Source organism: Rhineura floridana, chromosome 15 (assembly GCF_030035675.1).
Source record: "Rhineura floridana isolate rRhiFlo1 chromosome 15, rRhiFlo1.hap2, whole genome shotgun sequence".
Classification (NCBI taxonomy): Eukaryota; Metazoa; Chordata; class Lepidosauria; order Squamata; family Rhineuridae; genus Rhineura; species Rhineura floridana.
The window spans coordinates 12,344,816-12,488,994 of record NC_084494.1 but is presented as its reverse complement, the minus strand read 5'-3'; the positions used below and the strand labels follow the sequence as shown (position 1 = coordinate 12,488,994).

At 43.1% G+C, this 144,179-nt stretch overlaps 2 protein-coding genes across 9 annotated transcripts; one reads left to right on the top strand and one right to left on the bottom strand.

The window, feature by feature from the left end:
• Positions 1 to 29,566: 29,566 nt before the first annotated feature.
• On the bottom strand, positions 29,567 to 120,472 carry KIAA0319L (KIAA0319 like). 4 transcript variants are annotated; one of them, XM_061597773.1, is made up of 21 exons: positions 120,359 to 120,472; positions 114,431 to 114,599; positions 86,589 to 87,274; positions 73,400 to 73,661; positions 67,145 to 67,246; positions 65,719 to 65,816; positions 65,142 to 65,229; positions 60,076 to 60,168; positions 58,130 to 58,262; positions 54,253 to 54,481; positions 52,596 to 52,719; positions 49,705 to 49,837; positions 48,885 to 49,033; positions 46,548 to 46,699; positions 45,485 to 45,623; positions 44,012 to 44,171; positions 41,853 to 41,998; positions 34,300 to 34,422; positions 33,064 to 33,154; positions 32,826 to 32,917; positions 29,567 to 30,039 (listed from the first exon to the last, which is right to left on the bottom strand). In XM_061597773.1, the coding sequence occupies exons 2-21, from the start codon at positions 114,570 to 114,572 to the stop codon at positions 29,858 to 29,860; spliced, it is 3,324 nt and encodes a 1,107-aa protein (XP_061453757.1). In that variant the 5' UTR covers positions 114,573 to 114,599; positions 120,359 to 120,472; the 3' UTR covers positions 29,567 to 29,857. The 4 variants fall into 4 exon arrangements, with proteins under 4 accessions (XP_061453757.1, XP_061453756.1, XP_061453758.1 ...); XM_061597772.1 differs by lacking the exon at positions 120,359 to 120,472 and adding an exon at positions 120,035 to 120,352; XM_061597774.1 differs by lacking the exon at positions 120,359 to 120,472 and adding an exon at positions 116,368 to 116,420.
• A 10-nt stretch (positions 120,473 to 120,482) lies between these two features.
• On the top strand, positions 120,483 to 139,966 carry NCDN (neurochondrin). 5 transcript variants are annotated; one of them, XM_061597780.1, is made up of 10 exons: positions 120,483 to 120,883; positions 121,110 to 121,241; positions 127,088 to 127,265; positions 128,232 to 128,309; positions 129,021 to 129,156; positions 129,862 to 130,839; positions 132,165 to 132,406; positions 136,284 to 136,508; positions 137,734 to 137,876; positions 138,342 to 139,966. In XM_061597780.1, exons 5-10 carry the CDS (start codon positions 129,031 to 129,033, stop codon positions 138,776 to 138,778), a joined length of 2,151 nt encoding a protein of 716 aa, XP_061453764.1. In that variant the 5' UTR covers positions 120,483 to 120,883; positions 121,110 to 121,241; positions 127,088 to 127,265; positions 128,232 to 128,309; positions 129,021 to 129,030; the 3' UTR covers positions 138,779 to 139,966. The 5 variants fall into 5 exon arrangements, with proteins under 5 accessions (XP_061453764.1, XP_061453763.1, XP_061453762.1 ...); XM_061597779.1 differs by lacking the exon at positions 121,110 to 121,241 and having other exon boundaries at positions 127,098 to 127,265; XM_061597778.1 differs by lacking the exon at positions 121,110 to 121,241.
• Positions 139,967 to 144,179: the final 4,213 nt, after the last annotated feature.

Genomic DNA, 144,179 nt, shown 5'->3' with positions numbered 1-144,179 from the left:
TGAAGAAGCTTCTTTAAACACACTTTTTTTTAGGAGGGGGGGAGGTCCCTCTTCAGCTTCTGCCCCCAACTTAAAAAACCAAAATAATAATTGGTGCTACCAACCTGCCCACCCCCAGGCGCACGCGCGTGTACACACACACACACTTCCCAGATGTCAACCAATGGAAGTTTGTGCAGACTTATGCTAATGAAATCCTTGGTGTCTTTATTAACCAGCTAATATTGTCATGGGCATGCAAACTACGGGGGGGGGGAGGGCTCTGCCTTCCAGATTCCGCCAACACATGCAAAGATATGATTACCTCTCTCTAGTGGTTGGTTGCCTTTTTGGTCCCAGGCAAGCCTGAAGTATTTTGCCTCATTAAGTGGGAATGTTAAAAACAGCTTGTATTTACATGCATGCCTTCACCAGACAACAAGGGTCTGGGCACGGCCAGTCAGTGCCACGGAGACTGATGAAACTGGGCAACCTCCAGGGCCCAGACCTGTTAAGGGGCTTATCTGCTGACTGTCGGCGACATCATTCTGTTCCCAAGGGAAGGGTTGTCGTTCAGTGGTAAAGCATCTGGCTTTACTGGCAGAGTCCCAGATTCAATCTGCAGCAACTCCAGGTAGGGCTGGGAGAGAACCTGGTCTGAAATCCTGGAGAGCTGCTGCCAGTCAGTGTAGACAATATTGAGCTATATGGGGTCAGTATAAGGCAGCTGCCTATGTTCCTATCCATTGGTAGCTGGTAATATTTTTACTTGGTAGGGCTGCAATTTTTAAACTTGCTGTTTTCATCACAGTAGGACTTCTGCAGGACGTATTTAGGAAAGTGTGCCATTACTCATGTGCAGAATGCCACTGTCTCCTCACTAAAAATATGTCAGTTCTCTGCACATCTCTGGCCAATGGAAGAGCTTCCATATAAGAGAGCAAGTATGATTTCAGACAAGATTGACTCTACACATGGCTTATTTATAAATTAAGCCATACCACATGACATAAGTTTTTGAATTCATGTATTGATTACATCTACACATCCATTGCCAAAAAACGAAACACACAACTCTTAAAATGTAATACTTGCTTTCAGTTGCATGCAGTTTTCTTCCCCCAAATAATCAATTTAAATTTTCATTATCCAAAACACCTTTTTCTCTAAATTAAAAGAACACAGTAATCCAGCCAACAGACAAAATATTCACTTAAGCCAGGGCACATCAGAGCAAAGCAGAACATATTTGCAATGCATAGCTCAGTCCTGAAAATGTGAAGTAATAATCTCTGCTCATGTGCAGAGTACATCACACCAGATTAATCATAGACTCTGTTATGTCTGAAATTAGGAAGAATATCTTCCAGGTTTTGGGAGAATGTGGAGTTATAGCCAGACAGGCATAAAGCCCAAACTTTTCATTTTAGAAGTTACTGACAAAACTCACCAAAAATCAAGCTAGAAATAATGGCACCATGCATTTTCCTCTGCATTCAAGATATTCTGAACTTAAAGTAAGGGAGGGGTCTGTTGGAAGTAGATTCACACACCTTTTCTGGAAATACTCTGAAAAATACTCTGGAATTGCAAGTGGCTCAGATCAACATGCCCCACACCAAGCTTTTAAAGAGTGAATGCAGGGAAATGGTTAACACAGAGTTTGATGCAGCACATACGCAAGCCATCCATCATTTATCCTCCCAATTCACAAAAATAAATGCAAAATGATTAAGTACAAAAATTATATTATAGAAAGAGACTCACTGTTGCTTGCTTGCTTGCTCACTCTAGAGCCAGATCACAAACACAAGAAAGCTTCTGTAGTTACCTATAAAGAGATCTGGCCTTCAGGGAAATAGCTCTGAGCGTGCTCAGAACCAGGCTAAGGGTGCTATGTCAATACATTTAAATAATAATATGATACCTGAGATGTATATTTTTAGGACCCACCCTGTTTTTGTAATGTGACTTTAGGTTGTTTTTAACTGTTTTTAATGATATATTTTAAAACTGTTGTGACCCACCCTGTGACCTTTGGGTGAAGGCCAGGCAATAACAATAATAATAACAACAACAACAACAGTAAAACAGATAGGACTATTCTTGAAGTAGGCCTGATTCAGGCCTGATCCCCCCAGTCATCTATACTGGCTGTGCTGCAGAAGACTCATAACAACAGATGGAGTAGGAGCCTTCCTAGTAGGGCTGACAGGCAGGCAGTGCACAGAGGAACCTCTTTGCCATAGCTACATTTTTGGATTAGGATTAGCTGACTCGTGCAGAGAGCTGACTGGCCAGAGAACAGGAGACTGACATAAATGCCCTCGCAAATCTCTGTAAATTCAAGAAATAATAAAACGTGCGTGGGGCAGGAAAGAGTGTGTAGCTCTGAGATTTTAATTGCTTGAGATTCTCTTTGGGAGGGCTGTGCCCCAATAGTTCTAACTGGACCAGCCTCCGCTGGGGGTACACAAATGGGAGATATCATCCTGTTTACTTATGTACAGTGGTGCTTTTGATGTATGTGCATTCATACAAATTTGCATAATATGTAAAATGGCAATGAAAGGATTGAGATGAGAGAAATGTCGCAGTGGTGGAGTTACCAGGCAGCGGCATCAGCCCTGTAGCAAGGGTGGAGCAAATGAGTGTGCTGTCCCCTCCTGAGCTGTGCTTTAACACCCCCTTAGAAGTTTTTTGGAAAATTGTCTTTTTGATTTGTGACATGATAGACAATAGACAGCCTCCATTTAAAGAATGTCTGAAGAACAGAAGCAATTTAAGAATAAGACCCTCTGAAAATTTCAGTGAATAAGGCACAGCGAGGGCACAATAAAAGCCTCTTCTGGAAGAGCCCCCAAAAGTCTGTTCAAGACTTTCCTTGACTGAGGGTGGATTTTTCATGATCACAATCACCCTATAATTACTTAAGTGAACCTGGAAAAAAACCCAGCCTGTATAATAACATGACCCTTGAAGAGTTAAATATTAGAAGTTTGTATTATGGGCAGAGTTAGATTCCACCCTTTGGACTTCTCTTTGCTTTGCTTTTCTGTTTCAGTTTCAGTTGTGTTCTCTACCCAGCCATCAACAAAGAAGCATGTTTGTTTGCCCACAGTAAGAAGTAAGAGTTTGTTAATTCTGCAGTTATGATGAATAGAGCAGAATTGGGTGCTTATTGCTAAAGGGTGAAATAAAGTGATCTGAAAAAAGTGTCTACCCTAAGTTACCCTTTACTCTTTTAAAGCACTCGCTATACTTACAATCATGGTGGCTATTTTTTCTTCTGTTTCTGTACTTGATGGCAAAAGATGAAAACAGCCCTAGAGGAATAGAAACACTGCTGTGCACACGTAGTTAGTTAGCTGGCTGGCCAGCCACCTAGTCTGCAACTCAGGCCTAATTGCTGATTAGACCTGAACTGTGCAGCTCATCATGAGGCCTTTTTGGGGTTTCTAGGCAGAAAAATCTAGGGGTTTCTAGCAACTAGTAAAAAAATTCCAATTGCATTCCACAATTAGTTTCCAATTGCTTAGTTAGTCCTTTATATAGCAACCAATTAAATCCCCCCCCTTGACTGTCCAACAGGAAGGAAAATCAAAAGGTCACAAATAAGACTAGAAGGAGGGACCCTCTAGGACAGCCTTTCCCAACCGGTGTGCCTCCAGATGTTGTTGGACCACAACTCCCATCAGCCTCGGCCATTGGCAATGCTGGCTGAGGCTGATGGGAGTTGTGGTCCAACTACATCTGGAGGCACACTGTTTGGGAAAGGCTGCTCTAGGAGGAGTTAACTCCTTTTGTATTCCATTATTCAGTGCATCTTTTTTTCTTATGAAACAAAAAATATGCCAGTTATTTAATTCCTGGCATTCATACTAGATTTTCTGTTAACTTGACCTTTATGTAGCCCATTATGTAAGTTAACACACTCACAACATGTAGAAGGAGTGAGGGGGAAGGTCACTGCCTTTTCCTTCCCCTGGACTGGCCCTCACATCCTCTCCACCAGTGAGTGGGGGGCGGGATTTGGCCGGCACTATGCAGCCCCCCCAATGCCCCACCTAAAAATGTGGCTGCCCCACCTAACAAGGAAGGCTGGCTACAGGGCTGCACTGGGTTTTGGACAACAGACAGTGAGCCAGATCTCCAACTAAGGTTGTCTCTTTTTTCTGGAAGAGCACCTGTGTCTTCAACAGTTGCATAACAGACAGAAATGCAACTGATGCAGCAATTCCCAGCAGGGAGATGGAGCAACAGGGAAGCCTTCACTGACTGAATTCCTGCTTGTTGCCAGTCATGCAGTTGTTTCAAGCTTAGCAGCACTGCCACATTTTTTTTAACCTGTAGTGACCAAAACGTATGCCCAGCCCTTTCAAAGGGATTGCCAGCTTTCCCACTTGTGTCAAGGTAATCCAGAAAAATAGCTACTGCTGCCTGGATAAAATCAGGCTCTTTCGGGAAAGGGAAGTGTCCCAAAATTTAAATACATGAAAATGCCAGTGATCAATCTTTGAAGAAAACATAACAGTACACTTCCTACTACTAGAATATGCTGCCCTGCTGTTATGTAAGAAAACAGCATTTCTTACACACACACACACACAGTATATATATATACTTTTTGGTCAAGAATACACAGATACTGTGATGAGGACGGCGGCCATTTTGTTCAGATAGGCCCTGAATTATGGTGGCTTTGAAGGAGGCACTGCACCTCTGCCCTCCTACCCAAGGAATAAAACACCATCAAAGCCACCCCAAGACATTTAGTTGCCTCAGGTAGAAGAGCAAATGGTACCTCCACACTCCCTAAGGCTGCATGTACTGTACATTATAGGTTTAAAACACGACTCCCCCTCCCAAGAATCCTGGGAACTGTAGTTTATTAATGGTGCTGAGAACTGTAGCTTTGTGAGGGGTAAACTACACTTCCCAGGATTCTTTGGGGGAAGTTATATGCTTTAAATGTATGGCATGTACACAACCTAAGGCCAAGTCACACCATACATTTATTCTTCTATTATTCCACTTTAAACAGTCATGGCTTCCCTCAAAGAATCCTGGGAAGCGCAGTTTGTGAAGGGTGCTAAAAGCTGCTAGAAGACTCCTGTTCCCCTCACAGAGCTACAATTCTCAAGAGTTTTCTGGAAAGAGGAAATGACTGTTAAACCACAAGAGAATAGGCGTCTCCTAACAACCCTTAGCACCCTTTAGAAATTATGATTCTTTGGGGGAAGCCATGACTGTTTAAAGTGGAATAATAGTGGAATAAATGTCTTGGTGTGAAGGTAGCCTTTGTCAAGGCATGTAGTATCTAAGCCTGGCTGATTTTGGCACCTGAGACAGAAAAGGCGGCAAATACAGCTCCCTGAGTGGAAAAATATGGCAAAAATACAGAGTGCAATGAAGAATTTGCTGCCCTTTTGTGATGCTCAAAACCAGCTGCCAGAGGCGGCGTCTTAGCTCATCCTTCTGAGGGAGTGTTGATGGGACTGGAGCCCAAATGGGGCAACTGAGGGAGGGATCAGCATGTTTGTGGGGACGCCAAAGCTTGAAGAAGTACAAAAAATGGGGGGGGACACTAAGGGGGCAAAAAGCATCGAAACAGCCCAGTTATTTGATTTAGAACATTTATATACTGCTTAATTATTCACATTTCTAAACGGTGTACCCCAAAACAAAAAAGAAAATGAAGCACTAAAACCATGAAATTTTATTATAAAAACTAACATTAAAACCAAACATACCTTAAATTGCCAGCTGGAACAAGGAAGTCTTGCTCATGTGCCTGAAGTTCGACAAAGAGGGTGCCTATCTAATCTCGGTCAGGAGGGAGTTCCACAGGATTGGGCCCACTACACTGAATGCATGGCTTCTAGTCGTTACGGGCCGTGCATCTGAGCCCTGGGGGACCATCAACAGAGACTCTCCCAAAGATCTCAGTTATCAGGCTGGGATATAAGGGATTAGGCGGTCCTTAAGATATCCTTGACCCAAGTTGTAAACTAATACAAAATTTTTGAACCTGGCCTGGTAACATATAGGCAGCCGGTGCAAGAATTTGAGCACTGGAGTTATATGCTGGTGGGAATCTGTTCCATCAATAGTCTAGCCACAGCATTTTTCACCAGCTGGGGCTTCTGGACCAAGTGCAAGGGTAGTCTCACATAGAGTGCAAATTACGATAATCAAGTCTTAAGGTTACCAGTGCATAATCACCGTAGCCAGACAAAGGCTGCATTCGCACTGTACATTTATTCCACTATTATTCCACTTTAAACAGTCATGACTTCCCCCAAAGAATCCTGGGAAGTGTAGTTCGTGAAGGGTGCTGAGAGTTGTTAGGAGATTCCTTATCTCCTCACAGAGCTACAAATTCTCAGAGTCCCCTGGGAAGAGGGATTGACTGTTAAACCACTCAGGGAATTGTAGCTCTCTGAGGAAAATAGGAGCCTCCTAACAACTCTCAGCCCTCTTCACAAACCACACTTCCCAGGATTCTTTGGGGGAAGCCATGAGTATGTATTTAAAGTGGAATAATAGTGGAATAAATGTCTGGTGTGAATGTGGCCTATCTCTGTTCAAGAATGGCTGTAGTTGGTGCATCAGCCATAGCTGGTAAAAGGCACTACTAGCCACCAAGGCTTCAAGTGACAAAGATGGATCCAGGAGCCCTTCCAAATTCCACACCACTTCTTTCAGGGGGAGAGCAACCCCATCCAGAACAGGCCAATCTTCAGGACACTGGAAGCACCGATTTATAGAGCCTACATCATTCCAGAGTCCAAGCTCAGTTTATTAGCCCTCATCCATTCCACAACTGCATCATCATTCTAGACTATATTCAGCCTCTCCTAACTCACCTGTTATGGAGAAATAGAGCTATGTTTTATCAGCATACTGATGACTCTGCTCCCAAACTCCTAATAACTGCTCCCCATGGCTTCATATAGATGTTAAATAGCATTGACTACAGGGTTGTACCCCATGACCCAAAGCTCGCGTAACCAGACACAATCCCCCGTTCTCTAGACACAACCCTGTAAGTCAGTGCCCCCAGTACCCATTCCACAGAGCTGGTCAAGTAGGATACTGTGGTGAATGGTATCAAAAGCCACAGACAGATCCAGAAGGAGCAGAGATACATTCCCCCTGTCCCATTCTCCACAGAGGTCACCCATCAGTGAGACCAAGGCTGATCCAGTCCCAAACCCACACCTGAACCCAGACTGAAATGGATGCAGATGGTCTGTATCCTCCAGGAACTCCTGCAACTGCTCCGCCACCACGCTTTCCACCACCTTGCCCAAGAAGGGGATATTCATGACTGGGCGGTGGTTATTGTAGAGCGCAGGGTCAAGGGCACGCTTCTTCAGGAGTCAGTGGCAGCTGGTAGCTCCATGTCAGTGGGGCAGTGGAATCTGCTCTGGCTTCAGCACCTTGGACAGTTCCATGAAAGTTCAGACTAAAGCCCAAGGCAGATTCCACTGCCCCACTGACATGGAGCCACCACTGTCCGGAGTGAGTGGCCACGTGAAGACTGAGGATGCTCAGCAGCCTCCAGAATCGACAGCATGTTGAGTTTTGGTTTGAGAAGAAAACTGGGAAATTTGGGGAAGGGGAGAGTGTGACTTGGCCTGCTTGAGCCCCTTACAGCTTATAGTACCTGGGTGTTGTGGGGGGCAGAGCTTGGAAAAGTTACTTTTTTTGAACTACAACTCCCATCAGCCCCAGCCAGCATGGCCACTGGATTGGGCTGATGGGAGTTGTAGTTCAAAAAAGTAACTTTTCCAAGCTCTGGTGGGGGGCATGGCTGACTGGCACCCTAGTCAGGAGCATTCTTTTTTAGGGGCATAGGGGTGATATAGTGTCACTTTTGTTGCTGCAAGGATCCCACTTGCAAGCTTATAAGTATGGGTTGAGTTAGTGGCAGACAAAATGGTTGTTTCTGCTTGCGGTGAATAAGTGAGAGCGGCTGTGGATGGGACTGCTGATGGGAGGGAACATCAAGGAAACTCCAAGATGCTGGTGCTTCTTGTTTCTCTTCATCAGTGTCTTGGCTGAAGTAGAACTCTCTTGCATGTTCTCTCCCTCGAGACACTGACCCACCAGCTGTGAGTCTAGGCATCTCCTGCAAAGTGTGTGTGTGATTGGTCCACAGTAGGGATGGAAGGCTTTGTCTACTTCAGTTCTCTCTCATGCTCTCATTTTTCCAATCTTAAATTCAGTTCTCCATATTAATGCAGCAATTTGCAAATTTTTATTTAAAAAAATCAGCATGAAAATTCATCAGCAGTTTTGCCCAACATACACATTTTTCCAATTTCCTTAACATAATGCATGTTATTTTTACTAATATATTCATTTTTATGCACACTTTTCTCTAATATAATGCATTTTTGTAAACACCAATTGGCTGGAGAAACGCATCACAAATTTTGGAGAAGTGTAAATTTCGAAGGATGCCTGTGTTTTGGTTCTCATATTGTTTTGGAAAGTGCAGATTTGATACATTCACTTTTAAATATGAACTGAATCAAACTTCTCACCCACCCTTAGACCACAGCTGTGAAATGCTGCTGCTGAAACCCAACTGGGCCTCCATCACCTCACCTAGCTCCAAAACATAGTGCCTTTAATCAAAAGCAGACATATTTTGCACTGAGAGACCTGGATGGACTTGAAGCCTGTGCAGGCAGTAGGCAAGAGCTGGCCTCCTGATCAGGCACCGTTTGACATCCCAGTAGTATGTCCATGACAGTGATTTCCAGTTCTGTATTCGAAGGCCTCCTCTATTTGAAAGGCTATGCAGTCCAAAAGTGGAGACTGGTGGCTCCGATGCCAGTGGGACAGTGAATCTGCTCCGGGTTTTAGTCTGAACTTTCAAGGAGCTGTCCAAAAAACAGCAGATTCACTGTCCCACTGGCATCGGAGCCACCAGTCTCCACTGCCAAGTGCGGTTTAAAGATAACGAACCATTAGAAAGGAGAACAGGAAGGGCCTTGAAGTCACAGACTTCCTTGCTGTGTATTTCTATTCAGATTATAGAACTGATCTTTAAATTTGCATCTGTCTATATAAGTTGAAGCACGTGCAAATGTCATGCAAATCCATGCCCTCTTTTTTGGTGATGTGTTTTATCTTTGGGGGCAATGTTCAAGTGGCTCCCTTATATCCCACCTCTCAATCATCCATAGCTGTCCTTTCCTGCACTGTTCCCCCACCCTCAAACCTAAGAAACGAAAAATCAGTGGAATTCTACCTACTTGCAGAAAGGGATGGGGGTTCAAATCTCAGGGCCACCTTCCAGCTGCAAGAATCTAACAACAGTGCTTCAGATGGAGGATCAGGCTATCAGTGGCCACTAGCTAGTAGCTCTTACTGTTGGAAGCAATATACCTCTGAATACCTGTTGCTGGAAATCACAAGTGAGGAGAGTGCTATTGCACCCATGTCCTGCTTGCAGGCTTGTCATTAGGGTGCCTGGCTGGCCACTGTGAGAACAAGATGTTGGACTAGATGGGCCACTGGCCTGATCTGGCAGGGCTGTTCTTACATTCTTAGATTTTCTCTTTTGTTCAGATTTATTACAAGCTACCACAGCATGCTATTAAGACAGACCTTAGCACCAAGCCAGGGGTTGTGGGTTGTGGGGGGTTGGCCCTCCAAACTTTGCTGAACTACAACTTTCATCAGCCCCATGGACTACCAACTCATTGGAGCTGTCAACTTGTGATGTGAAAAGTATCTAGCCAGTAGAGCATGGGGTGGGTTTTGAGTGATCAGGGGGTGGAGCCTAGCAGGGCTTTGGCAGGTCAGGAGGTAGAGCTTGGATGGTTTGGTCACCTCTGGAGGTGCAGCCTGATCTTCTTGTTTGCCTGGGCGTGGTGGAGGAAGTGGGCAGGGCTTGATTACTTTTGATACAGCAAGGAGGGGCAGACCTTTGAAAAATCAGATACGGGTTCAAAAGAAATGGAAAATTGACCCCTGTATTGGCATTTCATTCAATGAAATCCCCAAAACTGAATCCGAGGCAAAAAAACTGAATGGGCAGGTAAAATTCCTCATGTTTGGCAAGACTACCTGCTGTTTTCCTATATTAAAACTGTTAATATTAGTATTAAATATTATGTAGCATTAGTATTAGCATTATTAGTATTAGTATTATTAGTATAACAGTATTAAAACTGTTAATACAGAAAGAGTCTAACGAATGAGCTAATTAAACACACTAAAACAACCATGCATCTTCCAAAAATCTGCAGCTAAATTGGCATTAGAACCTAAAACTCCCTGGAGCAACAACAGAAGATTATTAACTAATCCTCTGGAGAATAAACAAGTATTGATCTGGCTGGGGGCAAGTTTCTTCAGGAAGAGAATCCCCCAAACCAGGTCCTACACAGAATAAGCCACTAACCTCCCTCTCCCCGTGCTCATTATAGACACCAGATAAGCCAGACAATTTTGGCTAGCCCAAGACGTTTGGCTGCCTGAGGCAAAGCAAAGGCAAGATGGTGCCTCTTTCATGCTGTACACAAAAGCTGGCCAGATATAGAGGGCTGTCCCATGGCAAATGTTGAATTCAGAGTTAGCTCCCAGTACAATCAGCTTATATACATAGAAAGTGAGTGTGCATGTGGGGGGCACATTGACCTTCACCTCAGGCTGTGAAAGGAAAGGAAAATGGGGTTCAAAGCCCTCCCTGCTGGCCCAGAGTATCATTCTGTCAAGCTGCCTAGCTCTGAGCCTCAGTTCCCCAATTTGTAAAATGCAGTAGCGACTCAGGGCACTTCCCTGTTTAGTGAGTATTTGTCCTGATTTGTTTGCAGGGAGATTAGACAATGTTGGCTGTTTATTGAGCATTTATCCTGATTTGTTTGTGGAAGATTAGATCATCTGCACCAAACAGTGGATGGCATAAAGCACTTTTAGACCACTTTAACAGTCATGAATTTCCCCCCAGAATCCAGGGAACTGTAGTTTGTTAAGGGTGCTGAGTGCTGTTAGGAGACCCCTGCTAGAGCTACACTTCCCAGTATTCTTTGGGGGAACCCATGACTCTTAAAATGCTATATGGGTGCTTTAAATGTTGGATAAGGATGTGACCTAGGTTGCATCAAAGCAAGTGTTATTCCACATTTTTCAGTGCAAGTCTGATCTTTGGGGGAAGCGACCTCCAGATCACCTTTAATCGTGCCACCTGAATTTGTTAGCACGGGATTGAATCCCACCTGCAAAACAGCGGCAGTCTGGAAGTGTCCTAACCTGCCAGGATTGCTGCATGCGTATACTGCAAAGCATTTAGAGCCACCCTTGAACAGGAGGCTGCGCCAGAAGAAGTTACAAAATCCTAATGCCTACCTCCAGTTTTCCCATCCTTGTTACACGGGGCCCAGCACTGACAGCACGAAATGGAGCCGAAGGCAGCTGTTCGTCTTCCACAGAGTCTAAAACACGCACAACTCAAACATGAAGGCCCTTTCAAGGCTATGCTCTGGGGCAGAGAAAACACTTTGCTTAAGCAGAACGAGGCTGGGACATACCTTTCTTTCTTTCTCTCTCTCCCCCCCCCCCAACTCTCCACACCATACAATGTTTGCTTGCTATTTTTGGCAGGTTCCTCAAAACTCTGCTCCGCCTATTAATAAGGAGAACGAGAAATCCTTTTGGCCTCGGCTATATAAGGAAAGGTAGAAGGTTCCACACAGCTAAATATACTGGAAGCCTGCAAGAGAGAGGAGGGGGAGGGAAGGTGGGGGCACGCTTTTGGCACAGCGTGTGGAAAAGAGATTGTGTCAGGACAATCCAGAAACAGGCCTCTCTGCACACGTACAGTGTGTTTGTGTGCGTGTGTGTGGGGAAAGACAATTCTTAACATGCAGCTAGGAATGGAGAAATTCGATTCAGTTCACATTTAAAGGCAGACTTACCTAATTTGCACTTTCCGAAACAATATGTGAGCCAAAACCCAGCCATCCTGCAAAATGCACACTTTTCTGAATTTTGCAATGCAGTTCTCCAGCCAAGTAATGTATACAAAAATGCATATATCAGGGTGAAGCATGCATATTATCAGTGACAATCGCTTACAGCAATCTGTATTACATTAGCAGATGCTGCTTTGCAAAAAGTAAAATGTGTGTATTCGTCAAAACTGCATACAAAAATCTGTTTACTAGGAGAAATTCATACTATAATGCTGAGGAATTTTTGTATGGATTTTTTAAAAAAGTTTGCTGCAGAAATGTAGAGAACTGAATTTAAGAAAGGGAAAACGAGAAACGGAAAGAACCAGGTTCATCCTTCTGTGCTGATGCAGCCAGCTCTGTGGACTATGACCTGGGAGACCCGGGTTCACCCCCGCTCAGCCGTGACTGGGTGACCTTGGGCCAGTCACTGTCTCCCAGCCTACCCTACCTCACAGGGTGGTTGTGAGGATGAATTGTGGAGGGGGAGAGCCATTTACTCCACCTTGAGCTCCTTAGAGAAAAGGTGGGATATGAATGTAAGAAAAAAACTAAAAATTAAATTCAAGAGCCTTCAGCTTCCCACTGCTGGCACTCCCTTTGCAGATTGAAAAATGGCATTCCATACCCTCCAAAACCTCATAGCTGTGAACAGGGAGACTTATTTGCACCCTTCATATCTTCACGCCATGTTCTCACACTAAGGATCGTGGCCTAAGTATTCCCTCCGATGCACCCACCACCAGTGCCAAATGTTCAGCTCCACCTTGTTACTCTGCAACAGTTTATCTTGTGCTGATTTAAGAAGAATCCTGGGTGGGCTTTTTAGCCCCACTTTTGGTTAAAGATAAACTGGGGGTGGTGGAAACTACCTTAACTGTCCTGTAATACAACTATTTAAACTGTTTTTATGTATGTAACTGTTTCATATGTGTTTTTTCAGTGCCTGGAAATCAGATTCCTGGAATTCAGATTAACTAATTCACTGAATTAAATAAAAAAAAAAGCTCTGAATTACACTTGACAGTAGTTCCTATCATTTCTGGGTGAACTGAATGTGAATTAAGTTCCTTTTGTGATGGAACATTGGGTGATTTTTAATTCAATTTGAATCTTAATTCAACTATTTATATATATAGGAGTTTCATTGCACCTGATTCTCTGTTTGGTTTTATTGTATTTACCATTGTAACCTCTCTGAAAAGTGATGCTGCTGTTTAAGTGTAAAGATCTTAATTGTTGGGAAAAATAAATTGTTCACGTTACAATTTTGTGCGTTGATGTTTTCTTAGTCTTCTTAGGTATATTTTATACTTTAGTACAGCATCTTGTAAAATTCTGAAAACTGAAGAAAAGGCTGAGGGCCACATGAATGGTGAATTGAACTGGAACTGAATTAGTTCCTTTTTAGAGGGGGTACACTAGAATTGGAACTAATTCCTTTTTTTAAAATGAACTTTCCAAACACCGTTTTTTATTATACTGTAAATTGCTTTGGGATGCCTCGTGGGAACCCATTCATGAATGAAATGGAATGGAATAAATAATACTGATTTAAAATTAACCTTATCAGTTTGTGGTCTCTGTTGCTACAAGAGCCAGTGTGATGTTATGACCACAGCCAGTAGAGTAGTGGCAAATTCAGAAGTGTGGGGTTCCCTTCAAGATAGTCACAGCCACACCCCTTTTTTTGCTTGGTTGAGAATTAGATCCTTGTTAATGCTTTCTCCCACAACAGCAGATGTCTGTAGGAGCCAAGAGGCATGAAAAGAGAGAGAGCTACTGAAAAGAGCCTTCTCAGTGGCTGACTACCTCTTTTCACTCTAGCTCCAATCAGCAGGAAAGGACAAGAAAGAGTGTTAGAAGACTCTTCTCAGTGGCTGATTAGCTCATAGGGTGCTGAAGACATAGTGACACTGCTGGGACACTGCTCCCCAAAAAGTAAGGGTTCTAAGACCCCTGAGACCCCCAGTTGACTGGACCCCTGGTTAGAGCAGGGATGGGGCACATTTGTGGCCCTTCACATGTTGTTGGATTCCAACTCCCATCAACCCCAGCCAGCATGTCCCAATGGTCAGGGATGATGGGAGTTGTAGTTCAGCAACATCTAGAGCGCCACAAGTTCCCCATTCCTGGGTTAGAGCAATCTTTGCAAACCTGGTTCCTTCCAGATCTGTTGGATTACAACTCACATCAGCCCGAGCTGGAACGGTTGTTAGAACAAAGAAAACTAAACAGCAGTGGGGAGGATTAGAATGTCCACTTTAACCAAACACCTGGGAAAAGAAAGCAGGACGTCCATCTAACTAAAGTCAGTGGCCTTAGCAATAGGTTATTGTTTATTTTTGTTTTTAAAATTTTATTGAACAGGACTTCTGTACGACTGAATTGTCAAAACCTCTAAGCAGTTTTATGTAAATATTCATTAAAATTACCAATAAAATCAGATATTAAAAATAAGATAGCCTAAAGTGAACTAAATAAAAGTACCAGTTTTAAAATATAAATTATGAAAATAGAATTATATATTAAAATGCTGTCAAATTGACATGTCTGCATAGGCTTGCTTAAACAAAATAGTTTTTAGTGGGGGCTGAAAACAGTACAGCGATGGTGCCTGCCTAATATCAATTTCCGTCTCTCACCTGAGCCCCACTTTGTGCCAACAGACTCTCACTCTGCAACTTAGGAGCAACATCTTTCACCCCCACTTGGCTGCATACACATCATACATTTAAAGCACATTCAACCTGGGGTCCATGGTGAAAGAAAGGCAGGATATAAATGTAATAAATAAATAAATAAAGTACAGAGCTACAATTCTTAGCATCTTTAACAAGATACACTTCCCAGGATTCTTTGAGAGAGTAAATGTGCTTTAAATGAATGGTGTGAATGCAGTCAGAGTGGTGCATGCTCGTTTTTGGGGGGGAGGGGTGTTAGAGGACAGATCTTGCCCAGGACATGACCACTTTGTCAAGTAGGCTAGACTCAGGCCCAAGGTCACCTAGTGAACTTCTTGGCTGATCAGGGATATGAGCCCAGGCCTCCCCAGTTAAAAGTTCAACCACTGCACCAGCCTTTGTCACCGCATTATGATGTGACTGTCAGCTGATCCTAATAAACTGGATATTACATAAGAATCTTAAGAAGCTGCCTTCCACTGAGTGGTCCATTGGTCCTGGCACCAACTTTCCAGGGTTTCAAACAGGGAGTCTCTTCCAGCCCTACCTGGAGCTATCAGGGATTGTGAAACTGTGAAACTTCAACATGCAAGTTTAGTTTAGTTTAGTTTAATTTAGTTTAATTTCATTTATAAACCGCCCATAACCAACGGCTCCCTGGGCGGTGTACAACATAAGATAATACAATAAATCAACAAAAATCACAAAATATAAAAATACAGATACATAATAACAATAATATAATATTAAGATCACTAAACCATTAAAACATTAAAATACTTTAACATGAATTAAAATGCCTGGGAGAATAGAAAGGTTTTAGCCTGGCGCCGAAAGGATAACAATGTAGGCGCCAGGCGTACCTCCTCGGGAAGACTATTCCACAATTCGGGGGCCACCACCGAAAAGGCCCTGGATCTTGTCACTACCCTCCGAGCTTCTCGATGAGTCGGTACTCGGAGGCGGGCCTTAGATGTCGAACGAAGCAGATGCCCTACGACTGTGGCTCTTTGGGGTATCAACCACAGTACAGAATGGATTGACAAAGATGTCTGCATTTTGGGGCTCTCCTTGGTTGGGATTGTGGCTCTGGGGCCTCTCATGATGACCTCCTGCACTTCAAAAGCCACTGCTCCTAAAACATATCACTCATTTCCTCTCAAATGAATCTCTACTTGCTAGGGTTGCCAGCTCTCTGGTTTTCACTCACCAATTCTGTGCTTTTTGGGTACTCTCTTGGTCTTTGGGTGAGTCACCCCTATCTCCGGACTCTTAGCTTTCATGTAAAAAAAAAAAAAGTTCCCAGATGGTCTGGTTCAAGAGATATACAACAAAATGTTAGCCCTGCCCCCCCTCCCGCAACTTCTGTTAAATGAGCTAATAGCTGGCTGCTCGAATTCCAGCCCTTTCAGGTTTTTAGCCAATAAGTGAAGTTAGGGTTGTGATTGATGAGGGATTTGTGGACCGCCAGGCAATAGCTAGAACCCATTGCAAAATCCTGAAAACAGCTCCCTTTTCCTGCTTATTTGCACATCATGAGTTGAATAAATTTATAGCTAGCATCAGCAGCAAGAGTGCCTTTTTCTCTGTGTGCAGACTGCATAATAATCAAGCAGGAGATCTAGAACAGGAGATCACAGCAGGATCTTAGTAGGCATGCACAGTAAACAATTTCAGTTGTCATTACAATAAAAGTGTACATGCAGGCGTTTTTTAATTATTTGCAAAAATAGCATACTATGCATTTTGTCTTTCAAATAATTTTTGAACAGAATTTTTTAAAAAACGTACATGCAACTTACGATGTGATTACAATGTGTTTTCTAATTATAAGGAGACAGATAAGTTTAATTTTTTCTGGGCTGTTGAAGAGGGGAGTTTATTTGTCTAATTCATAGCCTGTTTTGAAAACCTTCCCAATATGAAACTTTAATCCTATACTCGCTTTTCTGGGAGTAAAGGTGCAATGCTAGTCTCACATACCTGGGAGTAAACCCCACAGAATTCAATATAGGACTTTTTGAGTAGACATGGTTAGGATTGTGCTGTAAATCAGTGGGACTTTTGAGTGAACATAGTAAAGGACTGTGTTGTAAATCTTTCTCTTCCCCTCCAATCCTATTTTTAAGCAATTAGAGAGGGCTTAATTAGGTGCCCCTGCTCTTATCTGGTAGGAAACTAATGTTTTTTTAAAAAAGTTTCTGCAATGACCAACTGGATTTGACAATAAACTATTATATGAGGTGTATGTATTTTTACATCTCCAGTGTGTGGTTATATGGAGTCTTTCCAACAACCCTGTGAGGTAGGGTTGCCGATTGGAAACCAAGGCAGCTCGCAAGAAGAAATAAATCAATTTAAAATCCAGTAACCATAAACACAAGTATAAAACAGTTGCAAAACATCTTAAAGTGGCATGACTCTGAATTCTGGGTTGGGTGAGTGAAGTTCCTTATTACTTGAGGTTGCAGTCCTGTGCACGATTTCCTGTTTGAGTAAGCCTGGCTGAATACATTGGGACATACTTCTGAGTAAACATGCATAGGATTGCATTATAAATACCTTTACAAGTTGTGTAAATAATAAATATGTTTGACAGTCATGTTTATATAAATATTTCTTCATATTATGTCTCAATAAATATCTGATTTCACACTATATTTGTACATTATTATTTCCTCTACATTTTAAGTGTGCCCTTCTTCCTTGGGGTGGTCAAAGATAATTTTTAAACAAAAGATGGGCTGTAGCTCAGGGCACATGCTTTGCATGCAAAGGTCCAAAATCCAATATCTGGAAGACTATTGCCTGGAATCCTGGAGAGTAAATACTAGCCCATGTCATCAGTCCTGAGCTAGATGGTACTAAATGGCCTGAATCAATATAGGGCAGAGTCCCTTATTCCTAAAAGAAGAAAGAGACCCAAGGGCCACAGGGACTCTGAAATGTATTTATGTATTTTATTTACAACCTTTACATACTGCTTTATTGTGGGGAAAAAACACCTCAAGGCAGTTTACAGAAGGAATTAAAGCAGTTAAATTATTGGCAAAAACAGTTAAAGACAGGTTTTTAAAACATTCAAAATAATAAAACCAACAATGAGTTAAAAACAGATAAGAAATATGGTAGCTTCTAGATGCCTGGGTAGGCTTGCCTAAACAAAAATGTTTTTAGCAGGTGCCAAAAAAAGGCAGGGAGTTCCGAAGCACAGGTGCTGCCACACTAAAGGATTGATTTCTTACAAGAGCAGAGCAAGTGCTATGTGGCACCTAGAACATGGAAAGCACACCTTGAACTGAGCCTGGTAGCAAATCGGCAACCAGTACAGATTTCAGAGCAGAGGTATTATGTGTTGACAGGGTTTCACTCATGTCAGCAATTGTGCCGCAGCATTCTGCACTAACTGCAGTCCCCAGGTCAGGTGGTGCTGCATGGGGATTTCAGTGATCTCGGCTGACTGACTGTCAGGATTCTTTTAGTTTGGGGTTTTGGTCATAATCCTGACTGGTTGTGAGATGCCGAGTTTTCTGTCTTACTCAAAGCAATTTTACTGTGGTTGGTATGGTATTGCATTTGGGAAATCATCACTGTCTTTTCTTTTTCTATTTGCATTTCATTTACCTCTGACCTCACTCCCTTACATCCAGAGAAGCAACAACAGTGGTTCCATGCCCTCAGCTCAACTCCCTTAAACCCACTGATGATGCACTTCGTTGGTTGCATGACGGTTTGTTTCTTGCCCAATAGCTGTAAAAGAGAATTTGCATCCTGGGAAGTGTGGCTGCAATTGCTGTTGTTCCTAAGCTACTGCCTGTGAAGGTAAACCAAACTATGAGTGTTTTCTCTCTGTCAATTATTACTCACTGGAATCGGGTTGGCTGTCAAAGTGAGTTTATAGCAACCCAGAAGGTAGTCAGGAAAGGGCAGAAAATCTTCTTACTCATTTCTCAAACCTCTTTCTGCAGTGAAGGGTCAAGTCTGTAAAGAAGGAGCAGCCACATTAAAAGGCAGGGGCAGGCCATTCCAGGCAAGATTACCAACCCTGCTTGGATATGGATATGTTTGCAAAGGATCCCTAGCCAAGTCTTACCAACAGCACAATCTTAATCATACCTACTCAGAAGTAAGTCCAATTGAGCTATGGGGCTTAGTCCCCTAGTAAGTGTGTTTAGAATTGCAGGCTTCATATGGCAGCAAGATTATACGGCAGCAAGATTATTATATGCACAAAAGTGGAAAATGGAATCAACACCAACAACGGAAGAATGGCTATTGAAATTAATGGACTTAGTAGAGATGGATAAATTGACATGTCTACTTAGAGAAAAATCGACAGACACATTTCTTAAGGAATGGAAGCCTCTCTTAGACTTTTTGTTGAAAGATCAAAATAAAATGATGATATTGGGATTTGACGATTAACTAAGATAGCCTATGGAGAAAAGTGATCCTGTATGTATATATTAAGGGACAGGTTTGATGTATATTATATACTTATAGCTGATCTGCGACAAATCGGAAGTCAACTATTTTATTTTTATTTTGTTGTTGTATTGTTATGTTTTTTGACTTTGTTTTGTCTTTTGAAAAATTTGAATAAAAATTATTATTAAAAAAAAAGAATTGCAGGCTTCAGGGGCATCCATCCTTACTCCTGAGTGCTCCCACCTAACATCTCCACAACACTAGGCTCCCTTCTTCCTACAATAGCGTTCTGGTGACTGGCCTCGCCTGAGGGCGCTTAAGCCCTTCGTGCCAGTAATAAGGCTAGATTAAGTGTTCCCTATCTAGGCTCCCTAAGCAAGTGAGAAGGAATGATCCTGTCACTTCAACTGGAGCTGGGAACACTCTCTTTTAGCTAAGATTTCTATCTAAATTTCCAATCATATAATTTTTTGGGGTTTGAATGGTATGCTCCAAGTAACTGTGGTTGATGCGTAATGTGTCATGCTTAATGATATCATGAATGCCCACCCGTGAAATCCCAGGATTTGGGATATTTCTGACCTGACAACCCTATTACCTATTAATGAGCAGGCCATTAACTTCAGCAGGATTGGTGCAAGCTCGTTAGCAAAAGCGTTCTCATTAGGGCACACGGATAAAGAGAGGCAAAGGCAAGAGCAAAGTGAGCTTTGCAGCCTTGAAGCTTTCATTGATTGGATTTTATTGGCATACTAGCGTTTATGTAAATAATGCAGTGTCACAAAGTTTCTGGAGCACCCACAGTTTTTCTATAATGGTAGAAGACAATGAAGACAACATTATTCTGTTGATAATTATTCAATGCAAACTAATCATTATTATTATCATATTCCATAATTAGCAGCATAATTAGCAGCAGCATCAAGTATTTTGCCACTATATCTTGAAAATGATAAGGAGTAAAAGAGTCAATATTATGTAAAGCAGGGGTTCCCAAACTGTGGTCTGTCTGTCTAGCTGATTTATTAACCAACCTTCATCCTTAGAGGTCTCAGGGAAGGTTACAACATGACCAATAAAATTTAAAACCATATTAAAACCACATATGTACAACAAAGAAATTAATTAAGAAGTATAATGGGTGGGGATCTCTGGCCATGGACCAAATTTGGCCTTGCACAAGTCCCAGTTTGGCCCATGAGGCATTTACCCTAAACCATGCCCACCTAACCCACTCCTGACATCATGCAGGAAGAGATACAGCTAGACTGGCTGTGTGACTGAGTTCCCCATAGGGAACTTATTCTGGCAGCCTATCCCTGCAGATAGCAGCTTTGGCAGCCCTATGCTCAAGCATTGGGCTAGCAAAGCCCCTCACACGGTGTTTCCCAAGTGCCTGACAACCCACTGGATGGCAGAATCTTGGGAAGTGCTGCACACTTTGACAGGTGTGTGGGACGACCCTACTGTCAATCTAAGGACATCATAAAGGCATCTCGAGATTGGCAGGTGGCTTGTTCCATCCACCTGTCAAAATTGGCCCACAGGAGTGGGGACAGATAATGATCTGGCCCAATGGGTTGCCCACTGCTGAAGTATAAGACAGATCACAAACATTATTTTCAACTCTTGAAGGCCAGAGTAAAGAGGTGTCTCTCTAGCATATACAAAAGCTGAATAAGGATGGTGCTACTCACACCTGTATAGGGAAGGAGTTTCACAGTTTGGGGGCTGCCACAGAGAAAGCCCTCTTCTAGGCCACCAACCCTTGAACCTCTGAGGGTACTGGTGGAACTATGAAGAGGAAGGCCTGGCACCATTGGGTGGCCATGTTGGGCACTGGCCAAGGGCCCCTGCAGCTGGGGCTGGGAGGGTGGAGCTCCTGCTCCACAATCCACTCCACCATCTGGTAATGGCCCATGTCCTGATGCTGGTAGGGATCGCAGAACAGGAGCCCCACTGTTCCAGCTGACATCAGCCCCACATGTGTGCACTTAAATACACCTGGTTGCAGCACCTCACAGGTCAGCACAACAGCAAGCATGCCTGCCATCACTCAAGATGGTGGTGGGGGTGTCACTATGCCCCCACTGCCATTTCGGGTAATGGCAGGCAGGCATGCATGCTGATGTGCAAGGTGGCTCAACCAGCTGAGTTTAAGTGTACATGTGCATGGGAGCATGCAAACACACAGAGGCGGAGGCAGGGAGCTGTTGCTGAGAACAAAAATGTGGCACATACAGTAGCATTAGGAATCTTTGCAGGAGTGCCATCTTTGCATGGTGCACACTGCCCCCTCGGGATGCTTGCAATAAAACAGCCCTTCTGTCCATTGACACACGTTCTGCCCATTAACAACAGGCATTTTGTCAGGATAGTGGCCTACCTTACAGGGCTTGTGTTACGTTTAATGAGATGTGAAGCAAATAAAGCTCCTACATCAAATGCTGGTGGTCCATGGGGCTATGCCCCCCAACCTCTGGCCGGCTTCCACCTGCCTGCCTTCTTACTTACAACTAAGAATGCAAAGATCTGTCAATTTCGGTTCTCTGTTTCTTATTTTTCCATTCTTAAATTCCATTCTCCACGTTTCTGCAGCAATTTGCAAATGAAAAAAAAATCCTCATGAAAATTCATCAGGATTTTCATTTCTATTTCTCCTACTAAAAACATTTTTGTCGGCTGTTCTAAGGTACACATTTTTGCAAGCAATTTATCTCCATGCATGTAATTTTCACCAATATATTCATTTTTCTGCACATTTTCCCGATATATGCATTTTTGTAAATGTTGTTTGGAGAACTGCACTGCAATATTCAGATAAGTGTGAATTTCAAACGACGGCTGTGCTTAGATTTTCATACTGTTTCAGAAAGTGCTCTTTGATAGACTCAGTTTTAAATTCAAACTGAATCAAATTTCTCTCCCATCCCTACTCACGAGTCCAGGGCCCTGGCTTTCAGCTTCTTCCTCCTTAGTCTCCAGTGCTGCCTTTGTAAAACTCAAAGCAGGATGGGGTCAAAACCAGGCCTGTGGACACCCACAAGCAGCTTAAAAAGCAGCAAGACCATTTGGTCTGGGTGTAGTTCAAAACGAATCTGCATCCACCTGTACACATCTTTGTTGTTTGGTTCCTGTTTTGCTTGTATTGGAGCAGGGCGGTGATGACCAATCAGTTCTGAAGTCAGTATGAAGCCGGCGGCTTAAAGGGACAATGTATCAAATCTCAAAAATCCCAGACTTTTGAGTAAAATCGAGTGTGGTTTGACTGATGTCCTATATCCCCAGATTCACTATACAGAGGTGGAGATGCATCGAAACCAGTACAACTATGTGTCCATAGCCTTGAGTTAGTTGGCTTTGGCCGTCATTGGCTCTGGCTCCACCTCCTCTTGGTTATCCTGCCTTCCAGCGCACAAGTGCCAATGGGCATCAGCCAACACTGGCTGAATTTTATATCCCTCCCCGCTGCCGTCACTCACCCCTTCATCTGACATTTTGCCCCCTTATCTGAACACTGCAGTGCTGACAAATGCATCCCTTTCACCTGCAGGCTGGGCAGCCTTCGCTAGTCTTCTTCAAGGTCTCCACTAATTAATCAAGGTTCTTCAGCTTCATTTAGAAGTAGTGACATCCTACATGCTGTTGCAGTTTGCGGAAGGTTGATCCTTGAAGCTTTAGCATTCCTGGCTTCCTTCTAGTGAAATCAATAGCTTTCATCTGCATCCCAGCTGCTTTCTCGCCAACACAGAGCGAAGCAGAATCCACTGCACCTCCTTCCCAGCCCAGTTTCTGCCCAGAGATCTTCACTGCTTAGAAGGGAGGTTTTGGCAGAAGGGATAAGTGGCAGCCCCTCGCATCCGTGGCCAGGATGCCACAAACTGTGGCTGTGCACACACCATACATTTAAAGCATATTTTCCCCTGCCAAAGAACCTGGGAACTGTAGTTTATCCCTCACATAGCTACAATTTCCTGCACCTTTAATAAACTACAATTCCTAGTCAGTCATATGCTTTAAATGTATGGTGTTTATGCAAACACTGATACCGGACAAAAGCAGGGAACCTGTGGCCTTCCAGATGTTTTTGGACTCTGACTCTCAACTGCCACAGCTAACATTTTATTTATAAGTGTATGTATATACTGCCAGATCATTAAGAAAATCACAGTGGTGTACAATAAAATAATCAAAACATGATAGAATTATAAAATACAGAGCAAACAAACAACTCTGTATCAAATTAATTCTCTAAACATCAGGGTGTAGGAGCCTGTTTGATTTCCCTAGGAACAGTGTTGCTGGGGCCACCATGCTAAAAGCCTTAGTTTGCATAGAAACTAAAAGAATATTAGACAGTGGGGACAGTCTATAGGGCAACGATCACAGAGATCCGGCTGGTGTATAAGGGCCAAGGTGGTCCTTCAGGTAAGCTGGGAGGGCTTTACACACTAACAGTAATGCCTTGGACTTAGCTCAGTAATGTACTGGCAGACAGTGCAGAGCTTTCAGCCTTGGTGTTAATAGGCTGACATGCAGCTGCTCTAGCCATTCTTCATCAGCTGCAATTTCCAAAGCAACCCCAAGGGTAGCCTCATCTACAGCACATAGCTACACTGTAGGGAAGGGGCAGGTGGTATTTAGAATGTAGCCCCAGTGAATCTTTGAGATTGTAAGGGGGCAGAAGCAAGGAGGGTAATGGTCAGGCAGGACCCAACAGCCATCTGAAGGGCCACACAGGCTCCCCACTCCTGCAGCTGGGCTTCCAAGTGTGTGCACGTGGCTGTTGGCAATGGAGGGTTGTCTGTTAAGGGCAAATGGGGCACTGCCCCACCAACCTCTGTCTGCCCTCAGCCAACCCCCACTTGCTTGCCTTCCTATTTACAATCAGTCTGGGGGGACGACGACTGCCATTTAGCTGTCCCCTCCTTAGTCTGAGTTTTGCCCTTTTAGAACTCAGCAGGGAGAATGGGGATAAAACTGTAATTAGTTGGCTCCACCTGTCATTGGCTCTGGCTTCACTTATTGTTGGGCTCCCTGCCTTCTGCCCCACCAGTCTCCATGGGCACCAGTCACCTCTGGCTGTTGGATATGCCACTCCAGCGTACTTCATCCCTGTAATTCATGCAGCGCATAGTTAATTCGCTCGCACAGGAGGCAGTGATGGCCACCAACTTGGACAACTTTAAAAGAGGATTCCACAAATACATGAAGGACAAAACTATTGATGGCAACTAGCCACGAGGGCTATATTCCACCTCCACTATTGGCAGTTGTTGGGAATTGCAAGTAGACAGAGTGCTGTTGAGTTCAGATCCTGCTTTTGGAATTCCCATAGGCGTCTGGTTGGCCACTGTGAAAATAGGACGTTGGACTGGATGGGTCTTTGGCCTGACCCAGCAGGGCTCTTTCTATGTTCTTACAAGATCTGCATTGGCCCTTTCTCCAGGCCACGATGGAATAGCAGAACCATAGCAAAACTGCCTGGGCTGTACTTAGCCTAGATAATTTTTCTTTCACTTTTTGCTCCCTTATAATTTCAAAAGCTCACCAGGACTAAACTCTTAATGATGCCATCTATTGGTAGGTTTGGACAAGAAGAACCTAGAGAAGCCTTTTTGGTGTGTGCCGCTCCTGGTTACACCAAAATCCAGTCCTAAGATGCTGTCAGAACTGCTGCGAGTCCCACTTGATTGGGCTGCCCTTTGGGGTTTCTGGTTGAACACATGAAACTGGTAAGGAAATGTAAACGGAATCAGCTTGCATTCCATTCAGTTCTGCTTAAGGATGGAGAAGTGCGATTCTTGTTTGCATTTAAAGCACATTCATCCACTTGTATCCCTGTAAGGGGAAGAAGAGTCTTCTGACAACTCTCAGCACCATTAACAAGCTACAGTTCCCAGGATTCTTTGGGGGAAGGCATGACTGTTCAAAGTGGTATGAGTGCTTTAAATGTTGCCTATCTGCACTATACATTTAATTATACATTATACCACTTTAAACAGTCATGGCTTCCCCCAAAGATTTCTGGGAGCTGTAGTTTGTTAAGGATGCTGAGAATTGTCAGGAGAGTCCTGTCCCCTGCATGGAGTTTCAATTCTCAGAGGGGTTTAACAATCAATCCCTTTTCCCAGGGAACTCTGGGAATTGGAGCTCTGTGAGAGAAATAGGGGCCTCCTAACAACTCTCAACAAACAGGCTGTCTAGAAGAAACATCATTCCAGTAACTCTCTGGAACCTAGCACATACTTAACCAAACAATTCCAGGCTAGCATGGCTTCCATGTGTGTGTTTATTGCACAGCACTGTTGACATCATCAGCATGCCAGCCCAGATTTTCATTTAATCTGTGTTGTCCCTTTCCAGAGCAAACCCACTGAGTTAAAAAAAGAAGGCGATACACTACACAATTGCCAATGACCCATTTGCAATATTAAGCCCCTGTCTGAAAGCATGCTAAATTGGTAGCCTTCAGCAGACAAAAAAGAATTTAAAAGTGAATCAAGAGTGTTTGGGCTTTCCCCCTCGTGTTTCTGACATCTTTGTGCATATATTTTGAGATTTAAACATTAGAGAGCAGAGGAGAGAAACAAAATGGAACATGATTTCTGCTAGAGGATGGCAGAGCTTACCGAAGCAGATGTCTCTGGCATTTCAGTACCCACACATGAGGCAATTGTAACAACTGAGTCACTAATTGGGAAATCATCATACATAGTCATACAGAACAGGGCTCAATGTCAGAACAGGCTCAGGGTGCTTATACAGCAAAGAAATAAGGATAACCAACGTCTAAAAGAAAGGAGGGACCATTAGACATCATACAGGGATGGGGAACCTGTGGCCCTCCAGGTGTTTCTGGACTTGCATCAGCCCCAGCCAGCATGGCCAAGGGTGAGGGATGATGGGAGTAGTAGTCCAGCAACATCCGGAGGGCCATAGGTTTCCCATCCCTGCATCGCTCATGCTTTTGGTTACCATAGCGTTGTGCCCATTGCACTTTTCTTGTAGCACTTTAAAGGCTAACATTTTTTTGTGGTCCTGGATCTCTTGAAATGTGTTTGAAGTGAAAGTGCACAAGAATGTTCAGGTATCAGTTCTCTGTTTCAGTAAAAAGAAATCCCCCTCTTTGAAGTTTTAACAGGCTCTCCATACCAGCCTCTCAATACCAGTATTTTTCTTTTTCTTGTTAAATTGTTTGCTTGCCACCCTGGGCTCCTTTGGGGGGAAGGTCGGGATATAAATAAATAAATAAATATACATTTTATTTAACAACCCACCTTGTAGCCATAGGCGAGAAGCGTCAGTAGTTGACCCCAAAGACAAACAGAGCCAATAGCCTCAGCAAAAAGGGACAGAGAGTATGTTTACCCTCCCACTTCAGAGTCGGCAGCCACAAGATCCAAGGGCTGGACCTGAAATCCTCCCTCCAAATCACCACACTCCACAGATGGCCTTCCTATCCCACCCTTAAGGCCAGAGACAACGCAAATCTCCTGGCGAGTCCTAGCACCCTTTTCCCTGCAGGGTAGAAACAGGCTCTCAGCCTAACAGCAAGCTGCTTGCTGCCCCACATTCTACAGCACTGTTTAAAATATTGGGGGTGGGCCAGCTTAATCCCTTACCTGTGCACCTGCTGTTTGAGGTGATGAGACAGGATTCTGTTCTTGTCCTGGGAAGAATGGGAGAGTGTAATTTGCGTCAAAATTCCTATCTGCATCTCGGCGAACAGCCTATTAACAAGAAAGCAAGCTGCTCAGGCAAAAGATTCCTTATTGGCCATTGATGCATATGAAGCATGGAACACACTCTTCAGATAAGTTTGTTGAAAATACTTTCCCCAAGAACTTAAGATTACTGGGACATAATTGAAAAAGACTCAATAGTCAAAATGGATTTATAACTGGTTGTTCCATTGTGTATTACTTATTGTCCTAATTGTATTGCTGCTTACTTTGTTCCTGTTCGTTTGTGAGTATAATGTGGTATATGTTCATATTCATGAAGGTCTTCATTGTTTTTGTGTGTTGTTACACAGGGATCCTTATTGTACATTGTACTTTATCCCTGACTCAGTATAAGGCAGGTTCCTATCTTTCTTCAGTACCGTAACGAAACACACCAGATGGGAGCAGAGGTGCTGGCCACCACCATAACAGCAGAATAAGGTGCTTCTAAGTGTGCACCTATAAGAGGATGTAGCCCATAGGGGGCCCACTGAGGAACAAGAACCTATATAATAGTGACCCAAAAAAGGAGGAACCCCCACCCTGCCCCCAGGCTCCACTTGTACCATTCCCAAGAAATAGCAACTTTTACAGTGTCAGCTACAATTTGCTTTTCCTAACATCCACACTGTACATTTAAAGCATTTATACCACTTCAACCGTCATGACTTCCCCCAAAGAATCCTGGGAACTGCAGTTTGTTAAGGGTGCTGGGAATTGTAGCTCTGTGAGGGGTAGACTGCAAAGGGGATAAATGTGCTTTAAATGTATGGCATGAATGTGACCATTGTTTCACAGGCCCAATGAGATTCTGAAGAGCAAGGACCCTAGCTCTGTGGCAAGCACCTCTCTTTGCACCCAATCCCAGATGCCATGGTAAGAGTGGTGTTTTTCATGTTTTGGCCTCTGAAAAGCCCCACCTCTCCCAGCACAGCCATTGCATTCACATGACAGCACTGCAATGCCTGCTGGGAAGGCATTGCCCCCAAATGGCAGCTCAGAGACCCGACCCTACACCTCTGGCTTGCTTCCAAGTGGCCCGCTCACAAGCAGCATGCTGTTTCTTCCTACACTGCAGACAAAACACTCACTTCCTGGTAGTCATTAGAATTCAGTTAATAAGCAGCTGGTACCTAACCTATTATCCAGCTATACAGAAGTGAGTGAGTGTGTGAGTATGTGTCAACAATGGTAGCATCAATGACAATTCAAAGGGGAGAGATGCCCCACACAAGCTCAGCAGCATATTTAATCATCACCTTCAACAAATCAGTAGTGCAGGAAAGTAAACAGAATCCAGGAGCACTTGAAAACTTATTTTGCACATAAATCAAGGCTGGACAACTTCTGCATTCTCAGGGGCCATTTTACTTATTTGTTTTTTGCTAGTGAAACAGTGGTTTGGGGCCTCTTCAGTATGTAACATTCCTGTCTTCCTACCATAAAATTAGTATTGCAAACTCTTTGACTTTGGTCTGCCAATCTGGGGTGGGTGGGTGGGCTGGGGGAGATAATATTGTCCAGGGGCTGGATCTGGCCTGCGGTTGCCAGTTGACCATCCCTGATGAAAGAGCTTGAAATTCCAGTTTGCAGATTAAAACAAACCCTTCACTGCCAAAGCTCAAGAATCTGGAAGGGTTGCCCTTTAGTGCTAGATGATGGCAGCATTTAAAGGAGGGAAGCAGAAGACGGGAGGGGGCAAAGAGTCTGTCTTAGGTGTGCACTTTTAGGGACAGACAATGCTTCCCAAGTGTAAAGCACGTAGAGAACAAAGCAGGTAACAAATGAGAGGGGCATAGAGGGAGATGAGGTAGAGTAAATCATGTGCACGCATATAATCATCACACAACTATGCCTCTTCCATTGCCTTAAAAAGGGAGGGGAGCTGGCTTGTAAAGTGCGGAAACTCTGCAACTGTATCAAATGAGCTGCGCTATGAAGGCTCCTGGTGTTGCTTGGGAGAAACAAAAAGTTTACAAGCCTTCTCCGTGACACTGGACAGCCAGCATTTCTTGTGAGATACACACAGTTAATGTGAAACAAATAACAAATAAAGGGATACAAAAGTGGCGGTGAGAAGAGGCACTGATCAGTCGGGGATCAAAGGAATCAATCAATCTAGCCACATTTGCCCTTGTCCCCTCCTCCCCCGCCACCGTTCAACTTGTGCAAATACTTTTTTGTAAGACAGACAACATATCAAAGATATTTCAAGTGGAAGAGGAAGTTGCTGTTGTACAGTGTTACTGACTACAAGGAGGGAAAGCTTCCTGTATATATATGAGTGCTGTTGAACAGTGAAGGGAGTCACAGACATGGAGGTATCATTGCCATTACCATCAGTGGCAAGACCAACAATAATTTAAAAAAAAAAAAGGGGGAGACACTTTACAATTGTAAACGTGACCCAAAGGGTAGCTTCTTCCCTTGCCCTGAAGATGGCGATGCTTTGCGCATTCTGCAAGCTCGGCCTCCTTTTCCTTTTTTGGGGGGAAAGCAAGCGAAGTCCGTAAGTGATGGCGAGGGGGACCCAACAGATCTTTTCTGCAGCGAAAGCGAGTGCTTCAGAAAAGAACGTAGTCCAAGGCATCCTGGCTTTCAAAACAGGCAAGAGCCAAGCTGTGGTTTTTGCAAACAAAACCGTCACCCTCCACAAGAGGGAGCACGTAAAGAAGATTGCCATCCCCATGGCAAACAGATCTTTTTCGGAGGGGTGGGGGAGCGTAGCACAGGGTGCGTATTGCAGTCCTGGGCAAGTTGGCGCTTTTCACAGTTTCACAGGAGTGGTTTTAAGTCCCACAGCATTTCAGAGCCAGTGCCTACCCTTCACAGTCTTTTTTTCACAGCTTCTTTTGCCAGAATTTCCCTTGAAGTCCAGATTCAAGTACAGGCAGTTCAATTTTTTTTTAAAAAAAGATCAGCAGTAAACAAAAGGTAGTCTCCATGTAATACATTAGCAGTGTTATCCACAACACAGTGGGCTTTCCAGGGGCTCCTTGTGCAAATGAAGAGCAGAACAGACGTCTGCATTGTTTACTATCCCTTTGCAAGCAGCAGCCCACAGCTATAGGATCTCTTCTCGCTGGTTCTTTGGCATCACCTGCCCATTGCGCAGGCAACCGTTCTGGTTGTGCAGCAGCTTTCCTTTCTCCCGGTCTGGCCACGTAAAGATAGCTTCATCGCTGTCCAGCTCAGATTCTGAATGCATCAGACTGGTGTTCTGGGCCTGGGCTTTCTGTTTGCTGCCTTCAGATATAAACAAAGAAGAAACTTAAGGTAACCTGGTTAAGTAAGAGTACATGTGTGAGAGAGAATGAGAGAGAAAGAGATCCGTGGTGCATATTTTACTTACACCAAATAACATGAGTGATCAATCTAGCTCAGAATTGTCTACACCAGGGGTGGGGAACCTCCAACTCAAGGGCCAAAGTTGGCCTGGCATGGGTCTCAATTTAGCCTGCAAGGCTGTTTCCTATAAATCATGCCCACCTGCCCCACACCTGATGCAATACGTGATGTCAGGTGTGAAGCAAGTAGAGACAAGACTGAATCAACTATGCGTCGGAGTTCCCTGCGGGGAACTTGATCATGCAGCCGAAACCTGAAGAAAGCACACTTGAAGACACCACCCATCAGCTGACAAGCGGTCACCTCAAGCCTGCTGCTCAGGAGCACTTCAAAACATCACACAGGACTCTTTGCACACCTTGTGTGGTGCTTTGAAGCCCCAACAATCATTACTGGATGTAACTGTGATATCAGTTACATCATCAATGATATGATGCAGAAGACACTTGCAAAAAACCCACCACCACACTAGTCAGAACTGGAGGGGTCCATGTGATGCGTCCTTCCCTGGCTCTCCCTGTCAGGTTCCTACCTGCTCGTGGTTACTGCCTGTCTCTAGGCACCACCAGGGACTCCACCAGTCCGGACCGCTCTCTCTTATGGTTTCTCTCCCCGCTCTAGCACAGATCTCAACAGATCCCCCTGCTAGGCAACCACCAGTAACGTCCCAATACTAGTATTCCCAGAGACTCTGAATACTGGTATTGTTATTCTCTTCACCGCTGCCACCATTTGTTACAGTTCCCCTTCAGCCTTGGTCATTACCTTACCCTCCCTTCTGGTCTGTGAAACCCCAGCCAAGGATCAGGCCTTTGGTAAACCAAATTAAGTATTTATTACAGATAACAAAGCTAACAAGATTAACAAGATTTCTTCTTCAGGCACATAAGCATATGGTTTTACTCAATACTAATCCGAACTCCACCTCCCTCCTGGCAAACAACTCTCTAAACCCCACCAACCAACCCACTCAGTTCTCTTCTCCCCCTCGATTCCACTCTCACTCTTCCTTTTATACATTCAGCCATTTTAAACACTCAGCCAATCATCTCGCATTCTACTGCCCATTCACTCCCCCTCCTCTTTCACTCCACTTACCATGTATCTTCTAAAACAACAACACTTACCATATATACATTAATATAGAAACATCACAGTCCACAGCAGGGATATAATAGGACATAAGAGTGGAAGCCTAAGGAGGGGCAAAGCCAAGGAAGGCTCTGAAGATCAAGAGGAGGAATTTGTGCTGGATCTGGGAGTGGATAAGAAGCCAGTGGAGGGATTTGAGAAGAGACAGCTTGCTGTCTGAACACTGAGCGGGACAGAGACAAAAGCTTTGTAGCAATCAAGGTAGGAGCTGAGAAGACAGAAAGGGTGGCTCATATTTTGCCACGCTGCAAAGGGAGAAGCGGCATGACTTAATGGCAGGTTGAATAAAGGAGAGGGAACATTTTAGAAGAATGTGTGTAGTTTGGTTCTGTTGGGTTTAAACAAGCTTGCATGCCGCCCCCTTTGATAGGGAGATGTCCCCTCTAGCTAGAATTGGAGGACATCTCTGTGCTTGTTTACCATGATGTAACTTCCTAAGGGGTGGGGTTATTTAACCTTCTCTTCCTCTTTCCTTTGTTAAGGGATATTGATCCTTTTTGCATACTCTCCGTTAAGCTCAGGGAGTGAGAAGCATACACATGCTTCTCTTCCAAGATGATCCATACTATGGACTAAGACTTCTATTTTTCTATCCAAGCTAGAGCCTATGTTTCCTGAACATATGAAAGGTCGTGAGTAAACATTCTTTATACTTTTTACCTAAGAAGACTGCCTGTGTTGTTTATTTCACTTAACTAGTGTGCATGTTCTCAATTCTGCTGTTGCGTACAAACTGTTCCTATTTCATTTAAACCAAACAGGTTCTTCTCATCTCAAAGGGATACAATAAATGAGAAGAAAATGATTGGAGGGTTTGGGATTTTCAATTTAGAAATGATGATAGCAAAGGATGAAGGAATAAACAAACGGTGTAGAGAAGAGGTGGCTAATTTGTGGCCCTCTGGATGTTTACTACACCTCCCCAAATCTCTGACCACTGGCCATGCTGGCTAGGGCTGATGGAAACTGTAGTCCAACCACATATAGAGGGCCACAGGCTCCCCCTCCCTGTGCTATAGCAATGCTTGTTCAGTGGCATCTCAATGAAGACGCTGAGCTTCACCTCTGGCACCTGACAACACCCACATGTTTTTCATTGTTGTGTCACTGGCTCAGGTTTCTTTGGAAAGGCCTGGAGGCCAAGGAGGGAAGAGTTTAAAACCTTTCATTGCTTGATCAAACCAAAGGTCCACCTAGTTCAACCTTCAACAATCTGGTGTCCTCTAGATGTTTTGAACTACATCAGCCCCAGGCAGCATTTCCTAGTTGGACCAAAGCAAGATCTTCACAAACATAGCATTGGAACAAGACTGACAAACTTGAAATGGCCAAGGCCTGAAAAGTTTGAAATGTTTCAAATCCTATATTGGTCCTCACCAGAGTTGCTCTTTTTTTGTTTGAAAGGGAGTGTGTGTATGAGTAACACATACAAAGAAGAATCCCCTACACCATGGTGTTTTAAAAACCTTGGTGAATAGAAACCAGCCTGTGTCAACATTCTGTCAGTGCTAACCTATTTTCTGATGCCTTACCTGCTTTGGGATTTGGTTTTAACTCCAGGCTTTCTTGATCTGTGGCATCCAAGATCTTGTATTTGCTCTTCCTTTTGGGTTTTCCCTTACGTCTTAAGGAGATAAAAAGAGGGGGAGAAACAGGCTGAAGCTTAGATGGAACATGATGCCCTTTCAGAGGACAAGCCCCTAACTAGAGAGTAACAGCAGTGACTTAGCTGCAAAGAGGGGTGTTTAAAGGGCTCACAGCCTTACTCACTTCTTGCAGCAGCAGACCACTACCCAGGAAAAGATCCCCAAGGAGACCACGATAACGAATGATGCAATGACGACGTAGAGCACACTCCATTCTGTAAGAAGCACAGAAGTATGATCTCAGCACCAGACTTTGGGGCTTGAACCAGGAGTTGGTCTAGGGCTGGGACCCAGGGATTGGGACTGTGGGCATTCAGACAGTGCCTTTTTCAGGCAAAGTAAGGGGAGCAGATGGGGTTTGATATTAGTCTCTGCGAATGGCAGGAAATACAGTATGAATCTTCTAAAAAGGCCATGCCTCAGAACCTCATCTTTTGCCCTTGCCTGGCCTACAGATCAGCAACTGCCTGCCTGGTACAGTTCAGGCTCCACGGGTATGATTTCACAAAGGTTTAGCTGGGCTGATACTGGCACAGTTTAGACAATTATTGAAACCATAATTTAGATTATTATTAATGATCCACTGCAAGTCTTGGACTCGCACACTGTCCCTCCCCTCAAAATTAATGCTTCCTTTTCACTTTAGAACAAACCGCAGTTTCCCATTACATATGAAGTCAAGGAACTGTGGTTTATTCTAATGAGCTCAAGCAAACCTGAATGAATTTGACCATAGCTTAGAATGGTTATCACTTGAACTGGGTCATTTATAGTAACTGCAGGCTGAATTATGCTCCCCATGCCAGGGAGATGGATATGGAATCCAATAGGGGCACCTCCTCTGAATGCCCTCTGGGTTGAAGAGTGGAGCACAATTAATTAATTGACTGGCTGACTGAACTGAGGGGAGGGGAGGGCAAGCACAGGCCCCAAGGGATTCTTTAAGGAGTCTTAAGAAGTGGGTGCTCTACAGTTCTATATTTGCATGTGGTACCAGGCTGGCTTGAAACACCTGCAGGGGCCACAGAGCGGGAGACTTGGATGAGGTACTGCTTTTGGTGCGGGAGTGGGATGGCAAAGTCCCCTCGCTAAGCTCCATTCTACCAATCACCCAAGATTGAATGGAAGCTACTCAATATTTAAAGGCAGTAGATATAGCACAGCTGTTGATTCTGTGTGCTCAGGCCAGCCAAACATATACACTTCTCTGGCTATACCAATACCTTCTTCCCTTATCTTTTTTCCCCTTGAGGGCTCCTTCTCCACAATGGGGCATGACACAGAAACATTTAGACACAGAGCCACTTGCAAGGCCTTCTCCACTCCCAAGGGAGGGATGGAAAGACAAGAGTGTGCCTACCACAGTTGCTCTCGCCATCACCCATCTGCACTTTGATGAAGTTCTCCATCCAGAAAGGGTCGCAGAAGCAGCGCTTGGTGAAGGAGTTGCAGTGCCCATGCTCTGAACAGTTCAGCTGGCAAGCTGGGGGAGAGAAGAGCCCAGTCAACACATAGGCAGACATTGTCAAGAGTTAAGCAGAGTGCCTGAGCTTTACAGTCAAACTTGAAGGGATGTGAATTAAAATAGTTCCCCATTTACATTAGATTCTCAAAAGCTGGTGAAATCCACACCCCCATTTTGTTCTTTTATTATTATTATTATTTATTAAATTTATATACCGCCCGACTAGCAATAGCTCTCTGGGCGGTGAACATAAAATAACATAAAAATACAATGAATAACAAAAGAATACTAAAATACAATCATCAATCCAATACAATAAACATTTTTAAAAGTAAATCAGTGTAACTTAAAATGCTTCAGAGAATAGGAAGGTTTTGACCTGGCACCGGAAGGAGAGCAGAGTCGGCGCCAGGCGTACTTCCTCGGGGAGACTGTTCCATAGTTTGGGGGCCACCACTGAGAAGGCCCTAGATCTTGTCATCACCCTCTGGGCCTCCCTGTGAGTTGGAACCTGGAGGAGGGCCTTCGTAGCAGAACGTAGTGCATGGGCCGGTTCATATCGGAAGAGGCGTTCCGCAAGGTATTGTGGTCCCGCACCGTATAAGGCTTTATAGGTTAATACCAACACTTTGAATCTAGCCCGGAAACATATTGGCAACCAGTGCAAGCTGGCCAGAACAGGTGTTATATGCTCGGACCGCTTGGTCCTTGTCAGCAATCTGGCCGCCACATTTTGCACTAGTTGTAGCTTCCGAACTGTCTTCAAAGGTAGCCCTACGTAAAGCGCATTACAGTAATCCAAACGTGAGGTTACCAGAGCATGTACCACTGATGTAAGGTCCTCTTTACTCAAATAGGGACGTAGCTGGGCTACCAACCGAAGTTGGTAAAATGCATTCCTAACCACCGAGGCTACTTGAGCCTCAAGTGAGAGGGAAGAGTCTAAAAAGACTCCCAGACTATGAACCCGCTCCTTTAGGGGGAGTGTAACCCCGTCCAGGACAGGGTATATATCCACCATCCGATCAGAGAACCCGTCCACCAACAGCATCTCAGTCTTGTCTGGATTGAGCTTCAGTTTGTTAACTCTCATCCAGTCCATTGTCGAGGCCAGGCAACGGTTCAGCAAATTGACAGCCTCACCTGAAGAAGATGAAAAGGAGAAGTAGAGCTGCGTGTCATCAGCATACTGATGACAACGCACTCCAAAACTCCTGATGACCTCTCCCAACGGCTTCATGTAGATATTAAAAAGCAGGGGGGACAAAACTGACCCCTGCGGGACCCCATATTGTAGAGCCCGCGGTGTCGAGCAATGTTCCCCAAGCACTACCTTCTGGAGACGACCCGCCAAGTAGGAGCGGAACCACTGCCAAGCAGTACCTCCAACTCCCAACTCCGCGAGCCTCTCCAGAAGGATACCATGGTCGATGGTATCAAAAGCCGCTGAGAGATCAAGGAGAATCAACAGAGTTACTCTCCCTCTGTCTCTTTCCCGACATAGGTCATCGTACAGGGCGACCAAGGCTGTCTCAGTGCCAAAACCGGGCCTAAAACCCGATTGAAATGGATCTAGATAATCAGTTTCATCCAACAGCGCCTGGAGCTGGCCAGCAACCACCCGTTCCAAGACCTTGCCCAGGAATGGAACATTCGCCACTGGCCTGTAGCTGTTAAAATTGTCTGGGTCCAAGGAAGGCTTTTTCAGGAGTGGTCTCACCACTGCCTCTTTCAGACAGCCCGGGACCACTCCCTCTCGTAAAGAGGCATTTATCACTTCCTTGGCCCAGCTACCTGTTCCATTCCTACTAGTTTTTATCAGCCAGGAGGGGCAAGGATCCAGTACCGAAGTGGTTGCACGTACCTGTCCAAGCACCTTGTCCACGTCCTCGAGTTGAACCAACTGAAGCTCATCCAACAAAACAGGACAAGACTGTGCTCCGGACATCTCACTAGGATCTACTGCTATAACTTGAGAGTCTAGGTCCCGGCGGATACATGAGATCTTATTCTGGAAGTGATCGGCAAACTGATTACAGCGGGCCTCCGATGATTCCACCGTGTCCGGAGGGTTTGAATGGAGAAGCCCCCGGACAACTCGAAAGAGCTCCGCTGGGCGGCAAAGAGATGATTTAATAGTGGCAGCAAAATGATGTTTTTTAGCTGCCTTCACTGCTCCTACATAGAGCTTAGTCGAAGCACTAACCAGCGCATAATTGTATCCGTCGGGAGTTCGTCTCCATTTCCGCTAAAGCCTCCTCCTATCTTGCTTCATCGCTCTCAGCTCTGGAGTATACCATGGAGCTGTATGAGCTCTACACAGGAGAGGGCGTGCAGGAGCGATCGTGTTTACAGCCCGGGTCATCTCCGTATTCCACAGAGCAACCAGGGCTTCAGCAGGAGCGCCAGTCCTATCAGCCGGAAAATCCCCCAGAGCCCTTTGAAAACCTTCAGGATCCATTAGTCTCCGGGGGCGGACCATTTTAATAGGTCCCCCACCCTTGCAGAGGGAAGAGGTTACTGAAAGTCTAAACTTCAGCAAGCAGTGGTCTGTCCATGACAAAGGGAGTGTTGTAAAACTCCCCACATCCAGATCACTTTCCCCATGCTCAGTAGCAAAAACAAGGTCTAGAGTGTGCCCCGATACATGTGTTGGACCACTAACATATTGAGACAGCCCCATGGCTGTCATGGAAGCCATGAAGTCCTGAGCCGCGCCAGACAAAGTGGTCTCGGCATGAATGTTGAAATCCCCCAGTACTATTAGTCTGGGGGACCTCAACAATATATCCGAGACCACTTCCGCCAGCTCAGTTAGGGAAGCCATTGGGCAGCAAGGTGGGCGGTACACCAAAAGGATTCCCAGCCTGTCCCTCTGGCCCAACACAAGGTGCAAACACTCCAGGCCAGTAACTGAATGAACATGGTGCTTGGTGAGTGAGATGGAACTCTTATAGACGACAGCAACCCCACCTCCCCGACCCTCAGATCTACCATGATGCTGAACCAAGTACCCCGGTGGGCAGAGCTGAGAGAGACCAACTCCTCCCTGCTCACCCACCCAGGTCTCGGTTATACATGCCAGATCGGCTGCCTCATCTTGGTCTTGGTCTTAGTCTTGTTCTTGTTCTTGGGCCCACTGTGGGTGCGCACGCATCACAGTTGGGCTCACTGGACCTGCCCATTATTGCAGAGCACAGTGCTCTGCTTACGTAAGAAGCCTATCACTTGCAAGCCTGTAGCTTTTTTCTAGCAGCTTCAGATGTGCTGTTTTTCTCAATCAACCTGTAAGGACCCCAGCCCACTGATTGTACCCCTGATGATCTTGTGAGGTAGAGTTATTTAGTGTCCCAGTATGAACTGGGCTGCATCCACATTGCAGCCCCTTGCATTTGCAAGGCCACAGCTATATTGGGGTTGTTTGCAAACACAACTGCTGCTCATGGGACATACTGTATGTAATTCACTATGTGGCTTTAGGCAGATTTCTAATTCCCCCCACCTGTAAAAAAGGGTGATATCTAATTGGGCACCTCCTCTAGGATGCACACCTTAACATGGTGTGGGGGTTTGAGAGTGTCGAAGAAGCTGAGAACAATGCCGTCAGGAATCTAGACCAAGAGGCTGGATTCCTATCAGGGTCACCCACGGCCAAATAGTCAAAGCTGAGACATCAGATTAAGATGCTTCCAGACTCAAAGGAAGGCAATGGTAAATCCACCTCTGAATATCTCTTACCATGAAAACCCTATGAACAGAGTATCCAAAATGCAACGCGAGATAGTGCTGGAAGATGACACCCCCCCCAGGACAGATGGCACTCAGCAAGCTACTGGGGAAGAACAACGGACAAGTATGAGTAGCACTGTGACTAATGACGCCACTGGGTCAAAGTTGAAAGGAAGTCTGATGCACACAGATGTGAAAGGAGAGTCTAGAGTTGTACGATGTACACAATAGGAACATGGAATGTGGGAAGCATGAACCAGGGAAATTGTCAACCAAGAAATGGAATGCATAAACATTACAATATTTGGCATGAGTGAATTAAAATGGACGGGAATGGGACATTTTCAATTAGGTAACTACAAAATATTTCATACAGGAAATGAGAAATTAAGAAGAAATGGGGTTGCTTTAATAGTGAGAAGTGATGTAGCAAAAGGAATTAGGAGCTATAACACAAAGTCTGAGTGAGTTACATCAATGACATTAAATGAGAAATCTTTTAATATAACCAACATCCAAGTCTATGCTCCAACAGCAAACACAAAAGAAGAAGAAGAAGAATTGGAGAGATTTTATGCAGAAGTACAGGAAGAAATTGATCACACACCAAAACAAGATGTGCTGATAATCATGGGGGACTGGAATGCAAAAATAGAGAACAGAGAAGAACCAGAAATTGTGGGAAAATGGGGCTTAGGAAATAGAAATGGAGAAAGACCTATTGAATTCTGAAGCCAATAATTAGTTTCTTGCAAATACATTTTTGAGCAACTGAAAAGATGATTGTACGCGTGGACATCACCAAATATAGGAATCAAATTGATTATATAATTGGTAGCAGAAGATGGAGAAGTTCCATACTTCCTGCGAAAACAAGACCAGGAGCAGACTGCGGTACAGATCATGAACAGGTAACATCGAAAATCAGAGTAAAGCTAAAGAAGAACAACAAAGCAATCATAATGCCAAAATACAATTTAAATAACATCACAGAAGAATATAAAGATCAAATAAGGAACAGATTTGAGGCTTTAAACTTAGTTGATTAGAGAACCAGAAGAACTATGGATTGAAGTCAGAGACATTATCAGGGAAGAATGCAAAAAGACAATACCTCTAGTTAAAAAGAGAGAACAACCTCAATAGATGACTGAAGAAACTCTTAAAACTGTTAAAAGAAAGAAGGAAAGCAAAAGCAAAAGGAGATAGAAACATGGTCAGAATTCTAAGTGCAATAATACAGTGACTAGTACGTAGGGACAAAGAGAACTATTACAATGATTATTGTATAGAAATAGAAGAGGACAACAAAAAAGGTAGAACAAGAGCCCTATTCCTAAATATTAGAGAAATGAAAGGGAAATTCAAACCACGAGTAGGGATGTTGAATAACCAAAAGGGGAACACACTGACTGACCAAGATGAAATAAAAGGAAGATGGAAGCAATACACTGAAGAACTCTATAGAAGAGATGCGAGGATGACAGATTCATTCACAGAGGAACCGTATGATGAAGAACCAGAAATTTTAGAATGTGCGGTGAAAGCTGATCTTAAAATACTTGGAAGAAACCAATCACCAGGAACAGATGGCGTACCAATAGTTACTGAGACTGAATCTGTCCAAATTTTGACAAAAAAATTGTCAACAAATATGGAAAACTAAACAATGGTCTACAGACTGGAAGTCTTAATATCCCATGCAAGTAAAGTAACGCTCAAGATTCTACAACAAAGGTTCTTACCATATATGGAGCAAGAAATGCAAATGCCCAAGCTGAATTTAGAAAAGGAAGAGGGACCAGAGATCAAAGGGTCTATGACCCTCCTGGGAAACATGAAGTAGAAGGGGCAGGATTGGAGCTTGAGATTGATAGACAAATGGTCAAGGAATACCTAATCACTTTGAACGAATTCAAATCGGCAGGACCCGTTAAATGCATCCTAGAGTACTGAAGGAACCGGCTGAAGAACTCTCAGAACCGCTGTCTATTATCTTTGCGAAATCATGGAGGACTGGTGAAGTGTCGGATGACTGGAGGAGAGCTAATGTTGCCCCTATCTTCAAAAAGAGCAAAGAGGAGGAACCGGGAAACTACAGACCAGTCAGCCTAACATCAATCCCTGGAAAAAGTCTGGAATAGATTATAAAGCCTCCAATCTGTAAGCACCTTGAAACAATTACTAGGAGCCAACATGGATTTATGAAGAACAAATCCTGCCAAACTAAACTTATCTCGTTTTTTGATTAGGTAACCTCCCTTGTAGACTGTGGGGATGCTGTGGACATAACATATCTCGACTTCAACAAAGCTTTTGACAAAGCACTCCATGATATTCTGATTAGCAAACTAGCTAAATGTGGGCTGGATGGAACAACTATCAGGTGGATCCACAGTTGGCTCCAGAATCGTACTCCAAGAGTGCTTATCAAAGGTTCCTTCTCAAACTGGGTGGAAGTAACGAGTGGGGTACCACAGGGCTCGATCCTAGGCCCAGTGCTCTTCAACATTTTTATTAACGACTTGGATGAGGAGGTACAGAGCATGCTTATCAAATTTGCAGATGATACAAAATTGGGGGGCACAGCTAATACCGTGGAAGACAGAAACAAATCAAAGGGACCTTGATAGGCTGGAGCATTGGGCTGAAAACAACAGAATGAAATTCAACAGGGATAAATGCTAAAAGTTCTACACTTAGGAAAAATGCACAGTTATGAGATGGGGGATACTTGGCTCAGCAATACGACATGTGAGAAGGATTTTGGAATTGTTGTTGATCACAAGCTGAATATGAGCTAACAGTGTGATGTGGCTGCAAAAAAGGCAAATGCTATATTAGGCTGCATTAACAGAAATATAGTTTCCAAATCGCGTGAAGTATTAGTTCCCCTCTATGCAGCACTGGTTAGGCCTCATCTTGAGTACTGCGTCCAGTTCTGGTCTCTGCACTTCAAGGATGCAGACTGGAACAGGTTCAGAGGAGGGCAACAAGGATGATCAGGTGACTAGAAACAAAGCCCTCTGAGGAGAGACTGAAAGAACTGGGCATGTTTAGTGTGGAGAAGACTGAGGGGAGATATGATAGCACTCTTCAAGTGCATGAAAGGTTGTCACACAGAGGAGGGCCAGGATCTCTTCTCGATTGTCCCAGAGTGAAGAACATGGAATAATGGGCTCAAGTTGCAGGAAGCCAGATTTCGACTGGACATCAGGAAAAACTTCCTAACTGTTAGAGCCCTACGACAATGGAACCAATTACCGAGAGAGGTCATGGGCTCTCCGACACTGGAGGCATTCAAGAGGCAGCTGGACAGCCATCTGTTGGGAATGCTTTGATTTGGATTCCTGCATTGAGCAGGGGGTTGGACTTGATGGCCTTATAGGCCCCTTCCAAGTCTACTATTCTATGATTGTAACCTTGTAGAGTGAAACAAGTTCTCGCTGATGTTGGAATATGTGGTTCAACTCGAACTGGTGGGTTGGGTTAAAAAGGGTAGATAGAGAGGTGACCTCCTGATTGCAAGGCTATACCTCAGGAAAAGGCAGTTTCTTAGGTTCCTTATGTTGGCTTTTTTGTTTTTTTACTGTGATTCCCCCCCGTTCCAGTGTACCCATACATGCAACAGGCTTAGTGAAAGTTGGGGTGGGGAAAATGAAACCTCATTGGAAGGAGAAGCATCTGACAGCATTCTGTCAGCTGTTCCTCTGACTTACTGACTGTATTGATCTCCAGCACTCGGAAGATAAGGAAACCCGACTGCTGCTGCTTCTGCAGCTCGTTCTTGAGTGATCGAGCAATGTCGTGCCCTTTGAAGATCTGGTGAGGAGGCTGATTCTGCACGTAGAACACCATCTTTGTGCTGTAATTAACAAGAAAACCAAGGATGCAGGAAGCATAAATAGAAGATGGCCGGCCAGAAAATTGCAACTCCTGGGGGTTGGCGGGGTAGGAAGGACGTAAGGGAAAATGTACATAAGATAAAAACTGCAGTGACCCTGCCCCACGCCCGCCCCCTCAAACTCTTCTTTCCACTAATTCCTCAAGTTTTTTGGAAGTGAATCCAAGCACTTTGAGAAGTCAGATCTTGGAAGCAAAATAATTATGCAAAAACACGGAACTGTGTGCACGTACATCAAGACAAAATGTGAAAGAGTTCCCCCCACGCAACCCTCTCATAACAGCTAACCAAAGCAGCAGCACCAGAATCGAACCACGCAAAACCCCATCCTGTCTAGCTGGCATGGATAAAAGTGCTCCTTAAAAGAAGTAGCAGCAGCAGCAGCACAGACAAAAAGAAAAGAAAACACAGTCATGTTCCATTTACTTAATGCTTTCTTATCTGCAGCCAAATATATATTGATCAGAAGCAAACCTTCCTCTTCTGCTTGGAGGAAGAATGGTGAACGACTGTCCTGAGACAGGGATTGTGAGGTGGGAAGGAAGATAGAGTTAGAACTGAAAGCCCAGAGCTCCTCTGCTTCTCAGCTCATATTATTAAGGGGAAAAAAGGGTTTCAAGGTTAACAACAACAACAAAAGTGAATACTTTACTTTTGTACCAGAAGATTTAGTCTGGGCAAACTTGGCAGGGAGTGAGGAAGCCCAGATTTCTGAACAGACTTGTTAATAAAGCAGTGTGAATCAAGCACTAACTTACGTAACAGCTTCATGCTTCTGCGATTCATGAAGCATGAGGATTGGTCTCCCCCCTCCCATGCAGTCTAGTGTTCCAGGCCTGGGTTCCCCCTCCTGCCTGACAACTCGGAATGTAGGAAGGCACCAATTTCTATTCTGCCCTATTTTTGTCACATGCAGCACTGTTTCCATTCTGCTGCAGGTTGTCTTCCACCAAAAGCGACGGTATTCTGCTCTGGTGAGATTACATACTGTAACGTATGAACTTTACATGATTAATTAGGTAAATTACATTGTCATGGCGATTTCATATTCACTGGATTGATTTCCGTTCCAGACATGGGATGAGTAAGAGAACACTGGCAGTTTCCACTCCCGTTTCCATTTTTGTTGGAATTCTCAGACATCCCTATTCACAACACATTCCTTATCCTCTAAAGAGGTTTGGTTTGCAGGTGAGGCAGGGCTAACAATCCAAATGTCCGAAAACAATACACGCAGAGGCTAAAAACAGATGTACATTTGGGAACGGGACAGGGCGCAGGCTTTTTTTTTTTTTTGGCTGCAGGTAAGTGCCGCTTCTCCACACCTTTCGTCCTCAAAGGACACCTGTACCTGGCTCTGAAATGAATGTGAGTTGCCACTCCTCCCTTCATGCTTCAAGATGACTGTCCACTTGGCTTTGGTTTTCACACTGCTCGGTCAGTTGCTCAAATGTTTGGCACCTTCTTTTACTTCACGCTTTTAACACTTAAAAAAAACAGCACTGCTGCAAAAAGGTAGTGGGTGGGTGGGAATGGCGGCTTAATGGTTGATACAAAGGCCAGCCAACCAGTACTGTGCAAATCCAGCTTCTGCTGTGAACGGGAAGAAGCAGTTTCCCCTGAGCTTGATACTGTGGAGAAGATGGCATATATGTCTAAAATGCAGCGTACATTTGCAGTGGGTTCACTGTTGAAACTATCTGTCTGTATACACCCTGAAATTCTCATTAACCCACACATATGAATAACCAGTTTTCAAGACATGTGAATACATGTGCATGTAAACCTCCCCACAAAATATGTCAGCCTTTTAAAAATCAACCTTGGTAATGTATCCTTGTCCAGCGCACAAGTTGAAAAGGAGCTTTCCCACCTCTGTTTTTAAAATAAGCAAATTGCAGCTGGTGCTTTCTGGCGTGCAACTAAGTTGTCTTAGGAATTGGACAGGTAAAGATCCCCTCCATGATCTCTTACCTCTCCTCTGTGTAAGGCTGAATCTTTTGAACGATGATGTCTGAATCCAAGACACCCAGCAAAACACCTATCTGACGGATGAACATGCCCTTCTGCCGTTCTGTCAACTGGCTGACATTCACATCTAGTATAATCTCCACAAGGTTGTTTTTCCTTGGATCTGAAAAGAATTCATTCAGTACCATCTCAATCATGCACTTCAGCCAATTTGGAATTTTAGCTTGCCCTATCTCCAGGACTTGGGACGGGCTGGAATTGTAAATATCTGAACAGAAATCTGAGAAAATGAACATGCTGTGTGAATCCTCGCATCCCCTGCTTGGCATGGAAGCCAGCCCAAGTAGACAGGTTGCGCAGCGCATCCAAGAAAGATTCATTCTTTGGAAAAACTCCAAGGAAAGAGCATCACTTCTAGCAGCTGGACTATTTTGGAACTGCATACTGAACTAACTCTTGCACCTTCCCCCAATTCTTTCTTCCATTCCCTGGTACTTTCCAGATTCTTTTAAAACTCTTTCCCTCCAAATCTCACCTCAAAAATGTCTTCCTTAATACCCACCCTTGGCTAGTAAAAAAAAAAAGGAAAAAAAAGAATGCCACTGATGCTACTCCCATTTTATCAGTTAGGCAGTCATAAATCTTTTCCTGGGCATCGCAACAATTATTACTGCATCTAATTCCAAATGGGCTTCCAGCTTATACAAATATGCCCAAGTATCAACAGATGTACAAAAAAGAGCTATATATGAGACCATGGAGGAATCTGGCATTGCTTAAACAAAACACTGCATGTCTAATAACAGGATTTGCTTCTGAATAAACATGTACAGGATCAATCATGCTTGTCATGCAATTAGAGTGATATAGGGCCTTAGTCTTAAAAGCTGGTGCAATGCACTGGCTAAGAGTTTGAGCTGGGAAGTAGAGATGGACGACACTTGTCAATTTCGGCTTCTATTAGCTTCTCATTTTCCCAATTTTAAGTTCAATTTGCCACTTTTCCTCATCAGTTTGCATTATATAAAAATGTGTCAGCATTTGAGTATGCATTCCTCCTAATACACACACTTTCCAAGCAACTTCCCCTCATGTATGCGTTTTTATACTTTTTTTGGTTGGGGAACTGCATTGCAAAATTTGGAGAATTGCAAATTTTGAAGAATAGCTATGTTTTTGTTTGCACACTGTTTTAGGAAATGCAAGTTAGGTATGGCTACATTATAACCAAATTTCTCTCCCCATCCCTGCTGGGAAGTCCTCAGTTCAAATCTCACCTCACCTATAAAGTCACTATGATGCCTTTAGGTAATCCTCCCTCCTCTATCTCATCTGCAACAGGTAGCAATAATGATCTACACATTGCAAGGATTGCTAATATACTTTCTGTGAAATGCTCTGAAATTAAATGCTCATTATTATTTTTTTTAGTGATAGTTTTTTCCAGATCATCAGATCCATGTGTCTATAACTCACCAGGCTTTACTTCTATTGTGGCTCTGTCTGTATCACTCTCCCCTTTGGCATCAGTCACTTTCAGATGGAATGAGTATGTCCCCTCCACCAGGTTGGAGAGGAAAAGCACTGCATGGTGGTCCGAATTATTTAACACCTCCTGTGTATTTAACAAAAATATACAAAAGCAATGCACCTTTCAGCCCTGTGAACTACAAGGGAACATATCAGAGGTTCAGGAGGTCTAGGGGAGGGGTGGGGGACCTGTGGCCCTGCAGATGCTGGATTACACCCCTGATCATCCCTGCCCCTTAGCCATGCTGGCTGGAACAGCACCTGGAGGGTCACAGGTTGCCCACCCCTGGTCTATTGTGACTTCCATACAGCCAAAGCTCTAGAGCTGCAGTTCCCTGAAGCATTTCACACACACACACATTGTAACAGGCAGCAGAGTCTTCTAGGCAGAGAAGAGTTAGAAGCAGGCTAGGCTATTTCCCAAGATTTCTAGCTAGCAATTTAAGAGTTGGGGATCTTTGAGAAGTTCTCCCTTTCTGGGTACCCTTTTGTAACCAGTGCCCTGAAGGAACCACTAACCTTCAGGGCACTGAGACTATCATAACTCTCAGCAGCTTAACTTTAAGAACAAGCAGCAAAATTCAGAATTTTGAAGAAGGAAAAAGTGAAGACAGGCTATTCTAGTCATCAGACGCATTTGCGGGTATAGTAGAAAAAAACCAAGGACATTTCAAAGAGTCATGAGGAAGAGCTTTAAAAATTAAGTCAAAATTGGGTGTATTTCAGAGGCACAGTCCCCATTGCACAAAGAGAGAACCAAGACTTTTTTGCGTTTGCTGTAACAAACTGTTTCCCCTGTGGCATTTAGCTCCAAGAGTTCCTCTGTGTAACTGGTTTTAAAAATATTTTTGCAGGCCCTGGAGAAGAAGAACAATTCAATAAAATGGACTGTCTCTCTCTTTCTCGGCTTACTCATGTAGCATTTTCCAAGCTTCACTGAAGTTTGATGAGGCATTTGCACCCACGTAAGCACTGCAGAATGCATAGTAGCATTATTCACATTACTCACCCCAGCCGCAGGGCTGATGTCATCCCGGGTCCACAGGAATGCGACAATTCCCTTGTCATCTGTGGATCTGGAGCCATCAAGCTCTGCCGTGTTGGTAGGAAGGGTGATGACGACATTCCCAGCAATCTTTGCTGTGGGCGGCTTATTTATCTCTGGACACAAAAGGAGGGCAGAGGATCAGAATGCAAAGGAGTTTCAAGCAAAGTGTAATTCATTCATTACTAAGAAAACTTAGACTACAGTAGGGCCCACTCATAAGGCGGGTTACGTTCCAGACCCCCGCCTAAAAGCAAAACCCACCAAAAAGCGGAACTCCTTCAATAAAGAACGTAAGAACATAAGAAGAGCCTGCTGGATCAGGCCAGTGGCCCATCTAGTCCAGCATCCTGTTCTCACAGTGGCCAACCAGGTGCCTGGGGGAAGCCCGCAAGCAGGACCCAAGTGCAAGAACACTCTCCCCTCCTGAGGCTTCTGGCAACTGGTTTTCAGAAGCATGCTGCCTCTGACTAGGGTGGCAGAGCACAGCCATCATGGCTAGTAGCCATTGATAGCCCTGTCCTCCATGAATTTGTCTAATCTTCTTTTAAAGCCATCCAAGCTGTTGGCCATTACTGCGTCTTGTGGGAGCAAATTCCATAGTTTAACTATGCGCTGAGTAAAGAAGTACTTCCTTTTGCTTGTCCTGAATCTTCCAACATTCAGCTTCTTTAAAATGGTGCCCGACGCCCAAAAAACACCGTAAAAGTGGAAAAAGAGCCGTATGAGTGGGGCCTTGCTCTAATTTTAGCCACTGTATTAGTGGAACTCTGAAAAGCGGGCTGCTGAAAAGAGGGGCCCTACTGTAATTCTACTTCATTTCCACTACAAGCTCCTGTTGCCCTACATCCCAGGCCCCTTGAGCCTCAGGAGCAGCTTTTCTGTGGGCACGGCAGGCTGCAATGGGGAGGAGGGGGTGGGAAACCCCCAGTTTGCAAGCATTCTTGTGCTTAGCCCATTCCAGCAAGCAGGAAAAAAACACTGTGGAGAAAGTGGACAGGAGTCATTTTTCTCCCTCCTCGTAACACTAGAACCTGGGATCATCCTATGAAGTTGGAAGGTGGGAGATCAGGACAGACAAAAGAAGGACTTCTTCACACAGGACATAGTTAAAAGATGGAATTTACTATCAACAAGATTCAGTGGCTGCTGACTTCGGTGGCTCTGAAGGGGAATTAGACAAATTCATGGAGAATGAGCCTATCAATGGTTACTAGTGATGACTGTTGTATGCCAACTCCAGGATCAGGGGCCGCATGCCTCTCTATTGCGTTTGCTTCCCATAGGCACAGAGTTGACCACTGCGTGAACAGGATGTTGGCCTAAATGGGCCTTTGGTCTGTTCCAGCAGGGCCCTTCTTACATTCGTCTGTCTGTCCACCTTCACCTGTGTAGCAGGTAGGCTCAAGCTCAACACATGGTTCAGTGATTCAGGCTTCTGGAAGCGTAAGTGCATATAGGCATGACAGAACCACAACAGTACTTCAGGCTGGAGATTCATACCATATCATAGAGTTGTCATCAGAATAACCACAATAAAAACTAGAAGAGATATTTACACTGAAAATTTCTGCAGGAGCAGAGAAATAATGACGAGCAATTATAATCAACCTCCCGATGCCTGCAGGTAGAGCTCTTTCATTTCTGTATGACTTCTTTTTAAAAGCCTGATTTTGCAAGCAAACAACAGAAGTATTTTAACAGGCAATAGTTTTAGGATTTCATTCTCTCACAAAAAGCTCCAGAAAAAATGCATAGATCTGGTGGTTTGGAAACACAGAGGGGCATGGTTTGGGCAGTGATAGAATCCAAGGCTGAAGGTGAAAACTAAGAATAACACTCTCCATATTATTAATTTATCAAGTTTCCTCTAAGCAGTTCTGGGGCTAAACAGGGGCTGTCTCACAACAACCCCACAACAGCTCTGTGGGTAGGTTAGGCTAGCCCAGGTTTCCACAACATGGTGTCCTCTAGTAGCTTTGGACTATAACCCATCACTCAAGTCCACACAGCCATGCTGGTTGGGGAAGATAGGAGCCGTAGTCCAAAACATCTGGAGGACACCAGGTTGGGGAAGGTTGAGATGTAGCTATTGACCAACCACTTCCTAGTGTACTTTCTGGCCAAGAAGGAATTTGAGTCCGCCTCTCCTCAGTTCTAGTCCATCACTGCTCATCACCATACACTACATTGTCTCCTGTTTCATCACCGAGGGATTGCACTGAACGGAAGATCTTCCTTATGTGGGGGCTTTCTTAGCTGAGGGCTACCAAAAGGCTTTTGCATCTTCCAGCAACTTACCTTCCTTGACAATGACGTTAACTGAGCTCCAGCTCTGCAAGTTCCGCTCATCTTTGACAGTCAGTGTGAATTCGTATGTCCCGACCTCAAGCCCAGTGACTGTGGCTATGCTGCTGTTGGCATTCTCCAGTTTCACACCATCTGGGCCCCTGGCCAAACCCCCCAAAGAATAAACATGTACATGACAAACTCTTGTGTAAGAAAAGAAACATAAGAGGGGTATTCTTTGAACACTCAGCAGAGATGCTAGGCTTCCAGATGCCTGATGCCAACCACGGGCAGCTCAAGTTACGTGGTGCTGTAGGCAAAACATTATTTTACTCTTACCAGGATAGTGTTTCTTCTTCAAGGGTTTTCTGGAATGCAGCCGCACCTATCTGTTCCATGTAAGCAAATGGAATGAAGAGACTTTTGCCCCATTCACTTGTATGGAATGTAGGGAAAACGGGGTGCAATCAGGAAAACGGGAGGGGGGGCACAATTTGCCCCACATTATTTATTAATTTTATTATTAATATTATTTATTTCATTTCATTTATGAAATCACTTCCCATGAGGCATCCCGAAGTTATTTACAATATAATAAAAACATATATAAATTGCACATCTGAGTTAGGAGCCCCTGGGATTCTGGCATCCCAGGGAGACAAATTTACTGCCTGTTGGGTTCGGCTGGCCCTGGATAATACTGAACATGCATTGCTTTTTTAAGATTCGGCATGTAACATGCATCCTGTGCATGTAAGGGTACGGCAGCAGCATTGTTTTGCTTTATCATGTGCAAGGGCATGTGTATGAGAGAGAAAAGAGACAAACGTACCGTGTTTTTTCCCAAAGGAAGGAGGTGATCTTCTGATCATCTGAGCTCTTGCTGCCATCCAGAGTGGTGCTGTCCACAGGGAGTGTCAGTTCTTTGTCTGGACCAGCATCTGCCTTGGGAGGCTTATTGTTTTCTGAGCAAAAGGTCACAAAGTGAAAGAGAAAGGAAGACACTCTTGAACCAAAGTGGATGCTTACATGGAGGACCACAAACAATGGTATATATAAAGCAGCCTTAAAGCAGGTCAGATAATTGGTCCGTCTAGCCCAGTGTTCTGCTGTCTGGAAACTTCTCCAGAATCCCAGGCAGGGGTCTTCCACAGCTCTGCTACCCGAGAGTCTTTAACCACCGAGGTTGGGAACTGGGAATCTTCTACAAGCAAACATGTCTCAATCTGTGAGCTACGGACTCTTCATAAACACTCAGTAAAATGCAACTCAGGATGTTTCCACACTAGCTATTTACTGTGGAACTGTCATGCTTTGTTCACGCACTTTCTATGAGGCACACTACATAATCGTTGTCCTGTGTTTTCCCTGTATTTTTTTCTGACTACAAAATATCTGACTTTCCCTCCCCCTTTTGCACAAATAATGTAAGAGTACTACCATCTCTGCAGACATAGATTTCCTTAGTGAAACTCTTCCATCTTTTTTAAGAGGCGTGGTTTTGACACGAGCAGTGACATATCAGGTTGGGAAACCTATTGCCATGCATCCGCACTTTGCCACATCTTCACTGTTAGCTTTCTGGTCAGCACCATTTTATCAGCATGTTTGGTTTTTAATCTGCACTAAAACAACCTTCCATTTTTTAAATTATTAAAATACACAGTAAGGAAAAAGCATTGTAGTGGAAGATTAATGTTAAAATATGCTGGCTTTGTGGCTTTAGCATAGTCTCCCATTCCCCACAAATCTTTTAATTAGCACTAAAATAATTTGTAGCCTTAAAAAAAGTTAATTATACAACAGAGCCTAAATTAGAAAAAAAACCTCTAGGAAAAAAGTGACTAAAGGCTGCATGCTCAAGTAAATGGTCCTTTCTCCATCCATGTGGCTTTGTCACATGCAATAGGCTAGGATGTAACTTAGGGAGATGTACACCCCATGAAGCATGTACTTATAGGTTACAATGGAACAGCATGGATAAAGTAGCACTAGCAGCCACTATGGATGGGGAAGAAATTCAATTCAGTCTGCATTTAAAGCCGAATTTATCAAATTCCCACTTTCCAAAACAATAAAATGAAATGGAAATGGACTGCCTTCCAGTCAATCCCGACTTATGGCTACCCTATGAATAGGGTTTTCATGGTAAGCGGTATTCAGAGGGGGTTTCCCATTGCCTCCCTCTGAGGCTAGTCCTCTCCAGCTGGCTAGGGCCCACTCAGCTTGCCACAGCTGCACAAGCTAGCCCCTTCCTTGTCCGCAACTGCCAGCTGGGGGGCAACTGGGCTCCTTGGGACTATGCAGCTTGCCCACGCCTGCACAGGTGGCAGGGCACGTAACCCCTGAGCCACTTACTGTGGGGGTGATCCTTAGCTGGCCCTTGACGCCCAGGAGACACGAGCGGGGATTTGAACTCACAGACTCTGGACTCCCAACCAGGCTCTCCTCCCCACTGTGCTGTACCAGCTGTCTCCAAAACAGTAAGAAAACTTAAAACACAGGCACCTTTGAAATTCGCACTTATCTGAATTTTGCAATGTAGTTCTCCAACCAAGCAATATTTACAAAAAATGCAAATATTAGGGCAATGTGTGTACAAAATAAATATATTGGTGAAAAAATGAACAAAAATGCATTGTATTAGGATAATTTGCTTGCAAAAATGTGTACATTAGTCAAAACTGCATACAAAAATTTTCATGAGGATTTTTTTAAAAAAATTGCAGATTGCTGCAGAAATGTGGCGAGCCAAATTTATTATTAGAAAAATGAGAAACTGAGAGAACTGAAATTCATAGACCATTCCACCCCAGCAGCCACTAGCCTGGAAATATCTTAACACTTATCATACGCGGAAGGGCTGATGCAGACGTAATAGCACAACCCATGGTTAAGCAAGTGAGAGTGTGTCACAGAATGATATGTTCTTTCCCAGATTCAAACAATATTTAAGAACCCTGATTAAGTAGGATAGTTGGTTAAGATGGGTGGGGCAGATCCATGATCTCTCAACTGTGGTTAAGAGATGGGGTCTAGTATATCTCCACCAGCTGCAAAATTGCAGAGCCTTCCAATTCTGGATCAGTCTGACATTGGGTTTCTGTCTCTTCAAAAATGGAAGCTCACAGGACTCAGAGAAACCAGGCTGACATTTCCATGAAACCACACAAAACCCCCATGGGTCCCAGCACAAATCCAGAGAACTGCAAGCTTTCTGCTGTCCAGCAGCGCTATTCATTTTTCTCTTTTTTCCTGAACAGCAATTATCTTTGCTGTACAGCAAGCTGTGTTTAAGATTGAGGGGAGTGGGTGGCATTGCTATTTGGGGAAAATAGGCTTTAAAAAAAAATCAAGGGAATGATCCAAAGTGAAGTACTTCGGAGTCCCATTGGTTTCAATTGTTGAAATCAATGGTACTCAGAATTATCTTCCTTTGAGTGGATCGTGGCCTGGCTAAGAAAAACAGGCTGGCTTGTTTTCAGAGAGTCTCAATACAGGGTGTTGGACATGATTTACTATTGACATAAAATCTTTGGCCATCAGGTACTTATGTAGGTTCAAGTGAAACTCAGCTGCTCTTCACCCCAACCCCACATAGCCTCTTTATTCCCCTTGTCCCTGGTCCACAAGATATCAACCCCAAATTAGGATTTCTGGGACTAAACTCAAATCAAATGGAGTAGTTTTATATGCACACAAAAACATCTCCTTAAAACATACCAGGTTGCACAATCACTGTGACCTCAGCTGTGGACTGGTGGCCAGCAGAATCTGTCACCGTCAGCTGGTAGGTGTAATCACCTTCACGCATTGCGGAGAGCTGCAGAGTTGAAGTCCTCACTCCCTTTGAAACAACAAATCCCAAGAATTTAAGTCTCCGTTTGCAAAGAGGGAAAAGAAAAGGAGACTTAAGTGGTGCACAGTTCCTTGCAATGTTATAGAATGTCTATTAAAGGTTTTGGATTGATATCCTGGGTCAAGGTGGATGCTCATTTTATCCAAATTTTATTCAAAGAGAACAAAAAACTTCAAATCCTGCCTGTGTTTCATCAATGCAAAGGCAGCATGCATGGTGTGCATGTTTATGTGCATACAAACATGCTGTGGAAAAAGGTGGAAGAAGAAGGGGCGGGGAGAAGGCAAGTATCAAACAAGTACTAAGAGAAAAAGTTTATTCGAACAGAATGAAAATCATAAAGGGCTGCAGTTTCAGCTTTAAATCTTCTTCAAGGACAATTCAAAGGCTGAAGAGTCGTTTTTAAGAAAGCTGAATGTGGTCAGGCACATATGCGTGCAACACACACACACTTTTTCATCCAATGTCACTTTTGGTCAAACACACCTGGCATGTTTTAACTACAGTACAAAAACCAGAGAAAATGGATGAAGGTACAAACCACACAAACTGCTTTCCCCTCTCAAAAGATGAATGTTTCTATTCAGCCTTTGAACTTCCATGGTATTCCTTCTCTAGCCTGCCATCTTTCCAAAGGGAGACTCATTGATTGCACTTACTCCACAGGTCCCTGAGGAGCAGCCATGTAAGTCTATTTCAGCAAAGATGACAAAGTACCCTCTGGCACCTTGAATGTATGGCTGCGTACATACCATACATATCAAGCACATGACTTCCCCCACGAAATCCTGAGAACTGTAGTTTAAGGGTGCTGAAATTGTAGCTCTGTGGAGGAGGGAGGGGGTAAACTACAGTTCTCAGGGTTCTTTGGGAGAAGTTATGTGCTTCAAATGTATGATGCATATGTAGTCAAGCTAATTCATTGCAGTGTGAGCTTTTATTGCAGCTTATCGGCACTGGATGAAGTAAGGCCTTGCTTGAAGAAAACACATACTGCAAGACACTGTTTGGTCTTTAAGGTGCCAGAGGATTCTCTGTGTTTTTTCACTTCCCAGGACTGTTATAAAAGCAAAAGATGGAACAATGGAAAGCGCTAACGGTAGACTAAAAACATTTTTAAAAATTGAAAAACAATTTTCCAAGCTAAAGCATTCTTGGGAGAATAGATGGGCATAGCAGGTAGAAATAGGTTAGCAGAAGAATATGGGAAATCCACAGATCTTAATAAATGATGCGAAGAAAGAGCATGTGCCCCAAGTGTATACAGTGCATTAAGCTTGGCTACAAAATAAGCCACCAGGCGTGACGGTAGGCAGATACCCTTACGAAGTTATTAGGTGTGCAATATTTGAGCACATCTTTGTATTCTAAAAATGTTAATTAAATAAGGAACGCAATGCTGTTGGGTCACAGATGTTTACAGAGGTTGAATACACTTGTTTATGTGAACTTAAGTATAATAGGAAATGTTTATTGAAATCAGTTGACTCCTCTCAAGAAGACTGGGCCCGAAAATCTTACCTGCATCTCTACCACTTTCCCTTTGCTGTTGGGACTGAGAGACCATTCATAGCTGACAATGCCACGGTCGTCTGTGCTCTGGTTCCCATAGAGGGTGATGGAGTTTTGGGGCAGAGTGATCACTTGGTTAGGGCCTGCATTTGCCACAGGTGGATAATCCACTGCTTTGTTTACAGTTAGGCTGGCGGTGGTGGAGTTGCTGGCACCATCCGAGTCCACCACAGTGAGGCTAAAGAGGGAGGGAAAAATACAGAATTTAAAGATCAGGACATAAAGGGAAGAGCTCACTGGCAGAGAATGTGCCCGAAGTCTGGAAAGCAGTTATTCTTCCATAGGAAAAGGGAAGAAAAGTCATGGATAAAGTTGAATATGCATGGAAATGTACTGGGGAGAACAAAGATGGATACCTAGAAAAGCTAGGACACATAAAAATGTGATGCTATTTTGAAAAATGTGCAATATGCAAATAAAATTGTATTCAAACACATATATATTTATTACAAGGACATAATTATGACAATGACAGGAACAGTCAGACTCAGTCTATTCACACATGCAAATGGTTTTATTGTATATATTTGTAATATTTCTGTATTTAATTTGCTATATACCACTTAAGACATATTTTATATATTAAGTGGTATAAAAATGGTCTTAAATAATAAATACATTCAGAGCTGTTTCAAAAAAATTTAAAAAGTCTATTAAAATAGATGTATCTTACTGTCTCATTCTTGCTGTGTTGAGAATTCATTTGCTAATAGTCTAAACCTAATGTTGAGCATTGGTCTTATACATAGAAGAATACATATACTTTTTTAAACGTTTGTGCATATTCTATTTTCTGCAGAGCCCTTTTTCACATTTTTGGATACCTGATTTTAATTTCCCCTCCTGTATATTCAACAAATTCACAAGCTGCTTTGCAAACATGGAGAAATTCTTCTGGCAAAATTACACATGTATGGGCATCATATGATTTCTCTACACTGGATGATTGGTGCCTGAATTTGTGAACTGATTCCACTGAAATGCAGGTGAACTGAAAAGTCTATCTGTGGTGATATACCTGAAACAACCCATTCATGCATGCCAGGGATCAAGTGATGAGCATACATGCGTTAACCATCTCTCTTAGGAATTAGCAAAAGAGTACGAAGACTGTGTCAGACCAATGAGATACTGACTTCAGTGTTCTGTCTGCCTGCTGTGCTCATACATATGCCTATGGCAGGTTTACAAAACACAAAACAACCTTATCTATCCCCTGTTACTCCTGAAGTCTGGCAGCTGGAAGTATTCTGCCACTGAAAAGTTGTGTCATTCTTCTGATGCTCATATTCAGTAGCTTCTAAAGGACTTGTCTATGAATGAACTGACTGAATTCTTTTTTGAAAACCATTTATGTTAGTGGCCATCATCACAACAACCTGCGGCAATTAATTCCATGGGACAAGTTGCTTGCTCTGAACTTCCTCTTGTTTGCTTCTAATGTACTGTACGAGTAAAGAATTAAGTGTTTTTGGGGAAAACACTGTTAATTAGCCAACTGCATGGCAAACATTTACACAGAGTCCATCTGAAGTCATTTATTTCCATTTATAGATTTTTATTTGATTTCTATCCTGCCCTTCCTCCCGAAGGAGCCCAGAGTAGCAGACACATCAATGATAAAACATTTTTTTTAAAAAATCTAAAAACAGCTGAAACATTGTAAAAAAAAACACCAGATTTTTTTTGGGGGGGGAGGAGGCTGGAGCCACCCAGCAAGTTATCAGGCAGTGAGAAGACATGGAATTGAAGCAGCGGTAGTAACTTGAAAGCCCCTCACCAGGAAGCTTCTTTTACAAGGAAGGGCCATATGATTTCACCCATATGAAATTTCACCTATATGAAACCTGCAAGCTGCAGCAACAATATAAAATGAGGCTGCTGATAAATTTGTAAGACCTGCTTGCAATTAAAAACAGTTTATTTTAAAGCTGGTATTCACTGTTGAAGCAAAAATATCTGTTTTAAAAGTCTCTCAAAGCGAATTAACAAAACCCTCTCACAAACAACGGAAAATCCTTATTAAGCAGTTTAAAAAGATAACTTGGCAACTGAGATAATCAAACACATATGTAGACTTCACAAATACAACGATAGGAATCTTTACAGCCAGGATATGGATCATTTGCTGTACAGCAGACACTCACTACTTATACTCCCTCTGAGAAAAGGACTGTAATAGGAATCGTGCAAGTAGGGTTGTTGAAGAATTCCATCAGAAATGGAAATTGACACAATTTGCATATTCACTGGAGGTCAGAAACAGAAATCACGCAAGCAAATACAATTGATATTCACTATTTTTTGTCTACAAATATTATATAAATAATTATTTTCTGCATTGTTTTTGATGTTTCCCTTCCATTGAAATTAATTATATAATTAATTACATTCATTTCAGCCATAGCTGATAGCAAGATGAACAATTTTGCTTTTAGCAGAAGCTGAACTGTAGTGGGACAGAAACAGTGTTGATTGTGATGAACCTCAGATACTGCCGCCTTTCATCCCTATGTGCTAATGGTTTAATGATTTAAAATCATTGGTAAAGCAACTGAGGAAACAAGTCTTTAGAGCAGGAGAGAATCCTGTTTACACATAACACTAAACCAAACTATGGCTTAGTGAGAACAAGCAAGTGTACAGGCAGCCAGAAAGAAAATAGCAGTTACTTTGCCCCTCCCCCGCCACAAACTTCTTGCTGCATTACCTGGAGCTAAGACACGGTTTGGCTTGGTGTTATGTGCGAACCTGAGTTCATGGTTTGTCCCACTTCCAACAAATTACAAGCTTTAATCCAAAGTTTATTTTTGGTTTACCACTTGCGATTTGTTTTGGAAAGACGAACCACAAATCCGTACTCATACATAAAGCTATGCCAAACCACGGCTTGGCTCTAATTAACATGGCAGCAGAGGAACCAAGGAGGAACAAAGCAGCCTCAATTTTTCTCTCTGGGTATCCACAGGATTAGCATTATAAGCAAATGATGCCCACATGAAGCATTTTACTGATTTTCCAAGCTGGGATGTGCAGTTTAGCCATGGATGTTGGACATAAACCGAGAAAGACGTTGCTAGGATTTAGCACTGACACCTCTGGCAGTAATATAATTTCCTTTTTCAGCCTTTTGAATATTTCAACTATAAAGTGAGTGGCAGATGCACTCAAAGTAACCCTCATTATGTAAAGCTGATAAAGGTTATGCTAAACCCAAAGAAAATTGAATTATTACAGGACAGCTCTTCTCTAGCCACCTTGAACCTTTTACAAAAGAAACTCATCTAAATTGATATCATCACCAAATTTGTTCATTTTCAGTTGGACCTTAGAATAATCAATTTATTCCTGAACCTTTTATCCCCATCTAATAATCACAGTGAGATGTTTACAGTGCAGTTTAATAGGTATATGCATCAAATCCTATTTTTCAAATGATGTAGCCTGGAAAAAAATGGCTTAGAGAGGAGGGCAACATGAATGTTAATCTATGGTACATCTATTCCTTCCACTATTTTTTTCCAGCTCACATCAGCAGTCTATTCACATAAAACAGTTTAATGTGGGAGATTACAACTATATGAATATAGTAACAGTGCCTATGGTCAGGGGAGCGACAAGAAGTGGCTAACAGGTAGCAAAGAGTTGCTGTCACCTGACACATTTTTTTGCTTATTTTCTTTGTCCCATGTGAGCAGATAACATAAGGGGTGAATTGGCTCTTTAACATTTCATGGGATAATTTCACTAATTGGACTGGGTAATCTAGATTATGTTTAGATTTAGAAAATCCAAATCGGGGTATGATCCTTGGTTGTTGTCTTACCTGAATGTGTAATTTCCTGGTACTAGATTGGTCAGCTTCAGAATAGGTGTGTCTGCAGATACCTTCTCCTCCCGTAGAGGCCCCTTCAGTTCTTCCCAGTGGTAGCTGACTATTTTATCATCGTCAGTACTTTCTGGTTCAATGAAAACAGACAAAGCCACATTCCTAATACGTTCAGGAGGAATCCAAATCTATTTACAAAAGACATTCCTACAGATGTAGCAACTTTCACGAGCAACAAAAGTTAATTTTATTTTTAAACTGTGAAGTGTGTGGGCAGTGATAAAAGAAACAGTATTTTAAAATATGAATTACAGTCCCCAGAAATGTGATTGCTGAATTAAAATGGGAATGGCCAACAGCACAATGGTAGGATCAATGCCTCACATATATGCAAGTCCCAAGTTCAAACCGTTGCCACTTCAACTAAAAGTATCTCAGGACCCATCTGCACTACACAGTTAAAGCGGTATCATACCACTTTAAACAGTCATGGCCCCATACAAAGAGTCCTGGGAACCATAGTTTGTTAAGGGTGCTAAGAGTTGCTAGGAAATCCCTATTCCCCTCACAGAGCTACAATTCCCAGAGGAATTGGGAAGAAGGACTGATTGTTAAAGAGTTTTAATTCTGGGTGAGGGGAAACCTCCAAGTTTGAGGAAGTTACTGGTCTTCACTGGCAAATGGATCTCTTAAACAAGGGTAGCTCAGCTGCCCCCTGCCCCCATTTGAACCTTCCTTCCTGAGAAGGTAGGGCTGAGAACTTTGAGGACATTCAGATGGGGGTTGTGAAAGTTTCGGTGAGCATTCCTTTGAACGTCTAACAGTTATGGGTTTGTCTGAGGACTGCCTTTCAAAAAATTTTTTTGTGTCTTTTTGTAAAGTTGCTACTGCTGCAACCATCACACACATTCAGCTATTGGGAGCAAATGGTATGTGATGATGCACTGTTGTTCCCAGGGCCACTCTATGGGGAAAAAGATGGGCCTGGCCAAAGCCAGGTGTTCTGGCCACTTGGAGTGGCTCTTACCTTTAAATGGTAAGATTAAAACATTAAAAATAAAACAAACACAGACCTTGACCACCTTATATCTATAAATTTTCAAAGACCCACCCCACCTGAATTCTTGTGCCCATCCGCACACCCCAATCTGAACATCCCCAAAGTTCTCACCCCCACTTCCATCAGGAAGGTAGGTTTGATTACATAGGTTGCGGGGAAACAGTTGGGGCTGCACTAGATCCCTGAAAGATCATCTCACCCGTCACACACCCAACCGATCACTGCACTCTGCAAGTGCCTCCTATAGATACCATCTTATCAGGAGATCAATTCCACACATTATAGGAATTGGGCCCTTAGTGTTGTGGACCTATGCTTTGGAATTCCCTCCTGTTTCAATGTTAGGCAGGCGCCATCTCTACTGTCTTTTAGGCAACAACAGACAACCTTTCTCTTCCAATAAGACTTTTAAGTAGAGATCTTTCCCGGTCTGTATTTGTACTGGAGTTGTTTTTAGATGTTTTAATTGTTTTATCTTTGTGTGTTTGCCATCCTGGGCTCCTTTGGGAGGAAGTACGAGAGATACATTTCAATAAATAAATAATAGTTTAAGTAAGGCACTTGGCAATGAAGACCAGTAGCTGAAAATGTAAGGAAGCTTACAAATTGATCATCATATGATACATGATTTGAACTAATTCTACCGATATAAAAGCAGTGTTCCTCTAGAATCCCGTTCCTTAACAGGCAGCCTCATGCTGCCTCCTCCCATGACTTCTCTCTGAGGCTTGCAGGTATAGATTGCATGAGTTTAAGGTCTGTTTTTACGATGTTTTAAAGTGTTTTTAGTGTTTCTGTTTGCCGCCCTGGGCTCCTGCTGGGAGGAAGGGTGGGATATAAATCAAATAAATAAATAAATAAATGAGTTGTGGTAGGTACTTACGGCTGCCATCAATTACTGTTGAGGTGGTTGGTAGTGAGATCTCTAGGAATCGGGGCGACACAATGGCCACAGGTGGCTGATTCACTCGAGGCTCTGCAATGGAAACAGAACTATGACACTCACCATACAGAGTTTCTGTCCTATTCAATGACAACACAGTAGCCAAGGACCTGAGCTTGAATCAGCAAGTCCAGGGCTCAAAATCTCTCCTCAGCCATGAATTTAAGTGGCCTAAAGACAAGATGTTCTCTCCCAACCTCAGCAACCCCACTACACCCATCTGCATTATGGAATAATGCTGCTGCCCTGTCTGGCAGGGCTTGTCATAAGGATTATAAGACAACACAGCACTTTGAACACTCAGAAAGTGCTATATATATTGTAAGTATCATTACATAATAACATCTGTGGTTCAAACTTGCCTTAGAAATTGACTCCCTAGGTAGCCTTAGGCAAGTGTGCCCTCTCAGCCTCAGCTTTCCTATTTGCAATATGGGCATAATACTACTAACCGACCTTACAGGATTATTGTAAGTGTTACTGATATACTGCTTGTGAAGTCCTTTGGGTGCTCATGGGAAGAGGTACTTTCCAACGGATCAGTTGAAACTGCCTCCCTTCTGCTGCTCCAGTACAGAGCCTTGATGGACCCTGGAACATATTAAGCCCTGCTAGCAGCACCTAGTGGTCTTTTTGGGAATAACTATGTCAATAATATAATACAGTGTGCCTTTCTATCTATCACACTAAGTAATCAAAACCAGCTCTCATGCATCTGGAACGAGGGAGAACAGGGGCTTCTTGGTCAGCAGCATAGCCCTGAATCATAGCACTTCCTGTTCTAAAAGTCAATCACTGGCTATTATAGGTCACTAGACCCACTTCCCCCCTTTTCTTGGAGAACGTTGTGATATTCTGAAGACAATAGTATTAGCAATAGTATTATAACCATTGGGGGGACAGCGGCACCTGTCTCCTGATTCATCTGAGGATAATCTGCTAAATGAATGATGGGTTAGTAACAGAGGTTCCTACTGTGTTTGCAGCATCTGACTGGGACTATGCTACCATAGCCGCAGCACTGTCCATCCAAGGGAAGAGCAACCAGACTGAGTGAAGTCACCCCCTCTACAGCAGTAATTACAGAAGGGGTGGCTACCTGTGGCCCTCCAGACGTAGTTCAACTCCAGCTCCCATCAGCCCCAGCAAGGGATGATGGGAATTCTAGTTAACAATATCTGGAAGGGAATAACTTAGCCACCTTACAGTGTACACAACACAAACTTGTTTCTTGGGATGGAAGGGGAGCAATCTAGGTGCCCTCCCCACCCATACAAAAACCCCAGGTCCAAATTTTATCTGCAGTAGTAAATTTGGTTACCATAGAGAAAAACCTGGTTTTTGAGTCAATCCAGACAGCCCCTCCAACATACCAGGTAAGCGCTGATAGTGGAGACACTGATGAGCTGGGTCCTTCTTGATTGATGGACAAGTAAAAGCCTTTAAAGGACACTCCCCAAGAATCCTGGGAACCGCAGTTTACCTTTTAAAGAGCTAAAACTCGTAGCACCCTTAACAAGCTACAGTTCCCAGGATGCCTTGGAGCGGGGGGAAATGTGCTTTGAATGGGCTTAAAAGGTATAGTGTGAATGCAGCTGCAGTTACTGGTTACACATGAAGGGATTGATGAGAAAGCCAGCCGAAGAAATGGCCAGGTGACCATCAATGAGGTCCTAGATTTACTGGCAGTATTTTGCCACTACTGGCACACACACTAATTTGTAGTATCCAACTTTTTGTTTCCTACGTGGAGGATAGGACAATGTGTATCTGCAGCATAAGCCTTTCAACATGCTTTAATGGGTAGGGACGTTCGTCCAACAGACTTCATCTAAGAGATTTATATCCACATTGCTTGCTCTGTATCCCATGCTAAGGGAGCTACTTTTATAAGTAATGACAAACAAGTAATTTAATGGATAGTGGCAAGCATCATAAAAGAACATAAAGCACTGTAGAAATGCCTCCCCTATTAAATTGTGATATTTTAAATCTATAAACACACATGTTAATCTAGATTGATAGCACTTGCTATCCAGACAAACTCCATTTTAACTAGCCAATTCAGACAAGAAATCAGATGAGGAATATGTGGCCCTTTGGACACTGTTGGGCTTCTGATCTCATCAGCCCCAACCAGGTTTGATAGGATTTGTAGTCCAACATTAGGAGGGCTACAGGTTCCCATCTCTGCTTTAGAAAGGTTTTCTTTAAGATTCTGGCATGAGACCTATACCCTCAGACCACTTCCTTTGCATCATGTTATCAGCCACTCTTGTCACACCAATCAAAGTTGTTTTTTCTGATAAAGCAGCTACAACCCTCCCTTGCAAGAGTTCACCTTTCAAAAAGATGAGCCAATGGACAAAGTATACAAGGGAGTATCGAGTAAAGCTAGAGACTGACAACAGTTTTTTCAAAGAGACAGAAAACTGTATGAAACAGTCCTTGTTAGCCATGGTGTGCACAGTCAGGGATCTACATTCCCATTCACCACCCTGACAGTTATGATGGGAAGAGCCCCAATCTTCCTATCCAACTTGGAGCTAAGGAGCAGGGGGTCATCTTTGCAGTTGTGCTGAGCTTCACAGCATGCAGATGGAGAAGATTCCTGCTCTCTCTCCCCAGCTTCAAATTAGAAAGGAGGACTGGGCAAGTTGTTCTGGCAATGGAAGGCTACAATTATTATTACAGTAGGGCCCCACTCATACGGCGGGTTATGTTCCAGACCCCCACCGAAAAGCGGAACTCTGTCAATAAAATAGTGCCCAACGCCTGAAAAATGCTGTAAAAGCAGAACAAGTGCCATATAAGTGTGGCCTTACTCTAATTTTATCCGCCATATTAGCGGGCCGCCGAAAAGCAGAGCCCTACTGTATTGCATTTACATCCCACCTTTCCTCCAAGGAGCTCAAGGTAGCTTAAATGGTTCTCCCCCTCTCCACTCTATCCTCACCACAACACTGTATCATAGGTTAGGCTGACAGACAGTGACTGGCCCAAAATCACCCAGTGAGCTTCATGCCCGAGTGGGGATTTGAACCCTGATGTCCCAAGATCACTGTATCATAGGTTAGGCTGAGAGACAGTGACTAGCCCAAAATCACCCAGTGAGCTTTGTGGCTCAGTGGGGATTTGAACCCTGATCTCCCAGGATTCTAGTCAGACACTCTGCTACTTCCCACTGGCACTGAGCACCACCACTAAAATGAGCCCCATTCCCTCCACCTTTGGAAGGGAAGGTTAGGGCTGGCTGTTGGGTGCTCCAAGCTCCTTGGCTGGCAAGTGCCAAAGCAAGCCTAAGGTCCCTTCCCCAGGTCAGGGACTAAGGCTGCAATCCCATGCACACTGGGAGTAAACTCAGTTGAGCACAAGGGGGATTTACTTTTTTACTTCTGAGTAAACACACCTAGGATTGTACTGAAAGGGAGGGCCAGGCTTCTAGCAACCACAAATCTTGACATGGTTACCAAAGCCAGTCAAACATTTGTGGACTCCTGTGCACACATAACCTACTGTCTCTGTTCCCTGATTTTGCAGTTTATTAAGTGCTTCAAAAATGAGGATAAACCTGCATGGCTGGAGATAACCGTGGGGGGGGGGGAGAGAAAGAAATGGGTACATGAGGGGAAATTAATTCTGATTCTATTCTACAGCTTTAAAAATCAAATAAACAAAAATTAGCCATCCCCACCCTTGGTTACATAAGAACAGCCTGCTGGATCAGGCCAATGGCCCATGTAATCCAGCACCCTATTCTCATAGTGGCCAACCAACCATAATGCCTGTGGGAAGCCTGCAACCAGGACCTGAGTCCAACAGCATTCTCCCCTCCCGCTGTTTCCTGCAACTGGCATTCAGAAGCATACTGCTTCCAACAGTGGAAGTTGAACATATCCATATCAGTGGCCACTGATAAGGCTTATTCTCCATGAATTTGTCTAAACCTCTTTTAAAGCCACCAAAGTTGGGCAGAAGCAACCCAAGACTTTTGTGCAGGTAAAACGAAATCACAGAACACTTACAATGGTTTTTAAAACGTTTTGGAATCTTCAAAGTAGAGCTGAACAAAACTGTCTCCCATTTTATCAACACATTTGCAGGCAGCAAAATTTGGCAGCAATTTGGTGATTGGCAAATCTAGTGAAAAGGTTCAGGGTAGGACTTACTGGAGGTGGTGGCAGCAACTTCTCTTGGCTGGCAGTGGCCATTTCCCTACCCCAGAAGGCCCCTGCGTGTGTCACGATGAATAGGGATTGGCGAATCTGTGTGAATTTCAATTCATCTCAATTTCTCATTTTTCCAGTCTGAAGTTCAGTTCTCCACATTTGCTTGTGATTACTGTTTTTTTAACGAGTCCTCATGAAAATGACCAGCATGTTACTGTGAATTTCTTCTAACGTACACATATTTGTTTGCAATTTTCTCCTAATTTACAATCTTTTGTAAGGAATGTTTCCTAATACAATGCAATGGTGTATATTATTTTCACTCATATGCATTTTTATGCACACTTTACCCTTGTAAATGCATTTTGTACATGTTACCTGGCTGTAGACCTGCACTGCAAAGTTTGGAGAAGTGTAAATTCTGCAGTATGGCTGCATTTTGGTTCGCATATTGTTTGGGGAAGTGCAAATCAGGTGAGTTCACCTTTAAATGTGAACTGAGCCAACGTTCTCCCCCACCCCTAGTCATGAGGCTATGTCAAACAGGGAAGAAAAAAGCAGCTACCAAGAGGAGCACTTCTGCTGCTGCCACCCACCACAAAACAAGGCAACAAAGCAAGTAAAAGTAGAGAATGATTTCACACACCCCTTTCACAGGACTCCTCCCCCCACCCCCACAAATTCAGGCAACATTTCTCCTTGGATAACTTTCAGCCACATTAGCTAAAGAAAAACAGCTGCCTTATTTCTCAAGCTTTTGTGGAGATTACTAAAAAAACCCAAACAAATCCAAGGAACATATAATCTGCAAGTTGATAATGTAGCTGCTGAGCATACCTGGTTTAACTGTCACATTCACCATTCCTTCTCCGTGAGAGTTATCACCATCTACTATCACATTGAATACGTACAGGCCAACTGTGAGCTGGCAAAGAAAATGAATGGAGCATGTTAGAAACAGGCAAGGCAGTGACCACCTGCAAAAAAAACCTAGACCACCAACAAGATGCTGGTGCCTCACAGAAAGTAACGAACGTATACAGAGTTCTGAGAGCCATGAGGCATTGACACCATCTGCACTGATGAGGAGAAGCCCCTTACCTATTTGGATCCTAACATCTGCCGTTACCTGGGCCTAGTGCTCCTGGCCGGGGGAGGGGGAATATTTTCCTATAGCTACTGCAGGCTCAGCAAGGCAACACTAGCAACCAGACAGCTAAGAAGAAGAAATTATACATCACTGCTCCCCAAGAGCCTCCAACAGCCCTCTCCGATTTCATTCTGCCCGAGACCCCAGAGAACCACTACACATCAGAGCTGGCAATGTGGAGTTGGATGAGCTAATGTTCTGGCACCTACAGGTCTCTTAAGATCTAGACTTAAGAGAGAAGTTGCCAGAAAGCAAGAGATTCACCTTGGATAACTTGAGAATCTGCGAGTGCTGTCCTTCCATCTCTCCACTGTAGTCAGTGGGGTGTGTGATTAGCCTCCAGTCATAAGAGTAGCTAGATCCTAAATAAAACAGAACCCACCATCAAAAGAAACTGAATGAGAAGATCAAAGCAATTCAGGAGTTAAGTCTTGTCTTGAAGATTCAAACCAATGTCCCTTTAGAATACTAAGACGGAACCTGCACATACTGGAGTGAAATAAATGCAACAGAAAGGATAACTCACATAAGCTTAGATCTGAAAACAAACATGAAACCATTTCATACTGATTATGGCCAAAATATATTATGCTAAATCTTGGGAAAGCATGTCCATTCCCACCACTGCAGAGTAGGAGCGTAAAACACTTGATTATGCTATTATGTCAAATCTAAATAACTGCATCAGAATTAAAGAAGGGAGGCAACATACTGTTAAAAAAATCCCCAACGGCAGTGTAAGCCAATTATTCATTGCAGTGAAATAAGGTGCACACTTCCACTGGCATAACATGTTCATTTAACAGGCTTGACATTGTTATTGATTCCTATTGATCATTTATATTTTTTTGTTTGAAGGGAAATTCATTTTTAAATAAAATGACATTAACACCAAACACATATAACGGTATTTAAAGGACCCCTCCAGAGGACCTGTTTATTCAGCATTCATCCTGATTTGCTTGCACAAAATTAACATGGCAGTTAAGACTATGGCTGGCCTTTACTGAGCGTTTGTTCTGATTTGTTTATAAGGTGGTTTACACAATGGGCATTCATCCTCCATTAATCCTGGTTTGTTGCGAGATGCTTACACATCTTCTTGATGGTAATTTGTTCATCCCACACTTTTCAATGCATTTCTCCGTCACTTCCCTAACTGCAGGACATGCTTTTTAAAAAAAGTGGATTTGTTGCACTACAGCTACAGAGCACTTCAGTCCACTTTAACTGTGCAAAAGTAATTCAGTATGTCCTTGAATCACTCCAACAAAATGGTGACAGTCTGGAGACAGCCATAGTATTTATAGTGATATCAGTTCTATGCCTATCCAAACCGCTATCTCAGCTCAGGAAAGAACCTCCCCTTGGTCACTTGCAAATACTTGCACTCTCAGGGTATGCCAAAAGCTGTTAAATGTGAAATTCAGTGTGAGGAGGCAGCATGCACACAACCAGCTCAGAACTGGCTGGTACATCTGGAAGTTAGCCCAAACCACCTTCTTCCTTCAGTTGCCATGGTTATGTGAACAAGCTTTGATAACTAAGTAGGTCTGCATGAGAATTCCCAGCTTTATCAACTATCTTGAATTGACATTAGAAGGGTGTGCATCTCTTCCAAGTGAAGTTTACAAGGTGGCAAAACTCAGGTTTGCTATCATGTACTATGTGGCATAGCCCTGGGTCTTACCTTTAGGTGGTGGAGGCAAGACATACGCATTCAGCTCCACTTCATTTTTGGGCAATGTCACTTCAACACTGTCTCCAGCAGAAACTGCCAGTTTCTTAATAACTGTAAGAGAGAATTAAAATTAAAAGACAAGGCCAAGTTGGGAACAATTCACATACTATATTTTCCATTCATATACCCAGGTACTTGTGCAAGAAGCTTTACATGAAGGCTAGTCCTTCATTTCCTCCTTGCAACAATCATAAGGCAGAAGTAAGATGACATTCCAGCTGAAAAATGAAGGAAAAAGGATGGAAGAGTAGTAGAACACCTTCAGGAGTATATATCCATTTTAAAAAGCAGAGAGAGGCAGCAAGGAATGGCTGTAAGGAGGCGATCGGAAGCATCCACTTCCCATTTTAAACTAACCAGAGTTTCTCTTTTTGTCTGAACTGGTGCAGTTTGATCCTGGCATGTTTGAATAAAGCACAGTCCCCCTCACTCCCAGGTTTAGACACAATGAGGAACTGATTTGTTTAAAACAGGAAGCTAACGCTTCCAATCTTCTCTCACCCACACTATGCCTAAGGCTTGGTGCTGCTGTTTGTGCATGCAGCATAAAACTATGGCTTTTAGCCTGTTACATCCAAAAGGGGCCATTGTGTGAATGAGTCATATGCTTCTCAACAATCACAGGCTTCAATATTCTGGAGCATGGAATACAGAAATGCATGCTTCTGATGAGAAGCAAGCTGTGTGTAATAAACCCCCGGCGTAAGAATTGCTTGCAGGAACCATCCCACATCTCAAAACTAAACTGTACCAACAAGCCCTTAGATACAAAGCTTTAGAAATAACAAGTTACGGATGATTAAACTGTAACACCCCATATTTCAAACGCAGATGCCATCTGAGGTTGTAAACTCAAGTGAATGCAAGCCAACAGAATCACAGAAAAATTAAAATCTTTGCTGCCTTTCTAGGAGATCAAGGATGCCCTTTGTGCCCTATATTGAGGGGATATATCAGCCAGGTACAACACGGATGAGAAGAGCTGCAGCAGATATATTTCAGAAGCCAATCTAGCTTCTTTTTTTCAAACAGGGAGAGACAAGAGCCTCTGTTTATTCAACTGTAAGCTCAGCCTTTTGTAAACATACCCAGAATTTACAGTATTCTCAGCTGGAAACTGAGAAGCCTTTAAAGGTCCAAGCAGGTATGCAGATCCCATAAAACTGAATTCTCTGGTACTTGTGCCTTTGCATATGGGACGGTATCAATGAATTTGATCTTTTATGTTTCGTTCCACTTTACAAAACGCTACAGTTCTTCTTAAACAGGTCAGCCCTTCATTGCCCCCTTGCAAGAGCCATACAACAAAAGTAAGATGACATTCTAGCTTCAAAATAAAGAAAAGGGGATGGAAGACTAGAACTCATTCAGAAGTACGTATCTATTCAAAAAAACACAGAGAAGAGGAAAATGTATATGAGCACAGGCCAGTGGCTCCCAAGCTTTTTCCCCCATGGACCACTTGAAAATTGCTGATGGTCTTTGGCAGATCACAATTATTTTTCCACCTGCCTGTTATAGCAATTGTAATGCACTGTGCTAGATGCTGTTTGGTTTTCAATTGTGCTTTTATTGCTTCTTTTATTTCTTATATTGTATTTTACTATATTACATGGTATATGTACAATATCATAATTGTTAATATAATGAAATACCATGTAAGAAATAAAAGAAGCAGTAGAAATACAATTAAAAATCAGTAAGAATACAGACATGCTGCAGACCACCTGAATGAAGGTTCATGGTCCATGGGTTTGAGAACCCCTGGCATAGACCACTGCCTTAAACAGAGTCAGACCGTTGGTCTGTCTAGCTCAGAATTATCTACACCAGTGGTAGGGAACCTGTGGCCCTTCAGATGTTGTTGGACTCCAACTCTCATCAGCCCCAGCCAGCATGGCCAATGGTCAGGGATAATAGGAATACAGCAACATCTGGAGGGTCACACGTTCCCCAACACTGGTCTACACTGAATGGCAGTAGCTCTCCAGGGTTCAAAGCCTACCCGGAGATGGCAGGGACTGAACCTGGAACCCTCTGCATACAAAGCGTAAGCTCTGCCACTGAGCTGTAGTCACTTCCCTCAGAATACACTTGGACAGCAGGTATAGCATAGAGGCTAAGAGTGAAGAGCTGCAAGGTAGGAAGATCAACTCTCCAAACTCACTAGGTGGCTTTAAGCACATCGCTGTTTTCCTCACCCTCACCCACCCCCATCTGCGAGGACTAGGAGGGAAATCCTGGCCTACCTTACACGGGCTGCTCTAAAGGTCACTGAGATAAATGAATGTGAAGTTCTTTGAACTCTTGAAATGTGCTGTAAAAATGCTAATCAATCAATCAAGTTTATTGTACGGTCACTGACCCAATACACTTAGATTATAGGTAGAAGAAAAACCTTAGTTACAAAATATATAAAATACATCAAACAGGCTCAAGTATTTATCTAAGGAGGCAGGGGGGTCTTCAAGCGGGTAAGTTGAGCAGCGTAAATAAACTTAGCCACTTGTAAGGTTGTTAGTTTATCAAGACCAGCCAAAAGATGTTGTAAAAGTATAGTTTTGGACCTGCCAGGGAAGCTCTTTAAAATTGGATTTATATACTTAAAACGTTCAGCAGTGTAACAAGGACAGAGAAAAAAGACATGATGCAAGGACTCAATGTCAACGTTGTTACACGGGCATAAACGATGGCTAAAAGTGATGCCATGAAAACGGCCTACTAAAAGTGAAGAGGAAATACAGTTAAAACAGGCTCTCGTAAACACTTGGCGAAATTTAGGTAAGGTCAAAAACTCTAAATACAGAGCCGGTTTGGGAAATGAAAAATTTAGACCGGAATAGAGAGGTGAGCATGTTTTGGTGGCATTTGGCACCGAGCTCTGTAGATAAATGTCCTTAATCCGGGTCTCAGTAATCTGTCTGTCTGACACAGAGTCCAAAGATGAAAGGTATTCTGCTGAGAAGCCCAACGAAGCCAGCTTGGCAAGGAGGGCTTTGGACCATGAACTGGTAAAAGGATCACGCCAGAGGAAGTATAGATAGCCGGAAGAAGGGCATGCATAAGTTAGTTTAACCAAGTATCTAAATGTTAAAATCCAGGCAAGGGATTCTAATGAGAGCTGGCCAGCCTCTAGCCTGAGGCCGGCAGCCGGGACACATTGGGGGACCCCGAAGGTTTGATCTTAAAAATGTAGACAATATCGATTCAATGCCGGGATTGAAACTCGGGGCCCAAAGCAGAACTCCATACAGGAGCTGGGGGGAAATTTTGGACCTAAAACCCCGCAAGGCTGCTGGGATATACTGCCCCCCCAGTATAAAAGAAACGACAGATGGCTTTTGACGTATTCTTGGTGGTTTGAACCGCCGAGCGTACGTGGGAGGACCAAGAAAGAGTTGAATGAAACACAACTCCCAGATATCTATAATGCCTAACCTGGGCAATTTTTTGGCCATCAATTCCACTCGGACAACATGCGACGCCGGGAAAAGACTAAAATTTTTGTCTTGTCAAAGTTTATAGATAGTAAATTTAAAGTGCAGTAGGCCATGAAAGTTTGGAAGAGTCTTTTCAGGCCTACTTGAGATAGGGATAAAAGTACGGCATCGTCTGCGTACAATAGCAGAGGACAGGGCGGGTCGGCAACCTTTGGGCGATGAAAGGCAGGGGAATGGCAAGGGCTGAGGTCATTAAAAAAAAGGTTAAAGGGGGTAGGAGCTAAAATGCTGCCCTGTTTAACCCCATTAGGGGCAGGAATGGGGTTAGTTAGAGTCCCATCTGCACCACAACAAACATATTTTGATGGAGACCATAGAAGAGATAAAGCAGTCTCCTAACAATGCTGGTACTAGCAAGTTTAGTCCAGAGCTTATCCCTTGGGATGGCGTCGAAGGCAGATTTTAAATCGACAAAGGCAATGAACAAGCCGTTGCCCAAGGGGCCCATATACTTCTCTGCCATATGATTTAGCGGGATGCAATGGTCAAGCGTGGATCTCCCTTTTCTAAACCCAGCCTGTTCCCGGCCCATAACATTATCCTCTTCGAGCCAGCAAGTCAACTTTAAGTTTAAGTAGCTGGCATAGAGTTTGCCCACCACCGATAGAAGACTTATAGGCCTATAATTCGATGGATCATCTCTAGCTCCTTTTTTGAATACAGGGATGACAATGGCCTCAAGCCAGGATGCTGGAAAATGACCAGAGTTGTTGATCAGGGTGAATAGACTGGTCAACAGGGGAGCCCACCATACTTGGTGGGACTTCAACAGTTCAGGGGGGATGGCGTCTGGGCCGGGAGCTTTGCCTGATTTCAGGGCGCTAATCAAAGACTTAATCTCGCTCTGCAGGACTGGTGGCCAAGATGGAAGGGAAGAGCAGTCTACAGGAAATACACAGGATGAGGAGTGATAACTTTGGGCCGCAAAAAGATCAATAAAGTATTGTTCCCAGATGGTAGCAGGAATCTTACATGGGGAGGGATTAGGAGAGGAAAAGGCGTCGGTAACTAGAGACCAAAAGATTTTTGAATGCTTAAGTTGAGAAGCATTTATCAGAGCCTTCCATCCGTCAGAGATTGCCTGTTTCTTTTTAACGGCTATCAAGTGTTTGTGTATTGCCTTTTAGTGGCATAGAATTCTGGGGGGAGCAAATTTAAATTTTCCCTCCTATATTGGAGGTAGATCTTCCTTAATTTTAATTTGGCCTGAAGACAGGCATTATCAAACCACCTGGGAAGGCCTAATGTGAGTTGTGACTTGGAGACCAGTGATTTGGATTTCAGAATTGTACTCAGGGCAGAAGTGAATAGAGAATAGGTAGTTATAGCAGAAGGGGGATCGGGGGTGTCAATTATGTGGCCTTTCAGGCTCAACCCCAAAGGGGAGTCAAGATAAGAGATGGTCTTAAGTGACATTCCAGGAGACCATTTAGATCTCCAGTGTTTAAGGGACGATATCTTATCTTCAGGATCACATTTAGTTACCAGGGAACCTTTCTGAGGAAGACGGATGGAAAAGTGTAGGGGAAGATGATCACTATCCTGTTTATTACCCACTGTAAAGTCAGAGATCACATTGGTCATAACAGAAGGAATCAAAACATAGTCGACAACACTACTACCTCGGCCCGATACAAAAGTGAACGTGGTGTTATCAACCTGAGTTAGACCATTTAAAATGACCAAGTTAAAACAACCAACCAAACGAGTCAGGCAAATGCCCCCATGATTCACCTTAGGGTCCTTGGAAGTCCAGTCATATCTAAATGTAAAATTTTCGGGATCTGCGGCCCCCCAGAGGCCAGAGGAAAAAAGAGAGGAATTATTGGTGCCTATCCTTGCATTAAAATCCCCCATTATTATGGGATATGCTCCACAACAAAGGGATTCAAGGCCCATTATATAGTGTTCAAGGGCCTCCCACGTTGAAGAGATTTTTTCCTTTAGAGAAAAAGGTGGAATGTAACCATTAATCAATAAAAAGGAAATGGATGGAAAAATCATTACAGCCGCTATAGCCAGGTTCCCACAAGAAAAATGCTAATCATTATGTCCACAGGTAAGTGGTACCAGCCACCATTTCCTTTTAAAACCCTTGGGTTTGGGTTTCGTTTTTTGCTGTTGACTGTCAAGGGTCAGGTGCAAAAAGGGGGGAACCACAAACAACATAGGTGTGTGTAAGGGAGAAATCTCAAATGGATGCTTCTGAGCACTTGGGCAATAGCTGTCGGTGTGCAAGTCCCAGCTAGGCTGTCTGAGGAGAGAACAGCAGAAGGTTGGAATGGGACAATAAAAACAGAGAAGTGAAACGTAAAAATTAAAAGTAGATCTCAAATTGAAAGGTGAAGTTAGAGATGGGTCTTAGAAAAGATGGCTGTATATAGTTTTGAAATTACTTCTCAGCTGAGGCTGAACACTAGAAAATATTTGCTCCATTTAATCAAGTGAAGTGCACCGCATACAGGTAGCTGAGGAAATGTGCAATGCCAGAATGATCTGTTCCTAGATTTGGTACGATAGTATCAAAAGGATTTCCTCACCTTCCAAGCTGAGATAACAAGGATTTGCTGTTTTAAATAAGCACCAGAAGAAAACTTCTCTCAGAACAAAAGAACAGTCACCTTAAGAGCCAAGATTGTAGAACCTTGCCAATGACATTTCAAGGAGGGCTTACAGCACCTCCTCAGCCAACGGTTGCTCTTACCTGGTGTTGGGGCGGCAGTGCTGGGTTGCACAGCAGGGTTTGTTGGGACTGCGGCAATACTACCATTGGTGGGAGTACCAGATGGAACAAAGGTAACCTTCTGCGCTTCTCCACTATCCTTTCCATAAAGGTTGCTAGAAGTCGGAATGGCCTCCTCCAAGGAGAAAGGCTGGATGGAAGTGTTGGCTTTCTCAGCATCCCCAACAGGACTAGGGAGTGTAGCTGCCAGAGGGGGTTCTGGTGTGGAGGCTCCTGCAGGGGCCTAATGAAAATATGAAAGGAAAGCAAGAGAGCGTTCATCAACCACAACACCCAAAATGGCATTTAGAACTTAACTCTTACGGATAGTTATTTATTCAATTTATATCATGCCTTTCCTCTTGAAGGAGCCCCGGGTGACAAACACATTCATGATAAAACAATTTTAAAAATCCCCAAATAGTGAAAAAGTTCTAAAAACATTCTCTCAACCAGTGATCTCACGATTGCCAGGAACAGTGCCTTTCAACCATCAAATACGTGGGTAAAGGAGAATGTTAATAATGAAAGCTAATAATGAGGGAAACATACTTCACCGGGGAGTGCATGGGGAACCGCTACTATAAAGGTGACTATAAAGGGTCAATGCAAACCAGGAAGCCCCCAGAGGCATCACCACCACCAAGGCCTCACCAGCTGAAAGGTCCGAGATAGTTGACAGTTATGAAAGTTACCCTGACTCTACGGTCAGAAATTTCACCCCATTCATGGCCTAGTCTAGACAAAGAGCTTCGTCATATGGTAAAACTATTCCTGGACTGTATCAGTTAGCTTTAGGGGAAAAGCTCCCACTGGTGCCAAAGGGAACATTTCTAAGGGTAATGACTGTGTCTGTGTGTGTAGATGTCATTAGGGTCACGGCTGAAGAGTTAACTCCCCCCCCCCACATGGTGTGGTCCTGATGAAAATCAAGACACTTTTGTTTGCTATTAATTTTTTTTACAAATGATATTGTTTCTAATGACACATTGCGAGTTGCATCTAGTTTGGCTCTGAAAGTCATAGGAAAGGCATTTTGTGTTTGTCAGAGGACAAGTGAGATGGATGTAATTAATAATAATAATAGTGTGTCATAGCACTTGAGAAAAATACGTTGAGATGGGGGACAACCTCAGGGTCCCCTTTTAACAGGTGTGGTGTACAAAAACTGAGGTGCTTTAGCCAGATAGCTATATTAATGATGTATAGCAACAAGCCTCTTAAGTAGAGCCTTATCCCAGTCTGCATTTGTATTGGAATTTTTTTAAAGATGTTTTTAAGATGTTCTATTTTTAAGATGTTTTTAAAGCTTTATTATCTGTTTGTCCCCTGGGTTACCTTTGGTAAGTACGGCAGGATAACAACAACAATACAACTAGGTGTATTGCCTCTGTGTGCTTAGAATAATAATGTACTAGGGGCTGCCATTTCTGTGTGCTTACCCCGGCACCTAACCCCAGGAACCCCAAGCTCCCTCCACTCCCAGGAATCACAGAGTTGGAAGGGATCTATAAGGCCACAGAGTCCAATCCCCTGCTCAATGCAGGAATCCACCTTAAAGCATACCTGAGAGGTGGCTGTCCAGCTGCCTCTTGAATGCCTCCGGGGTTAGAGAGCCCACCACCTTCCTAGGTAATTGTTTCCATTGTCATACCACTCCAACAGTTACAAAGCTTTTCTTGATGTGCATTAGCTGGAATCTAGCTTCCTGTAACTTGAGCCCATTATTCCATGTCCTGCACTCTGGGCCAATCGAGAAGAGATCCTGGCCCTCCTCTATGTGACAACCTTTCAAGTACTTCAAGAGTGCTATCATATCTCCCCTCAGTCTTCTCTTCTTAAAGCTAAACATGTCCATTGCTTTCCATCTCTCCTCATAGGGCTTTGTTTCTAGTCACCTGATCATCCTTGCTGCCCTCCACTGAACCTGTTCCAGTTTGTTCTGCATCCTTCTTAAAGCGCAGTGTTCAGAACTGGACACAGTACTCAAGATGAGGCCTAACCAGTGCTGAACAGAGGGGAACCAATACTTCACAAATTTGGAAACTATACTTCTGTTAATGCAGTCTAAAATAGCATTTGTCTTTTTTGCAGCCACATCACACTGTTCGCTCATATTCAGCTTGTGTTCAACAACAACCCCAAGATCCTTCTCACATGTAGTACTGCTGAGCCAAGTATCCCACACCTTATAACTGTGCATTTGGTTTCTTTCTCCTAAGTGTAGAACTTGGCAGTTCTCCCTTTTAAATTTCATTCTGTTGTTTTCAGCCCAATGCTCCAGCCTATCAAGATCCCTTTGAATTTTGTTCCTGTTTCCTAGGGTATTAACTATCCCTCCCAATTTTCTACTATCTGCAAATCTGTTAAGCATTCCTTGCACCTCCTCATCCAAGTCATTAATAAAAATGTTAAAGAGCCACTGGGCCCAGGACCAAGCTCTGTGGTACCCCGCTCGTCACTTCCCCCCAGTTTGAGAAGGAACCCTTGATAAGCACTCTTTGAGTACGATTCTGTAGCCACCTGATAGCCACCGATTCTGGAACCAACTGTGGATCCACCTGATAGTTGTTCCATCCAGCCCACATTTAGCTAGTTTGCTAATCAGAATATCATGGGGCACTATGTCAAGAGCTTTGCTAAAGTTGAGATATATTATGTCCACAGCATTCCCACAGTCTACAAGAGTTGCTGTGCTGCCACTGCCTCACTCGCTTGGTGCTGGCTTGCTTGCAATGCTCAGTTGGTCACTTACATGCCCGCCTCCTCTGCTCGCTGTCCTACTGCATCTGGGCTGGCGGGCACCATGAAATGCTGAAGGGCTCACACTGTAGCTTGCTGTGCCACCTGTCTGTGGCGAAGCAAACTGCAGTGTGACAACTTTCTACACACACACACACACACACACATATACAAACTGTGATTAACAAAATGTTTCGGCTTCTGCATTCATCAGCTGCTAACATACAAATGCTGCTACCAAGGTGGCAGTTATAGAGCTTTGAGGATGGAATGCTCAGAGGGGCTTCATTTGCAGAAGCTTAAGTAGTGGTGGTACTGTCCTCCAGGTTAAGGCCATGTGGTGCCAATGTGTCCAGAGAGTACATGCAAAAGTTCTCCCATTAGTCAATGCTGCTGGATCTGCTGGCATCTCTGTAACTGTTATAGAAATGTCCAACAGGCTGTGGCCCTCAGTGTTGAAATGTTTTGCTACTTGCAAGGTTTTGTATAGTTGTAATGATATGAGTATTGAGATCTGTGATGATGTCTTTGTCAAGACGTCTGTATGTTGTTTCATCCTTTACCTGTCTTTGACCTTCTGCTATGTAGTCTGCAGTGTTAAGTACCATGACAACACCACCCTTATCCACAGGGATATCCCTTCTCTTCTGAAGGTTCCTTATGGCTATTTATTTCTTATATTGAAAGGTTATCATGAAAAGCAGTTGGTGTGTGGTTGTCAATAACTCTGTTTATTGATAGAGAAAGGTTTCTAGGACTGGATTCCTGTTAAGGTTCAGTGACCAAGTTTTAGGTGGCAGAAACTGTAGTACAGAATCTCTATTGTAGAGGTCTATGTTGTTCTTGTTATGTGCCTTCAAGTCGATTATGACTTATGGTGACCCAATGAATCAGTGACGTCCAACAGCATCTGTCATTAACAACCCTGTTCAGATCTTGTTAAGTTCAGGTCTGTGGCTTCCTTTATGGAATCAATCCTTCCTCTTTTTCTACTCCCTTCTGTTTTCCCCAGCATTATTGTCTTTTCTAGTGAATCATGTCTTCCCATTATGTGTCCAAAGTATGATAACCTCTATTTCATCATTTTAGCTTCTAGTGACAGTTCTGGTTTAATTTGTTCTAACACCCAATTATTTGTTTTTTTCACAGTCCATGGTATGCGCAAAGCTCTCCTCCAACACCACATTTCAAATGAGATGATTTTTCTCTTATCTGCTTTTTTCACTGTCCAGGTTTCATATCCACACATAAAGATTGGGAATACCATGGTCTGAATGATCCTGACTTTAGTCTTCAGTGATACAACGTTGCATTTGAGGACCTTTTCTAGTTTTCTCATAGCTGCCCTCCCCAGTCCTAGAGTCATCATAAAAAAATTCAGCCAATCTGCATCTCCTTTCAAATGCTTTGATGTCACATTTCATTTGTGCTATATTGTGCTCTCTTGGTGTTGGGCAGAATTTGAGGCCTTTGGATAGAAGCCTAACTTCATTAGGTGACATTTTGCCTGCAGTGAGATCTATTATTGTTGTGGAGTCATTTCTGTAAGTTATGTCAGGTGATCTTGTTACACATGTGGAAGTCGCTGGAGTAAATCTTTTGAATCTCCTGTTTTTCCTTTTCTAGCTGTTTGCTACAAGAATAAAAGCTAAGGAAAATATTTCTTAATAAATAGATCTTTATGTTATTGATGGAAAAAGGGAGAAAGGATATCTTAGAATATCCCTTTTGAGATTTTTTCTTTTTGCTGGCATGGACATTGAAAAATGTCTGTTCCGTTTTGTGGCGCAGATACAGGAGGAGTTCAAAGTCGTATGGTGTTAGAATGTTTCTTTGAAACATTAATTCCTGCTGTAGTGCTTGTTTCAAGGTCTTGGTTTTCAGAAGATTCTGCTGAGTAATCATAGAGATAAGGAATATGTTCAGTCGATGCTTCTCTATGTGCCAATTCAGACACAGAGGAATATTTTCCAGTATAGAAATTGATTTATAAATCTCAAGGCCTCTTGGGATAATGTTTAGGGTTTTATATATTTTAAGATGCTCTACAGTAAGTTGGTATTTTGTAATTTCCTCTTGCAAAAAACATTGCATACCTTGGGTTGTTGTTGCACATGATGGAATACTTGAATGAAGAAGACTGGATCCTGGTTGGATGTGAGCTGCTTTGGTATACAGACAGTTTTGAAAAAGCAACGAACAGAACTTCACCCAAGCTTTCTCTGGATCCCTATAAGGATTCAATTCATCAGCTAAAAATACATACATGTAATTGTGATTAACAAAACAGGTTTTTATTTTACTAGCAAAACATTTCAGCTTCCGGCTTCATCAGCTGCTAATATACAAATGCTGTTACCAAGGTGGCAGTTATAGAGCTTTGAGGATGGAATTTAAGTTCAAGGTTTTGCTACTGGTGTACAAAGCCGCTTGGAGCCAGGATGCCTGAAAGATTGTCTTACCCCATATAACCAGTCGATCACTATGCTGTGTAGGTGAGGGCCTCCTGCAGATACTATCTTATCAGGAGGTCCGTTCCGCACAACATAGGAAGTGGACCTTTAGTGTTAAGTGTAGTGGCACTTTCCCTTTGGAATTGCCTCCCCTTAAATATTAGACAACTACGGCCATATAACCCTGAACACGCCTGATCTTGTAAGAAAAGCAGGATCAGGCCTGGTTAGTACTTGGATGGGAGACCTCTTGGGAATACCGGGTGCCATAGGCTTAGAGGAAGGCAATGGTAAACCACCTCTGAATACCTACCGTGAAAACCCTATGAATATGTTAAAAAAAAAAAGATTCATAGGGTCACCATAAGTCGTAATCAACCTGAAGGCATATAACGAAATATTAGACAGGCGCCATCTCTTTTCAGCACCTACTGAAGACCTCCCTCTTTCAACAAGCCTTTTAAGTAAAGACTTTATCCCAGTCTGCGTCTGTGTTGGAATTATTTTAAAGATGTTCTTAAAGCTTTTTTAAAAAAAGAGGTTTTTAAAGATGTTTTGTTTTAATATGTTTTTAAAGATGTTTTGCTTTAATCTATTTTAAAGTCTGCTTTTATGATGTTTTAGAGTGTTTTTAGTGTTTTTGTATGTTGCTCTGGACGCCTACTGGGAGGAAGGGTGGGATACAAATTTAATAAATAAATAAATAAATAAAAAGAATGCTCAGAGGGACTTCATTTGCAGACGCTAAGTAATGTTTGTACTGTCCTCCAGGCCATGTGGTGCCAATGTGTCCAGAGAGAATATCCAAAAGTTTTCCCTCTTAGTCAATGCTGCTGGATCTACTGCCATCTCTACAGCTGTTATAGAAAAGTCCAACACACTGAGGCCCTTAGTGTTGAAATGTTTTGCAACTGGTTGAACCACTTTTTTTGTCAAAATTGCTGATTTGTGGTTTCTGAAGCATAGTGTAGGTCAGTTTTAGCTTTTCCTATGTATTGGATATGACATCCTGTTTTTTTGCATTTGATGACAAATTATATTGCAGAACCTGCAGGTAATGTTCTGCTTGATGTAATATGTTCTGCCCATCCTAGTGCTTTTGAAAGTAGCTGTGTCCATGAGGTACACACAGGTGATACAGCGTTTGGAGAGACAAGGAAGAGATTCAGGATTATTGATAGGGGCTTAAGCACAGCTCTCACTAATAGTTTGCATAAATTAGGAGGCTAGCAAAATGTTACAACAGGAGGCTTTTTGATGGCTCTAGCAAGATGTTCAGAGTTTGCTAGCAATGGATAGCACTCCCTGATAATTAGGAGATGCTGGATGGAAATCTACCACAAATGAAATCTGTTGTTCTTTGAAACCTCATTATTATGGAGGAGGTTTTCTCTGGACAGAATGGAGGCTCGGCGGATGTTGCAATCGATAATATGTGGAGGATATCCTCTCAGAAGAAGGTATTTTTTAAGTTCACTGATCCTTCGCTGGTATTTATCTTCATTGTTGCAAATATGTTTGATTCTCAGAGCTAAGCTATACACAATGTTTTTCTTTATATGCTTAGGATGGCAGGATTTGCAGTTTAGATAAGTGCGGGCATCAGTGGGTTTGCTGTGGAGGTAAGCAGCTATTTTTGTTGTTTTCAATGGTGAGAAGAACATCAAAAGGGATGTGTGGATTATCATTTGTACTATTAAATGTAAATTTAATGGATGGATAGAGTTGATAAAAAATTTAAATTGTCCCAATCTCTCTTTACCATTTGTCCAGACCCTAAAGATGTCATCAACGTATCACCACCATATAAGGTTAACGACCTTTTTGAGGATCTCCTGTTCCAGTTTACTCATAAATATATTGGATGGCAAAAATGATGGGATGATGTTGGTATATGTTAATTAACAGCCTCTGCAACATGATAGTACTAGATTTCAGATTTGAAAGGAGCACAACCTGCAGACAAGATTTTCAGCTTCATAGTCAAGAACTTTTCGAGGGATTCATTTTACCCACTTATAAAATACTTGACCGCTGTGAGAGACAGATCAGACCAGTGTAAACAAGCCAAGGGAGCAGATGAAAACAATTTCCTTTCTTTCATTAGAGAATTCTTTCACCGGGCCCTCCTCATTCTGATGGGTATCTTGAAGCAGCCAGAACTGGACATTTCAGGTTTAACTGGGCTTATCCATATATGCTGCATATTTTCTTGAGTTGATCTCCTTTCCATAACTGAACGCTTAAATTTCAGCACACCAAAATATCCACAACCTGGACTTGATTTTCGTAACAACAAAATCACAGCACACATTCGTCTGGCACAGTCAATGCTAAAACTTAAACGGTCAAGCTGACGGCAACAAATTCATGACTTCTGTTATCACAATATGTAATTTTAAAAGTGGGGGGTATCTGGATCTGAACTCTGCGCTCAGGTCCCCAGTTAAGGAATTACAGGTAGCAAGGCTGTTCTGCTTGAGATATGGTGCTAGCTGGATTTAAATTCCTGATCAAAACACACTTTACTCATGTTTATTCAAAATGCAAAATTATTTGTGTTTATTCAAAATGCAAAATTTTTCACCACAGATTGGGAGAGAGGCTACTGGAGACCTGTTGCCAGTACTAGCATTGATCCAACCTAATTACAAAAATTTGGTGACTGACACCACTAATTACCTGGTTCAGTATATGAATTTGACCAGCTTGTAACGTGCAGATTGTTTCAAGTCAAGCCTCCTTTCCCAAAAAAGTTCTCTGACTTGGAATGTTTAATGACATTCTGAGGATGTGCTGTCAGGAGACCAACTGCCCCAAACCAGCATGCACACAAACTTTGCTTAATGTTAACCCCTTACTCACAATGAAACTCTTGCTGATTGTTTTGAAACTATAAAGCCAACTGCTTTGAAGGCACGTGAGAAGTTCTTTCAACATAGCTCATGCTCAATATTAATCTCATTGACTGCTATGAACTCTGATCATATAATCAGAGCAACAAGCAGGTTCATGCTAGCAACTTCCCACTTGGGTCAATCAATTATCTCAACTATTTCTTGCAAATATTTTATGCAGTGGTTCCTTACCCATCCAGAACCCAAAATCTCTCTTGCTCCTGGGTGGGTTTTTGGGGAAAGGGTGGTGGTGGAAGTGGGCTTTTTTTGTGCGGGGGAAGCCTTTCTACCATAGCTGATATGCAATCTGCTTAGTGCATAGCAAGCAAAATCAAATTACAGTTCTCTGTGATATATTAAGCATGTGCACATGCTCAGCACCATCAGTGCAAACTATCTGGGACAGAATTCTTGGAAAACAAACAAGATCAATCACCAAGAGAGAACAATCACCAAGAAAGCTTGTACTGAGCGAATTCTGAATCAAGACAAGGAGAGAAGGGTTGCTTATCACTCATCTAGATATAGACAGAGGCCTATATTTTTTAAATATATGCAATATTTTCATAAATGTTTCTTTTGAAGGAAATTGCATTTTTCCAGCTCTCAAAATACAAAGTTTTGTTACTGGCAAATTCTGGATTCTTCCCTCCTGACAGGCCCATAGCCAGCCTATAAGTTCTGGGAAGAAGCACCAAAAAAAGTAGGGAGGCATTAAAAATCTGTTATATATTTATTTTTATTATTTTTTGTAAAAAAATTAGGGGAACATAAAAATGAGAGCCAGTGAGGTGTAGTGGTTAAGGTGTTGGACTATGACCTGGGAGACCAGGTTTCGAATCCCCACATAGCCATGAAGCTCACTGGGTGACCTTGGGCCAGTCACTGCCTCTCAGCCTCATGAAAACCCTATTCACAGGGTCACCATAGGTCGGAATCGACTTGAAGGCAGCACGCACACACACACAAAGGCCTCCCAGACCTTCCACCCAGAAACAAGCCAGCCTCTTGATTCCTCCACATACCCAGCTGGGGAACAGCCTTCCCTGTCAATTGCTAAGCTGTCAGGGGCAGGGATCACATCTAGAACAATCTTGAACTCTGATCACTGTATAAAAGTCACAGGACCTCAATTTGCAAACATAGTGAAGCATGCAAACATCGGCCAAGGATAACAGTCACTTCTGCCACATTATAATGGAAGTGAAAAGCTGTGTACACAGCATACATTTGAAGCATTTACTTCTTCAAAGAATCCTCAAATGTCAGTTTGTTAAACTACAGTTCCCAGGATTTGGGGGAGGAAGCAATGTGTTTTAAATGTATGATATGTATGCAGCCGAAGTCAAGAAACACTAACTTTACTTTGCTGTGCTTCACGGAAGCTAATAATGAATACTGTAACTAGCTAGATTTTAATTCCCTTGGATCTGTTATAAGAGTTTCATTTTAGCAGCCACATTATTTCTAGGGGTTGCTTCTGCAGCGATACTGCAGTAACACAGCAGCAGCTACCTTAATCAACAGTTCTGTACTCTAATGTTTCCCTTGACTAGTCAATCACTGCAGTATGGCTCAAACACACAAAATTGCGCTGAAAGATCCAGGCAATATTTTGGCAATGGAGCAGGACAGAAAGTTGGCACAGAGAATCTCACTCACTCTAATGAACATGTGCCTGTTTGTCAACCAGAGGGGCTCTCGAACAATTTTAATATCAGCCATAAATGTGACGATATCTTCCTACAAGAAAGTGTTTCTGTTGCAAGGAAGCTATATCTTCCCTGCTCTCAAAATGCAGTCTGTTGTTATTGGCAAAATATAATTCCTGCCCCCTCAACAAGTGCATTTATTGCAACAATTTGGGCAATAGATATATGAATGTTATAGTGCATGTGGCCTCACCAGTGATTAATCATTCCTGCCTTACCATGCCTGCATCTAACACACACCCCGGCTCTTCCTCCTTCCACAGCTCTGGCCTCATCACGAGGAGGTAGAGTATCTCACATTATGCTTACTGCTAGTATAGAGCTAAGAATAAAATGTGGTACCTTTCCCCCCTGCTTGCCTTGCACAGCAGCAGCAGGGCACCAAATTCTTGTGAACATTTTCTCCCTTCATTTCCCCCAAAACATTATTTCATCCCAATATCTAATGCTCTTAAATCCACTAGTTATCAATCTGGCCTGAGTGTCGGCAGCCATTGTTATATGCTGTTATGTGAAGCAAAATATTCTATAAAAGATATACTTTTTCCCTTTTCACATTCTCCAAAACTGCCCCCCCCGGCTATACAGCTATAAAAAGCTCAGGTTGGGACTGGCAGCCCTTGAGCACGCTATAACACAGCAGGAGATGGCTGGGGGATGGGGGAAGAGGTGTCCCTCCCAGGCCTGAACAGCACCACAAGACTCCTGCTTCTGGCTAACTGGAGCCCTGAATAGGGTGGGAATACACAGCAACACCGTGCTGCAACCCCCACTTTTAAGTAACTATTGGTTGTATTCTACTGTCATATTAAGAGAAGAACCATTAAAATTAATGAAACTAAGTTAGTCATGTCTATTAACATCAATGGGTCTACTCGGAGTAGAACTAGCACTGAATACCACTCAAAACAGCCAGCTTACACCAATCTTTAAACATACAAGACCATAGTCAAATCTTGTGTGAGGACAGGACTCGGTCCAGTACCCTACTCTTGGATGCCAACTTAAGGTGGCTGTCACACAAAATATCTTCTCTTTTTCTTATGAAGTTTTTTTTTACCTCTGGGAACTTTCAGTTTCTGCAAAACTCACTTTCCATACCTTGGAAAGCCAAAGTTATGCAAGTTCAACCATGAGAGAAGTCATGGCAATTCTTGGGAAATGGCCTGGAACGGCAGCCAAACATCACATTCAAGAGAATTTCCTCAGAAGCCCTAATTTTACATTCTCTGCTCAGCTGGAGCATTAAGAGAGTATCTGACAGCTCAGGGTGCAAGACCCTGTAGTTGGAATCAGCAGGGAGATTAAGGACATGTTACTGCTTATCACCGAGGGCAGGCAGGAATAAATCTTAGCAGAGGGATTGCAGTGCAGCCTCTGCCACACTGGATCACTTCCTGAGTGATAGTCTCTTGTGAGAGGCCAGATGGTTATGGTTTTCGAGAAGCATTTTTACTGATGCATTGCTGAGACAGAGAAACCAAAGAGCAGTTCCTAAGTGACTGTTAAGAAGTCAAGGGCTAAGGGATGACTGAGTCAGCAAACGCAAAGTTAAGCTACATGGTTGTTGCACACACAAACTAGGCCACCTCCAGATTTCCTAGCAGCATCCTTGGGATCTGAGCAACAATCTGTTCCACCAGGCTGACAGTGCTCATATCGCAGCAGCACCATAACCTGGAACTGGGAAATTTGCACAGAGGTACATGGAGAAATCAGCTTTCAAGAACCACAATCTACTTAAAACAGTCTGAAGTCACATCCACACCATATATTTCAAACCTTGCCCAAAGAATGCTGGGAACTATAGTTTAACCTTCACAGAACTACAGTTCCCAGGATTCTTTGGGGAAGCCATGTGATTTAAATGTATGGCATGGATGTGACTAAAAGCAAGCAGAACCCACTGACAGGGCTTCTACCATTGTGTTGTCTGCTGTGATAGACTGTTCCACACTCACATGACTGTACACCCTATTTCTGTAGCAACTGTACATCTATAAAGTTTGAAGCAACAAGCCAAAACACACATGCCAGGTTCAACAATTCCATTCACTACCCTTGCCATGGCATCATGCACAACTGGTCTTATTTCTAACAGTGAAGCTGCAGAGGTGAGTGGGGATCATGCAGCAGCTTCATGACAGTTTGCCCACTTCCCGGGTTCCAAAGTTGGACGGAAAACTGGGGGATGTTTGTCATCCTGTGGCCAAGGGGCCTGGAGTGCCTTGGCCATGCAAAGTCAAACCAGTGCCACCAGGCTTTCGTGCTCCAAAACAGGAAAGGCCCGTGTGAGGGGAGGAGAGATTACTTGTTTGGACATCTCTGGGCAAAAGCATTCTAAGCAGCTTTGCCCAATGATACCCAAGCTGGAACATTCCCCACCAGCAAATCCACTATGTGGGAGATTGGACGCTGCTACTTCATGATGTATTCCAGCAGCAATGCTCAAACTGCCATGCTCCCCATCCCCACCAGCTCTTCTATTGGAAAAGGTGCTTGAGCTGCCTTTGAGCTAAAGTCCCAAGTTAGCATATTCCCTTCGCTGCCAGGTTCTCTCTTTGAGGTGCCTTCAAGCAGAGGCATTTAGCTGAGAAGCTTTCTTCCCTGCCAGCCTTTCCCAAGGGAAAAACTGGTGGGGGCCTTGCAACTACAATGTTTGACTTGGCCAACAAGGCAAGCCAAAAATATGTACAAAACTAAAAGGCAGATCTAGCAGAGAAGAAGTGGCAATGTATTAAATTCAGTCTTCCTTAAGGTAAATGTCTCAGAAACACCCCCGCCCGTCCCTGACACAGGGTTGCCCCACTGATTTCCTGTTAACTCTCTTTCTCTTCATAGACTCTAAACAACGCAAGAGACCACATAACTATCATCATTTCAATGAAAGGGTACATGACACTTCCGTCTCCTGGTTCCAAGTATACACATAAATGGTCTTCTTAGACCCATCTATGAATCCGTATCCATGTGACTGAGCTGGAGGCAAAGCCTCTTAATGTTCTCTCATAAGAGTCTCCAGTACAAAAGCTACATAGGGAAATCAGAAGGAAAAGAGCACATCAAACAAATCCTACTGAGCAAATTTTGCATCATGGTTTCTGAGATCAAGGAGCAGGTTTTCATCTGCGTTTGGATACAATTGGACACCATTCTGAACCAAGATGGTGGACTGAACCTTTCAAAGCAGCACTGATTTTAACCACTGGTTTCAAAATTGTACTGATTTTTGGTTTCTTAGAATTCCCTAGAAATGCCAGATACAAGGCTGCTAGTAAGCAATAAAAAAGGATCATAAAGCTCTTACACAACATAATTTGCATTCACGTTGGCATTAACAATGTTACCTTTTCAGACATGCACTTACCCCCATGGGGCCATTCCCAGCAAAGTCACTTGGTTTGTTCACATTATTGCTACTGGGGAGTGAAGGAATTTGGGATTTGGTCCCTCTGAAATCTTCACTGTTTGGCAGAGGGATTTTTTGTGGATCAATATGGTTTATGGGAAGGTTTGCTTCTTGATATGATGACTGAGGCTCTGCCAGAACCTTATGGGCAGATTTACTGTCCAAGGGCTGAGACGGAGCTGGGCGGTTTGTAGGACTTCCGTTGCTGGAGCCTGTGTCCCTCTTTAGAGAGCTTCCCCTGATGTTTGCTGTCTCAGCTGGCAACTCTTTCGAGGACCTTCGCATCCTTGTATTACTTTGATGTCTCTCCCTCAAGTCCAACCACTTAGGAAGCTGACCTCTCCTCTCTGCTGCAGACTGGAAGTCTATTGCATGCTCAGACCTCTTTACAAATACCCAGATGGAGTCAGTGGCATTGATCAAGATTGCCTCACACCAAGTAGGCTTGGGACAGTTCACCTGGATACACATCTTTCCCATGAGCCAAAAGGCATCACAGGCAGGGCTCTGACAGCAAGCAGCTTGACAGGATTGGACAGAGTGAAATCCTTCCAACAGATGGAGGTGGATACCATTCAATGACCTCAAATGGCCTCCCCCCAGAGGCCTTCCTGGCTGGCACGCACTTCTGGTCCAGCTTGCATCTAAGCAAAGAGAAATAAAACTATAATCATTTTAAAGAACCATCCAACAGAACAGATGTAATCCAGGAAATTATGGTGGCTGAGTAAAAACAAAATCCACTTGGTATCCACTTTCCAGTTATAAACATATAATAGTAAAACCAACAACTGATAGGCTGCTGCCCTTTGTATTCCAAAATCTGCCAACTTCATGCTGCCTAACAGTAGGGCAGGTCCTGAAACAGAATCATCTGGATTCTGCAAAAGAAGCAAAGTCTGGGTACTGTCAAAGAACAGCCAATAATAAGAAGCCAAGTGCTCCTCCAAAACCTGCTAAAAGGGATTATTCTTAACCTGTTTCCTAAAAGAATACAATGGAGACCAGATGCACCGGGGGGGGGAATTCTATAGGCACAGAAAAGACCCTTCCTTGTGCCCCATGATACATTCCTCCTACTATGCAGAGACCATCAGAAGGAAGTCTTCTTCTGATTTGAAGGCATTGACAGGTCTATATTGGAGCAGGTATTCTTTCAGATACTTGGGCTTCACATGGTTAAAGCTTTAAAAATGACTGTAAGTACCTTAAAACAGGGCTCATAACACAATCGATAACCAAAGTTAACTGTGGTACAATGCATGTTATATGCATTTGACCCATTTCCCCCATCAGCACCCTGGCCACCACACTGTGCACCAACTGCAATTTACAGACCATTTTCAAGGGCAGGCCACATAGAGGGTATTAAAATAGTCTAACTTTTGAAGTTACCAAAGCAGAGTGATTGCCGCCAGGCTACTCCTATACAGAAATGGTAGTAGCTGGCAAACTACCCGAGGCCTCAACCACTGAGATCACATGGTACTCTAGTGACAGCAATGTTTCAAGGAGCACTCCAAACTATCAACTGGTTCCTTCAGGATAGGAATGAGAGAGAAATTTGATTCAGTCCGCATTTAAAGCTGCATTTATCAAATTCACACTTACCAGAACAATATGAGAACCAAAGCACAGACAACCTTCAGAATTCACACTTATCTGAATTTTGCAATGCAGTTCTCCAACCAAGCAATGTTACAAAAATGCATATATTAGGGAAAAGTGTGCACAAAATGAATATATTGATGAAAATAATGTACATAAAAGCATTATATTCAGATAAATTGCTTGCAAAAATGTGTATATTAATGAAAACTGCATACAAAAATGTATTTATTAGGAGACATTCACACTAAAATTCTGAAGAATTTTCATGAGGATTTAAAAAAAATCACAAACTGCTGCAGAAATGTGGCAAACAGAATTTATGATTAGAAAAATGAGAAACTGTGAGAACCAAAATTGACAGATCATTCCATCTCTACTTTGGGGGAATGAAACCCTGCCCAGAATAGGGATGGAATGGTCTATCAATTTTGGTTCTCTCAGTTTCTCATTTTTTCAATCTTAAATTTAGTTCTCTATATTTCTGCAGCAATTTGCATGCTTTTTTAAAATCCTCATGAAGATTCTTCAGCATTTTCGGTTTATTTCAGCGTGAAATTTTAATGTCATTTTCTCCTAATGAACCATTTGTATGCAGTTTTGAGTAATATACATACTTTTCAAGCAATATCTCCTAACATAGTGTATTTTTGTATGTTATTTTCACTAATATACTCATTTTTATGCACACTTTCCCCTAATATATGCATTTTTGTAAATATTTGCTTGGTTAGAAAATTGCACCACAAAATTCAGATAAGTGTGAATTTCAAAGGATATTTATTTATTTATTTATTTACATTTCTAGACCGCCCTATAGCAGAAAGCTCTCAGGGCGGTGTACAACAAATAAAATCACAATTAAAATATGAGCAAGTGTGGAAAAAAAAAATATATAGTACAATTATAAAACATTAATAAAATTGCCATTGAGATTTATAAATTAAGGACTTCCGGGAAGGGTGACTTAGCCTGTGCCTGCTTTTGAGACGGGCTCCTGCCTCAAAAGAAGCTTATTCAGATATATCAGTCAGTTTTTTCTTTTTTTTTTGACTGATTAAACTTCTCCCGGGTAGGGAGAAACGAAGAGATTAACCTCAAAGCCTATTTTTGTTGGGACGACCAGATCTCATTAATTTATGGGACGAGGTCCAGCCGACGAAGGTGGGACGGATTTTCAACAGCAAGCTCTATCTGGAAAAGCGAACGTTCATCTTATCTTCTAAGAGAGAACGCACTAACAGGCAAGCACCCTTCTTTCTATATTTTTCTTTTACTTGACTTAAATTGTTGCTGTTTAAAAGAGATTTGCCAGATTGATCGGTTTTTGACATCTCACTGGGGAGCCGTAACTTCTCTCTGCTACGCACTAATTAATAGCTTATCTCTGTTTTTGTTGCAAAAAGCTGTCCTGGATTTGCATTCTAAAGATATACACAGAAGAGGGATTTCTATTCCAGATTTTTATTTTGAAAAATATTATACTGTTTTGAGACTACTCTCTTTTTGGTCTATTTTATTTTGACGAATCTGTTTCTTGACGATTGCCATTAATTGTTTCGATCCTGGGAACTGCATTTTGTTTACTTAACTATTGGAGAGATAAGGCTGTCTGCTCTGTTTATACTGTGATGTCACCAAGTTTGGAGTATTAACCCAATTGTTGCTGAAATAAGAAGTGGTTTTTCTATATTTTTCTTTTAAAATGGCAATTAAGAAAGTGGCTGAAAATCTGGAAATAACTATGTTTCAGAAAATAATGGATGAGATTGAGATAATGAAAATTGAATTGAGTAAAATGAAGCAGGAGATTAAAGATATAAGGGTCCCTGTGAGAGAGGTGACCCTGGAAGGGGTCCCTGTGAGAGAGGAGACCCCGGAGATTGGAACAGGGGTCCCTGTGAGAGAGGTGACCCTGGAGACTGGAATAGGGGTCCCTGTGAGAGAGGAGATCCCGGAGATTGGAACCAACGTGGAACAGGAACAAGATTTGGAGTCTATGGACTTTAGAAATAAAATCTATTGTTTGGAACTCAATGTTATCTCTGAAGAAATGAATGAAGATTCTAGAGATAAAGTTATCAATGGCATGGATAATCTTCTGGACTGGAATGATGTGATGGAGCCCAATATAGAGAAAATCTATGGAATTAACTGCAGCCATGTGACAATGGAAAAACTTTTAAGAGATGACCCAGTGTATTTTGAAAAAAAGAACAGAGATATGATTTTACAGCAGTATTTCAGCAACTTATTCAGAATGGATGGCAAGAAAATATTTGGGATAGAGGTAATCCCCATCAGACTCTTACTATATGACTATGGCTTTGACAGCAAGATTATTATGGAATACTGATAATGGAAGATTGGATATTGAAATTACTGGACTTAACAAGACTACTGAAGATGGAAGATGGAAAATGGAACTAATAGAGATAATAGAACAATGGCTACTGAAATTATTGAACCTAACAGATTCTGATGTGATGGATTAATTGAAATGTTTATTTTGACTATGGTTATGACAATAAGATTATCATAATTAGTAATGAGATGGATTAATCGATATGCTTATCTGGAAAAAAAAATTGATAGATATATTTCTTAAAGAATTGAAACCTCTCTTTGACTTTTTGTGGAAAGAATAAAGTAATGTTTATGAGATTTGATGATTAAGTAAGATAACTACTGGAGGAAAGTGATTTTATAATATGACTTAAGAGACAGGATTGTTATATATTATAGACTTATAACTGATTTGATCTTTGACAAATGGGAAGTCAATATTTTACTCTTTATTTTTTATTTTTGTTTTTTTTTTTCTTTTTTTCTTTTTGTTTAACTATTTTTGATTTTGTTTTTTGTCTTTGAATGTTTTATGATTTTGTCTTGTATGTTTTATGAAAATCTGAATAAAAATTATTGAAAAAAAAAAAGAGATTTATAAATTAAGATCATATTAAGTTTAGAATGTTAAATTAAAATATTTAAAAATTTACAAAATTTAAAAAGCCTGGGCGAAAAGGTAAGTTTTTACCTGGCGCCGAAAAGATAACAGAGAAGGCGCCAGGCGTATCTCGTCTGGGAGGGCATTCCATAGTTCGGGGGCCACCACCGAGAAGGCCCTAGATCTAGTTGTTGATCTCCGGGCCTCTTTATGGGTTGGGACCCGGAGAAGGGCCTTCGACGTCGAGCGTAGTGAACGGGTAGGTACATAGCGAGAGAGGCGCTCCATCAGGTATTGCGGTCCGATGCCGTTTAGGGCTTTATAGGTAAGAACCAACACTTTGAATCTGGCCCGGAAACATATCGGTAGCCAGTGCAGCTGCGCCAGGACAGGTGTTATATGGTCAAATTTCTTTGTCCCAGTGAGAACTCTGGCCGCAGCAGGATAGCTGTGTTTCAGTTCTAATATTGTTTCACAAAATGCAAATTTAATAAATTCAGCTTCAAATGCAAACAGAATCAAATTTCTCTCTCCCTCCCACCAGTCCAGAATAGGCACTTCTGTCAGTTTCCATCCACAGCACCTCCATCTTGTCTAGTTTCAGCTTCAATTAACTAGTATATGCTCAGTCGATCACTGAGCTCTGCAGGTGAGGGCCTCCTGCAGATACCATCTTATCAGGAGGTTCGTTCTGCACAATATAGGAAACGGACCTTTAGTGTGGTGGCACCTACCCTGTGGAATTCCCTCCCTTTGAATATTAGGCAGGCGCCATCTCTGCTATATTTTTGGCGCCTTTTGAAGACTTTCCTCTGTCAACAAGCCTTTTAAGTTGAGACCTATCCCAGTCTGCATCCGTGTCAGAATTGTTTAATATGTTTTTTAATAAAGTTTTTAACCCTTTTTTAAAGTTGTTTTTTTAAAATGTTTTTAACGCTGTTTTGTAATATATTTTAAGGTCTGTTTCTATGATGTTTTAAAGTGTTTTAGTGCTTTGTTTGCTGCCCTGGGCTCCTGCTGGGAGGAAGGACGGGATACAAATTAAATAAATAAATAGTACACAAACCCACCATCAGTTCAGGACCTTCACCTGGTATCCTGGTACCAATGGGACAGAGAGGCAGAGCTGGGTGTCATCACCATATAGATGGCACTTTGCTCCAAATCCCCCAGTGACAGCTCCCAATGGCTTCATACAGATGTTAAACAACATGGGTGACCCTGCAAAACCCCACAAGATAATTCCCATACGGTCAAGCAGCTATTCTCTAGAACCACTCCTCAAGAGAGAAGCAGAACCACTACAATGCAGTGCCCCTAACTCCCAGCTTTCTTCAGACGTTCCAAAAGGATACCATGGTCAATGGTATTCAAGCCACAGAGACGTCAAGGAAAATCAATGGCTCACACTCCTCTTGTCCCTCTCTTGCCACAGGTCATCAACAGGGTGATCAATGCTGTTGCAGGGCCAAAACCAGGCCTGAAGCTTCATTGAAATGACTCTAGAAAACCAATTTTCTCCAAGCATTAATCTACGTCCCCTCTCCTGCCACCAACAACGTTTTTAGATTACTATGATCCCGGAACAGAAGACTAAACATACTCCCAAGAAGAACAAAGGGCAGTACTTCGATTAAATAGTGCTGCTTTAAAATACTTGTCAGTTTCATCAGAAGGGTCTTATCCTCATATTGGTTACAGTTCACTGCTAAAGACTAAAAGATCATCTCGCCCCAGGCCAGGAGTGTAAGCCAGGAGCAGGCAAAGCAAAGGAGTAAACAAAGGCAATGAACTCATTCACACACAATTGTTGACAGGATTCTCTCTTTCTGCATTGTTATAAACTGGGGAGGCCTGCTTGCCCTAGTGAACAGCAACACACAGTTCTGAACCAGAGAGCTGCCTCATGTAGCTATGAAATGTAGAACTAGGAGAAGTTACAAAAAACTTCGCAAACTGTTTTTTATCAAAAGGGGGTTTTCCCTCATGGGAACTGGTTAAAATAATTTCCATTCAAAGAAAACTATCTCAGGAGAACAGATCTGCCATGCCTTGAAAATTTCCAACACTGGTGCTCATCTCTCTATCCAATTTGCTAATCGATAGCAAATTTTCTCCCTCTGACCAATTTAGTCTCAAGTATTAACAAGGATTCTTGTGTCACTACTAAGTCAAAGAAAAAGGACCATCTTGTTCAGGCTGATGGAAGCATATTCAAAGATCTAGCATAGGGATCTTCCTGGATTAGAGTAGTGGCTTCCAAGCTTTTCTCCTCGCAGACCGCTTGAAAATTGCTAGTGGCCTTGATGGACCACTTAATGGTTCTTCTGTCTCTTGAACAATTGTATTGTGCTATGCTAGATGCTGTATGATTTTAAAATGTATTTTTATTGCTTCTTTTATTTCTTACATTGCATTTTATTGTAATACAATTTGAATTCAGGCTATGCCCCATCAATATAAATATTTTATGTAGACATGCCACGGACCACCTGAAAGAAGCTCACAAAACATAGTTTGGGAACCCATGGATTAGAGGAAGGACACTAAATAAGCCTCTTCTGAAAATAATGTTGGTCCATATGGGTTAAATACCAGGCCATTCTTGCTATAGTTTTTTATGCTTTTAAACAAGTGGACAGATAATTTCTAAAGATATTTACTAGGAATTTCTAACTGCTGCCTGAGGTATTTTTCTCCCAGTATTATCACCTCTTCCCATGGGAAAGATGGCAATCTTGGATTCATCTGGGTTACAACAGATCATGAACCTGAAGTGTAACAGTTATCAGGAGGGGATTCAGCTCTGTGTGATCACCACCAACCTCTGACAAAGAAGTGAACTAGAAATTTAACAGACGAGGCTGCACAGCAGATGACCAGAGCAGGTCATGTGGAAAGGCCTGACCCCTATTCTATAAAAGCTCCCAGGTCAGGCCAGGGATGAGGAATGTCAGGCCCAAGCACCAACGTAGCCCTCAGGACTCTCCCAGGCCATGCTCCACCCCTCACCAGCCCTTCTCCATGCCCTCCATGAGTGCTTTTGCTTGACTGAAATGTCTCCTTGAATTCGGATACTGCCTCTTTCTTGCCTTAATGGGGGGGGGAGAGAGTGCATGTGTGTAGAAACCTGACTTTTGCATGGCTGGAATGTAGCCTACTGAAACAAAGGTAAGAGTCACATCCATTGTTCCACCCACTTTTGCCCCTGGCCCCACCCACCACTGGGCTGAGACACGTTCCCCATCCCTGCTCTAGACAATGAAAGAACTCTTCTATTTCTCCGTGCCACAGATGTCTTGTTTCTTCTTCGCCTCTAGCTCACTGCACCCAGCTTTGCCTTGATTCCAGAACCTGGCCCCCTTCATGTGGTAGGATCTGGGTGTAACACACAAACACAGCTACCTCGAAAAGCAAATGCCTATGGCTGGGAGCCTATAGCATGCGTCTGTGTAGTAACAGCTCCAAGGTCAAAGACCTCTTGCAAGAATATATAGCAATGATGACTCCTAATACAAATACGATCCACCATAAAGCCTGTTCAAACAATTATAAGATTTCTCCATCAGGTGGAAATAATAGCTAATACCACAAGGTGACTGCTTATCACATTTCAGGCTAGAGCACTTGTTAATGACTAACTTTTACAGATGAGTTTTTGAATGGAAACACAACAGAGCTAACATCTAACATCACTGGTAATGATGTGCTTGTAACATTACCATCTGTTCAGGACTGAAGAGCCCATAACTGCACAGTAGCTCCGAAGGGCAATTATGAAACTACATAAGGTGTGCTTTTCTCCAATGAAACTGGAGTAGAATGGCTGAGATTTTGTCCTAACTTTTAGCCACACACCACGCACATGCTCACAGTCAAGATGTTCCAGAAGTTTTTTGTTTTTTTAACATCAAAGTGCTTTTCAAAGTACTCTTGAAGAATCTGAGCTATCTGCTTTTCAGCACTAAAGCTAAAGTGACCTAAACTCAAAACAAAATCCAGAGGTCAGTGCCTGCATATGTGTGTGCGTGCAAAATGCATTTCCACAAGAATGTCTTCAGTTTCCTCTTCCAGTGGCAGTCCTGCATGACTCATGAAGTATCACTTTGAAGGGTCACCCAACCAAGGCAGGCAGTTTTCAGGGGAAATGTTGATAGAAAAGGGAGGATAAAAAGCTCCTTTATAAAATGGTACGCAAGGCAGAGCCCCTTGGACTATAGAAACGGAGTGTTTACCAGATCACACACAGTTATGAGCCCTTTTTAAAAAACTCTTATTTGTATTCACCAAAGTCTTGCTGAGCAACAATTAGTATAGTTTTCACAAGGGATACAAAAGAAACTGTTCTGTATTAATTCTGTTATTCTTCTAGACTGTAGTGCAGCTCCGTTGCCTGTATCCAAACCCATATAGGACTTTTAAGGGGGTATACATACACACACACACCCTCCAAGTGTACAGAAGCTGCTTATAAATTATTAACTGTACGGAATGCGGAAAGAGTCTTCTCTGTCTCTCAAATAAAATACTAGATTTTGGGGGTCATTCAACAAAATCGATTGGCTAAAGCAGAGTCAGAACAAACAAAAGAACGTACTTCTTCACCCAGTGAAAACATGTGGAATGTATTCCTGCAAGATGGGATGATGGTCCCTAGTATAGATGGTTTTAAAAGAGGGTAAGACAATTTCAAGGAAAAGAACAGGACTGCAATCCTAATCTGTCCCCATGACGATGGCTGGGTGGGATGTTAGGATGGTGAGTAGTTTTCTATCCACCTATCTCTGGTGGAAAGGAACCCCAAACTTTGCCCAGGTGGGCGGTAAATTGTCGCCACCTGTTCTCCCAACCAGGAACAAAGTGTCAAAAGATTCTACTGGGAGAAAGGGTGGGATATAAATCTAATAAATAAATAAATAATAAATAATAAAAATGGGATTACTTCAGGCAGGGCCACAAAGGGCCCAAACCTCATGTCTCCCAGCTATTCTGTATAGTGCAAACTCGCTTTCTGCAGTTTACAGGCTACCAGTTGTCTACCGGGCCCAATTCAAGGTGTTGATGTTGACCTTTAAAACCCTATACGGTTTCGGTCCAGTATATCTGAAGGAAAGCCTCCAGAATCACCAATTATGCCGCCTGACGAGATCAGCCTCGCAAGACCTTCTCTCGGTCCCACCGGTGAGACCAGCTAGGCTGGTACGGACCAGAGAGAGGGCATTCTCTGTTGTGGCCCCCACCCTGTGGAACTCTCTCCCTTTCGATCTCAGACATGCTCCCTCCCTGTCCAGCTATCGCCGAGCCTTGAAGACCTGGCTGTTCAGGCAGGCCTACAAGATTGGGACAGATTAACTTATGTTACAATTGAATTAATGAATGGTTTTTTAGCTTAAAATTTGATTATGTTGATCTATATGTATTGTTTTTATTCTTGTTGATCGTCGCCTAGAGTGTCCCTAACCCGGACAGATAGGCGGCTGAAAAATAAAATTTATTTATTTATTATATTTACTTTAAAAGAAAAAAACATACCTGGAACTAGCAACCTGCTCCCCGCTTTTCACCCTGGCTGGCATGAGCCAGCAGGTTTTTGGATGTAGCAACAGTTCTATTGCTCTGCTTTTCCCAGACCCCAAGTTAGAATGGCTCTGTAGACCTATCTATGGCTATTAGCCAAATATTATTAGCTAAAGTTATAACTTCTGTTTGACAAATAACAAGGGATTTCTATCTTCACACTGTCCTACTTACGAGCTTCTCAGGGGAATCTAGCCAGCCACTGTTGGAGGCAGAGTGCTGAGCCTTTGGCCTGAGCCAGGAAGGAAGGCAGTATTGGAGCAAGAGCAACGAGTTGCTGAAGTAAAGATTGTGCAAGCCTACCCCTCAAGAAAATCTCATTTCAGGATGTTCTCACTGCCCTGAGTTTGGTTTTTTAAACCGTTTTGGCCAGCTGTTACTTCCACCAAGGTTTTAGGTAGAGATTAAAATAGGTGGAGGAACAAAAGAGAGATCATGCACATTGCAACAGGAGAAAATACCACATGGAATTACAGCACTGAGGTTGATTGCCTTATTAATTCTGCCACTGGTGTACAAATATTTATTCTGTTTAGCGCAGACTTACTTTCTCAAATTTGCAGGAACATTTAAAAGAAATTAGTCTGGAGATCCAAATGGATTTCATTTTAACACAACTGTCATCTACTTTCACTTCAGTGATTAGAGCCATATTCAGTGCTCTAGGGATTAAGAGCACTCTAAAATAGAAAGTGGGCTTCTGTGAGGTGATTGGACTGGAATAGGAGGCCTCTGCGACATTATTTTACAAACTGGGTCATATTGCCCTGACCCTTAGGCTCCCTGCTTCACACAGGATGTTTTCAGGTGCTACCAAGCCATTAAAAGAAAGGTTACTAATTCACTTAAAAATAAATTAAGTTTAAACTAAACAATAGGGGGAAGTATAAGAACACAGTAAAGCTATCACAGCAATTAAGGAGTTAATTATTGCAATTATTATTAAGAGAAGTTTTCTTTTCTCCCCTGATCTTTTTATGTGGTACACATTTTGCTCTATATAAACACTGATATTTTCTTCTAAATCTGAGCTGTGCATACTGGGTGTTCTTTCAAGAGCTTGATGTTTTTGTATTTCCCCTGGCTCTGATGGCCACTGGGTTTGGACAGTCATGCACGCTTCCTCATGACATTTTTATATCTTTGGACCCTCCTTTTCTCTCATTCTTCCCCCCCCCCATGTTTTTGACATACACCTTTATTACTCTAATAATCTTCGCTAAGCTTCATGGCAGATACAGTATCTGGCATTTCTCTGTGCATCAATTCTGGATAGCATTTCTTCTCCCCATAGTGCAGCCATGTTCTCAGTACCCAATCCCAGATGCAAATGAAGAGAAAATGACCAGCCTGTTGGGTGTTAGTTTCGCTGTTCTCCAGCGGGTCCTGTGTAAATTGCACATCAATTGGAGTTACTCACAAGTATTATGCAGCCGACTTCTGATGTGCCCATCTCCTACCTGCTTTCCTGACCAACGATGGCCTCTTCAGTCAGACTTCCATCCTATCTGAAATATCGGATTTTTCCAAACTAGTAATTGCCATCCTTTGTTGACTCATTTTTTACACAGAAATCAGATGATGACTTAGCCAACTCATTGTATTCAAGTGTTTTCTGTACTAAAGTTCTACCCTGTATAGCGTGGACAGGGAAAGCAATAGTGGGGCCCATAGCAGGATTATGTGATACTGCCCTGGCATTTCCTGACTCCAGAGACATTACATGCCCTTTTCCTGCATTTATTTTCAATGGTATTTTTGAAAATTTGTCATGCTGATGAGTGAAGGGCCTGTTAGGTAACGTGGTATGCTTTTTTTCTTTTGAAAATTCTCCTCTCCCTAGTGCACAAGAGCACAAATAAAAACTAAAAAGAAAATTGAGAAAATGGTCAGATTGCAATAATTTCCCTTCCCACTCCCAGAACAAGTTTGTGAATTACTTTAAGCTGGCTCCAGAGAAGAGTAGAAGAGCTGCTCCAATTGACATTGCCTACTTCACTCTTTTCCAGAGGCAGAAAAACTGAATAGGTCTCTGCAGAGCTAGCTAGTAGCCTAAAAGATAACTAGATTTCTATTTGCATAGTAAATTGGAATTATGCCACTAATTTTCTTTTTAATTAAATGTTAACTTGACAGTGATCCCATCCCTCTGTTACTTTTCAACAGCAGGTATTTTCCCCCTTTGCCATATGGATGGGCGTTTTGTGGATTTTAATGGGGAAAATAGTGCTTTATAAAATATTGTGTAGAACCAGCTGATTGCAGAACAGCAATACCTCAACAGGGGTTGAAGCAACAGTAATCATAATCAGTTTGATTAGCTCAGCACAACCCAGCCGAATGAGGTATCTGCTATACCTGAAGTTAGAAAAAAAAGTTTAAGAGAAAAACTGCTATCTGAGCATGTCTCCTTGTCCTATTTTATACAACAATTCTGATCTTACTCACATTCCACCTTCATTGAAAAAGTGGTGGGGAAGGGGTGTGTTCAGTGTTGGTATAGGCAGCCTGACTTGGGCTGCAATCCAATACACACTTACTTCACAGTAAGTCCCATTGAACCCAATGGAGCTTACTTCTGAGTAGACATGTATTGGATTGCAGCCTTAAACTAGGCTTACTTTATGCCTGTCTCAACAAAAGTGTCCACAGAAGTGCCAAAACTCAGTCCTAGAGCAACAGGTTTTCCCTTAAACCAAGCACCTACAACCAGACCACATACATCTGGACTTAAGGGTAAAGGATGGGCAGGGTGGTGGTGGCAGGACATCCAGGAAAATGTATTCCCCAGCACCTTTCAACTTAGAAATTAAGCTCTGGATAGCGAAAGGGGGAAGGATCAAGAAGGAGCAAGGCTTCCAAGCTGGATTTTGCCAACTGCCAAATTCTTGACTTACAGGTAGCCTCAACAGGGATTATGAAGCCTCAGATGAACGTTTGCGCTTGGTCACTCTGTGCCTTTAAAAACTGTATCCAAGTGCTCAACTGCTTCACAACCATGACCTTAGTGATGGTTACAAGGTAGCTCACTATTATTCCCACCATATCACAGCTGAGAAAGATGAAGTTGATACATACTGGTTTCCTCAATCATCCCCATTCTGGTGCTCTCCGTATGTGTTGGATTACAACTCCAACTCAGCCCCACACACTATGACCAATAGCCAGGGATAACAGAAGTTGAAGTAGTCCAAAAACATCTGGAGGGCGCCAGGCTGGAGAAGGCTGGCCTGTAATATTCCTGAAGCCTGAAATATTGTGAGGCTTCTCTTAGCAGGGCTAGGGAGGCGAGCATGTAGTGAGGAGGTCTCAAGGATCCCTGACTAAAACAAAAATGGAGGAGATAGTACCAGGAAGCAGAGAAAGAAGGGCGGCAAGCTAACTGGAGCTGCCTGAGTATCTCATAAAGAAATCCTCCTCCTAGATCTACTAACTGGGTCCTCTGAGAGAGCACCAAAGGCTGAACCTTAACAAGGACTAGAGCAGACTGAACAATGAATCCTAACTTCTCAGAGGGCAAAACATACAGGAAAGTATCTTTCCTTCCATGACAATAACATAAGAAGTAATTCAGAGGAGGACTTGGATGCTGTCATGAGTATGGAATGAATAAGACAACTTGAGTTACAGCGGAAGCTTCCTATCCTTCAGATATAGCAATAGCTGTTAATGGCTTGACCAGCACGGGCCATGCTGGCTGGGGATGATTGGAGTTGTAGCCCAAAATACCTGGAGGGCATCAGGTTGGAGAAAGCTGTTATAATGAAACAGAGCTCTTAGAGGATCAAGTTTAAGGTGTGCTCTTCAACAGTTTTATTGAGGTGTAAGTCAGATGATGGAGGCATCTGCACATCTGCGTTTTTCACACTGGTATTACATTCCCAGTTAGAGTGTTTTATTAACCAATATGAATCAAGGACAGCAAAATACGAACTACAGCTTCCTGGCCCTGGCTGTCCCTAAGCCTTCTGCTTAGACAGCCTTTCCCAGACAAGACAATGTTAGGAGTCAAAGTCTTTTAAGGGATATTCAAAATGACAGTAAGGTTGAACTCCTCATGAACATATAAAGGCCAGTGAGACACAGCTCCTAGATAACAAGCGTGTGTACACAGAGGCATTATACTTCCCAGTGTTCAGACTGTGAATGCAGGGCAGAGAACGTAACCTGAAGTACTTGTTTTGATTCTGGAGAGAAGAGAAAATTGGTCTCAGGATTAGCTTGTTTGCTTCACAAGGCAATGCAGAAATAGAGGCGCAGATATTAAACTTAAAAAGCATAATTGCCAGTCTACTGTATGGTGTTTTTTTTTCCTGATTCCAGCTAACATCTCCTGAGCTGCTGTAAGAGTGTAAACTCAGAAGTCTCTGGTCACCTCAACTTAGGTTGGCTCAGGCAAGTTATTATCTCTCAGCACAGGAATAACACAGATCCTATTTTATAGGATTGTTTTAAGGACTGAAATAGTAGATGTGTTTGCATGCAATGCTCAACAATGGTTTAGCACTACACAGACAAACCTCAGTCTGCCCAAGCTTGAACCCTCCCTGCTTCCCCTTTCTTCCTCCCATGCAGCCAGGATGAGGACTTCTGCAGTTCACTTTTAGTTTCAAATAATCTTGGCTTATTATATTTGAACTAGGATCCTGGTTTAAAACAAACTCTGACTGGCTTAGTAAGCCAGCTTCATTGCCAATGGTTTGAAGATAGCATTTTATGAAACTGGTAAGAGCTTGTTTTAAACAATGATTCCCAATGTGAATGTAATGCTAAACTGAGATTGTTGAACAGTAGTCCTCCATGCCACACAATGGTGTTGAGGGGTAAGTAATTCCAACACTTTGCCCATACTTGTGGAGGCTCATCCACATATAGCACTAAACCAATGTTCTTCAAACTTGGGGCCCCAGATGTTGTTGGACTACAACTCCCATCATCCCCAGACAATATGGTCAATGGTCAGGGATGATGAGAGTTAAGAGTCCATCAACATCTGGGGATCCAAGGTTGAAGAACACAGCACTAAACCATGGTTTATCATTACATGTGAACTGGGACACTGTGCATAAAGCATTCTAAACACACTATGTGCTATAAAAATATTAAGCAACTTTATTACCTGGTCTAGAAGACAATTTGCTTTATGAAGAGTTCTGTGAAACAAATAGCTTGCTACCAACTCCACAGCTGGTCACTGAACATTCTGGGATCTTTGTATATGTCGACAAAACAAATCCTGAGAATAGTATCACATTTAGGGCAGCAAGAATGGATATTTTAGATATGTTGCTCCTCATTACATCTATGCCACAAAGTCTTGTGTTCCAAAAATATTCTATGTTTAGGACATACCTGCACCTCATTTTGGAGCAAAAGGGCTGAGAGGCACAGGCTTCCATAGCACTGGCGGAGAAAGAGCAGGTGTTATAATACCTAGGGCATGAGGTCTGTAAAGCCAAAGCCAAGTATTTCATTTTCCATAGCAAATTGGATGTACTGGCAACTTTAAAGAAAAAGTAAAACTATGTTTTGATTGCTCTTACAAAATGTGAATTTAACAGCTGAGGCTTTCCACAAAGTTCACCTAAAAGGTGACAAAAATAAACAGACTCAAGGGGGCTGGCAGCCAATTTTCAAGAGTTTATTTCAACAAATCCCTGGAGATCTCTCAGACAGGTCCTTCAGTACATGTTCTTTTTTAAAATAGGCAAATTTAATTTGAAGCAAAGCACAGCTTTTTAGATTCTTACTGAGTTTGGTATTGGTCTGCTGTGCTGATTAATCTGTTGAGCACCATAAAAATTCACTGCACCATAATTAACATAGGTGACACAGAATTCCTGCCAGCTTTGAGAAGGAATGGAAGGGAGGAAACGATGGGAAGTTTTTTTGATTCCTGAAAACAGATGGGCAAAGCTGAATACTCCTAATTACATTTTCTTGCCAGCTGCCTTCTATTAAACATTCAAGATGTACTTATGTTTTGTTATGTGCAGTTGTCTCTTTCCTAATTATATATATCTTAAAATAAACCCACTATATGCTTTGCCTAGTCACCACATGCCACCTCGAGCAAACATTTCACTGTGCTTCTTAAGATGCTCAGACTTTGGCGAACCGCTAAGGGAAAGGAGCATCATAATTAAGGAGTAAAAATTCCAACCTGTCTCAATGGCCTTGCCAATACCTCAGCTCTTAGTAGATCTGAGAGGAAGCAGTTTCAGAAGGAACCAAGGGCCAAGTGAGAACATACATGAGATACGTTAATGCCTTTCATGTTTCAGCTTTTTCTAAATCAAACAGAAACCATGTGAGAGGGGAGAAGATCAGGGCCATGCCTAGGAATATAAGAAGGCATCAATTTCCATTCCGGCCTATGTTCGTTGCACTCAGTGCTATTTCCATTCTGCTGCAATTCAGCTTCCAACAAAAACTATGTTATATGTTTTGCTGTGCACTGTGGCGGAATTTCACTCAACGTTCATTTCAATGCAAAGAAAATGCAATGGAAATTAGGGGAGGGGAGTCATCATATATTGTTAGCAGCAGCAGCAGCAGAAGATACTAATCATATTCACTGATTGATTTCCATTCCAGACATGGAATGACTAAACGAACAATAGCAATTTCTACTCCTGTTTCTGTCAGAATTCTCCAACTTCCCTAGCCATGCCATATTGGGGGGGGGTGTTAACCCTTCTGTCTTGTGCTATGGCCCCAATGAAAATTGCTTCCCTGAAGCTGCTATTTGCTCTGGAAGAGGGTTTCCACTGCAGCAAATAGAAACTTCCCTCCTGGCATGAACAGCAGCTTTTTGGGAGGTGGGGGTTCCTTTGGGCTACAGAGAGGGAAGAGCTAACTCTCCTCCCCACATATCATGGTTTTGATCCTGTAGTGGCTCCCTTTTCACCTCTGAGGTTGTCATTTGAAATTTTAAACACAGATAGTAGCCCGAGCGTAAGGGACTCTAGAGCTTGACCTAGGAACAGACTAATTTGTGGACACCTGTTGTAGCAGTTAATTTACTCAGCTTTCCCACTTCCCAAGGAAAATTAGCACAAAGACAGTCAGAGATAAATAAAAGATGGAAAAAAGGCAGGTGGCAGGCAGCCAGAAGTCCCTCCCCACCCCAAGAGAGATGCGGGGGATATTTGCATTGCTCCTTCACTATGAGAGACAGAATTTGCTATCTTTGCTGGTCTGGAAAGTCTTAAGAATTCTCAACACTCTTGAGTTAAAAGGAAGTGTTCTTGCTGATGGAGCTTCTCTCACACATGGAGAGTGTACCGTATCATATAGCTTGGCTCTTCATTTAACGTACCTCATAGCTGTGAAACTAAACCACTGTCTGAGCTCCTTGGAGGAATGATGGGACACAAATAAAACCAAGCAAGAAAATAGAAGGCTCCAGTTGAACCTCAATGACTTTCTCAAAAGTTTGCATGGCAGGTCCTTGCTAGCCTTCCAGAAAAATCTGAGGACTGTTGTTAAAACAGCAGATCAAACAATTCATCAGCCAAATAATGTCAACTGACCGCTTTCACAGCCCTAAGCGGAAGAATTGTAAAGTGTTTGTTTTCTTATCCAAATACACTCACTTGTTAAAGGTTTCTGAAACCCCTCAAGTGGCTCAGGCGGTTTTCTTTCACAAGCACTGTGACTACATGGCAGCAGATTGAACTGCCTAAATAGTAATTTGGAAGGAGAAAGCTTGTTCCACTAAAGACTCACATCACAGTCTTCAAGGAAGCTTTCTCTACGCACAGAATAAAAGCTAAAGTTGTGTGGATACTTCCACTGGAGCAACTCTAATGCAAGCTTTTTAGTTTCAAATACCAGTTGAGGGGGCCCTGATCCAGGTTGAGACCCTTGGCCTGGGGCTTTAACCTTTGCCTGCTACTGCTGTCCCAACTGAGAGCATGACCCCACACACAGATAATGAGAGCTCCTACTACCACCAAACAGCAGGTGCCCCAATTCAGATCACTGCAAAGTTGCAAAGTTAAAGCCCCCTGCCTCCAGGGTCCCATGCCTGCAATTTGTCAAAGGAAAATCCTGCACTTAAGGGGAACTCATGTGGTTAAAGTACTGTGTTGTTTGGCCTTAAGGGGAAGTTTGGTGCTACAAATAATTAATCCAGCATAGGCCAGGAGCTATTAGAAAATGCTAGCTAAATGCATCCTCTTCGGATGCACACCTTAACGTGGTGATGGGGTTTGAGTGTGTTGAAGAAGCTGAGATCAATGCCGTTAGGAGTCTAGACCAAGAGGCTAGACTCCTAGCAGGGGCACCCAAGGTGTAATGGTCAAAGCTGAAACACCAGACTAAGATGCATCCAAACTCAAACTCAGAGGAAGGCAATGGTAAACCACCTCTGAATATCTCTTACCATGAAAACCCTATGAACAGAGTATCCAAAATGCAACACAAGATAGTGCTGGATGATGAGACCCCCAGGTCAGAAGGCACTCATCAAGCTACTGGGGAAGAACAAAGGACAAGTAGGAGTAGCACTGTGACTAATGACACGGGTCAAAGCCAAAAGGAAGCCCAGAGGCTGATGCGCACAGATGCGAAAGGAGAGTCCGGAGTTGTACGACACACACAATAGGAACAAGGAATGTGAGAAGCATGAACCAGGGAAAGTTAGAAATTGTCAAGCAAGAAATGGAATGCATCAACATTACAATACTTGGTGTGAGCGAACTAAAATGGACGGGAATGGGACATTTCCAATCAGGCAACTACAAAATATTTTATGCAGGAAATGAGAAATTAAAAAGAAATGGGGTTGCTTTAATAGTGAGAAGTGATGTAGCAAAAGCAATTAGGAGCTACAATGCAAGGTCTGAGCGAGTGACAACAATGAGATTAAATGGGAAACTTATCAACATAACCATCATCCAAGTCTATGCTCCGACAGCAAACGCAGAAGAAGAGGAATTGGAGAGATTTTACGCAGAAGTACAGGAAGAAATTGATCACACACCAAAACAAGATGTGCTGATAATCATGGGGGATTAGAATGCAAAAGTAGGGAACAGAGAAGAATTAGGAATTGTGGGGAAATGGGGCCTAGGAGACAGAAACGAAGCAGGAGAAAGACTTATTGAATTCTGTGAAGCCAATCATTTGTTTCTTGCGAACACATTTTTTGAACAACCGAAAAGATGACTATACACGTGGACATCACCAAATGGTCAATATAGGAATCAAACTGATTAATTGGTAGCAGAAGATGGAGAAGTTCCATACTTTCTGCAAAAACAAGACCAGGAGCAGACTGTGGTACAGATCATGAACTGGTCGTATCGAAAATCAGAGTAAAGCTAAAGAAGACCAACAAAGCAATCATAATGCCAAAATACAATTTAAATAACATCCCAGAAGCATATAAAGATCAAATAAGGAACAGGTTTGAGGCTTCAAACTTAGTTGACAGAGAACCAGAAGAACTATGGAATGAAGTCAGAGACATTATCGGGGAAGAATGCAAAAAGACAATACCTCTAGTTAAAAAGAGAGACAGACCCGAATGGATGACTGAAGAAACTCTTCAAATGGTTAAAGAGAGAAGGAAAGCAAAAGCAAAAGCAAAAGCAGATAGAAATACAGTAAGAATCCTAAATGCAACAATACAGCGACTAGTACATAGGGACAAAGAGAACTATTACAATAGTTACTGTATAGAAATAGAAGAGGACAACAAAAAGGGCAGAACAAGAGCCCTGTTCCAAAAGATTAGAGAAATGAAAGGGAAATTTAAACCAAGAGTAGGGATGTTGAATAATCAACAGGGGAACACACTGACTGACTGAGATGAAATAAAAGGAAGATGGCTGCAATACACTGAAGAACTCTATAAAAGAGATGCAAAGATGACAGATTCATTCACGGAGGAACCATATGATGAAGAACCAGAAATTTTAGAATGCGAGGTGAAAGCTGCTCTTAAAATACTTGGAAGAAACAAATCACCAGGAATAGATGGCAAACCAATAGAGTTGCTACAAGCTACTGAGACTGAATCAGTCCACATTTTGACTAAAATCTGTCAAGAAATATGGAAAACTAAACAATGGCCCACAGACTGGAAGCGTTCCATATACATCCGAATTCCAAAGAAAGGGGATCCCAGGGAATGCAGTAATTATCGAACAATTGCCTTAATATCCCATGCAACTAAAGTAATGCTCAAGATTCTACAGCAAAGGCTCTTACCATATATGGAACAAGAAATGCCAGATGTCCAAGCTGGATTTAGAAAGGGAAGAGGCGCCAGAGATCATATCGCAAACATACATTGGATAATGGAACCGAGCAAGTAATTTCAGAAGAAAATCACCCTGTGCTTTATAGATTACAGCAAAGCCTTTGACTGTGTAGATCATGAAAAACTATGGAATGCTTTAAAAGAAATGGGGGTGCTACAGCATCTGATTGTCCTGATGAGCAACCTATACTCTGGAGAAGAGGCTACTGTAAGGACAGAATATGGAGAAACCGATTGGTTCCCCATCGGAAATGGTATGAGACAGGGGTGTATTTTATCACCCTATTTATTTAATCTATACGCCAAACATATCATACGGAAAGCAGGATTGGACCAAGAAGAAGGTGTGAAAATTGGAGGGAGAAATATCAATAATTTAAGATATGCACACAATACCATACTACTAGCAGAAACCAGTAATGATTTGAAACGAACGCTGATGAAAGTTAAAGAGGAAAGCACAGAAGCAGGACTACAGCTGAACATCAAAAAGACTAAAGTAATGACAACAGAAGGTTTATGGAACTTTACAGTTGACAATGAGGACATTGGACTTGTCAAGGATTATCAATACCTTGGCAAATAATTAACCAAAATGGAGACAATAGTCAAGAAATCAGAAGAAGGCTAGGACTGGGGAGGGCAGATATGAGAGAACTAGAAAAGATCCTCAAATATAAAGATGTATCACTGAACACTAAAGTCAGGATAATTCAGACCATGGTATTTCCGATCTCTATGTATGGATGTGAAAGTTGGACAATGAAAAAAGCAGATAAGAGAAAAATCAACTCATTTGAAATGTGGTGTTGGAGAAGAGCTTTGCGGATACCATGGACTGCAAAAAAGACAAATAATTGGGTGTTAGAACAAATTAAACCAGAACTATCACTTGAAGCTAAAATGATGAAACGGAGGTTATCATACTTTGGACACATAATGAGAAGACATGATTCACTAGAAAAGATAATAATGCTTGGAAAAACAGAAGGAAGTAGAAAAAGAGGAAGGCCAAACAAGAGATGGATTGATTCCATAAAGGAAGCCACAGACCTGGACTTACAAGATCTGAACAGGGTGGTTCATGACAGATGCTCTTGGAGGTCACTGATTCATAGCGTCACCATAAGTCATAGTCGACTTGGAGGCACATAACAACAACAACAGCTAAATGCAAAATAGGCTCCTTTTCAAAAGAGGGACTAAATAACCTTTAGCACAATCTGTGAAGGGTGGTTGTGGACGAATGTTTGTCAGGAACTGGATTGAAGAGGATGGGGGCAGAAGAGATTTGTGGGAAATCAAGAATATTAGGAATGATCTTTAAGATGCCACAAGACTATTTTATTGGTTTTTCTGCAAGAGACAAACATAGCTAACCCTCTGGAAAGAGACAAAGGTGGCTGTAGGAATTCTCTCATACTGGAAGCTCAACAAACCCTCACTCTGGTTAATTGGCCACATCCACACCATATATTTAAAGCACTCATACCACTTTAACAGTCATAGCTTCCCCCAAAGAATCCTGGGAAGTGTAGTTTAAGGGTGCTGGAAATTGTAGCTCTGCGAAGGGTCTCCTAACACAGAGCTCTCCGCAGAGCTACAATTCCCAGCACCCTTAACAGTTCCCAGGATTCTTTGGGGGAAGCCATGACTGCTAAAGTGGTAGAAGAATGCTTTAAATGTATGGTGTAGATGCCACCATTGTTTGTATATGGCCAATTTTCAAAGAAGCCCAGAACAACATCCATGGAGATCTCTTTTTCTATTCAAACAACCATCTTGTAAGATGGGCATGTCATAGGCCCAGTTCAAACGTACATTTCTGGCTTCAAAACCCATCACTTATTAAACTGACGTAGCAGGGAACTCTGGTTAAAAACAAACCACAGTCTCCACCACAATAATGCCACCACAAAAAAGAGGGAGAAGGGCAAAGGGAGCATATAACCTCAACTCGTGTTTCACAGCTTCATAAATCATAGATTATGAAGGTTGGGAACATATATCAATCTGGCTACCATCTTTTAGATAAGGGATGGGGAACCTGAGGCCCAAATGCAGCTCTCAAGGCCTCTCTATTTATTTTATTTAATTATTGAATTTATATCCCCACCCTTCCTCCCAAAAGGAGCCCAGGACACTGGCCCTTGGGACTCTTCCCAGGACTTACCAGCCCTGGTCCTTGAGTATTTTTGCCTGGTTGGAATCTGTCCCTGAACTCTGATAATGCTTCTTGCTTGCCTGGATGGAAGATAGAGTATGCAAGAAACTAGCCTACTGTAAAAAGGTAAACATTCACATTAGTTGCTCCGTTTCACTTTCCTTTGCCCCCCCCCCGGCATGTACCCCCTGGAAGGTTGCCCAGAAAGAAATGTGCCCCCTTGGGCTGAAAAATGTTCTTCACCCATTTTAGATAATCCAAAACCAACCAGTGAACTTCATGGCTGATCAGAGCTTGGAGCTTGGTTTTCAGCCTTGATTTCCCCACCTCCCAAACCCACTACTGATCACACTGGTTCTTGCTAGTACAGGTTTATGAATCTTTAACAGAAACTATCTGGTGGCATTGATTTTATCTTCCATAACCATGAGAGGTGGGGGCTTATTCTTGAGAAATAAACCCTTTGGATGCTCAGATTTCTCAAGAAGCCATGTGATTCTACCTTAGAAAGCTAGATTTCATAATTCACAGCATAAAAATGTGCAACCAGATTACCATGACTTCAAATGCAAAAGCCTTTAAGAATATGGCATTTAAATGAAGATCATGGTATGGTGAAGTGGAGCATATTACTCAGAACTTGAATTCATTTTAATGGGGCTTGCACAAAAGTCCCTGATTCATTGTCCTTGAAGTGACTATGTAGAGAAATTGCTAGTGTAATTGGTGTAATCAAAGACAGCCCAAGATGGATTCCAAGGAAATCCAGCTGCCAACATTTATTTATCTTTAGCTACAGCATACCCAGGATTGCAGTCCTGGACATGGCTCAAATGCCAAAAATCAGGACATAGCTTGCAGCTATGCATGGACATAACTTCTTACATTTACATCCTGCCCTTCTTCAAAAGAGCTCAACGCACTACATTTGGTTCTTGAAAGAGATGGAAACAGTTATATTTTTAACGTTTGTTTCACATATGCTGAGGGTTGGACATCCTCACAAACTTAATGGCCGCATGTGACCCTGAAAATCCCTTTGGTGCAGCACATGAGAATTGTTTAACTGTGCCGCCCCACACACACAAAAAACCCACCTCCAGATTTATTTTGACTTGTTTAATTTAGTCCTTGTTGTTATAGAGACATATCATAAGAAGATGCATCCAAGAACTGGAAGCAAAGAAGCAGGTAAAAAGACACCCAACTTTATTGTTGTACTCAAATCTTTCAAATCTATATAACAAATCCTATCCAGGACCTGACTGTCATTTCTCAAATTGGAGGACAATTTCCAAAGGAAAACGTTATTGTAAAGTAAATAAAAAGTTAGTTTACCATACTGCAATAAATCAAGACCTTGGTGAATGGCAGATGGGGTCATCTGACCACATGGCCAATCTGAGCTGATAAAAAATGTTAGCATACATTGGATGCAAGTCCAAGATCATGTGAACTGACTGTAGGCTCTGTCAGCATAATGGCTGAGATGTCTTCGTTTAAAATCTCTTAGCCACAGGCTGTCCTGCGATCAGTAATATAAGCATAATACAATATTGGGCTAACCTTATAGGGTTGCTGTAAAGATTACTGTAAGTAGTACTTTGAGCACTCACAAAAGTGTTATAGAAGCATTATTTTTGTTACTCATGATTGTGCAGCCATAGATTGTAGACCTTCCTATTCACAATAGATGTATTAAAAGGTAAAGGGGTCCCCGCACTTGTAGTGCGAGTCATTTCCAACTCTTAGGGTGACGTCTTAAGACGTTTACTAGGCAGACCGTATATATGGGGTGGGATTGCCAGTTCCTTCCCCGGCCTTTCTTTACCCCCCAGCATATGCCGAGTACTCATTTTACCGACCACGGATGGATGGAAGGCTGAGTGGACCTTGACCCCTTTTACCGGAGATTTGACTTCCTCCTTCCGTTGGAATCAAACTCCGGCTGTGAGCAGAGCTTCGGCTGCGTTACCGCTGCTTACCATTCTGTGCCACGGAGAGACTTAAAATATAGAAGGCAGTTACCGATCTCTGGCTTCCAATGCAGAAGTGAACTAGTTGTCCATCCAGATTTACCATGGTATGTTATGTTATCTGTATGTTGCCTCCAGTTCAGAATACAAACAGTAATGCACAAAGAAAATGCAGTTCTGCCAAGATGTAACTAACTCAGAGAGAAGTATACTAAAAAAGAAAAAGATTATTTCACTGTAACCATTTGCAATTATATTGTTGTTTGAAAACAAAGATGACTTTTAAAAAATTGCATCATAACAACAGCTAGACAATATCTACTTTCTACTGCATAGAAAACTGTATGTAGCCAGAAACAATTTTATTCTACAGAATGTGAATATTCATTCTGAAGTTGGGGGAGTTAGGAAGAGACAGACTGTGCCACTTTTGTACGCTGGGGCGTTCATTCTAAATGAATCAATTTCATGGGTTATAAAAAAACTGCCCCAAATCATCTACCATTAAACCTTTTGAGCTCATTTTGTTCTGTGTATAAAAGTGGGAACAGGGAACAGTATTCATTTTACTGGCAAAAAGTAAATATGTAAATAATGACATTAAAACAAGGCAACAATACAGCCAATACTTTCTACCACAGAAGCCTCAAAGTCCCTCCCCCCCCCCCCAAAAAATACTGCAGCTATGGTTAAAAAAACAAAAAAAGGCAATGGTTTTTGAAACATGCCTCTGGTAAGCTCAGGAAACAGGAAAGTAATGTCAGGGCAGCAGATCCATTCTAACTAAACATGCAGTGATTACTACATCCCAACCAAAAAGATAATAATTCATGGATTTTAAATCAACTGTCTGTGCAAGCAGCAAGCTGGAGAGTAATAACTCACTTACTGCACATCAGCTTAATCAAATTTCCCACTTGCCAAACGTCAGGGACAGCATAGGATAATTATGGGGATTACAGCAACAGCCCACACCAGGAGAGAGAGATTTCTCTAACTACTAACCTAATGAGATCGAATGCAACTATGTCAGTACAAGTGATGCCTCTACATTCTGGAAAAAAATGTTACAAGTTTGCCAGCTGGAAGGTTTATTTTAAAGGATTTTTGAAGCAGCAAAGAAAAGCAGTTAACTGAGAAAATTAAAATCTTTGAAATGATTTACTGTTTGAACAAATCCCTTACTTTTTCCTGCTTTCACCCAAGAGTCAAATATTCTTAGTTAGTTAAGTTTATCTAGATCCATTTCAATCAGGTTTCAGGCCCGGTTTCGGCACTGAGACGGCCTTGGTTGCCCTGTTTGATGATCTATGTAGGGAGAGAGACAGAGGGAGTGTAACTCTGTTGATTCTCCTTGATCTCTCAGCGGCTTTTGATACCATTGACCATGGTATCCTTCTGGAGAGGCTTGCGGAGTTGGGAGTTGGAGGCACTGCGTGGCAGTGGTTCCGCTCCTACTTGGCAGGCCGTCTCCAGAAGATAGTGCTTGGGGAACATTGCTCAACACCGTGGGTACTTCAATGTGGGGTCCCGCAGGGTTCGGTTTTGTCTCTCATGCCTTTTAACATCTTTATGAAGCCGCTGGGTGCGGTCATCAGGAGTTTTGGAGTGCGTTGTCACCAGTACGCTGATGACACGCAGCTCTACTTCTCCTTTTCATCTTCCTCAGGTGAGGCGGTCAATGTGCTGAACCGTTGCCTGGACGCAACAATGGACTGGATGAGAACTAACAAACTGAGACTCAATCCTGATAAGACTGAGATGCTGTTGGTGGATGGTTTTTCCAATCAGATGGTGGATACATATCCTGTCCTGGATGGGGTTACACTCCCCCTAAAGGAACAGGTTCATAGTCTGGGAGTCGTTCTAGACTCTTCCCTGTCACTTGAGACTCATGTAGCCTCTGTGGCACGGAATGCGTTCTACCAACTTCGATTGGTAGCCCAGCTACGTCCCTACCTGAGTAAGGAGGATCTTACATCAGTAGTACATGCTCTGGTAACCTCACGTTTGGATTACTGTAATGCGCTCTACGTAGGGCTACCTCTGAAGACGGTTCGGAAGCTACAGCTGGTGCAAAATGCGGTGGCCAGACTGCTAACAAGAACGAAGCAGTCTGACCATATAACACCTGTTTTGGCCCGCTTGCACTGGCTTCCAATACGCTTCCGGGCCAAATTCAAAGTGTTGGTATTAACCTATAAAGCCTTATACGGCGCGGGACCTCAATATCTGTCGGAACGCCTCTCCCGCTACGAACCGGCTCGTACACTATGGTCTGCTACGAAGGCCCTCCTCCGGGTCCCGACTCATAGGGAGACCCGGAGGGCAGTGACAAGATCAAGGGCCTTCTCAGTGGTGGCCCCCGAACTATGGAATAGTCTCCCCGAGGAGGTTCGCCTGGCGCCGACACTATCATCCTTTCGGCGCCAGGTTAAAACCTTTCTCTACTCCGAGGCATTTTAATTTTTTGTTAATGATTGTAATGTTTGTAATTTGATTTTAGCCTTTGCTGTTTTTAGATTGTGAAATTTGATTTTAGACTGATGTTTTGTATTATATTGTATTTTATTGTATCTATGTTCACCGCGCAGAGAGCTATTGCTAGTCGGGCGGTATATAAGTTTTAAAAATAAATAAAATAAATAAATAAGTTTATTAAATTACTTCTGACAACAAAAAGTCTCATTGTGATTTACAACAAAATATGACACACAGTGATAAAGAATACATAAACACAATTAAAAATGCAAATGTAATGTAAATGTAGAAAGCCAGTGTGGTGTAGTGGTTAGAGTGTTGGACTACGACTTGGGAGACCAGGGTTCGAATTCCCACACAGCCATGAAGCTCACTGGATGACTTTGGGCCAGTCACTGCCTCTCAGCCTCAGAGGAAGGCAATGGTAAACCACCTCTGAATACTGCTTACCATGAAAACCCTATTCAGACAATCGACTTGATCGGGATCGACTTGAACGCATTTTCCTCTACTGTAAATCCAACACACCCTGCCCTCCTCAGGATGATACATCCCTGCACACCCACGTTGAGAGTTCTCAACTGGGAGATCTTTCAAGAAGGCTTCAAATTATGACAAAATCAAAATTTACAGGCATTAATTGTATTGTAGAATTTTAGAGATAGAAGGAACCTTGAAGGTCATCTAGTCAATGCAGGAATCTTGCCACTACAGCATCCCTGATCAATGTCATCCCAACCACCACATATCAGAAAGAGAACTGTGTACTGTTACCTGTATATGAACAGAGGGCATTGAGGCAGGCACACATGTAGAGAAGATGGAGATGGCCCACACACTTGGCAGCTTTTCGAAAGAAGTCTCCCAATATGTTCAGAGAGCTGGTGCTGAATCTGCCTTCCAACCTCTTCTCCATGGCCTTTGTAGGAAGATCCAAAACTCTCTAAAATGCATACGAGACACAGTTCACCTTTAAGAAAGATTGAGACCACCTTCTGCAAAGCAATTGCAAGCCTTAAGTGGGTATGTGAAATAAAGCACACAGAGCAGAAAAAACAGTTTCCAATGTTTATTGTCAAGCCTCAAAGTTTACTCTTGAATTCCCACAAGGTTCTCCCAACTGTACCTTTGGGCACAACTTTAGTTTATGCCAAAAAAGGGACCCTTTAGAGCAATTTTGAGACTTATAAAGTCAGCTTGCCTTTCAATATGATGAGATGTAAGCAAACTCTCTCATTCCTCCACAGTAGTCACCCACACAAACCTAAAAAGCTGCCTTCTTGGCACTTGTTTACTGGCAGCCAGCTGCTTTCATACATCAGAACAGACAGCTCAGAAACAAGCCCACATTTGTACTAGCTTCCAGAATGCAATGCAACATGACCAAACTCTAAGCAAACAGTGCAGATTTGATGGAATTTAAATAGATGAATCTTTTGAACACTCTAAGTCTCTAGTGTAGAGGTGGCAGTCAGCTAGACAGCCAGTTCTACCTGGGTATGCTAAACCCCAAGAAATCCAGGCCAGCTGCTAAACAGGTGAAACTAAATATCAGCTATTGCTTATTTGCACTGCCTGGCACCAGCTAGAAAACAAAAGGGAACAGGAGCTGCGCAGCCCAGATGAATGGCCAATAAAAAGCTTCTTAGGCTGACGTTTACTTTGCTCTGACAGACACATATCACAGTGTTATTGGCTTAGCAAGCTGTGGGCTGCTTTGCTCTGCCAGAAGAAAGAAAACAAATGTTCAGATAAAGAACAAAAAAAAAATTAAAGATGCAATCCTATGGCCACTTACTTGGGAGTAAACCCAACTGAATACAGTGCCATTCATTTCCATGTTAACAGGCACATGCCTGGATAAGAAACAGTGCATTCTTCAAAGTGAACTGCCTCCTCACACAGAAATTCAATGGGATTTATTTCCAAATAAGCGAGGATAGGATTACTGCCTTTAAAGTCACACTGGCTTCAGACTTGTTCAATGAATTTGAACAGAAGTGTTTCTTTGTATATTTTACTCTTAACATTCATCTCCAACTAATGTTTTGTTTTGCTTTTTCTAATTGTTTATTCTCAAGAGTTCTGTGAGACTTGAAACAGAACAAAGGTCATAAAAGTCTTAAGTGGCTATGTCCTCACTTGCTATTGCCACAGATTTTTTTCTAGAGTTTGCATAACCCTTAGTGAAGAAAATGCTAGAATGCTTAACTGCAGGTAAGAAATTGAAAGTGGCCAGACCATTACAGATATAGAAGAAGAGAGTCATTCTACCCCACCCCACCCCCACAGTGCAAGCCCTATTTGCCTGGCACTGGTCACCACCCAAAGAGCAGCATTCAGTTTGATAACAGAAGTACCAATCAATCTGCAGTAGGACTGAAACCTCTTGATGTAACATGAATCTAGCCATTCCCCAAAGCAAGGTCCACTTCTATAATCTAATTAACACTGGCCACTCCAGGATTCAGCCAATTGGCACCATCCCATATTGCTGATTGCCAGAATTAGCACTAAATAGAAAGTATGGGAGCCAATATGTGGACAACAGTAGTGCAAATTACAGGGAGGAGCATTTATAATCCCAAGGCACTCCATAATTTGGGCTGTGCCATCAGTACTAATTCTGCTAGTGCCAGAACCTACAGTCCAGCCTAACAGAGATCAAACTATACAGTCCCTATGTAGCTTGTGGGCTTTGGATATCTTACATTAGCTTGCTTGAATACTGAAGATTCACAAGACTCCTGCCCCTTTTCTCTACAAAGCAGAAGATTCAAGTGATTATCAGGCCAGGGTTGTCTCAGTGCTAATTACCATCCTAGGAAGGGAAACATGAAGGTGTCCTTATATGAGGTAGAAAAAAACCCATAACATTGCAAAGGATTCTAGGGACATACTTTCAACTTGAATTGGGAGCCAGCAACTCTAGAAAAAGCATAGCAGCCTGATCATCAATTAAACTCTGCCAGCAAACTGCATGGTCAACCTGTATCACCTGGCTGGTGATGAGATCAACCTATGTGTAGCATCTAATCTCATGTTTTTGCTCTGAACACCTATGCAGGATGACAAATAAATTAATTGCTGCTGTTGTGCAAGTCTTCACTAACATGAGATAGGAACAGATCAAAGTTCAGTTCTGTCAGCTACAAACGTGGAAGTCTGTTTGCATAGAGCAATGAATAGCTTTTTGATCAAGAAATTGTGAAGCAGGATATTCATCAAGTAATAAAGAGTACTTACAAACAAGCTGGATGAAATGCCCAATAGTAGGCATTAATTATGAACAAAAATCTAGATACCTTTGAGCACTGGATGCAAGTTTAAGCACCAGCTGTGCTCTCCTCTGCAACCTTTTGTTATGACTAATTGCAGAACATCTACTTAGTCCCCCTCTCGCCTCCACTTAATGGAGAAAGGGGTACAACATGATGGTAAAAACATGTGCCAAAGACACACACAAACCAGGGACAAAACTATACAAAGAACCCACAGTTTAATTTTCCTGTTGTCTCTTCAGAGTAAGTGTCAAACTGGACAATACATTAAATGCATGAGTGTGTCTGCAACAAAACTGAAATTACAGGAAGGAGTTTTTTAGCCCTTTCACCCTGCACTGTGTTCCCAAAGGAAAGCTGCCACAGGCACCAATGGCAGTTTCACTTCTAGGATAAATAGTAGTTTGGTTTATTGGGACCAAGGCTGGGGTGGCCAGATGAGAAAGAGACAGGGCTCTTCCACCATTAATAGTTGTGCTGAAGAGAGAATTTCAGCATGTACCTTGTCATGCAAGCGCTAACTACAGTACATTAAAAAAAACTACCATAAAACAGGTACATTAAACAGATTCACACATTTAACACATCATCTAGTTTGGGTCTAAGATTGCATGATGATCCTAGTAGCTACAGTGTCACCTTCACCTCATAGTACAAATGACAGAAACATTAATTTTCCCTAAAAAGTGAAAATTAAGCATAGCCTTTTAATATCATCATATGTTCCCAATGAGTTCTTTGGCACGAATGACTGTACTTGCTGCTGAATCAAAGAGGCTACTGAACGTACTTACTGAATGGTTTTTCAGATAGCTGATTACTAACACAGTATTTCTTCTCAGTCAGCTTTAAAAATGTAATGCATCCATACAAAATTTACAAATTACCAATATTCACAGGAAGGTAATACATTAAAGTACAAAGAAGGTACTTTCATCTTCCAGCAGAAAAAAATATTCCAACCAGTTTAACTTAAGTGCATGGATTAAAAGGTCTCCCTCTTATCATAAAATGGAAATGGAATGCCTTCAAGTCAATTCTGACTTATGGCAACCCTACGAATAGGTTTTTCATGGTAAGCGGTATTCAGAGGTGGTTTACCATTGCCTCATAAGCATGCTTTAAAAAAAAACTTGCACTCAATGTCTAAAAGCTATTTAGACATATTGTTGCTCACATCTCAATCTGAGTGTGTTTGAATATCCTATTTGCAACTGCTGCACTCTTAATCAGATAAAATTAACTAGAGCTGCAAAAAGACGAGATTTAACAGCATTAGAAGAAATGTTTGATTTCATGAAGGGGTTTTAAAAAATTAAAACAGTATTTATGAAACCAAGAAATTTCTTCAACCCTTCTTAATTGAAAATGGAAAAAAATCCCAAACTTTTAATACCTGAGGTTGACTTTTTCCCTGAGTGCCACACTGTTATCCCAAAATTTCCACTTTCACAGTATCCACCTCTTATGCTTCTGAGCCAGTCACAGTTTTGTGTGAGCCTCCAGAATGGAAAATGGTAAGACCAGCAACTCATGCAGAGAAACAACATCAAGAACAAGCCAATCTTCTCCCAGCATGAAAAATTACCTGCCTCCAACAGAGGCTGATTGGAAGGAGGCAAGGTCAGAGGACCAGTAAAATATATAGTTACAGTGGACAGTCCCCTTCATGGGTGAGTACTTTGAACTCATAGCGACCTCAGCATACAATGTGGGCATTCCCAAGCTAAGAGAAAAAGCAGATTCAAAGCAGGTAATGTTTTTAACCTTTACAAAACCAGTATAGGAAAATTCTTCAGCATTCAACTAGATCACAAGCTTCCAAACTAGTATGTGTAAGATGTCCCTGTACTCCTCAGGACACACATGAAGTAAATTATTCCCAATGATACCCATGGGGTTAATGATCTCTACTCCTCAACATTTCTATTGGGCATGAGCGGATGGCCTCCTCCTCCTCCTCTGTATAATCATGGAAGTTTTTAAGAGACAAGAACTAAATGTTAGAGTTTATTTAAAGCACACACCCTTTCCACAGAACTTAGCAGGAAGGTAATACAATACAAGCAAACAATAAGGGCAATTCATTACTCTGCTGGGAGAGAACTACCAAAGCAAATCCTACTCCAAATCCAGAGTCAACCTCAATGACTTTTCACTGCAATTATTTTGGGGTTATTGGGGGTTTGGGCTGAGAGTTGTTAAACAGCAATTTTTAGATGAAAACAAAATATAACACTTAAGTGACTCAATATATAATCCTTAAAACTAGGTCACTGCATGCACAGATACACACACAGACTTGCAACACTACAGATACCCAAACTTATTAATATTTTGTTCCGCTTCAGAAACCGCCAATGCCATCCACTGACAGGGAGGGGCTATAGTTCAGAGTACCTGCTTAACATACATAAAGTTCCAGATTAATCTCTGACCTCTCCACTTAAAGGATTAGAACTGAAGCTGCACTTTTTACAGCCCCATAAAAAATTTAGTTTCGCTGTTAGGGGTAAAAATGACCAGTTTTAGTGGGACCCGGCTCCTAGGCTTCATAAGGTCCCAGCATCTCCAGTTACAGAATCTCCAGTAGCAGGGCTAGGGGGAGACCACAGGGAGCTGCTGTGAGCTGAGAAGGCAGTATTGAGCCAGAGGGGCCAAGGCTCAGGCTGGGTGCTCAAGGCAGGCAGGCAGACAGTCAGCCTAAACAGGTCCCTAAGCCTCCCTTCTTCCATCCAGTGCAATGCCTTCGGTGCAGTCCAGTTCTCAATTCGGATCATAGGTAGGTGTGTGCGTGTGTGTGGGGGAACGCATCAAAAAGCAGTATTTCATAAGAAACGACAGGATAAGCATGGATTGTGGCTAACGCCGTGTACCCACCACTTCCCAAACCGGCTGTGGGAGCGCACTCAATGCAGAGTAAACGGGAGCGGGTACACAGCCCACGCCTGTTTCACTCAAAACCCAGCCAGGAAAGAGATACTGCAAGCCTGAATCAACAGACTGACGAGGCAGGCCCCATCCCTCCAAAGTAGGCGCCCTCCTTTGGGAAACGCCAACGAAAACGGGAGCGCCGAGGAAGCGCAGCGGCACTTACCACCAGGGGTACATGGCGAACCAAACACCACAGGCAGAGCCTGGCTGGGGGTGGGCGGGGACGTCCTTTTAGCTGACAGCTGGGGGTGCTGAAAGGGTCAACAGGCCCCTCTATTTCAAAGCAGGGGAGGGCCTCGGAGTGGGGGGTGGCTGAAAGAGGGTTGACAGGCTCAGGTAAGGGGCGGGGTCGTCACCCTGTCAGCATCCCCCTCAGGGTTGAGGTCTGGGCGGCAGGCCCCGCCGTCACCATGGTAACCACGTAGGCCGCAGGCTCCCTCAACCAGCAGCCCCTTCCGCCAACGCTCCCTCCCCCACAACAACACACCTCAATTTCGGAAGAGACTCAGCGCGCGCGCGCGCGGGCGGGCTTATACAGCCGCGCACACGTCAGCGCAGCATTTATTAAGGCAACATCTCTCTTTTGCCCCGCCCCCTCCTTTCATCCGGAAACGCAAAGACGGTACGCCTCGAGGCCCACTCGTCTCAGCCAATCAGAGCTCGGCTGGCCGGAAGCGGAAAGCGCTGCGCGCCGTTGCTACGATTGCGAGGCGTTAGCGGGGGTCGAGGTATTCCTTCCCCCCCCAACAAATAAAAGGAGGGGGCTCGTGGAGGAGGTGGAAATTGCCTATATCTGTTATGGAGGCGGTGGCTTTTTGGGGCGCGTCTTATGAACTCGACGCGCTATTGGCGAAAGGACCAGTAAGAAGCAGGTTGATTGGCTAAGGGAAGCAAGCGTGGGCTGTTGAGGCTGTTGAGTGCGGGGGCTGGCAAGAGGTGGATCGGAGGAAAGAAGGAGATTTTGATTTCGTGCTTTCTTGAATCCGCAACGAAGCTTGCTTGGAAGAAAGGGGTGAGTGATGATGGTGGTTGTGATGATGATGGAGGAGGAGGAGGAGGAGAAGGAAGGGAGGGTTTCTAAGAAGAGAGCAAAAAACGAGTGCGTCACTTATTGGGGGGGGACTGAGGGGCTTTTTAGGCCTTGGCTTGGGTGGGTGCCTGCCTCCCTGTGGGTGCACTGTCAAGAACAGACACCCTTTAGGCAGAGCCTGCGTGTTTAAACATGCGCAATCCCTCAGGTGGCATTTCGCATCTCCCGTGTGGTGTCCTGGGGAGACTTCCGGTCAGCTTTTGAATGAGCTCAGGGCTGCCGTCCTAACCGTATCTACTTGGAAGAACGTCCCGTTGAATTCTGTGGGGCTTCTTTCCAGGTAAGCGGGATTAGGGTTGCAGTATAGGACCGCTTAATGCTGTGGATGCTGTTTTTAGCTGGGGGTGCTGCAGTTATATTTGTAGATGCGTTTGCATTGCGATTTCATGGCTGTAAGCATTCTGTGTTGCGAGTCGCCTCGGAAGGGGTAACCCTGGAAGGCAGTCCATGAATAATGAAATAAGGAATGAAATGAAATCGTTTTAGACCTGGACTGGGGAGACGCAGCTTGAAAACACCACTTAGCCACAAAGCTTTCATTGAGGGGTGTCACTGTCTTCCCTCAGACTGAGTTATTGTAGTGCTCTTTGCTGAGGGCTTCTAGTCCAGAAACTTAAGGTTATTCAGAATAGTTTGGCAGGGAGGAGGAGTAGGCAGTTTGATCTTATCTACCCAATTTTCTCCTCAGTTGCATTGGTTGCCCATTTCCAGATGGTTAGCCGTGTTAGTCCGTTGCAGTAAAAACTGCAGAGCTCTTGTGACACCTTGTGGCAAAGACTGACACTTATGGTATGCATATACAGTCCATTTTATCAGATGCCCAAAGTGTTAGATACCTGAATGTAAGGTATATTTGCTCATGGTGTGCAGAAAGAAATTGCAGGTGGTGTGGTCAGAGGAAAATGAAATGCAAAAATTACAGAGATGGTGATCATTATATAACAATGGTCTTTCACAAAACAGTTGTTGATAACACAGATAAGGGATTACCTGTTGCTCAACTTCCACACACATGCGTGCCCAGCTGAGTTCACTGGGGCATAGTTCCAGGTAAAGAGGTATAGCCTGGAGAAGAGAAGACTGAGGGGAGATATGATAGCACTCTTCAAGTACATGAAAGGTTGTCACATAGAGGAGGGCCGGGATCTCTTCTCAATTGTCCCAGAATGCAGGACACGGAATAATGGGCTCAAGTTGCAGGAAGCCAGATTTTGACTGGACATCAGGAAAAACTTCCTAACTGTTAGAGCCATACGACAATGGAACCAATGACCTAGAGAGCTAGTGGGCTCTCCGACACTGGAGGCATTCAAGAGGCAGCTGGACAGCCATCTGTCAGAAATGCTTTGATCTGGATTCCTGCATTGAGCAGGTGGTTGGACTCGATGGCCTTTTAGGCCCCTTCCAACTCTACTATTCAGTGATTCTATGAAGACTGCAGCCTTAAAGTGCTAGTATTAATTTTCTAAGGCTAAAACAATTTGATATCAAGTTATTTGAAGGACCACCTATATCTGTATGAGTCTGCTCAGGTCCCAAGATCAGCTTTGGAGGTCTTGCACTCTGGCCCTCTGATAAGGTCAAATAGGCCGGCAGGCATTGGGGAGAAGTCCTTTTCTATGGTGGCCCTGTATTTGTGGAATTACCTCCACTCTGATCTCTTGTGACCCCTTAAGTGGTCCATAAAAACTTTTATTCTCCCAAGCTTTTTATCAGTCTTATTGCTGCCCCTCTATATGTTTCTAAATCTGATATTTATATTGTGTTCTGCCAGTTGTTTTTATTTAAGATTTTCATTGTTAGCTCTTGTGAGGGCTTGTCCTGAAAGGTGGAGTAGAAATACGTTAAATAAATAAGCCAACTTTACAAGATCATTGCAAGGATAAAATTAAACAAGTGTAAAATTATGCATATTGGAGTAAAAAATCTTAATTTCACATATACGCTCATGGGGTCTGAACTGGTGGTGACCGACCAGGAGAGAGACCTCGGGGTTGTAGTGGACAGCACGATGAAAATGTCGACCCAGTGTGCGGCAGCTGTGAAAAAGGTAAATTCCATGCTAGCCATAATTAGGAAAGGTATTGAAAATAAAACAGCCGATATCATAATGCCGTTGTATAAATCTATGGTGCGGCCGCATTTGGAATACTGTGTACAGTTCTGGTCGCCTCATCTCAAAAAGGATATTATAGAGTTGGAAAAGGTTCAGAGGAGGGCAACCAGAATGATCAAGGGGATGGAGCGACTCCCTTACGAGGAAAGGTTGCAGCATTTGGGGCTTTTTAGTTTAGAGAAAAGGCGGGTCAGAGGAGACATGATAGAAGTGTATAAAATTATGCATGGCATTGAGAAAGTGGATAGAGAAAAGTTCTTCTCCCTCTCTCATAATACTAGAACTCGTGGACATTCAAAGAAGCTGAATGTTGGAAGATTCAGGACAGACAAAAGGAAGTACTTCTTTACTCAGCGCATAGTTAAACTATGGAATTTGCTCCCACAAGATGCAGTAATGGCCACCAGCTTGGACGGCTTTAAAAGAAGATTAGACCAATTCATGGAGGACAGGGCTATCAATGGCTACTAGCCGTGATGGCTGTGCTGTGCCACCCTAGTCAGAGGCAGCATGCTTCTGAAAACCAGTTGCCGGAAGCCTCAGGAGGGGAGAGTGTTCTTGCACTCTTGTCCTGCTTGCGGGCTTCCCCCAGGCACCTGGTTGGCCACTGTGAGAACAGGATGCTGGACTAGATGGGCCACTGGCCTGATCCAGCAGGCTCTTCTTATGTTCTTATGTTCTTAAAATGGAACAGTGGGAAGAACTGTGCCACCTTGGAGGAAACGAGAGAGATAAATGCAACCAGTGTAGAAGTATTAGGATCACAGTGTAGCTGAAACAGGGTTGCCATGTGTCACTGCTTCAGAAACTCTCCTATACTGGTCTAATTATAGATCACAGTACTGGTGTGTTGTAAGTCACTCTGTGCCTCAGTTCTTCCCCCCCCCCAAATCCCATGAACATTGCAGCTCCCAGGATAAGGATACACACCTCATCTGCAGTATGAGGATAATAATAATATTGGAAAGTTTATTTTTTCTTGTTCAGTCCAGTTAACATCTGTAGGGCAGCTAATTAAAAGTTCATGTTTATCCCACACAAAAAGTTGCTTGTTTGAAAACAGGCATCTCTGTCTGTGCTGGGAGCAGGGTTGGGAGCTGACACGATGCTGCCGAGTCATTTTCTACATTGGGTCTGAGGAACAGATGACATTATTACCACTTAAACAATCTGTTAGCTTTTAAAAGTGGCACAAGACTTTTTGTTCTCTTCACTGAATTACAGCAAAGCTTCAAAAATAACCAGGGAATCTGGGCTGCAAATAAACTGCTCCCCTCCAGTGTGGGAACTCTTTTAAACTTGAGTAGTTTTGGTGATTTTTTTCAAGATTTATGGTCTAAACATAGCATTTGTTTTGTCTCATGCATGTTTAATAATTTTAGCACTTGTATAATGCTTTATACTAAGTTTTCAAACTTTTATTCTTCAGAGATCCCTTTCCACATTGACATGTCTGCCATAAAATCTACTGCCCTTCCCCTCAAAGGAGCCAAGGGTGGGTGCATAAGTTGTGCTAAATGTGTAAATGTCGTGGAGATGTAAAGACATGAGGCTCAGCATAGAATGAAAACATTGTAGAATATTTTATTTATTTGTCTATCCATCCATCATAGAAGAAGCCCAGGGTGGCAAACAAAACCACTCTAAAACATCTTAAAAACAAAAGATTGGGATGGGAAACCTTTGGTTCTGCAGATGTTGTTGGACTACAATGGCTATCATTCCTTTCTATGGCCACGCTGGCTAGGACTGATGAGAACAGGTCAGATCAAGCTTCTGTTGCTTATGGCCAAAGGCCTTTGCAGAACGTCAAACAGGCTGAAAGGTGTACAACAAATAATAGCTGTAAATATAAATATTAAAAATACTATGTATATTAAACACAGTTCATAAGAGCCAGAATTAAAACGATAATCAAATCAATTCATCACCATAACAATATATAGCTATCTCTGAAAGCCCTGTTTGCGCTTCCTGTTGCAAGGATCTCTGCAAAAGAGACTTGGTTCAAGTCACAAAAGTCAGTATCTTAGTAGACAACATGTTTTTCTTGGATGGTTTTGAGAGTATTTTATTTACAATCTAGAACACTTAAAACGGGTCCAGGTAAAATGAACAGAATCAAATGTAATGTGGAAGAATATCTCAGCAATTCCACAAAGGCATCCCTAATGAGCAAAGGAGTCTGATCACTTCTGCCATCCATCATTGTTGGTAGCATAATCGAAACGTGGATAGCCATACAGGCTTGCCTGAGCTGAGGATAAGTAAGATTAACTGAACGGGAGGCTTTGCAACTATCATTTTTATACAACCAAAACCACCTGGAAATTTTTGACCTTAGAACGGGTTCCCAGACTGGTCTACAGACCACCAGCAGTCCACAAACTTTATTCAGGTGAAAATATAATTAAAAGTAATACAGCTTCTAGCACAGCACGTAACAATTGCTAGAACAGGCAGAAAAACCATTAAGTGGTTTGCCAAGACCCTCATAATTTTCAAGTGGTCCATGGGGGGGTGGAGTTTAGACTGTGTGCTTTGTTGAAAACTCTTATCTCTGAGTTTAACATCTGTTTTGGAGGTGGCCAAAGAGTGTGTAGAGACAGAATAAGATCAGAGTATCTTCTGATATCTGGAAACCCAGTCCTGGCAGTTCAGTTCCTTGAAGTAACATAATTTAGACATATCCATCTGAAGATTTGCCTTTAAAAAGGAAAGTGCTAATTATAGCATTATGGACCCTGGCCACAACTGAAGGAAGTTCTTCAGTGAAATCTGATGAGGTAGCAGGGGGCAGAGCCAACAATTTTTCAAGAAACTAAAGATTCCAGCTTCGCAGTTTGAGAATAATCTCAGCCCCATACTATATTATTTCAATTAGTATGCTGCTTTTGCACCTAAACATGCTCAAAGGAGCTCACAACATGACAGCAAAAAATAAACACGTCATTACAATAACAGTCTAAATGCTCATTCATTTCAAAATGTAATATGACAATCCAAATAAATCAATCAGTTTTGGTTATATGGATATTATAACATTTTAAATTATAAACTATCAGTCATTAAAACGTATCAGTTAATATATATATATGTATATACCAAAATTGGATAAGGTAAACATTTACAATATGATCAAATATTAGAAATAATATAACTAGCAGCCAGTACATGGCAGTACTAATGAATAAAGTGCATAATAATTTGTTCACAGATTACAATTAAAGTATGCACATTTTGTAGCTGCTTGGTCATATACTTTAAAATGTACAAAACCCTCCATCCTTGCAGGGAGCCACTCTTCATTTGATAATAGATACTTCGGCCCTATACAAAATCTTGCTTTGAAGTGGGCTCAGTTAGAAAGCCACCTTGTTATGTGCCTCCAAGTCGACTACAACCTATGGCAACCTTACGAATCAGTGACCTCCAAGAGCATCTGTCATCTTTTGCTCTTCCCCAGTAGCTTGCTCAGTGCCATCTGACCTGGGGGTCTCATCTTCTAGCACTATCTCGTGTTGCATTTTGGATACTCTGTTCATAAGGTTTTCATGGTAAGAGATATTCAGAGGTGGTTTACCATTGCCTTCCTCTGAGTTTGGATGCATCTTAGTCTGGTGTTTCAGCTTTGACCATTCCACCTTGGGTGTCCCTGCTAGGAGTCTAGCCTCTTGGTCTAGACTCCTGGTGGCATTGCTCGCAGCTTCTTCAGCACACTCAAACCCCCTCACCGCGTTAAGGTGTGCATCCGAAGAGGAGGAGAAAGCCACCTTATAAACAATAAAATATTAATATGGCTCTCCAGTTTGTAGAAGCAGAAAACTTTATCATCTGCGCAAGAGTCTTCCAATAAAAATAAATCTTTAAAATGAATTCCTAGATACTTTAATTCCCAAATTGGTCAATCAGTTGCTTGTCTGTTTACAACTAGGGTCTCTTTCCAAAGACCATAACCTTGGTTTTTTAGTAGTTATAGATTTTCTAAATTACCTAAATTGCCTTTTGAGACCTATACAGGTAAGAGATGGAAGCATCATCTCTACAGGAATATTTTTAAATCAACCATCCTTAAAAATGACTGAGCGAATCAACACTGGCACTTGGCAAGAGTAGACAACTATGGCATGGAGGCCATCCCAACCCATAGATGGACATCATCCTGTTTGCCCATGGCACTCGAAGATGGTAAGAGTTGGAGCATCTGGAGGACAACAGATTCCTCACCCCTGTCTTACAGCATGCTCTAAAGCAGGTGTTGCAAACCGGTCATTGGCACATCGGGAATTTTGTATGTGCCAGGACACCACCACCTCTTACTTGCTTCTTTCTGCCTTCCTCTGGGGGTCAGTCTCCCTCACCTCGATAGAGAGAATGTGCACACGCACACACATGTTATTTCCTTTTCCACAGGGTCTACACAAAGTTGGATCCAGCAGGATTAAAGTTTGCATTGGTCATACTTCTAGTCCACGGGGAGCACTAATAGATGATCTGAGGGCTTGGGACATACAGGGTTAGGCAGTCCTTAAGGCAGCCTGAGTCTCAGGTGTTCAAGGCTTTGTGCACTATTATTTATTTATTTATTTGATTTACATCCTGACCTTCCTCCCAGCAGGAGCCCAGGGCAGCACTAGTACAAGTACAGGTCTTCAGGCATCTTCGTTATACTCAACGTGATAAAAAAAAAAACCCACCAGTAAATCACAGAGCACAGCTGTGGGCACAGAAGCAACCTATGAATTGATTGCGGCCTTGAGGGAATGCTCTGTAAAAATTATGGGGATCCATATTTCAAATCCATATTTTTGTACCATGGCAGGGCTGGAAAGTGCTAGATCTCTTGCAATTCAGTAAATAGAGGCAGATGAGATTTGACGGAGGAGGGGGAAATCCATTAAAGAATTAATGCAGTTTCAGGAGGATCACTTTATTGGATCGTTGTTTGTGTGAACATATTTTCTCTCTCTCTCTCTCTCTCTCTCTCTCTCTCTCTCTCTCTCTCTCTCTCTCTCTCTCTCTCTCTCTCCCCCCCTCTCTTTCTTCCCCCCCCACATACCTACCCCTGACTCCTACGGTACTCCACTTTCTTTCCCTGACTCCCTCCTTCTCTTCTTCCTTCTTTATCACTCTGCTTTCTGTTCACCTGGTCAGGTGCTGATCTGAGCCTTGAGAAGTATATAGAGGTGAAAGAGCATCATTTTCTCCTTCAAGTCTGTAAGAGGAAAAAAGGTAACCACCTTCATTCTCTCATGACAAGCAGGATGGGGGGGAGAGTCAGAGGTTTTGTGAGCACCCAGAGAAAGCCTCAAGGGCACCAGTGCATACCATGTTGGTGACCCAAGGTTTAAAGCAACTTCATACAGAGTGCTGGCCAAACCTTTTAGATATCATTGTTGCCTGGCACACACTTATTTCCCTGTAGCTGCATATTGCAGACGAAGCATCAGACAAGATAGTTTTTCAGTGAGTTTGCCCATCACTTTTACTGATATATCCCAATCAGTATCATACTTCATAGCTCATTCTGTTTTAACTGTTACACTATACTATTATTAGCTGCCTAAAACCTTCAAATTGCAAAAGCTAAATAAAGAGTTCTGCCATCACTTCAACCCATCATTAAATATAAAGGATGTCCAATAATTCTAGGCACAAGCATCATTGTATGCTAGCCAAGTACAAGGGCCTGAAAAATATTTTATTGGCAAAGACAATCTAACATTCAGATATGCCAGTATAATTTTTTGAGATACCTCAGGAGCCAGGCAGCTGTACATGTCTGCCAGTACAAATGTTCATTGCCCTTCCTGTATGCTGCTCTTGCCTTTGCCAGTAACAGCAGCCCCTGTGGTGTGGAAACATGGCCTGTCTGATGTCACTGGTATAGGTGATCTTCTGCCTCTCCTGTTGTATGAAAACAGTGGTGGTCTTTACTTACAGAGCTGGCATCATGGCTTCAAATTCGGGAATCGTCCCTGATGATGGTGAGAGCAGCAAGAATCCTACCCTGGAGAGATGCCTCAATGTGCTTAGAGATGCAAGCAACGATAGCGAACAGTTTGCTGCTCTGCTTCTGGTAAGAATCTGCTCTTGCACTGGTTGGAGAAGACTGCTTTGGAAGAGAAGAGAGTTTGGAAATAAAGATAATCTTTTTGAATCCAGCTGTTCATGGTAGTTGTCTAATTGGGTAGGTGACCAGCTACTCCAGTTTTCCATCTGTAAAATGGAAGTCATAATTGCTTAAGATCTGGACATGGGTTAGATAACAGTATTAACTCTTGACTTGTAGACCATTGGCTAAGCTGGCTGGGGATGATGGGAGTTGTAGTTCAACAACATCTGGGGACCTAAGGTTGAAGAACGCTGCTGTAGACTCCAGATGGACAGGTCCTTCTAACAAGGAGAGAGCAAAGCGTTCTGTGCCTGTAGCGTGCAAGAAGAATATGAGGTCTGGAAAAAGGAGGGGGAGTCCTAGTAAGCAGGAAGTCTTATAACTGAGAAGTGGAAATGGCTAACCCAGTCAAGCCATGTACATAGGAAGCCTTATGGTTTGATGAATGAGTCAGACCATTCATCCATTTAGCTCAGTATTGTCTACACTGATTGGCAGCGGCTCTCCAGGGTTTGAGGCAAGGAGTCTTTCCCAGATGCACTTGGTGATGCCAGGGACTTGAACCTGGGACCTTTTGCATGCAAAGCAGATGCTCTGCCGCTGAGCTGTGGCCCTTTCCCATGTAAGAAACTGGCACACTTCTGATGCCTGCTGATTTTTATCTTTCAGGTGACCAAAGCAGCAAAAGCTGGAGAAATCAACTCAAAAACCCGCCGCAGGATCTTTGACGCAGTTGGCTTCACATTTCCAAACAGGCTTCTAACTTCCAAGGATCCCCCTGAGGGCTGTACACAACACACATTCCAAGCCCTGGGCCTAACCCTGCTGGCCTGTTTCTGCACTGATCCAGATTTAGCCCGGCATCCCCAGGTCCTTAACAAAATCCCAGTTTTCAATGATGTGATTTCAACATGCAAGGCAGGAGATGCTTCCTGTAACGCCATGATTGATGATACTTATCAGTGCCTCAGGGCTATCTTGGCCACTCCCAAGGGCCCCAGAGAGTTGGTGAACAGGGGCACTGTCCCAGTGCTGTGCAGGGCCTATGTGAAACGCAGCTATGGCTTTGATCAGGCCCTTAAGCTGCTTGTGGGGCTTCTGATCTCAGTCGAAGCAAAGTGCTGGCAGAGAGCCGCTGCTGACCTCATGGGTGTGCTGAACGTGCTCAGCATTGAATTCCAGAAGGCTGAAGACATGACCAAATTCCAGGTGTGTGAAGTGCTGCCCCGATTTGTGCCGCCTCTTCTCTCGCCCAGCTCCGAATGCCTTCAGCCACTCTACCGAAGCCTGTCCAGCATCCTGACGAGCAAGCTGAGCTCCTCCCAGCGGTACCCCGCCTTGAAGCTGGCAGCCTGCCTGTGCCAAGCCTGTGGTTCAGAGTGGATCCCTGCCGGGGGTGCGGGCAGCAAGTTCTTTGCTTTACTGGCCAACCTGGCGTGTGTGGAAGTCCGCCTGACGCTGGAGGAACTGGACCTGGCCGTCGTGAGCAAGAAGCAGGAGTTGATGGCTGCTTGCTACGTCCTGATGGAGACGGCCATTGTAGAGTGCACGAAGGAGAAAGGTTCTCTGCTACAGGAGCCCCAGAAAATACAGCTGGTGGGGATCCTGGAGGAAGCCTTTGGGGCTGTCATCCACTACCTGAGACAGGTAAAGTGACACTCCTGAAATCCTCCACTCCAATTTGGCTGCCTCTGTCAGGAGTTCAGGTAGCAGTTAATAAGCTTGACCTGTGTGAGGGCTGTTGGCTGTACCAGGTTGGCCAGATTCATCTGGCATCCAATGGAGGCAATTGTTGTTGGTACGAAGCCCAAATTAGCTGGGAGGGGAATGAGTGATAATACAGGAGAAGGAGCAGAAAAGGAAAGGAGGGGCTAGAAATCGCATGCCTGGACCAGAAGAGAACATGGCGGTTCTGAATGACTGCCAATAGGGCAGAGAACAGTGTCTCCCAGTGGTGGCCACTGTGACTTGTGTTTATGTTGAGCTTTTAGTTGAGAAGGCTGGGATCCAATCAAGGCTTGAGAAATCCCTCAAGGAAGGTGGGAAGAGTCTGCTGTAGGTGTGGAGAACGTTTGGCCCTCCAGATGTTGCTGAACTGCTGCTCTCATCATCCCTGGCCATTGGCCAAGGCTGATGGGAATTGTAATTCAGCAACATCTGGAGGGCCAAAGGTTCCGCACACTTGGTCTGCTGCTTTCCCAACTTCCTGTGTTGGCTGAGTAGCTGAGAATTCTGAGTGAAACCATATAAATGCTCCAAATGTGGAAAAAGCTTCAATCACAGCTACCATCTCACATACCATCAGAGAATTCACACGGGAGAAACCATATCAGTGCTTGGAATGTGGAAAGAGCTTCAGTCAGAGATACCATCTCACTTGCCATGAAAAAGTTCACAGCGGGAAGAAACCCTATCAATGCTTGGAATGTGGAAAGAACTTCAGCCGGAAGGAAAGTCTCACTTCCCACAAGAAATATCACGTAGGAGGGAAACCATAAATGCTGTGGCTGCTGTTGGTCACTGGGCCTGGCAAGGCTGCTAGGAGGCCATGGAGGCATAGCCAATGAGGTCACAGAGGTTTAGGCAAGTTGAGGGGTGATTATATACTGATTATGGGGAAGGGTTCAGTCTCAGGATTCATGTGTACCTTTCTGTACAGAATTGCTCTTTAATTTTAATTAATGTTTTGTTTTAATGTATTTTAAAATCTGTTTTTATGATGTTTTAAAGTGTTTTTAGTGCTTTGGTTTGCCGCCCTGGGCTCCTGCTGGGAGGAAGGGGGGGATATAAATCAAATAATAAATAAATAAATCTACCCAAGGGAACTCTTGTTCTGTAGGTGCTGCCACCTGTCATCTTTGAGTTAGCGAATGGCTACACGCTCATTTTCCTTTGTCTGGTTTGCCTCTCCTCCTAGCCCCTCTGCCCCATGGTGCCCGTGGGGGTTTGTGACGGGTTTGTCTGTCCCATAGGTAGGGCAGAAGAAGCTGGATGATCCTTTCATCTTTGCCTCTGTTCGAATCCTTGGGGCCTGGCTGGCTGAAGAAACTTCTTCCCTCAAGCAGGAGATCTGTGACCTTCTGCCTTTCCTCGTATATTACGCCAAGATGCGCTTTGAAGAAGAGAGAAGAGTCCGAAGCAGTTTGCAGCGTGAGGCCGAGCAGGCAGGGCAAAGCAGCAGCCAGCCGCCTCTCTGGCAAGGGGATGCTCTGAGGTAAATGACACAGTTGGCTGTTGACCTACTTTGCTACTTAAAGTGCCTTTTGCCCTCTAGTTTCCAGTTTGGAACTTGGAGCCATTTTAGAAGTGTTGAAGCAGAATAAACCTGATGATGAGCTGAGGGTCAGGAGTACCCTGGGTGCAATTTCACCCTTGGACGTTAAAGTCACTGACAGGCCTTGAGCAAGCCTCTGGGTCCTCAGCCCCACCTATGGATGATGATGATGATGATGTACTGCCTTCAAGTTGATTCCGACTTATGGTGACCCTATGAATAGGGTTTTCATGGTAAGCAGTATTCAGAGGGGGTTTACCATTGCCTTCCTCTGAGGGGGGGGGAGAATAGCACTGATAAACTCTGCGCTCCTCCATTTTTTTGAAGCTTTCTTCATCTCTGGCAACAGCTTGTGCCCTGATGTATGAATATGAAACTTGTTTTCCATAATTTTTATAATCTTTATTATCTGTATTGTAAATGCCTTGGACTGGATGGATTATTTTCTTGTAAGGGTGGTCTCCATTGGAGGTGGGGGTCTTGTTCTCCCTCTTGAGAAACGCAGTATAGTATTTTCACAGGGGTCTTGTTTTGTTTTTGATGCTTGCATGAAACTGCTGGGAGAAAGCGCCTGGAGCTTTGGTAGTTGTACCTTCTCTGTATGCTAATGACACCCAGCTCTGTATTTTGCTAGCTAGGTGGCAAAGAACAGCCGCCTTAGCTGTGGTCAGATGGACAAGGGCAAACTAACTAAGGCTGAATTTGGACAAGACAAAAGTGATGCCAGTGGGAAGATCAGCAGCAAATTCGTCTGTTGCAATTAGTTGTATTGCTTCAGTAGTGCTGCCCTTCTCTACCCTGGACTGGGGCCCTACTTGGGATAAGCTACCTACTTGCCAAGCCTACTTGCCCAGTTGCGGTGGGCTGAGGCAGCTTCTGACCACCCATCAGCAATTGCATAATGAGCGCCACAAAAGATTATGCAATGGCTGTTACTGATGGTTTCTCATCCTGAGACCATGTGGGAGCAACATTTGTTCGTGGGCGCCTGACTTTAGCAGAAAGGTTCCTGAGTGAGTCATCCTTGTTCACTGAAGAACTCTTTGCAATCTCCCTGGTGCAGAGTGACATTATGAGCTTGGGTCTGGAAAAATCAGTCATCTGTACTGACTCCTGTGATTCAGTGACGGCCTTGGGTTCATTTACTTAAGTGCACTCTCTGCTAGTGCCTTTTGTTTTGTTTTTGCAGCTGGCGGCACTTCAGTCAGCTATGCTGTTGGGTTTTCTTACATGCCTGGACACGTAGGATCAGGAACCATGAATGGGCTTCCAGGATGTTAACCCACCTTGATTTTAAATAGGCAAAAGTTCCATCAAGTTCCTTCCCCTCCCCCATCATTTAAGTAGTATTAGCTGGTGCCCATTGGGACTAGTAGGGCAGAAGGTAGAGAGGCCAACAGTAGGTAGAACCAGAGCCAATCGCAAGCAGAGCCAACTGATCCTAGGTGGGGTTTTTTTTTGGGGGGGGGTGTTATTGTGTGACATCAAATACAAGGCAATAAACAAATCATACCCCCCTTGGGTCATCAACTACATGCATCAATCTTTTTATACATGAAGAAAAAGTGGCGTGAAATACATTCAGAAAATGCGACTAACCTCATCTGTATAACTTTATGTAAAAAGAAAAATAATTTTACCGCTTATTCCATAAACATGAATTTTCTAAACAAATGTATCTTATGCCTGTTAGTATTGAACTAGTCTGTAAGAGGACACGTAACATAATAGTCTAATGCAAGAGAGCATTAGTGAGCTTCATACTGAAAGTCAATTTCTCAGCTAGTCTGGAAGCTAGTTCTCAATAAACACTTTATCCGCTCACTTCCACTTCCTTGTGATTCCCATGCGTGCAGCCAACAGCATAAAAGAAATAATAGATTTGCTTGCTAAATCTTCATTAGCCCCTTCCCAAATATTAAGAAGGGACAACTGTGGGCTTAACTGTATGTTTTGTCCCCATCCTTCCTGCTGAGGTTTGCAGTGACTGCTGACACTGAGGAGGAGGAGGAAGCTGACAGCCAAGGCCACCTCCTAGGCTGGATGTAAATAGGAAGGCAGGCAGGTGGGGGTAGACTGAAGTTGGTGCAGCTGTGCCCCTCTCGCCCAACTGGACAAGCCTCCACCACTTTTTAAGTCCAAGCGGAAGGGCCAGTGGCAAGAGCTATGGGAAGGCCAGGCCAACTGCAAGCTCTTTGAATTGCAACCTGCATTTCATCTCTTGTCAGATGTGTCCCTTAAGAACCAAAGAAAGGAAATTGTCCCAGCTGTGTTAAGGATGGGGCACAGAGTCCCTACCCGTTAGTATCAATAGAAGGGGAGTGGGGAGAGACACCCCCCCCCCGGTGTGTAGCCTTATAACATTCCCTTGGCTGTTAAAACATGATTCTCTGGCGTGCAACAGGCCTTTCTGTATTCACAGTCTCCCTCTCCAACCTTGGCTTTGGTCCTGGGTGACCCGCAATCCTTATCTGGGTTTCTGAGCACCCTCCTCTTCTAAGGTGGTCTGAATTAGCGGGAACAGGTCGCTGACAACAGAACTGTAATGTAGCATGCAATATGGCCTAGCTGCTGCTGTGCCGTGAGCTACAGAACACCTACCTACCATCTGTTTTGGTGGTGAGGCGGGGATAGAGAGCAGGTCCCGGTTCTATGCAACTGCTTCTCTCTCTCTTACTTGCTCTCCCTTTAGCCTATTTAGATCTTACATAATTTCCATTTATTTATTTGTTGATATATCGATATATATCAGGCCTTTGACTTGTGGGAAGAAGGAGCCAGAGTGATCTAAGAAGATTGTAACTTCATAATGTTGTTGTTGTCTGTATTATGTGTTAATCATTGATAGCTATCCAGAATAAACTCGGGAAAAGGCAGGGTACGAATACTTTCAATAAGCTTTATCCGGGGAAGGCCAAAAGCAAAACGCTGACGCCTTGTTATAACAAGGCAGCCTGAACTGTTCAGATCACATTGCATTTTGCAGTTGATTCCCCCTCTGTGACCGTGTCTTGCAAACACAATGGGAGAGGTCCCATTATTCGCCAGGTTGGCAAAAGGTGCAGCACTGTCTCACTACTCAGTGCAAAATTTATTTCCTTGAACATACGAAGCAGTGGCCAGTGTTAAAGTATGGCGTTAGATTGGCTGTTGAGCTGACTGAATGTGGCAGCTCTTCAGAAGCAGATCTTTTATATCTGGCTTTTTTTTAACTATCAGATTTATACTCAAGTTGAAATCTGTTTTAATTTGAGCATTTTCATAGCAACTTCCTTCTTACACTTTGCTGCTGCAAGGAACAGCCAAGCACTGCCAGAGGGTGGCGCTCTGTAGCCCCTTTTGGAACCTACAGCTGCTCAGATGCCATGTGGTGGTTCATTTGTTCATAGATTCCTATGTGAACCGGACATTCAGCTGTCTTGAGGGAAGAACTGTGTGGCAGGAGCACCTCTGCCCTCCTAGCCTGGGCCAAATCACCTGTTGTGCTCCCAGATCTGATTTTGGGGATGGGGAGTGGGCGGGAAGGACTTTTTTCCAGAGGGGTTGCTTTCAAAGATGGCCAGAATCTGTGTCCATGCAACTATATAACTGTTACAAGATCTATAACTATAGGAATTAATGCCTGGGCTTGCTTTTTCTATCCTCCCTCACCATCCATTTTTTCCCTTGTGTGTCAGGAATTGTAAGCCTGAGGGTCTTGCTGATTTTTGTAAGCTGCTCTTAAGAGCCTTTTTTGTCTTAAGAGCTGGGTATAAATGCTGGAAATAAGTGATAAATTCTCTGCCTTTGACTTCCAGCACTTCCTTTCCCCTTATAGATTCCTGTTGCCTGGCTTAAGTCACTTGACTGCAGAGGATCGACCCCGCGGGATCCTCATCTTGGAGGGGGCGCCAGTACTCCTGTGCCAATATTTCTTGTACCGGTGGGAGATGTTTGTTTCAGACACTGAAACCCCGTCTGCATCAAGCACTGTAGAATCCAGCCTTCAAACATCTTGTGAAATTTTCCTTAATTTGGTTGTGACTGCTCCAGATTTAATCAGGTAATGGGTAGAGGAGGAATGTAGGTGAGTTAGCAACACCTTCACGTGTTTCGGAACCAAACCTGGTTTGCCACTTCAGCGTCTGTTCCACAGGGATAATGACTGTTTCTGCAGGATGCATACACTTCCCTTTCCAAAAACAGATTTGACTTATTCACGCATTCTTTTTTGAAATTTTTTTTTGTCTTTCAACATACAGAACAATCCTTGTAATACAGTACAAAACTCAAGAGTACCACTATTAAGAACATTTAACCATGTTCCTGTTCAGTGAAATTATCTAGTAAAAGGTATACACCTAAAAATGGAGATCTGGGTTGAAAATCCCTGCTGAAACTATGAAGGTCAAAGGGTTATGGGCTTAGATCTAGTCTCTCTCACCCTGACCAACCCCCAGGGCTGCTGTGGGAACAAAAAATAGAGACGTTTGTGCCTGTTGCCTTGAGCATCGTGGGAGTAGGGCAGCAGTAGCTGGTGCCCATTGGGACCAGTAGAGCATAAGGCAGGAGGCCAACGGTAGGTGGAGCCACAGCCCATTTAGTTTCATCCCCATCTTCTTCCCTGCTGAGTGGTACAAAGGGCAACACAGATCCAGGAGGAAGAAGCTGACAGTCAGTATTCTGGGCTGGTTGTAAGTCAGAGGGCAGGCAGGTGGGAGTTGGTTGAGGGCAGACTGAGACTGGTGGGGCAGTGTCCCATTTGCTGTAGCCTTCTTTCAGACTGTTTTTTAAAAAATCACACTGGTTGACTTCGGGATATTTTTGGACCCCAATGAGATTTCCAGTGGAAGGATGGGGTCACTTTGTACCCCAGAGATCTTTTTTTGTTTCATTTTGGTCACCACAAGTGTGCTTGACACTACCAAAGCACCCTGAGTCAAAAAACATTTGCACAGAGGAGGTAGATTTTTTTTCTGAGTGATATATGTTGGCCCCGTCCCCATGCATATTGAGCAAACGGGGGTATTTTTGGACCCCCCGGGGGGGGGGTTGCTTCTAGAAGGAAAATGGTTAAGTGGTAGCTGGCTGAAATTTGCAGACATCATATAGATGACAGTTTCACGATGTCCCAGAAGGACATCCCTGTAGATCTGGGAGTCCAAATGGACCCCAGAAATCAGGAGAAAGGGTTACTTCAATGAACCAGCCTTCCCTGGGGAAGCACGGGAAACAAATGTGGTTAACTCAGAAAGCATCTCCTGTTTTGCTCTTTCTCCCACCTACAGCCGAGAAGATTGCTTTGCCGCCTTGATGGACATGTTGCTGAAGGCTCTTCCTTCTCTGCTACCCCAGAGAGAGCATCTCATCCTGACAGCCAATGTGGCAACATTGGGACTCATGATGGCCAAGAGGCTGTTTGCTTACCCAGGCAAGAAATAGGGCTGTCAACCTCTGTTGCCTGTAGGAAGTCAGCAAAAGTAACTGGCCGCCTTCTTGCTTCGGTGGCCAATCTGTTGCTGGGCTGTACCCCTTCAGGTCAGGCAAGGACTTGGGTCTCTTTGTATTGGCCTGACTCACAGATTCATGGGCTGCATTCACACCTGCAATTCCCTGGAAAGAGGGATTGTTTGTTAAACCACTCAAGGAATTTAACTGAGGGGAATAGAGGCCTCCTAACAACTCTCAGCACCCTTCACAAACTACACTTCCCAGGATTCTTTGGAGGAAGCCATGACTGTTTAAAGTGGAATAATAGTGGAATAAATGTATGGTGTGAATGTGGCCATAGAGGCATTTTGGCCTGAGAAGGCAGCAGGAAGGAAATGTCCCTTCCCAGAACTTGAGGAAAGTAGATGTCCCCACATCATATTCATTCTTTCTCTCAATTTCTCAGGTCTGCAGGGGACTCCAGAAGCCGAGGGGTTCTTTGACGCTGCCATCCGCTTCCTAGCAGAAGCCCACGTGGCCCAAACAGATCTCGACGGGGAGAAAGTAACCATGAGTGTTTCTCCAACCTACAAGGCAGCCTGGCCAGCCATCCGTGAGTTGTGGTTTCTGGGCATGAAGGCCTTCGCTAGCTGTGTGCCCCTCTTCCTGTGGCTGCCGCAGGATGTCTTGCGCTCTGGCTGGCTTCAGGAGCTGCTGGCATTGCTGGGCTGCGTGGCGCCGTCGTCCGTGGACTTGGAAGTTGTCGGCGCTTTCCAAGGCACCTTGATGGAGCTAGCCCGAGCTAGCCAGCCATGTTTGGAGATGATCCAACAGCACCGGGGTTTGGAAATGGCCAGCCTGTATGGCATGGTTGCCTTGGAACAATGTCTCTCTGAGCTGTGAGCCTGCTTGGGAATGTTTGGTGGTAGGAAAAAAAGTGTTTTCCCTGAAGCAGTGTTTTATCATCCGTTTCATGCAGCTGGATGATCTCTAATTAGTAGGGCATGGGATGTGTTGGGGGACCTCTTCCCAGATGGCTGCGCAAAGTTATAAAACCTAATATGATGTCTAATAAAGCATGTTTCCTAGCTCTCTGTGATATCGTAGAGTAACATGAAACAATTGCACAAATGTTTGCCAATGCACGTTAGTGCTGTTCAGTTGACTCTAATGCACTGTGAAAAAAGCTACAGTTTTGCTTTGGAGGGAGAGTAAACAAATGCTAAAGGAACTTTGGTGGTATTCTAGTATGGAAGGAGAGGAATGTTTTTAATTATGTATAGTGATTGTTCTCTAATCAGGCTCCAGGGTAAGCTTAAGAAATGCCCTTATAAAGGGCATATTGCATAGATTTCTGGTCATCTAATCATTGATTGTCTCAGGACTATTGCATTGTTGAACCTTTTTTCTTGAGGATACAAGAGGATGCTTTATTTATTTATTTATTTATTTAAATATTCAATTTTTAAGGATAAAAATTCTTCCACGGCAGCTTAGAAGTAACAATTAAATACATTTATACAATCGCAGTGAAACAGTGTTGAAAACTTAAGTCCCTGGGACCCTTCCCACAGGACTAACTGATGCCTTTATTTAATAAATTTGTAACCTGCGTTCCTGAGCAAAGGTGGCTTACAATTTTTTTTAAAAAAATATCAAGAACAATTTAAATATAATTAAAACAATCCCTAAACCAGTCCAGCTGCAGTAGGTTCCGCAGGCTACTTTGCCTGTCTACCTGCTCCCACGTGGCTGTTGGTGGTAGACAGCCCCCTTGCAGGATTGGGCAACAGGAGAGTCAAAGCTACTTTCCTATTAAAATAATTGACTCCATTTTGAATCAACTGCAGTTCAAAGAGGAGGGATTTCCTAGGGCCAAATCTATAGAAGTGGAATCTAAACTCTCCGGAGTGTTAAACGTTTGCTTGTTTTTGGGCTTCTCTGTATTGTTCAGCATGTAGGCTCTCGCATGCAGCCAGTAAATATTATGTTTGTGAGTTGGAGGCTAGATTAGCCCATGAAGCCATGCCCTTGGCTTATTATCCTGGTGTTTACAGTTCAGTAAATAAAAGTGATTTGTCTTGTAATAAATGTCTGGTTACTTTCTGTGTGTGTTCACCAGATGGATGTCGAAGCAAGCCTTGTCTTTTCTGGGCCCTCCAGTAAACTTGTTCTTGCAAAGTCACCATCTTTCCTGCTAACAGAGGCAACATGGGAAGTATAGCTAGCCCAAATATGAGGGAATAGAGAGAGAGCCCTACTGCATCAAACAAAAGGTCCCCCCTGCAGTCCAATATTCTCCAACAGTGGCCAATCAGACATCCCGTGAAGACTTTACAAGCAGGGCAGGAAGGCACTGGTCCTTACAGATTGCCCTCAGCATTTAATATTCTGAGGTCTGCCTCTGGCCAAGGCAGTTCTACTTGGCTAATAACCATGAACAGGTCTGTTGGAGGGGTTCCCAAACTGTGGTCCATGAACTTCATTCCGCTGGTCCACAGTGTGTCTGTAAAAATACAAGTAAAAGAACACACACGGTATCTAGCACAGTGCATTCCAATTGCTACAGCAGGCCAAAAAATTAAGTGGTCCATCAAGACCCTGAGCAATTTTCAAGTGGTCCACTGGGGGAGGGGTGTGGAGTTTGGAAACAACTGTCAACTCTATCCCGAGCGGCAAACTCCCACTCATACACCGACCAAGGCTATGAGCAGATTCTCTTAGTCAGTCTTGAAATTTGCTGTGATAAGGAGTTTTGACTGCACTATGAATCCCAGCATCCCAAACCTTAAAACAGGCTGGGATTGATAGGAGTTGGGAGTCCATTTCACCCCTGGAGGGCCATAGCTGTCCCACCTGAGCTCCATCTGATCTGTGAGGTGTTTTGAGGATGGATAGTTGTGCATCCGGTCAGGTCATGGAGCTCAACTTGTGGCTGGTACTTGTGATGCTCATTGCCGGAAGCAACAGGATACAAAGCAGCCTCTTGGAGCTACAGTATACTACAGCGAAGCTTCTCTGCTGTGATAGAAGAACCCAGTTTTGGCGGCAGAACTCAGCCCACCTCCTACCAGGTAGCAACTACTCCCGAGGTCCTTAGAAGAACCCAGGGTGTGGGCCAGGGTAGCTGGAACTTGCTCAGCTCTCGATGGAAGGCAGCCTTCCTGTACTGATAGCTGCTGCTTGTCTTTGCTGAGGTGCATTTGGACAGGTTTAAGAAGCCAATCCAGCCCTCCGAATGGGAAAAAAGGCCCACACTGGCTTCGGCTCCTGATTGTGAGGCTAGTGCCTGTCCTTCAGGCAAAAATCAGCATTATGGGGAGAAAAACACTTTAGCAAAGAGGTACAGTCTTCTCAGGGTTCCAGTGGCAGAATGTTTCAAAGTTGTGCCCGGATGTGTAGGCTCAGCCAGATGAGGTGCAGTTTCTCAGCAGAGGGAGGAATGCAGCCATCTCATGTCCAAACTTATAAAACCTTTTTAATAGCATTGTTCTTGCTCCTAATGACAGTCCTGTGTGTACCTATGAACGCAGGAAGCGCTGGGCTCCCCTTTCTTCCTACTGCTGGAGGGAAGTTCAAGCCGGGTTCTTTGATTTCCCCATTCAACATTTCACCCGATTGCTGTTCTTCAACCTTGTGTCCCCAGATGTTGATGGACTATAGCTCCCATCATCCCTGACCATTGACCATGCTGTCTGGGGATGATGGGAGTTGTAGTCCAACAACATCTGGGGAGCCAAGGCTGAAGAACAGTGACCTAAACATTGGAAGGCACACTTGGGGGGGGGGGAAGATCCCTGTGTTGCATGGGTATTGATTAAATATCCCGCCCTTCTACTCGAAGGAGTCCACTATTGTGACATGGGAAATCATGGTTGAGGTTACTGTGCTGCCTTTAAACTCTCCATCGATCTGGTGAATCTGATGCCCCAGTGCCAGCTTCTGCACTGGCACAGCATTCCACAGGTCAAAAAGAGGAGAGACAAGCTCTGGTGCTAGTTATAAATGTATTATAAATGTATTATGTTGCTCAATGCGTTTTGGAATATATTCCTTCCTCAGGAGCTGTGGAGCTGTATTTCCTTGGCTCTGTAAAAGCCACAGTGTGGGGCTTTGGTAAAGAATTTTCATTGGTTTTACTTGCAATTTTAGTTTTAGTTTTACTTGCTATTCCTTGCTATTCAACAGAATGAAATTCAACAGGGATAAATGCAAAGTTCTACACTTAGGAAAAAGAAACCAGATGCACAGTTATAAGATGGGGATACTTGACTCAGCAGTACGACATATGAGAAGGATCTTGGAATTGTCGTTGATCACAAGCTGAATATGAGCCAACAGTGTGATGTGGCTGCAAAAAAGGCAAATGCTATATTAGGCTGCATTAAACAGAAGTATAGTTTCCAAATCACATGAAGTATTAGTTCCCCTCTGTTCGGCACTAGTTAGGCCTCATCTTGAGTACTGTGTCCAGTTCTGGACACCACACTTCAAGAAGGATGCAGACTTGAGGAGGTGCAAGGAATGCTTATCAAATCTGCAAATGATGCAAAATTGGGAGGGATAGCTAATACCCTGGAAAATAGAAAACAAAATTCAGAGGGATCTTGATAGGCTGGAGCTTTGGGCTGAAAACAACAGAATGAAATTTAACAGGGATAAGTGCAAAGTTCTACAGCTAGGAAAAAGAAACCAAATGCACATTTATAAGATACTTGGCTCAGCATACTACATGTGAGAAGGATCTTCAGATTGTAGTTGATCACAAACTGAGTATGAGCAAACAGTGCAATGTCGCTGCAAAAAAAGGCAAATGCTGTTTTAGGCTGCATCAAAAGAAGTACAGTTTCCAAATCACATGAAGTATTAGTTCCCCTCTGTTTGGCACTGGTTAGGCCTCATCTTGAGTACTGTGTCCAGTTCTGGACACCACACTTCAAGAAGGATGCAGACAAACTGGAACAGGTTCAGAGGAGGGCAACAAGGATGATCAGGGGATTGGAAACAAAGCCCTATGAGGAGAGGCTGAAAGAACTGGGCATGTTTAGCCAGGAGAACAGAAGACTGAGGGAGATATGATAGCACTCTTCAAGTACATGAAAGGTTGTCACATAGAGGAGGGCCGGGATCTCTTCTCGATCGTCCCAGAGTGCAGGATATAGAATAATGGGCTCAAACTGCAGGAAGTCAGATTTTGACTGGACATCAGGAAAAACTTCCTAACTGTTAGAGCCATACGACAATGGAACCAATTGCCTAGAGAGGTAGTGGGCTCTGACACGGGAGGCATTCAAGAGGCAGCTGGACAGCCATCTGTTGGGAATGCTTTGATTCGGATTCCTGCATTGAGCAGGGGGTTGGACTCGATGGCCTTATAGGCCCCTTCCAACTCTACTATGATTCTATGATCCTTTGGCAGCTTTGAATAGTTTGATATTTCATGCTGACATGATAAATACGAAGGAAAAAAACTTCTGCAGGATGATGATTAGGATTTGCCACTAGGGGTCACTCTTGTGTTAAAAAGGGCTTGCCCTGCCTGAGAGAACAAGAGTTTTTTCTCAGGTTCCATATGAATTGTGTCCCTATGGTCACTCATCAGCATTTACCTATTCAGGTGTACATGATGTGGGTGTGGGAGACCTTGCTGCTTAGCATGCTTGCAGAGAAGGCCTCTCTAGCTTTGGGGTCTGGCCTTCGTTTTTACTTTGGATTTTACCTTGGGGGGGTTACTTGGGGGGGAGGGGTAGGAGGATGAGGAGAAAAATGGTAGAAAGCCAACAAGTTCCAGATTCAGTCCTGGCATCCAGTTCAAAGCCCGACAGAGAAGCTGTGGAGGAAAGCCTCTGCCTGAACATAAGAAGAGCCCTTCTGGATCAGGCCAATGGCCCACCTAGCCCAGCATCCTGTTCTCACAGTGGCCAACCAGATGCCGATGGGATACCCACAAGCAGGATTTGAGCACAACAGCACTCACCCCTCTTGCAGTTTCCAGCAATGATTCCCATGGTGTCAGAAGCATGCTGCCTCCGACTGTGTAGACAGAACATAGCCGTTGTTGCTTGTAGCCACTGATAGCCTTTTCCTCCAAGAATTTATTATTTATTTAGACTATTTCTATACCGCTTAAAAGATCTCTAAGCAGTGTACAGAACAGTAAAACAACTACAACAGGTATTAAGATTTAGCAGAGGAAGTATAATTATTGTCTAATCTTCTTTTAAAGCCATCCAAGTCGGTGACCCTCATTGACTCTTGTGGGAGCGAGTTTCATAGTTTCACTGTGCGGTGCATGAAGAAGTCC

Excerpts from the sequence above, each read along its gene's own strand:
- KIAA0319L (XM_061597773.1), bottom strand. The coding sequence starts at position 114,572 with ATGGAGAAGAGGTTGGAAGGCAGATTCAGCACCAGCTCTCTGAACATA. Across the intron at positions 54,482-58,129 it reads CCAGGAAATTACACATTCAG|CCTCACTGTGGTGGACTCGG; the intron begins GTAAGACAACAA and ends CTCCCTCTTTAG. Across the intron at positions 44,172-45,484 it reads CACAATAGAAGTAAAGCCTG|ATCCAAGGAAAAACAACCTT; the intron begins GTGAGTTATAGA and ends AATTCTTTTCAG.
- NCDN (XM_061597777.1), top strand. The coding sequence starts at position 129,031 with ATGGCTTCAAATTCGGGAATCGTCCCTGATGATGGTGAGAGCAGCAAG. Across the intron at positions 130,840-132,164 it reads TCATCCACTACCTGAGACAG|GTAGGGCAGAAGAAGCTGGA; the intron begins GTAAAGTGACAC and ends TCTGTCCCATAG. Across the intron at positions 137,877-138,341 it reads GAGGCTGTTTGCTTACCCAG|GTCTGCAGGGGACTCCAGAA; the intron begins GCAAGAAATAGG and ends TCAATTTCTCAG.